Genomic DNA, 144,179 nt, shown 5'->3' on the forward strand with positions numbered 1-144,179 from the left:
AGGAAGTAGCCAAAACTTTTCAGCCAATCATGTCCTTCCTATTCATTCCATTAGGAGGTAAGACCACCCTTAACCCCTTAAGGACCAAACTTCTAGAATAAAAGGGAATCATGACATGTCACACATGTCATTGTTACCGAGTAAACTCTACAGAAGCCAAACACAGAGAGATGGATGCAGGTCTTCAGGAAGTATGAAGTCTTTATTAACATACAGATCGGGCCTCAGATGAACTATCATTCCAAAACAGATCTGAGAGACCAACACATGGTATACATTCCTTTTATAGTATTATAACTCCTCCCATTAATAGCTACGCCCACATATACCTTTAACCAATCAATGAGCAGAGTATAGACTTGTTCATCTGGTCAGACCCCATGGCTCATCCGAGACAAAGGAGAAATAAGTGCAATTTCAGTTCCTGCATTCCTACACATGCTCAGTACATTGATGACAGTATCCTAGCTACGTGTAGCTAACTAACTGATACAACATACACATATGCCACGTGGAAATCTCGGCCTACTAAATTTACATTCACTGAAATTCCACCACATCATGTGTCCTTAAGGGGTTAAGAAGGAGATTTAGTTCAGCTGATTCATTCATGAAAAGACATGAATAAAAAGGCTGTGCTGAGACTCATGGATTAAACATATGGCTGAAACATTGCCAGGAACTACGTGAAGCGAATGCATCAGCATTAAACATGCGTTTGGTGAAACATTTCAATTCAGCCAAATCAATTCACCCAAAATGTACACATTTTTCGCACTGAAAGAATTTCAGTTAACAGGAAATTCAGGTTCGGGCTTAAAAATTTAGTTTTGATTGGAAAATGTTGTGAAGTCATGGAAAGTTTTGGGAAGCCCAAAAACTTTAGTGTCCCTTGTACCAAAAATTACTCTCAAACCATAAATTAGTGACTCACAGTTGGTGTTAAAGGACCAATTTAGGCACCATAACAAAGCCATTAAAATTAAGTTTTTATGGTGCCAGGAGGTCCCTGACGCTGGCTCACCTTTAGGGATCAAACTGTTCACCAATGATTTAACCCCAAAGTCTGTGTTTTCAGCATCGGATTGCTCTGTTAACCTGTCCTATTGCTATCTGAGATTCTACATAATGGAAGGCTTGGAGAGTGGTGCTGCTAATTGGCTTAGAGCGGTCAGTAACTCCCCATTCAAAAAAGGGGACCTCGTTTTATGAATGGGGAGCTGAGTATATATTTATATATGAGTTCTTTATATGTGATAACCTGCCATAGTTTTTCTTGTCTATCTACACTGAAGGTATGCTGCCTCCATGTTACAGATTATTTAGCCCTCCCAAACACGTTGCATTCCAGGCGTGCTCCCATAGAAGGGTTAACTTAGCTTCACCTTGGCAATAGCACTAATAATCTAGATTGATGGATAAATCCTTCAATCCTGATCTCTCCCTTAGGAGTTACTGATGATTGCCGTCTTTGTGACTTACCATGTACAGTTTCACCTAATTCCAATAAAATCCTGATTTTAAGGTTTAGTTTTATGTACGTCACAAGCTTTCCCTCCTCTTGTTTCCTTCAACATAACAGTTTTATTGCCAAAACAGATGGCACGGCTTACTTCGTCTCTGCAAGGTGAGCTCAACCTTTCCATGAGACTTGGCTGCTACGAGGGCAGAATGTGTCACAGCCATTCCATGGGAACCTATCAGAAGGTCAGGCAAAACATACCTTAAAAGTTAGGAAGGTGAACGTTCAAATCGATGAACTGGGAGTTAGCTACGAGTTCGAGGCTTCTCTTCCCTTCCAGGGAAAATTAAGAGGGAAAGTAGAATATACTGCACATGTAATAAGTGTTAGCATTTACTGTTCTTACAGCTAGAAGCAATGAGTTAAATCGAGGGGAAAGCCTGGGTTTATTATACAGATCAGAATAAATTGGGGAACATTGACTCCCACTGTGTCGCACACCAGTGTTGGATTTAAAGTAAGAATAATGCTTTACTTCAACTTCAGAGTCTGTAAACAGCACAGAGAGGAAGGATTCTGCCTACGTATGGCCCAATCTATAGTCTGTTTATAATAATCATTGAAAGAATACTAGACCATGTTATTAAGAGGAGGCTGCCATTGATTTAATCGTATATGTCTATTTTCTGGCCATAGACAGAAAGCTCAATTCTATTTAGAGTGTTTTCTCAATGGAAAGTAGAGTGAATGTATTTAATACATCGAGTCATAGTTCCTTTCTTCGACTTGCTTCATGCATTCCTTGATAGAGTGCTAGCTCAGATGGTCAGTACATGTCATTCAGGCTTGGATCTCGATGTGACATTATATATTGGAACATTGCCTGTAAAATGTACCTAGAGTTCCTCCCAACGTTGCCCTTAAAACCTACATCTTAATGTTTACATTTACTTATTAATAATTTCAAGGCAAATAGTTTCTTCAACTCCTGGTAAGAGCTAAACCACAAACAATCATTGAGCTTGCGCCCAGTATCATGTTACCTTTGTTAGTTTTATAATTTCTGAATCCCAACCGTGGCAGATTCCTGATTTTCCATCTGATTTAGTGTAAGAGAATCACATGCAGCTCTTGCACAATGACAGGAATTACGGATTTTCTGCACACAGAAGGCCTGAGACGGACAAGGGAAGACAGCAGATTTATGGAGGACACCAAACATGCAAAGTATGAGAATGTGGAGAGGGTTTGCCCAGGAAACATTTCCATTGGCTTCGAAGAAGTTGATATTAATTAAAGCCTTATTTTTTTAAAAAGTGAGCAATTCTAATGTATTTAGTCAATATGTCTTACTTAACCCCTTAAGGACCAAACTTCTTGAATAAAAGGGAATCATGACATGTCACACATGTCATGTGTCCTTAAGGGGTTAAAGTGAAACCCGAATCCCTATATTGTGTTTCCTAAAGGGACATGCATTGAATCGGTGTGGCTAGAAGGAAGTGAGTTACAGGATGTGGGTGGCCAGGGTCCATTATTTATTGTTAAACTAGTAAAAATGTTTTAACATTGAATGGAGAGACATTGCCAGAGGACTCCGGGCACCATAACCACTTCAGTAAGATGTAATGGTTAAAGTGCCTCCAGTGCAGCTTAACCAGCTTTTTATTTGTTTTTATGTTATCTACGTGAGCTGGGTGTGTTGTGCAGTGCGGACATGTTGATCCATTAGATTTCAATGTCTTTCTTATATTTACCATGACAATGTAACAAGCTTTAACCTATGGTTCCGGTAAGTTTTCTTGTAATTGTCCTATTTATAGTTACATCCCCCCTCTCATAATTTAACAATTATTTTGTCGGATGCTCTACTGCCCTGATTGCCAAGCTAATAAATGGCACGCATCCTGAAACTACAAATGTGGATCAGGCCCCACTAAATTTGCAAAGGCCTAATATAGACAAAGTCCTTTTTTAGACCTGTACCTGTTAGTGTCAAACACCTTAATAATCTAAAAATGAAAAAAAAACAGTCCGGACCTGACCAAATCCCAGCAATGCTGTTGAAGCTCAGTGCGCCGGCAATTGCTAAACCCGTCGCAACTCTAATTAACGAATCCCTGGTGTCTGGATACATACCCAAACTTTGGAAGACTGCGAGAGTAGTGCTTATCCATAAAAGTGGTGACACTACTTTGGTTTCTAACTATCTCCCAATATCATTGCTCCCGGTATTGTCAAAAATCTTAGAAAAATGTGTCCACACGCAACTATGTGAGTATTACCAACAATCAAACTATCTGACCCCTGATCAATCGGGCTTTCGCCAGAATCACTCCACTACAACTGCTCTCTTAAAAGTTTGCAATGACATCCAAACTGGCATGGAACAAGGAGACCTAACTGGAGCTATCTTCCTTGATTTTGCTAAGGCCTTTGACAGAGTAGACCACGACATTCTACTGCACAAACTCAAAAACTCAGGTATTGGTGATCATTCGCTAAACTGGTTTTGATCGTATGTATCAGATCGCTCGCAATATGTGTCCATTTCTGACAGCGACTCCCTCCCTCTCCCAGTTACGTGTGGTGTTCCCCAAGGTTCCATTCTCGGCTCCCTACTATTTACATTATTTATAAATGATCTGCCTAATGTCTGCAAATCCTCAAATGTACACATGTACGCAGATGACACAGTAATCTATGTGAGCAAATCCAATCTACCGCAGCTTGAGGCTGTGCTCCAAGACCAGTTTACAGAGGTAGAAAAGTGGATCGCAAAAAACAAACTCTTCATAAACACTGCCAAAACTGTCACAATGATCTTTGGAACAGTACCTAAATTACACAATTCCCACCTATCCATCAAAAAATTTCAAATGGCACACTGACCGCAGTCCACTCTTTCAAATACTTGGGTATAATGTTAGACCCCAATATATCTTTTGGCCTGCACATAGAAAAGCTTGCATCTAAACTTTATCCAAAACTAGGTGCCCTGTACAGAAACAAATCCTGCCTAAGCCCTACAGTAAAGGAAAAGATTGTAAAGCAAATGCTGATGCCAATCATTGATTATGGGGATGTAGTATATGCATCTGCTTCGCAATCCCACATTTATAAACTCAACACATTGTATAACTCGTTCTGATAATTTGTGCTACAATGTAATTACAGGACCCACCATTGTGACATGCTAAAAGACCTAAACTGGCTGTGGCTGGAATCCAGACGCACCCTTCATCTTTCCAGCCTTGTGTTTAAGAGCTTTTCTGGGAAACTCCCACCCTACCTGAACATAATGCTTTCCCTGGCTGTTCCCACTTCCTATAACCTCTGATCCAGTACCAACACTTTACTTAGTCTACCTCAATATAAAAAGAAAGCAGCCCGATCCTCCTTCTCCTACAGAGCACCGCAATTGTGGAACGACCTCCCACACAATTTACAATCTTCCCTAAGCCTAAAGTCCTTTAAGAGATCCCTCTCTACATACCTCAAAACAGAATGCATGTGTCATGGTTGATTATATATTTCCTACCTGTTCTATGTAAAATTTTGTATATATTGTATATTAATATTGTTTTTGTATTTTATTGTACACTAACTGTAACAATGCAATGATTTGTGGACCCAGGACATACTTGAAAACAAGAGAAGTCTCAATGTATCTTTCCTGGTAAAATATTTTATAAATAAAATAAATAATATCGTAAAGCGCTACGGAATCTGTTGGCGCTATATAAATGGCAATAATAATAAAAATTCAAAAATTTATACATAAAAAAAATAAAGCTGTATCGCATACAAAGATAAAATAATCTGGATAGAGTAGATGCATTATATGTAGAGATGTCCCGAACGGTTCGCAGGCGAATAGTTCCTTGCGAACATAGCTTGTTCGCATTCGCCACGGATGGCGAACATATGCGATGTTCGGTCTGCCCCCTATTCATCATCATTGAGTAAACTTTGACCCTGTACCTCACAGTCATCAGACACATTCCAGCCAATCAGCAGCAGACCCTCCCTCCCAGATCCTCCCACCTCCTGGACAGCATCCATTTTAGATTCATTCGGAAGCTGCATTTTTTTTTTTTTTGACAGAAGTGTGTTATATTTGAGCATGCTAGGCTGAACGTGCATATATCATGGCTAGTTGCACTGAGGGTATGAGTATATAGCAGTACATTGTTGTGAAAGATGGCTGTCATGTTTAGGGTGTAGCTTGCACGTTTTCAACTGTGTATTTATATCAGCAGCTCCACCACTAGTTATAAATCAAGTGTGAGTCGCCCCATGAGATGAGACTAGTGACTAACATAATACATGAACGGTTAAGGTAAGGGCATGTAAGGAACTACAACAATAAACTCTTTAGGAGGTGAAATAATGACATGTTTAAACGCTTGCTACTTTACCATTAGTTAATGTGCAGAGAGCAGTTCATGTGATCAAAGGCATGGTGTGGAGGATCGGCTATAGTGGGACATGCTTGGCAGGCTACTGTTTACTGCTTGTGCACATCCGATCCCTTCTGGGCGCCAGGTGCAGACCCTGGGAGTCCCTGATACCTGGAACAACAAAGGCAAGTCTCTGGCTGAGTGCCGGGTTCGCGGCTTGAGGTGGTGGAAGCTAGTTTTGGCGGGTGGTCGGATCTGTCCCGGTGGTGCTTCACGTCCGGTGCGGGATTGTGGTGGCTTAAGGTGGAGGCGAGTGCTTGACGTGGGGCAGGCTCTGCATTTATGTTTGTGCCTCCGGTCCCGTCTTCAACGCCTTTTGCGTTGGTGGATTTTAATAGGGACTGCTTTGCTTAGCTGTGGTGGAGCTTGTTGGGGCTGTGGTGGAGCTTTTTGGGGCTTAGTGCTTGTTATTTGCTTCCAAAATTGATTAAAGAGTCTGTCCAGCTTAGACTCAATATCCTGCCATGCTTTGCTGGTACCAGGAGGACACGCGACTGTCGCCGTATTGGCAGAGTCGCAGATGAGTATGTCAGCCTGGGCGGCTGTGCTCTGTGCGTCCATTAGCTCCAGACAGCCTCTCAGGGGTGGACCGGGATAACCCCCACCGGTCCGAGGGGGGGGGGGGGTAATGGAGCTCCTGCCGGGAAGTAGCTGCTCCTGGACATCCCAGGATCGGGAGATTGGCCGCCTCTCCCGCCAGGTGAGCACCAGGCCACACTTGCCACACGGAGGCAAGTAAGACTCTGTCGAGTTGCTGACCGCGATTAAGCATGTCGGGTCGGTCAGGTAGAAGCAACATTGCTGGGTCATCCCCTTCTGGGGTGAAATTCGCTTGTAGATAGCTGCTTAAAGTGAGATATTGAGGGAGCTCACATGAAGTGCACCTTTCCTCCATGACAGCTAGGCCCCGCCCCCCGGAAGCTGCATTCTTAGTGAGAGGAGGGACAGTGTAGCTGCTACTGATTTAATAGGGAAATCGATAGCTAGGCTAGTGTATTCAGTGTCCACTACAGTCCTGAAGGACTCATCTGATCTCTGCTGTAAGGACAGCACCCCAAAAAGCCCTTTTTAGGGCTAGAACATCAGTCTGCTTTTTTTCTGTGTAATCTAATTGCAGTTGGCTGCCTGCCAGCGTGTGTGTCAGGCTCACAGCGTATACTGTGCCCACTTGCCCAGTGCCACCACTCATATCTGGTGTCACAATAACTTGCATTTAAAAAAAAAAAAATAATAACTTTTTTGACTGTAATATAATAGCAGTCAGTTTCCTTCACACGTGTGCGTTTCAGGGCCTGCCAGGGCACAGTATCACACCAGTGCAACTCATATCTGGTGTAACAGTAGTGTACATTTAAAAAAAAAAAAATACAGGGGGCTTGTTGTCACCTTTCGGGGACCCTTGGTGTTGTACGTGGCTGGGTGGAGGAAGAGACCTTCAATGACATCAGTGAGGACAAGGAACGGGACATGGCTAGCTTGGTATCCAACCTTGTGCAAATGGGGAGTTTGCCGTTGTGCAAATGGACTGTTTGCGGTTGTTTGCGGTGCGTTAAACGGGGAGTTTGGTCTGTCACTGTGAAGCGGGTGTAACCCTTACACTACCTGATCGATACAACATCATACCTGATGTTTTAAAGCACGTTATTCCAAACAATTTAAGAATGTTAGGTGATTTATGCCCTTTATGGATTAAAACCAGACTCTGCATCAACTATGTAATTTTCCATGTGAGTTTTGCCATGGATCCCCCTCCGGCATGCCACAGTCCAGGTGTTAGTCCCCTTGGAACAACTTTTCCATCACTATTTTGGCCAGAAAGAGTCCCTGTGGGTTTTAAAATTCGCCTGCCTATTGAAGTCTATGGCGGTTCGCCCGGTTCGCCCATTCACAAACATTTGCGGAAGTTCGCGTTCGCCATTCGCGAACGGAAAATTATATGTTCGTGACATCTCTAATTATATGCAGTTGGTGAAGCTGTTACTGAGTATGAAACATGTAATGTTAGAAACCTTTCCCCTCTCTGTACTTTTATTCCGAAGTGGTAACAGTTTCAGCCTCTCTGTAAGTAGTTTCTGCTTCTATCCTGTAAATCTGCAACGTGGGATTCAGGTATTTGTGTAAAAATAAGATTCATCTGGGACACATGAGGGACTTGAAATTATTGGTGATTGCTACTTCTTGTAACCTACCTTCCTACCTACCTACCTTCTCCTTAACCCTTTCCAGCTTCTCTTACACACTTCCCTTTCTTCATTTCTTTTATTCTCTCCTTTTGTTTCTTTCCTTCATTCTATTCCTTCCATCTCTTCCATCCGTCCCCACTAGTTCCCTTTCTCAGTTCCCTTTAGAGGTGCACTCTGATGTTAAAAATACATTTACAGTCATGGCAAAAAGAAAGTACACCCTCTTTGAATTCTATGATTTTACATATCAGGACATAATAACAACCGTCTGCTCCTTAGCAGGCCTTAAAATTAGGTAAATACAACCTCAGCTGAACAGCCACACATGCCATATTACACTGTGTCATGATTTATAGAACAAAAATAAAGACAAAATGAAGAAGCCAAGTGGGAAAAGTTCAGCAAAACCAGATGTGAGGAAGGCTGAACTTGATGGACATATGTCTCTTTTCATGTAACTATGTAACTAAGTCCACCTTATAATTCAATAGCTCGTAGAACCACCTTTAGCAGCAATAACTTGAAGTGATCATTTTCTGTATGACTTTATTTTCTGATATGTAAATCCGTAGAATGAAGAGTGTGTACATTTATTTTCCCATGACTGTATGTATATATTATTTTTTATTTTTTAGATTTACTTTGTTCTAAATTTTTTTCATTTTTTTTAAAACTTTAAATGTTCCTGTTATAACAGCACCAGAACAGGCTTATCTAGCCAGCCTCTCCTCCTACAAAGAGATTATCAATTCCAATGGTCTCTAGTCCAATCCAATGAATCTCATAGAAAAGTGCCGGAGATGTTTGGTGCTATGGAAGTCAGATTGTTTCCATCGTGAAGTACTGGTTACAGTTTGATTTTCCAGGATCTCACGAGGAAGCGCCTCATTATCTGACAGTAACTAGAGGAGCATTCTTCGCAAAATTTCAACATGGATGTTATTCTGAAAAGGGGATCTTCTACGTTTCCAGGCAAAGAGTCAGGGTCTACCCACCAAAGCGCTATATTGAGATGTAGTGGTTCTGGTGCTTATACAGTCCCTTCTATGTTTCCTTTAAATAATAAAATTACTAATAAAGGGTCAGATTCAGAGATGGTCACACGTGCTGCCTATTTGTGATTAGTAAATAACCTCCATCTGTGCATCGAGCACTTTGTTCTTTATTCTCGCTAGTTCCAGTCACTACCATTATTTACAGAAAACTGACTATAATATGATTTAATTTTATTTAGCTATTTCCTATTCAACCCCGACAATGTATTTTTTACTAAGCCCACAGATATCTGGGTGTATAATCACTAACTAGGAAGGATAATGTTTTGTTATTGGTAGAGGAGTACTGGCTTCTCCAGTTTCAATTTCAATCTAACACAGTCACGGGGATAAAGCAATTGTAACCCTTGAGTAAGCAGAGCCTTCTGGCATCAGCCCCAGCAGTTCTGACAAAATAACTTAAAGCGTGAGCACAGAGCCATGGAAAGGACACAGTATCAACTCAGCTGCCGAGCAACTCTCTCTGTCTGTCTACCTGTCCATCTATTTAGGCGGTCACCGAAATCGCCTAAGGGCAGAGTGCCTTGTCAGGCCCTCGGTCAATGACCGAGGGCCTGACATCGGGAGGGGACCTGGCAGCTTGCCCTGTGTGCCACCGGGTGCGAGACCCCTTCAGTCTGCCCAGAGAGGCATATTTCAGTCTGCAGCTCAGCCGGATGTGAGCTGCAGACTGAAGTGTCTCGCGATCCCCAGCCAATCAGAGCATTGCAGCGGGTTTCCACAGTAATGCTCTGACTTCTGCAGATCGCGAGAATCCTATCACGTGGTCTGCAGCTCACACCGGCGGAGCTGCAGCCCAGATAGGAAGGCCACCGGACCACCAGGGAGAATGACAGCCCACAGGACCACCAGGGAGCCAGGACACTGGACCACCAGAGAAAAAACGTATTTCTAATACCTCTCCTCTTTACCGCCTGTCACCCCCTCCTTCCCTCACTTTGCCCCATGTCACCCCCTCACTCTGCCCTGTCAGCCCCCCACTCACCCCCCTGTCACCCTCTCACTCTGCCCCCTGTCACTCCCTCCTACCCTCACTTTGCCCCCTGTCACTCCCTCACTCTGCCACCTGCCACCCTTCCACACTCTGTCAGCCCCCTTTACACTCTGTCATCCCCCTCCACGCACATACACTGTCAGCCCCTCCACACATCCTGCATCACTCCCCACATAGACTGTCACCACACTCCCACACACACATTCGCCCCCTTATCCCTGCCACACTCACTTCAACCCATCCTAATACTGTGACACTCATCCCCTTCAACCAAACCGCACTCAACTTCCCTCGTTCTGCCACACTCACTGTAGCGGAGGGCAGTATTAGAGACCACGATCTCCGCTGGTTCCACAGGTAAATCCACTTTCAGCGCTGAAAAGTAATGCAAGTCCCCAAACCCTCCCAATAACCGGACGAAACACAGTTTGGGAGTCAACTAACTCGCTTTATTCACAAGCTGGCATATTTAAGCAGTTCCCCATGCAAGGGGTTTCCGTATAGATAATTCAGGGGATTTCTCCCAACATGCATTGTTTTTCTCCCAACAGGCATTGCTGCACGAGAGGGATACTCCCACTAAAATGGACGATTAAGTGGATTATCCCCTCGTGCAGCAAAACCAACAATTTACTTTAAAATGTATATTTTACACAATATTCGGTACATTGAGACGACCGAACGTTCGGTAGATAGCTGGGGTCTGAGCGCACCTTTTGTGAGAATACCGCTCAGATCCCAGCTGAAAGGACCGAACGCCGCACAAATACAGTTTTGCATAGAAGTTCCCCTCAATCTGTCGAATGTATCTAGGGGAACGATTCTACCGAAAACCGGGCTCCCGAACGGCTTGGAAGTGCAGCTGTGTTCGCATCATCGAGTAGCCATTTTTAGTTCCAGGCACTCGACGACCAAACACCGCTGCGAAATAGACGAATCCAAGATGGCCGACCGCCGCATGGTCGGTAGTCGAACGACGGCCACCTAGGATAGTCTATAATTACCGATTGCAACATTGTTGCAATCGGTTAACAAGTGCCACACGACCCTAAGCGTGTGATCTACCAGGGGGGCCCGTATTCGTTCGGCGAACGGCTTAGATAGCCGCTGTTCGCCGAACGAAGTACCTGTATGCTGGTAGCTTACGGCTGCCAGCATGCGAATCACTATAGCATAACATACACACAGCAAGTATACACGGCACACAGTACAGCCTACAGACAACCTTCCCATATTATAGTTCAGAAGTGGCTAGGTTTGCCACACTCACCCTATCACATTACCCCCTAATCCTCTTACACTCACCTTTTCTCTCACTGTCACGCTCACCACTCCTTTTTCCTGTCACACTCCTGTCACACTTCCTCCTCCAACCGTGCTACACTCACTTGAAACCCTGCTACACTCACCCCCTCACTCTGCCACACTCACCATGTCAATTAATTCACCTTAATCATGTCACATTCACCTCCCCTTGCCCTATCACACTCACTCCTCCAATAATGCCACATGCACCCCAACCCTGTGATACACACCACATGCACCCTGTCACATTAACAATTAAACCTGTCATGCTTACCTCCCCTCACCCTGTAACACTCCATCATTCAACCATGTCACACTTGCCCTCCGTCATTCAGTCACACTTACCCCCTCACCCTGTTACACTCACCTTACCATGGTTATCCCTTTCAATATCATAGACACAAAGTCATAAAACATAGCTTCGCCATAAACAAAGTGCACAAAGGCCACAGGCAGACCCCCATACACAAAACACCACACATACACACACAAACCTTACTGTCGGACATGCTCAAGCACATACACAGGTAGACAAGACACACTCAAATACACACAGCCAGATAAATACACATTGTGACTATTTGTCTTTATTAGTCAATATTTGTGTCTCTGTGCATCAGAGTGTTTGTGTGTATGCATGTACATGTATCAGTGTCTATATGTATTTGTGTATTAGTGTTTATATATGTGCATGTATTAGTGTGTATGTCTATGTCTGTAATGTGAAGGTGGTATGGTATGGGCAATGCAAAGGTAAAGTTGAGAGCAACATATATATTATATGCATACATGTGTGGGAAAAACATCTATGACATTGTTTTCTTATCAGTAACTTCATTATTTGTTAAATTCTTTTTTTAAAAGCCCAACCAAAATGTTCATTTTTGTTTCCAATAACCCCTTCACACTGGCACTTATGTATAGATGACTGCCAGGCTGTACAACCATACCGAGCAATCATGCATAAATGATTAACATAATTGTAAATTAAATTAGTTTATTGCATATTATATCATAACTACAGTCAAAGAGCTGACAACACAGTGTCATAGGGAGCCACGATAATCCATAGTTTACATTTACATAGTTACATAGTTACATAGTTACATAGCTGAAAAGAGACTTGCGTCCATCAAGTTCAGCCTTCCTCACATATGCTTTTGCTGTTGATCCAAAAGAAGGCAAAAAACCCAGTCTGAAGCGCTTCCAATTTTGCAACAAACTAGGAAAAAATTCCTTCTTGACCCCAAAATAGCAGTCAGATGTCTCCTTGGATCAAGCCGCTATTACCCCACTAATTAGAAATTATATCCCTGTATGTTATGTTTTTGCAAGTATTTATCCAATTGCAGTTTAAACATCTGTATAGACTCTGACAAAACCACCTCTTCAGGCAATGAATTCCATATCCTTATTGCTCTTACTGTAAAAAAACCTTTTCTTTGCTTTAGATGAAATCTCCTTTTTTCAAGCCTAAATGTGTGACCTTGTGTCCTATGTATAGCCCTGTTTATGAATAGATTTACAGATAATGGTTTGTACTGGCCCCGAATATATTTGTATAATGTTATCATATCTCCTCTAAGGCGCCGTTTTTCCAAACTGAAGAGATTTACATTTTTTAACCTTTCTTCATAACTAAAATGCTCCATTCCTTTTATCAATTTTGGAGCTCGTCTCTGCACTTTTTCTAGTGCCATGATATCTTTCTTTAGAACAGGTGCCCAAAATTGCACAACATATTCAAGGTGTGGTCTTACCAGCGATTTATAAAGAGGCAAAATTATATTTTCATCTCGAGAATTTATGCCCCTATTTATACATGACAAAACCTTACTGCCTTAGCAACGGCAGATTGACATTGCATATTGCTTCCTAATTTGTTGTCTATAACAATTCCCAAATCCTTCTCGTGTGTGGTTATACCTAGTTCACTACCATTTAGGGTGTAAATTGCTTGTGCATTCTTAACCCCGAAGTGCATAACTTTGCATTTTTCTACGTTAAATTTCATCTGCCATTTTAGTGCCCAGTCCCCCAATCTATCCAAATCCCTCTGCAGCAAGGCAATATCCTGCTCACATTTTATTACTTTACAAAGTTTTGTGTCATCTACAAACACTGATACATGGCTTTCAATGCCCATTTCAAGATCATTTATAAATATGTTAAATAGAACCGGTCCTAAAACAGAACCCTGCCTCCATGCCTCTAAAGATGAATACATAGACTACCTCTCTGTATCCAAAACTGTAAGCCTGCCAATTAATATATCTACAGGTTCTTATAAACACGCTAATGGGCCTCATGTTTGAGTTTCGCCTAAGGCCTCGCAAAGTCTAGAGCAGCCCCTGCGCAGGAGTGAGCCCATGCAATCCAACTGCTGGAGGCCAAACAAGTCACCTTTTCCCAGAAGGTCAGGTATACTCCCCTAGCAACCCACAAGGGGTACACCCCAGGCCAGTGCCCCTTGAGACAGCCCCCCTACCGAATTCCCGAGGCAGTCCGGGGAGGAATACGGAAAGAGATGATTAGATTAGTGGTCTTTGAGCACTCCGAAAGTCCTTGGGCTTGTAGTTCCAGTACCAAAACGGGATAGTACAACCTGTTTTTGTGTGGATTACAGGAGACTCAATGACAAAATGGTCACTGACTCCTACCCAATGTAACGAGTAGACAAATTGTTGGACTGGATAGCTAGGGGACGGTATCTGACCACTATAGACCTTTGTCAAGTCTATTGGCAGATTCCGATTTTAGACAGGATTAGGGTAGCCGGCTTAACTTTGAAGCCAGACAAATGTCACATTGGCATGGCATGAAGTGCAGTATCTGGCCCACTGTGTAGGATGTGGTAAGCAACGGCCAGAGCCCGCTAAGATCGAGGCCGTTGCTAACAGGCCCCCCTCCCCGTACCAAGACGCAAGTCATGGCCTTCTTAGGGACAGCCGGCTACTATAGATGCTTCGTGCCCGAGTATAGCACCATGGCCAAACCCCTGACTGACATGACCAAAAATAACTTACCAAGACAGGTACCAGAATGTGAGGCGGCTTTTCGATCCTTGAAACAGGCACTTGTGAACGCCTGTTCTAGCTGCCCCAGATCCTAACAAACGCTTTATTGTCCACACAGACGCTTCAATGTTTGGACTGGGGGCAGTTCTGAGCCAGGTCAGTGAGGACAGAGGCAAGCACCCAGTTGCCTATTTGAGCCGGAAGCTACTACCTCGGGAGGTCAGTTACGCGGCCATTGAAAAAGAGTGCTTAGCCCTAGTTTGGGCACTGAAGACATTAACTCCCTATCTCTATGGCAGCGCACTCACCCTCGTCACTGACCACAATCCCCTAGTCTGGCTCAATCAGGTCACTGGAGATAATGCCTGTCTTCTGAGGTGCAATCTAGCCCTTTAACCCTACGACTTCACCATACATTACCGACCTGGGAAACAGAATGGGAACGCGGATGGACTATCCCGCCAGACCGAGATGGTAGCTTGACCAGTTCATTGTGTTGTCCGGACAGCCCCAAGTTGACACGAAAAGGGTCCAACGGTGTCTGCCAGAGCTGTGAGAAAGGGGGGAGCAGTGTGAAGGAATAACCCATCACTTTTGGCTTTTTTCGTACAACGGATCTCTATTTAATTTTGCTTTGTTTATTTTGTTCAGTTCCTAAACCAAGACCCACCCAAGAGACCCATTAGTACACGGAACGTTGGGTATCTTGTGTAAAAAAACGCAAAGGAAATAATGAACAGAATGCTCCACTGGGTGGCTGCCATTTCGTGCATACGACAATGGATGGCGACCATTTTGTCTCCATTTTGAATACTGGCCATTTTGACCAGGCACTCCCGCGAACCCCGGTCACCATGGACCTACTGCCCGTTCCAGTTTCAGTTTTCTCCCACCATTAAGCCTTGGCTGATGTGTGGGGGCTTTTATGGGACATCAGCGATATTTTACCTTTGGGATTATATTTGTTCTTTTACTGGGAAAAGGGCATCCGTGGCGGTGATACTCTGGCAGACCGCCACGTAGCTAGTTTTCTATGTTTAATTGTATTTTCAAACCTCACAAACACATATTTATTAAATATAGTTGATAGTATACTCCATCTGATAAAACAGTTCACAGTTCCAATTGAGCAATATCCTTTTTGTGCAATGTGGAGATTATTAATTAGTGAAGAATTATTACCCCATACAGTCACAATGTTACTCGATGGCCAGAACTCTATCTTTTGCTACACTTGTGACCTCTCTGCATGTAGATTGTATAACCCACCTCCAAAGTACTAGAGTCTGCTCCAGAACACCTCCCTTTCATATATCTGATATGGATACACAGACATTGTCCTCGACAACAATACAAAAGGTTAATACTGGCTCTCACACAAACGTCTAATGTTGCCCGTCCTCATACTCAAACATCTTCCAAATATCAGTTGTTTGTGTGTTTGTTAATAGAAATCAGACTGGTAGGTACCGGAGGGACAGGTGGAGGATTCTGCTTATCATCTACCATGAGACCAAACTCAGACATCTAATTAGAAGTTAAAAACAGGATTATATTGTGCTAAAATTTCAGACTATATTACCTTCTCTGCGATGCCTGTATTTTCCATTGTACTCTTTTTTTCGCTGTATCTTTTCCAGTCAACTTCTGTAATTAATACCATTGGGCCACTTATAGACAAAGCACTTAGCCCCTGGGCCAGGCTTCCTAGCCACCTACTAATTATACCAGGAGAAACTAATGTAGAGAACCTGCTGACTGACAGCTAAACCTATTCCCTTAATTGCTGACGGCGTGGAAGCCCACTGGGGAGAGTATTAGACAAAGGAGAGATGAGAACTGAGAAATGTAGGGCATGGAGGCAGACGTTAGAACTACGCTATGAATCTCAGTAACTCACAGACCTAAAACCATAACTACAGCATATACAAATACATGACAGAATTCACAGAACTCACAGGAACTGGATCTCATGTACCGACAGTCAGAATATAACAAATGGGATGAGGGAACACAACCTGGATAGCAGGGGTGGAGGAAGGGAAAAGACACCATGAACGTTATAAGAGACGGAAAGAACTAATAAAAAGACAAATACATTGATAATAATCTTCAAAACACACTCCAAAAAAATCAATTCACACTAGCAGAACCTCTATCCATTAACCCTTGTCTCACAATGGACTAAACCAAAGCCAGGTCAGTCAGTATTAGTTCATACAGGGTGGGGGTAATTACAGGTCAGTCAGTATTAGTTCATACAGGGTGGGGGTAATTATAGGTCAGTCAGTATTAGTTCATACAGGGTGGGGGTAATTACAGGTCAGTCAGTATTAGTTCATACAGGGTGGGGGTAATTACAGGTCAGTCAGTATTAGTTCATACAGGGTGGGGGTAATTACAGGTCAGTCAGTATTAGTTCATACAGGGTGGGGGTAATTACAGGTCAGTCAGTATTAGTTCATACAGGGTGGGGGTAATTACAGGTCAGTCAGTATTAGTTCATACAGGGTGGGGGTAATTACAGGTCAGTCAGTATTAGTTCATACAGGGTGGGGGTAATTACAGGTCAGTCAGTATTAGTTCATACAGGGTGGGGGTAATTATAGGTCAGTCAGTATTAGTCCATACAGGGTGGGGGTAATTACAGGTCAGTCAGTATTAGTCCATACAGGGTGGGGGTAATTACAGGTCAGTCAGTATTAGTCCATACAGGGTGGGGGTAATTACAGGTCAGTCAGTATTAGTTCATACAGGGTGGGGGTAATTACAGGTCAGTCAGTATTAGTTCATACAGGGTGGGGGTAATTACAGGTCAGTCAGTATTAGTTCATACAGGGTGGGGGTAATTACAGGTCAGTCAGTATTAGTTCATACAGGGTGGGGGTAATTACAGGTCAGTCAGTATTAGTTCATACAGGGTGGGGGTAATTACAGGTCAGTCAGTATTAGTTCATACAGGGTGGGGGTAATTACAGGTCAGTCAGTATTAGTTCATACAGGGTGGGGGTAATTACAGGTCAGTCAGTATTAGTTCATACAGGGTGGGGGTAATTACAGGTCAGTCAGTATTAGTTCATACAGGGTGGGGGTAATTACAGGTCAGTCAGTATTAGTTCATACAGGGTGGGGGTAATTACAGGTCAGTCAGTATTAGTTCATACAGGGTGGGGGTAATTACAGGTCAGTCAGTATTAGTTCATACAGGGTGGGGGTAATTATAGGTCAGTCAGTATTAGTTCATACAGGGTGGGGGTAATTACAGGTCAGTCAGTATTAGTTCATACAGGGTGGGGGTAATTACAGGTCAGTCAGTATTAGTTCATACAGGGTGGGGGTAATTACAGGTCAGTCAGTATTAGTTCATACAGGGTGGGTGTAGCGAAGCGGCAGGGGTTAATCCAAGGGATCTCCACCGGTACTCAGGATTCAGCATACAGAAGGCAGGACACACAGCATAATTCCCATTCCCAAGGACCACACGACACATAGCCTGGGAGTCAACTGACTATTTTTATTCACGGCTCCAGGAGTTAACGGTCAACTGTCAACTTTTAAATGTTCTGCAATATGACCTAAAGTGGCTAGGTTTGCCACAATGCTCCTTTTATGACATTCTCCCATGCAAGGGAGGTACAATCGGTTCTCGAACAGAATGGTGATTACTGTTCGAGAACCGATTACCTTGTTCACATACAGCAAAATAACGAATCATTCATGGTAAAAGTCCCAAATACCATTCTTTTACATAAGAAAAAGTATTTTTACAGTCTACAAAGGTGTGTGGAAGTCAATAACCAACACAAAATATATTTCCTGCCTGCAGAATTAACAATATGCAAAGCTACTTGAATAGCTTTACATTACATAGTTACATAGTTACATAGCTGAAAAGAGACTTGCGTCCATCAAGTTCAGCCTTCCTCACATATGTTTTTTGCTGTTGATCCAAAAGGCATAAAAAAAAACAAAAAAACCCAGTTTGAAGGTTTGAAGGATCACATTGAAGGTGATCTCAACCTGAAACATCTGTGGATTTACCACCTTTGCTTCAATCCCAGCCTAAACTACTCCTCAATCCTTCTTACTTCCAAACCTGCTCAATATCAGCCCGAACTACTCCTCAATCCTGATTACTTCCAACTCTGCTCAATACCAGCCTGAATTACTCCTCAATCCTGCTTACTTCCAACACTGCTCAATGCCAGCCTGAACTACACCTCAATCCTGCTTACTTCCAACCATGCTCAATACCAGCCGGAACTACACCTCAATCCTGCTTACATCCAACCATGCTCAATACCAGCCTGAACTACTCCTCAATCCTGCTTACTTCCAAACCTGCTCAATACCAGCCTGAACTACTCCTCAATCCTTCTTACTTCCAAACCTGCTCAATATCAGCCCGAACTACTCCTCAATCCTGATTACTTCCAACCCTGCTCAATACCACCCTGAACTACTCCTCAATCCTGCTTACTTCCAACACTGCTCAATAGCAGCCTGAACTACTCCTCAATCCTGCTTACTTCCAACCCTGCTCAATACCACCCTGAACTACTCCTCAATCCTGCTTACTTCCAACACTGCTCAATAGAAGCCTGAACTACTCCTCAACCCTGCTTACTTCCAAACCTGCTCAATACCAGCCTGAACTACTCCTCAATCCTTCTTACTTCCAAACGTGCTCAATATCAGTCCGTACTACTCCTCAATCCTGCTTACTTCCAACACTGCTCAATAGCAGCCTGAACTACTCCTCAATCCTGCTTACTTCCAACCCTGCTCAATACCAGCCTGAACTACTCCTCAATCCTGCTTACTTCTAACTCTGCTCAATACCAGCCTGAATTACTCCTCAATCCTGCTTACTTCCAACACTGCTCAATGCCAGCCTGAACTACTCCTTAATCCTGCTTACATCCAACCATGCTCAATACCAGCCTGAACTACTCCTCAATCCTGCTTACTTCCAAACCTGCTCATTACCTGCCCGAACTACTCCTCAATCTCGCTTTGTTCCAACTCTGCTCAATACCAGCCTGAACTACTCATCAATTCTGCTTACCGTATATACTCGAGTATAAGCCGACCCGAATATAAGCCGAGGCCCCTAATTTTACCCCCAAAAACTGGGAAAACGTATTGACTCGAGTATAAGACTAGGGCGGGAAATGCAGCAGCTATTGGTAAATTTCTAAATAAAATTAGATCCTAAAAAAATTATATTAATTGAATATTTATTTACAGTGTGTGTATATAATGAATGCAGTGTGTGCGTATGAGTGCAGTGTATGAATGCAGTGTGTGTGTGTGAGTGCAGTGTGTGTGTGTGAGTGCAGTGTGTGTGTGAGTGAGTGCAGTGTGTGTGTGAGTGAGTGCAGTGTGTGTGTGAGTGCAGTGTGTGTGTGAGTGCAGTGTGTGTGTGAGTGAGTGCAGTGTGTGTGTGAGTGAGTGCAGTGTGTGTGTGAGTGAGTGCAGTGTGTGTGTGAGTGAGTGCAGTGTGTGTGTGAGTGCAGTGTGTGTGTGAGTGCAGTGTGTGTGTGAGTGCAGTGTGTGTATATGAATGAAGTGTGAGTGTGTGTGATGCAGTGTGTGTTTGTGTATGTGTTGGTGGGGGTGGGCATTTTGATATATCATTAATTATTTTATTAATTATTTTTTTATTTTTTAATATTATTATATATTTTTTTATTATTATTTATTATTTAATTGAATTATTATTATTATTATTTTTTTTTATTATATATTTTTTTCGTCCCCCCTCCCTGCTTGATACATAGCAGGGAGGGGGGTTCCTTCCCTGGTGGTCCAGCATTGGCAGTTCAGTGGAGGGTGAAGGGGGGGCTGGCAGAGCTGTACTCACCTTTCCTGCAGCTCCTGTCAGCTCTCTCCTCCTCCGCGCGGTCTGTGCAGCTCCCTCTGTCAGCTCCCAGTGTAAGTCTCGCGAGAGCCGCGGCTCTCGCGAGACTTACACTGGGAGCTGACCGAGGTGCTGAACGGACGGCGCGGAGGAGGAGAGAGCTGACAGGAGCTGCAGGACAGGTAAGTACAGCTCTGCCAGCCCCCCTCTCCCCCGGTCTGTATTATGGCAATGCAAATTGCCATAATACAGACTCTGACTCGAGTATAAGCCGAGTTGGGTTTTTTCAGCACAAAAAATGTGCTGAAAAACTCGGCTTATACTCGAGTATATACGGTACTTCCAACCCTGCTCACTACCAGCCTGAACTACTCCTCGATCCTGCTTACTTCCAACCCTGCTCAATACCAGCCTGAACTACTCATCAATCCTGCTTACTTCAAAACCTGCTCAATACCAGCCTGAACTACTCCTCGATCCTGCTTACTTCAAAACCTGCTCAATACCAGCCTGAACTACTCATCAATCCTGCTTACTTCAAAACCTGCTCAATACCAGCCTGAACTACTCCTCGATCCTGCTTACTTCCAACCCTGCTCAATACCAGCCCGAACTACTCCTCAATTATTATATATATATATTGGTACTACTACAGCTCACGCACGAACCAACCTTGTTTGTAAAACATATATACTTACATGTAAATCGATGATTTAATGTTATGTTAATTGAGCCTGATAAAATATAAAAATTGTGCCAGTTAATCGTACACCCCGCATGTTAAGAGTGGGAAAAGCCTTAGGACTGCTTTCGGGGCACCTCAAGCATGCCTGTATTATATACGTGCACTACAAAAATAAAGAATTAAAAAAACAAAAAACTAAACATCAGCTATGATGTTGTATCGATCAGGTAGTGTAAGGGTTACACCCACTTCACAGTAACAGACCAAACTCCCCGTTTAACGCACCGCAAACAACCGCAAACAGTCCATTTGCACAATCGCAAACTCCCTATTTGCACAAGGTTGGATACCAAGCTAGCCATGTCCCGTTCCTTGTCCTCACTGATGTCATTGAAGGTCTCTTCCTCCACCCAGCCACGTACAACACCAAGGGTCCCCGAAAGGTGACAACAAGCCCCCTGTATTTTTTTTAAATGTACACTACTGTTACACCAGATATGAGTTGCACTGGTGTGACACTGTGCCCTGGCAAGCCCTGAAACGCACACGTGTGAAGGAAACTGACTGCTATTATTTCACAGTCAAAAAAGTTTTTTTTTAGTTTTTTTAAATGCAAGCTATTGTGACACCAGATATGAGTGGTGGCACTGGGCAAGTGGGCACAGTATACGCTGTGAGCCTGACACACACGTTGGCAGGCAGGCAACTGAAATTAGATTACACAGGAAAAAAGAAAAGCAGCCCTAAAAAGGGCTTTTTGGGGTGCTGTCCTTACAGCAGAGATCAGATGAGTCCTTCAGGACTGTAGTGGACACTAAATACACTAGCCTAGCTATCGATTTCCCTATTAAATCAGCAGCAGCTACACTGTCCCTCCTCTCACTAAGAATGCAGCTTCCGGGGGGCGGGGCCTAGCTGTCATGGAGGAAAGACGCACTTCATGTGAGCTCCCTCAATATCTCACTTTAAGCAGCTATCTACAAGCGAATTTCACCCCAGAAGGGGATGACCCAGCAATGTTGCGCCTACCTGACCGACCCGACATGCTTAATAGCGGTCAGCAACTCGACAGAGTCTTACTTACCTCCGCGTGGCAAGTGTGGCCTGGTGCTCACCGGGCGGGAGAGGCGGCCAATCTCCCGATCCTGGGATGCCCAGGAGCAGCTACTTCCCGGCAGGAGCTCCGTTACCCCCCCCCCATCGGACCGGCGGGGGTTATCCTGGTCCACCCCTGAGAGGCTGTCTGGAGCTAATGGACGCACAGAGCACAGCCGCCCAGGCTGACATACTCATCTGCGACTCTCCCAATATGGCGGCAGCCGCGTGTCCTCCTTGTACCAGCAAAGCATGGCAGGATATTGAGTCTAAGCTGGACAGACTCTTTAATCAATTTTGGAAGCAAATAACAAGCACTAAGCCCCAAAAAGCTCCACCACAGCCCCAACAAGCTCCACCACAGCTAAGCGAAGCAGTCCCCATTAAAATCCACCAACGCAAAAGGCGTCGAAGACGGGACCGGAGGCACAAACAGAAATGCAGAGCCTGCCCCACGTCAAGCACTCGCCTCCATCTTAAGCCACCACAATCCCGCACCGGACGTGAAGCACCACCGGGACAGATCCGACCACCCGACAAAACAAGCTTCCACCACCTCAAGCCGCAAACCCGGCACTCAGCCAGAGACTTGCCTTTGTTGTTCCATATATCAGGGACTCCCAGTGTCTGCACCTGGTGCCTAGAAGGGATCAGATGAGCACAAGCAGTAAATAGCAGCCTGCCAAACATGTCCCACTATAGCTGATCCTCCACACCATGCCTTTGATCACATGAACTGCTCTCTGCACATTAACTAATCGTAAAGTAGCAAGCGTTTAAACATGTCATTATTTCACCTCCTAAAGAGTTTATTGTCGTAGTTCCTTACATGCCTTTACCTTAACCATTCATGTATTATGTTATTCACTAGTCTCATCTCATGGGGTGACTCACACTTGATTTATAACTAGTGGTGGAGCTGCTGATATAAATACACAGTTGATAACGTGCAAGCTACACCCTAACCATGACAGCCATCTTTCACAACAATGTACTGCTATATACTCATACCCTCAGTGCAACTAGCCATGATATACGGACGTTCAGCCTAGCATGCTCAAATATAACACACTTCTGTCTAAAAAAAAAAAAAAGAATGCAGCTTCAGAATTAATCTAAATTGTATGCTGTCTAGGAGGCGGGATGGTCTGGGAGGGAGGGTCTGCTGCTGATTGGCTGGAATGTGTCTGCTGACTGTGAGGTACAGGGTCAAAGTTTACTCAATGATGATGAATAGGGGGCGGACCGAACATCGCATATGTTCGCCATCCGTGGCGAACGGGAACAAGCTATGTTCGCCAGGAACTATTCGCCTGCAAACCGTTCGGGACATCTCTACTCCTCAATCTTGCTTACTTCCAACCCTGCTCAATACCAGCCTGAACTACTCCTCAATCTTGCTTACTTCCAACCCTGCTCAATACCAGCCCAAACCACTCCTCAATCCTGCTTACTACCAACCCTGCTCAATACCAGCCCAAACTCCTCCTCAATCCTGCTTACTTCCAACCCTGCTCAATACCAGCCTGAACTACTCCTCAATCCTGCTTACTTCCAAATCTGCTCAATACCAGCATGAACTACTCCTCAATCTTGCTTACTACCAACCCTGCTCAATACCAGACCGAACTACTCCTCAATCCTGCTTACTTCCAACCCTGCTCAGTACCAGCCTGAACTACTCCTCAATCCTGCTTACTTACAAACCTGCTCAATACCAGCCCGAACTACTCCTCAATCCTGCTTACTTCCAACCCTGCTCAATACCAGCCCGAACTACTCCTCAATCCTGCTTACTTCCAAACCTGCTCAATACCAGCCTGAACTACTCCTCAAAGCCTGTCTGTCTCAAAGTAATATTATTTGGTGTTATGTTCCTGCTTGATCAATACTCCTAATTGGGGGACTCCTTCTAGAACTAGATTTCTCCTTTTCCTGTAATCCTGCAACCTATTGGTTCTGTTTTATTTGTCCTTCTATTTTAACCTATACTTTTATCTATAGGTTTTCTTATTATTCACTTTTATTCCTGTGTATAATCTATTTAGGGCATATTGCCTAGGCCCCTTTATTTCTGTTTTCTCCCTCTCTCTCTCTCTCTCTCTCTCTCTAATTTCTATTATCGGATATCCTATTCATACTATGTCTAACAGCACAAATAAAGTACCTGAAATCAACCCCGGCATAAGTCTCCTCTCTGACCTGCTCAGAATCATGACAATAACCAACAATTTTGTAAAATAAAATTAATAAAGAGTTCAGATATAAAGGAAAACCAAATTTATATTCCAGATGTATAATCCTTCTTCAGTGTGTCTCCTTATATTCTAGGTTTTATATATAAAGGCAGAGCGATATCTCAATGTTAGGGGAAGTGGCTGCAGTATGTCAGAACTGATTCTTGGCAACATTAACCCAAGCATTCGCTATTCATCCTGAGATCGATAAAATGAGAATCAAGGGAATTGGTAATAATTGGGAAGGTACTTGAAAACTGGCAAAAGTTAGAGGGGCTTTTGTTTGTTTGTTAATAGTAGTAGTTTTTGATGACATTATTTTATTTACTGTTATCTTGTGTTGCATGATATCACTTTCTAACTCCCTAAATTCCATATTATGGTATGTAGTCTATATTGGATTATATATTTTATATCTCCATATATTCTGTATTGGATTATGTTACCGTATAGCATCCTATATTCTGTGTTAGATGATATCACCAAATCTTCTTATATTCTATTTGACAATATTATCTCTTTATATTCTATTTGACAATATTATCTCCCTATATTCTATTTGACAAAATGATCTCTTTATGTTCTATCTGACCATATTTCCTTCTATTCCATTTGTGAAGTGCTAAATGTTTTTGATGGCTAACCTTGCATTCTGGGAAAAATACTAGTTGAATTCCACCCACATCCCGGGACCGCCTCTTCCTTTCTGGTGTTCCTCACATCAGCCCACCTTCGTGATCTCCCGGGAACTTTAGAACCTGTGCTGGGAAGAGTTAACAGCTGTTTGGGCCGAAGCTAATCTCCTCCTTTGACTCACTTTGACACCATGGAAACATGCCTTTAAATATAGCAGAGGAAAGTGCTGTAAAGGCTTGGCTGATGAGGATTCCCATGGGAAACAGGAGAGGTTATTTCTCTGGTTGTGGAGCGCTCAGCTGGAACTAATCATGGATTGTTAACAGGATGCTCAGCATCAAATTACCCCAAGCTGAAAGTGAGATGGAAAGCCAGGTCTTCTCTACCCAGCCTCCTGCTTACATACAGCACAAGCCATGGGAGCAAACTAGCAAAGAAACAGCAAAACCACAGAAATGTCCTTTGGAATATCTCACGCAGGAAACAAATTATTGTCTGAGTTCGGCCTTTGTGCCTGGGATGTTTATTAAAAAATCTGTATTCTGATCCTTTGACACTGAGATTGCAGAGTCGGCGGTGGCCAATAAGCAACAATAAAAAGGTTAATGTTCTCAGCATGCTAACATATTCTTTCTTAATTTGCACACGGCAGAATGCGCAGCGTGCAGACAGGGAAATATATACTATGGATCATCTAAAACATACAAAAAATATAGGAAAATAAATATTCTGAAAGGACATACGAACCTGGCCTACTGGGAGCACAATTTTTGTCCTTCCAAAAGTCATTGCAAACACGCTTTACGTGCCATCACAGAATCTGTAAAATATTGTAATAAACACATGTAAACATATAAGGTATTTTACATATACATAGTTTTTGGGAGGTTACTTGGTCCTACGTATACTTCATTAGAAGATCTATCTATGGACAATAACTGCAGTGGTGTTCCTTCCATGGACCACACAATGAGAAGGTTCCCTCACAGCCAGAGCTCCAGGTCCAGACAAGAGCCCACTAGTCCCTTGCTTGAGGCCAAGCCCTAGGCAGCCACCTATGTTTCCTTATTAGTAATGTGAATCTGAGTGTCACCTAAAAGGTCCGATAATCCTTAATGAATTTAGGTGTTAGGCAGACAATGCAGAGTTTTGCGAATACTGTTATATCATCAGGTTATAATACATTGTTTTCTGCATTCATCAGTTAACATTTTAGTCTGAGGGTAGGTTGTCAATTTAGGGATATCAATGGCTGCTTCAGTGGAATGTACTCGAATTTGTATGTTCTCCTGTAGGTTACTCAGACTTGTCCATCAGCAAGTATTCCTCCTCTTACACTGTTTACACGTGTTATTGATCTTTATATTTTCTTAATCTTAAAGCTCCTGTCTACTGTACTGACCAAGAGCAATGGAATATCTTGATCATTTTAAAATAAAGAATTTGGGTATTATTATAGAACATTGTAAATCAAAAAACAGGTTTGAGTGAATGGAAAAGTCATTACCGAAAAAGTTTAAATCTTTCCTGAGTGATTCATATCTCAACAAATATTTTTTTTCCAGCTCTTTCCAATATTTGTTCCCTGTTAGTTTCGATAAATTTGGTATTAAGATGCTCTCAGTTGTTTTAGTTGGCACTCTGTGTTGATATTTTCTTTGTAATGTATTTTCTGTCTTTTTAATCATCTGCAAATGTTCTTCACGTGCTGACTTCGTGAACTTACTGCGAAGTTTATTGGATGTTGTAGCGTATGTGTTATCCAGGCCTAGTGTGCACTTACCTGCCATTGAACGGCTTGTTAGCACTTCAAATGGTGGTAGTTTACTTTAATGCATGCAATTAAGAGATGTCATGACCGTTAACTCAGACACTTCACGTTAGTCGTTATTCGGCATGTGGCATTTTTACCCCCCAAAACCCGCAAAACACACATACACCGTATTTCTGTTGGAAATATAAAAGTCCACAGCTTTATTTTATTGTAATAAACAAGATAACAAATTAGGGTCATTGCCGCATAATAATAATTTACTACGATCCCCCTCGGTACAGAATTACCTCTGGCAATGACCCCATACCATAAACAATATATAACAATTTAAATAACACATAATATATACCACACGGCCTACCAAAGAGGACCCTTAACCATAACCTTTTTAACTGTAGGGGTGTACCAAGACACCCCTTCACCACCAGGTTCGGAGCCACTGATGAGCTTGAACCAACAGACCACTTACCACTCTGGCCTAATCCAGCCTAACCTTAGCCTAGCCACTTGATACTCCTCTTCCATCCCAATAACCAAAGCCCTATCCCGCCGCTGTGACCAAACGGGAAACTTCCAAAACCTAGGGAGGGTGGGAGGGAGGGACAATTAACAGGTAAGTGCAGATTCTGATTAAAATGGCCACTTACTAAAATGACCGCTTATTATACGCCTTTCTTCTCCACCCCTTTACACCCCTTCCTAATTACCCACCCTAATTCTTTAACTCCACCTGCCTACTCCTTGGCTCTGTCAAGGCCCACTCCCCTGACTGCGCTGTACCATGGGCTTCATGTTTTACCTTCTTTGCTTGGTGGTACAGGGCAACCCCCAGAGCGAAAAGGGAGGGTGAACATGACTGCTGCCCTGAGGGGTTGGCATAGCAACTAATAGGATACAGTTGGTTTTACTGTTGATAGCAGGGAATTCTGGGAAAAATTACCAGACTACTGGGGAACAATGCTGAGGGAGCCTGTCAGTGTATTTCCTCTGGTAGTTCCTGTAACAATTACTTTATTAAATTGAGTTTCCCTCCCTGAGGGGACCTGGCAGTGCTTTTTCTCCTAAAAAAAAAAAAAAGACAGAAATGGCCCGCATCCCTGCTGTGTCGAGGGAGGCCCTTCTTACCCTGTTGCAGGCCTTCCAGAGGACCCATGGGGCTGAATCCTTTAACTTGCTGCTCCAGTGTCCAGGGTGAGCAGGTTGCTCAGGAGGGGCCGGTGCAGGAGGTGCAGACTAGAAGTGGACATCTGGCCCGCAATTCCAGACCGCATTGCAGACTGTCCCCTAGTCCGGTGAGAAGGTCCAGGGTCGGAGTATCACCAGAGGGTCCAGGGCCGAGTTTGGCTGGCTCCAGGCGGCAGGATGCGCTCATCGCAAGGCAGAGGAATGGCAGCAGGTGCTGCGGAGGTCGAGGTGGCTGAGCTGGGTCTGGGCAGCAAGATGGCGGTCCCCAAGATGGCACCAGAGGTGAGGTGAGGTGAGGTCCTGCAGTCCTCACTCTTATCTTCCGGTGGCTGCGGAATTAAAGTTGGCGCGTGCGACCGCACGCAGGAAGTGGTGGAGTGCCGCTCGCTGGAACTCGGGTGGTGCGTACGTGACATCTGCACATCCCAGAACGCAGACATCACAGGCCCCTGCCAAACCTGGAAGTCCCAGATCTCCTTAGCTGGGGAATCCGAGGAGGAGCACCGCTGGCCCCTGGCAAGTGGGGCTGGCCAGCGGGTGGTAGCGGGCTGGTGGAGGATCTCGCCGGCTTCTGGACCGGAGGCCATGGAGCACCAGGGAGGGACGCACATGCCCATGATAGGCGGACCAGAACTCCCTAGGGTGTGAGCCACCGCTCCCCTGGCGCACAGCAGGCAGGTGGACTGCAGCACCCTCACAGCAAGAAGGACCGGAATTGGAGCCTGCGATAGAGAAACTAGGCATGTGCATGGGGAAAATTTTCGGTTCGGCATTCCGAAATTCTGAATTTTCGCAATCCGGGACTTCGGCACTTCGTCAGTTCGACACTCCGGAAATTCAGCAACTTTGGAATTTCGGCACTTCGGAACTTCGACAACTTCGGCACTTCGACACTTCGGAATTTCGGGAGTTCGGCACTTCTATTGCAGCCGCTTAGTAGATAACTCCCTAATTCCCACGGTATTAGGGAGTTATCTACCAAAATGCTGAAAGACCTAAATTGATCTTTCAGACAAATTTACTAATACTAAGTAAAAATGACTTAGTATTAGTACATTTTGCCCCTACTCGCTATACCGCGAGTAGGGGCATGTCTAGTAAACAGTGAGCAGCCTGCGGCTGCTCACTGTTTAAAAAATAAAAAATAAAAATAAAATTAAGTAAAATGATGGGGGGGACCTATTGTCCCCCCCCCCCGCCCCCACCCCTGAGCGGTGGGTGGGGGCCCTAAATACTAATAAGGGGGGGACCTAATGTCCTCCCCCCCTGGCCCCCACCCCTGAGCGGCGGGTGGGGGCCCTAAATACTAATAATGGGGGGACCTAATGTCCTCCCCCATGGCCCCCACCCCTGAGCAGCGGGTGGGGGCCCTAAATACTAATAAAGGGGGGGACCTAATGTCCACCCCCTGGCCCGCACTGGCCATCGGGCACACCGGGCAAATGTCCGGTGGGCCGCGGTGTCCATGGGCCGAGGCCGGCAGGGGAGGTCACAGGATCTCCCCTGCCGGTCTATGCAGGGCCGGCACTATCCGAGCGCCGGCCCCGCTGTTTTTCATGGAGGGCCAGTGGGGAGATCAAAGATCTCCCTCACTGGCCCCCTTGTGATAGACCTGCGGCTGGGGAGGGAGGGAGAGGACCCGGCGGAGCTCTATCTTGGAGCTCCGCCAAGTTAGAGTTCACTCACCCACTGGACCACCAGGGATGCTGTGCGACTGCCTGAACCCCCCTTCCCAGGTACCACCATGCCGGTCCCCCGCTCCCAGGCTAAAAGGTAAGAAGGGAGGGGGGGGACATAATGCCTACTTATTTTGTTTTTTTTTACCTCCCAAACACACACAATCCCTTCTAACATGTATACACAGCACTCTCACACCCATCATCCACAGCACTCTCACACACAGCACTCTAACACACATCACACTCAGCACTCTCACACACAGCACTCTCACACTCAGCACTCTCACACTCAGCACTCTCACACTCAGCACTCTCACACTCAGCACGCTCACACTCAGCACGCTCACACTCAGCACGCTCACACTCAGCACGCTCACACTCAACACTCTCACACTCAACACTCTCACACACATCACACACAGCACTCTCACACTCAACACTCTCACACACAGCACTCTCACACACACATCACACACAGCACTCTCACACTCAGCACTCTCACACTCAGCACGCTCACACTCAGCACGCTCACACTCAGCACGCTCACACTCAGCACGCTCACACTCAGCACGCTCACACTCAGCACTCTCACACACAGCACTCTCACACACAGCACACACAGCACTCTCACACACAGCACTCTCACACACAGCACTCTCACACACACACATCACTCTCAGCACTCTCACACACAGCACTCTCGGCACTCTCACACACACACATCACACTCAGCACTCTCACACACAGCATTCTCACACACATCATACACAGCACTCTCACACACATCATACACAGCACCCACACACACAAATCACCCACAGCACCCTCACACACATCACCCTCACACACAGCACCCACCACACCCTTTTTCCCAGTCCGGCCCTGCCCCCACCCCTGAGCGGCGGGTGGGGGCCCTAAATACTAATAAGGGGGGGGGACCTAGTGTCCTCTCCCCTGGCCCCCACCCCTGAGCGGTGGGTGGAAAGACTGGTGCCGTGGCTCGCACGCTATCTCAGGCCTTTCCATTTACTCCGTTGGGGGTGGCGTACTTGCGCTTAACCTGTCCTTGGCTCGGGGTAAGGAGGTGGTCCTGGCTCATCTTCCTCCCACGCCTCACCCTTCTGTCAGTCCCTTAAACTCAACTTGTCCAAAACAGAACTTCTGGTCTTACCTCCCTCAAGTGTTGTTACTCACGTCTCTTTCTCCCTCCACATTAATGGTGCTGCCATCAGCTCCACCACCAGCTCGCTGCCTAGGTGTTCTCTTTGACTCTGACCTCTCCTTCACCTCTTATGTGTCACGGCTTACCTTAGTGGGAATTCGGTATGCAGAGATATGCTCATCCTTGCATTTAAACATAGGCCAAGGTGATCAAGTAAGAACTCACCTGGCCTGTGAGTCTGTGCACGGGGCTGTGCAGGCTAATGCTCCAAGTCGCAGTACAGATGCGGACATAAACAGGAGAACCGTTGTGGGTAAGCCAAAGGTCAGAGGGTGCCAGAAATCAGGATAAATGAGTAGAAAGCCAAGGTCAGAGGATGCCAGAACTTAGGATACACGAAATAACAAGCCAAGGTCAGGAATCAACAGGAACACAAACAGCAATACGGGAACCAGAATCAATGAACTGACACTGCCCTCTGGGAGAGGCAGTGTCTTATAACTGGTTAATGAGACCATCAGCTTCATGTGTACCATGAGTGGCAAGAGTAATCTCAAATAGCGTCCATCCCCTAGTGCTGGATACAAGACAGGAGTAGATTTCTTGCTATTACTAGAGCTGTGTGGTGGCTCAGATGCAAAATAGCAGCCCCAGGACTGCAAAGGCCCTGAGGAGATAGCGCAGCTAAGCGGACAAGTGTAAATTAGTGAGTCCTAAGTGTAAATGAAGCATTGTGTATTAGGTCCATTGGGAACTGTGTGTCCTGCCTGGTTTGATTGGGGATTCAAGTAGCAGAGTTTTCGGACCTGTTCGTGGGCTTCGTTAGTCCCCAATCTTGTTAAAAAAGAGCCAGTTCTAAGAGCCACAAGTGTCTTTGTAAAAAAAAAGCATTTGGAAGAATTTCAGGCTGAGGGGTCAATAACTGTAGGGAGGAAGAGGCACAGGAGAGGGATTGCTACCTGCCTGGGAGGAGGGGGCACAGGAGAGGGTTCAATACCTGCCTGAGAGGAGGAGGCAGAAGAGAGGGGTTGCTTCCTGCCTAGGAGGAGGCACAGGAGAGGAGCCGTTACCTGCCTGGGATGTGGAGGAGGCACAGGAGAGGGGTCACTACCTGCCTCAGAGGAGGACGCACAGCTACCTACCTTGGAGGAGGAGGCATTTCAGAGGGATCAATAACTGCCTGAGAGGAGGAGGCACAGGAGAGGGGTCGCTACCGTCCTGGGAGGAGGCACAGGAGGGTCCAATACCTGCCTGAGAAGAGGAGGCACAGGAGAGGGGTCACTACCTGTCTATGTGGAGGAGGCATAGGAGAGGGTCGAATACCTGCCTGAGAAGAGGAGGCACATGAGAGGGGTTTCTACCTGCCTAGGAAGAGGAGGCACAGGAGAGGGCCGCTACCTGTTTGGGAGGAGGACGCACAGGAGAGGGGTCACTACCTGCCTAGGAGGAGGCACAGGAGTGGGGTTGCTACCTGCCTAGGAGAGGGTCCAATACCTCCCTAGGAGGAGAAGGAGGCACAGGAGAGGGGTTGCTACCTGCCTTAGAGGAGGAGGCACAGGATTGGATAAGATCATTGATTCTGATTATGTCAGCCAAGGAGGCAAATCGGGGGTGGAGCCAGTGTCAGCAGATCACTTTGACTCTGGAAATACGGTGAGTTTTTTTAACTTATTTAAGAGGGGCAGGGGATTATATAGTGATTTTCACGGGTCAGGAATACATGTGTTCCTTTAAACAATTACAGCATAAATATCCAACATAAAAAATGGGAAAAAAAGAGGTCAACAAACTTTCTGAATGCTCTGTAAATTTCAAGCAGTGTGGCTTGTGTTTTTTTATAACCACTGCCCTTGGCAGAGCAGAGGAGTTAGAGAAGGGGTGTCAAACGCAATTGTTCTGGAGGGCCAAATTGTCCACTGAAATAGGTATAGAGAGCTCAAGCTTAACCTTTAAATACACACTCTTATCTTTTAGGTGTGGGACGGTGGCTTCCCTGGCATCCTGTGGGAGTTGGCTGGCCAAGGCTGATGGGATTTGTGTGTGCCTGCTCCTGCCTCAGAGCGTGGCTTTTCCTCTCAGTTAACCGAGGGGTAACTAATGCTGTGACAGGGGTCTGCACCGGTGCACTCTTAAATGACTGCTGGATATCTGATCTAAGAGCCCTCCTTTGGGCCAAATCCATGGGATATTTATCCCTAGAAGTTAAAATTTTTAACCCCTAAAGACCAAGGCTCCTTTGAGATGCAACTCGTGTCTGACCAAACCCTTTTTGCCACTTTTGCTATACGTTCATTCTACCCCAGTTTACCACAAAATAAATGGACAGGTTGTATTTCTGACCAGAAAGAAAAAAAGTTAATGTTTTGTGACCACGCCATTAAATAGAATCTAACTTTCTGGCCATAGTTCCATTTCTGTGATGTGATTTGGTCAGGGCGCACCCTATGTGTAAAACCCCTGGCAGCTGCTCTGATTGGAGAACATAGAATAATGTGACGGAGTCTGTTAGTTACGGAGCAGGCTGGTGTGATATACATTATTCCATTACTCGTTCTCTCTGTAAATAAATCACTGCAATGACAAGCAGCTATGATGTATTGGTACTTCTTACTATAACACGTTTTATGGGAGTTAGAAAGGATTTTAATTCTGGAATTTAACCGCTCTGAGAACACTTACAGGGATTACATTAATCACGGACATCATTTCTCTGTATATCAGAGTTTACCGATGTGAGCTTATATTGTAGCGGGTCATATGTTAGTCAGAAATACAGTAAATAACATACATGTTCTCAGGAGCAGATACATGGAATCTGAATTTAGGCCGAAATCAGTACCTTTGAAGTGCCATGCCGGCGTATAACTTAGAAAAGTACTAGTCACAGATCAAGTGAGAAGGTATCAATTGAGGGAAAAAAAGGAAAATCATTAAAAAAAAAATCTATATTTTCATATTTATAGATTATATATATATATATATATATATATATATATATATATATATATATATATATATATATAAAGGAACGCTACAGTGGTAGGGTTACAAATATGAATCCCTAATTCTATAGTGTTATCTAGCTGGTTAGGTGACCGACCCTCCCCCTCTGAGCGCAGTTACCTTTTCTCCCACGCTCTATGGCTGGGATTATTGTCATTGAAGATCTCAGCAAATCCAATGCTTTCCAGTAGAAGACTAGTGCGCATGCACAGCAAAATAGACCATCGGATAAATAATAGCCGCGTTGGACTCTGCTATCTGGATGGAAGAACCTCTACTGACAGCCACTAGAAGCATTTAAACCCTGCACTGGAAACATTGTCATTCCTGCAGAATGGGAACGTCTGCAGCTGCAGACTTTAAACTACAGCGAAGGGGTGTGTGGCCTGACTCTTCATGTGAGTCTCCTGCAAACTCCCCGATAGCGGAATCTAACATTGTCAAAAGAATACCTTAATTTCCCAAATGGGCAATAAAAATAAATCTGTGGCTCCTCTGGACCCCCCGGATCCAGGAGCGAACAAAAAAGCCGTGAATCTAGACAAATATTTTAAAAACAAGGTGAGAGTACTCGCTGTGGATACATAATACAGTCTGATGACGCTATCTTTACCACGCGACTCTCCACCACACAATCCGACACCATCAGAACAATCATCCACATCCAGAATGTCAGATATAAAAGAGATTCTGCACAGCTAACCGTCGAAAGATGACATAACCGCCATGCTGGCCCGGCTTGAGGCCTCCGTTCAGGACCAGATTTCTTCCCTGGCGACGGAAGTAAGGCAAGTCGGCAACAGAGTGGGGGACCTGGAGGAGGACAGAGACCTGATATTAGACAGGCTCCATAGGCTGGTCCAAAGACATGAGGTACTGGACTCTAAATTAAGGCACAACATGAAAACATGAAAAATGTGGAGGACCTGGAAAATAGAGGCCAGAGAAATAATATAAGGGCCTGCCAGAGGCACTTGACTCCACTGAAGGGATGCCATTTTACAATCCTTATTTATATAACGCTCAGCAGAAACCCCAATCATTCTGGACAGGGCGCACAGAGCACTTAGGCCCAAGATGTACCCTGAGATGTTATCTGCAGAGTGCATTATTATGCTGAAAAATAAGCAATTATGAAAAGCTCACGGGATGCCTCGGGGATTCTGCACAATAACGCCAAGATACAGCTCCTACCAGATCTGTCCTCGATGACATTAAGAGGAAGAAGAGCACTAAGGCCAGTAACCCAGGCACTGCAACAAGCGGGAATCAAATATCGGTGGGGATTTCCATTATGCCTCATTGCAACTCATCAAGGCGCTCAAATCTCACTTTCCTCAGCAGCGGACATTGCAGATTACTCCAAACAACTGGGCCTTCCAAATATGGAGGTGATGGACTGGTACGATGTAACAGAGACTGTTCAAATGGCAGCACTACCTCAACGCCCCAGATGGAAACTACCTGAATGACGGAAAAGAGCTACCAGGAAATCACCCCCGAACTCACCATTCACGAAATCCACCCACAGGACCATGTAGGGACTAACTGTAGCATTACTTACCTCAGTGTTTCCCAACCCAGTCCTCAAGGCACACCTACCAGTCCAGGATTTAAGGATTACCCAGTTTTGTCTAAGGTGTTTTTTCTTTTTTTTCTAAAAACACCTTAGACAAAACTGGGTAATCCTTAAATCCTGGACTGGTAGGTGTGCCTTGAGGACTGGGTTGGAAAACACTGACTTACCTTATCCAGGGGCCGGCCGCGGTCCTCTCTTCGAGCCGCGCACGGTCCTGCTTCTGCACGAGCCGCACGCGGCTCATCCGACGGCTGCAACAGGAAGGCGGGCAGTGACCGCGAGAAGCGGTCACGTGTCCCGCCTGAATCTAAGAGCACACCGCGGGTTTCGGGCGCGCTCTTAAAGAATCAGTGGGAGCCTAAATTGGCAAAAGGCTCCCATTGGCCCCTGTCATGCCACACTCCCCATATACTTACCTTTTGGGGGTGTGGATATGACAGGAGCCAATCACATTAATTTAGAAGGTACTTATACTCACCTTTTTCCCTTAGTCCTTGCCCTATCGTGGTTTCTGTTGCAGTTCCCTTTAGCGCTTGTTGTGTTCAGTTGTGTTCCTTCGTATTGACCTTGGCTTTGTTTCTGACTACATTATCTCTTTATCCTTATCTGTTCTGTTTGCCGGCTTGCTGTTTACTGTGTACCATACCCCAGCTAGTCCTAGTTTACGCTGTCTCTTTGTGCCCTTGACCTCGAATCGTTCCTGACTCTGTCACCTCTCATATACGTCGAGTCCGGCCATTCTAAGGTCCGGTAGACGTATCTCTCCTCTGTGTTGTCTTTTGTTGAGTTGAATCCTGCGAGTTGGGGTATATTTTCGTTACACTAACACGTCAAATCTATTCTTCAAAGAGCTAGAAACATTCATAGCCCACAGACTCTTGAGACTGCAATTCTAACTGGGCAGTGTTGATTCCACATTGATCCTTAAGAGAGGTTGACGGGGTGGTAAATATAACACAAACCTAGTATATGTTTTAATACCTGTAACATTTTTATTTTGTAACAAATTATCTGACATGAGGATATCATGGGGTATTTCTGTAACTTCATATAAGGGATGGGCCCCAACTGGTACTCAGACATGCCATTAAATTGGCCCCAAATAACAAAGGCCCAGGCCCAGATGGGTTTTCAGCCACGTATTATAAGATCTTTCAAAAAGAGCTGAACGTGCATTTTCTGGAGGCCATAAATTCTATCTTCCCTAGACAACGCATTCCTCAGTCCACCCTGGAAGCGACTATAACCTTGCTTCCCAAACCAGGGAAGGACTTGGAGAGGTGTTCGAGCTATTGTCTGATATCTCTCATAAACGTAGATGTTAAGGTCTTCACTAAGACGTTGGCATCTAGATTACGACCTTTCCTCCCAGACCTAGTCCACCCTGATCAGGCCGGATTCGTTCCAGCACCTGAAGCCAAAGACAACACTTCCAAAATCAAAAAGAACACACCAACCTTAATTTTGGGTGATTGGTGCGGAAAAGGCATTTGACAGGTTGGACTGGACCTTTCTTCTCTGCACATTGGAGGCACTGGGGTTTGGCAATAGATGGCTCCAGTGGATTCGGGCAATATACTCAGCCCCCATAGGTAAATTGAAAGTCCTTCCACATTACGAATGGCACCCTGTTATTCATCCAAGCCTGTATGTGTATGCTTTCTATGGTTTTCCTTTTATGGTCCTCCTGTAGGAAAGGTTCAAAACCTTTCCTACAGGAGGACCATAAAAGGAAAACCATAGAAAGCATACACATACAGAATTGGGAATACAAAGTGTCGCCGTTTGCTGATGACCTTCTCTTCACCATCGAACACCCTAAGAGAAGCTTGCCACATTTGATGGAGACAATTAGGAAATACAGTGATCTCTCTACTTTTAAAATCAACATGAGAAATGTTAGATCCTAAACCTGAACCAGTCAAACACACAAGTCATGGGCCTCATGCGGATATACCCCTTTCAATGGGTCACACATTCAATAAAATACCTTGGGGTACATATAACCACTTCACATAAGACCTTATACTCCGCTAACTTCCCAGGCATCCTAGCCTGAATACAGAAAGACCTTGAGTTATGGGACAAACCCCAGTTTAGATGGATGGGATGGATTAACATCATTACCATGATCTCCCACTCCTTTTATACCTCCTAAATACCCTGCCAATAGACATCCCGCATAAGTTCTTCCACATGACACGGTCCTTGCTTACAAAATTAATCTGGGCCAAGAAGCGGCCATGCATAGCCTATCACATACTGACAAGACTCAAGGAGGGGTGAAGGACTAGGTTGACCAAACATTCTCCACTACCACCAGGCTGCACACTTGGGGAGAATGATTGCATGGTTACGAGTCAGGAATCAGAAGGACTGGGTACAAATAGAACAGACGCAAATAGACACTCCCTTAATGGCTTTGCCATGGTCTCTCACAGCCTCTGAGGAAAGGAATATCCAGGACCTTGCTACTATCACAGCCACACTCAAAGTCTGGAAGAAATTGCAACATCTTCCAGAATTCCCACCGACTCCCTCACCTAAATACCCGATCTCCCACAATCATCTATACCCGTTAGGTAAAAGAGGACTACTACTACACACTGACCCCACGATGGGAAACACGACTTACGTACCGTTAGGTAGCATAGTGACGGGAGGGCGACTGAAACCACTACAAGACTTGACAGATAAGACCAACCCCACACCAGCACAGACATTCCAATATCACCAATTAAAGCACTTTATGAGTTTTGTAGGTTTGCTACATTGGTCACCAAGAAAGAAAATGCAGTTTGAGAAAATGTGCACGACGCCCACTACCAAAAAAGTAACATTCCAATGCTACCGCTTAATACAATCCCAAACAGGAAAGCATTTACCTTACTTCACGAGGGAAGGGAAAGTATGGTTCTCACAACCGGTGGAAGATTGGGATTGGGTACACATATTTACAAAAATGATGAGATCACACGCCAGCAAACCCTTGCAGAAACGAATGACAAATTTCTCTCGCAGTGGTATGTAACCCCAGTAGATGCCCAAAGATTCAATCCCTGAAACGCAACGCTCTGCTGGAGATGTGAGAAAGAAAGGGGAACCTACCAACATATATGTTCGAGGATAGGGGGGTTCTGGAGGGAGATAGCAACATCAAATTGCCCCTCTACCCAGAATCAATCCTGTTCTTTCATATCCCAATCTCACCCCCAAATTTTTTTAAATTCTCTAATTTATTTCTTGCTGACACTAGCTAAATCAGTGGTTGCTAGATCTTGGAAGTTCTCCACTAGACCATCTAAGAGGGAATGATACCAAAAGGTTGACACCATCCACAAACTGGAGGAGTTGATGACTGCCCTAGGCAAATATCACATCTTTGCTGTTATATGGGGACCCTGAATGCAATACTTGAAAGAGAAAGAATAGGCGATAGGGAAGGGGCGAGAATAAACACTTCACAGGAACCAAGCGCCAATCAATATATATATATATATATATAAATATATATATATATATATATATATATATATATATATATATATATATAAATGAAACCAAGAGGGCTGCACTCACCTGAACATGCATACATTATAGGGCCAATATACAGAACATACAAAATCCAGCGCGCTCGCTCATTCACTAAACAGCAATTTTTACAGAATGTAATAGTTTTATTTAAAAATACCTCACCTCGGCAAAAAATGATGGGGGTATAGTTACATTATATAATCATATAATGCATAGGCCTGCCACAACGTCAATTTACCCCATTCTTGGCAGGTCCTACTCTAACAGCCTGATGTCTGCTCTTATGAGATCAATCCACTTACTTGGGAAATACTTCCCCCTGGGGCTCTCTGCAGGTCAAGGCTAAAGAGGGTCCTGGAATGAGGCACCTGTGACAGGAAGGGGTGCAAAACCAAGATGTTTGCCTGGACTCCCAAATATATAATCTTTATATTATATATATATATATATATGCAGTACACTGACTTGCCATTTTTTGTTTGTCCAAATTATTTTCCTGAATATTTTCCATCACAATATTTGGCTGAGCCAAACTTTCAAATGAACAAGTGTCGGGCTGAATTAAATTTCATTTTCTAAAGAAAATGTTCAGCCAAACCAAAATTTTCCACCATACAAAATTCGACTTATAATTATGAATATGTGTCACTCTCACTCATAACAAATGTCTGCCGTCTTTCTTGTCTGCTATGTGACAATATGGTGCTCTGTAGGTCAATGTGATCTTCTACAGCAGGTGGCTACTGTGAGCTGTTTATGGCTACTGTGATATTAAGAAATTGAGGAAAAAGAAACAGAGAAAAAGTAGTCATTACCAACCAAAACCCAATTTTACTAAGAAAGAATGGCAAGTCCTGAACAACATTAGAGAGGATAATTCAATTATCATTAAACCCGCCGATAAAGGCGGGGCATTAGTGATAATGGATCGTGACTACTACATCAAAGAAATTAGGTCACAACTGAATGACATATCTAGTTACCAACTGATAGATGGGAACCCCGTACATAGGCTACAAACCACTTTACAGAGCTTAAACAAGGAAGCTCTTGACAAGGGCATCATCACAGAGGGAGAATATAAATACATGTACAAAAAATATCCAACTATTCCTGTATTTTATACTCTCCCTAAGATACATAAAAATCTACATGCACCACCTGGCAGACCCATAGTAAGTGGCACAGATTCCATTTTACAACCCCCAGCAGTAATTCTGGATAAGTTTCTGATTAAATATGTACCCAGACAGAGGTCCTATATTAAGGACACTAATGAATTTTTGAAAATCATCGAAACTATCAACATTGGACAATACACTGAGGTCTGGCTAGTAACCCTGGACGTACAATCACTATATACAGCCATAGACCACGTGGGGGGCCTTGAAGCAGTAGAGTGGACAATGGACCAGGACTTGACTACAACTATACACCCAGATACTAAGACATATATATTGAACTTACTGAGATTTGTCCTAACAGAGAATTATTTTCTCTTTGAAGATAAATATTACCAACAGGTCAAAGGAACTGCAATGGGTTCAAATGTAGCGCCCACCTATGCCAACATCTACATGAATAGATTAGAAGAGGTACACATATACACCGCCCCATTGTTTAAGAAGACCCTTGTGTGGAAGAGATTTATAGACGACATATTTATGTGTTGGGAGGGCACGAAAGCACAGTTGGACACATTTTTTGACCAGCTGAATTCTTTGGACTCCAACATTAAATTCACAATGACATGCGATAAAATAACTGTTCCCTTCCTAGACACTCAAGTATATTTGTCTGCAGGTAAACTATACACGAATATTTATACCAAACCAACAGACAGAAACAATCTCTTAGAGTACACTAGTTATCACCCACAACATCTCAAGGATGGCCTCCCATACAGTCAACTTTTGAGGGTCAAACAAATAATTTCACAAGAGGATCAGGTCAATCTAGGGATGGAATTTATGTGCAATAAGTTCATACATAGAGGCTACCCACAGGGATTAGTCGAACAACATAAAAATAAAGTCTTAGAAATGGATAGAGACCTAGCACTTAATCCAACTGGCACAAGAAATGCGATAGGTAGAATTCCTTTCATTTCGCCATTTACACCATATAGCCATGATATTAAAAAAATCATCATGAAACATTGGAACATATTTGAGGGCGATGTCAACTTACCAAACAAATTTAAAAATCCTCCTTTATTCTCCTACCAGAGAGCGCAGAATCTGAGAGATAAGTTGGTACACTCTGACATAGGGACCAGCCGCAAACATAAAAGATTTTTTTCAGAACCCAAGAGGGGCACACACCCATGTCTAAATTGCATACATTGCAACAGCATAATCAAGGGTGAATGTTTTGTTCACCCACGATCGGGTAAGTTATATAAGATACTTGATTACTACACATGCAACTCCGATTATGTGGTATACATTTTGAAGTGTCCATGTGGATTTCTCTATGTTGGAGAAACAATTAGACCAGTAAAAGAACGCATTGGAGAACATAAGAGGGATATCAGAGCAGCTATTCAGAGAGGGACCGGTGAGAAACCTGTACCGAGGCATTTCTTACAACAAGGACATAATGTCAATCAGTTACGTTTCCAAGTCATAGATGGTATTAAACCCCTACGGAGAGGGGGAGATAGACAAAAAGCACTATTACGTAAGGAAACCAGGTGGATTAGCATCTTGGAGACACTATACCCGGATGGTTTGAATGAGGACTATGACCTCAAACACTTCTTGTGAAGTTATCCACGGGGAGTGTATATCTTCGAGAACATTTGTTCCTGTCTACTAGACTAAATATTGTACTTTCACTCTATCTTACAGTATGCACTGTGGTCTATACCTGGCACGCTGGTCTTGATTATCCCTTAAGGATCTCTATAACAGTTGACCAAGTTTGGTCCGCAACCCGTCAGAAAGCGGGGTCCAACATTAGAGAACCCATGAGCATTCTTCACACGCTACACTGCTGGTGAGTATGCCTTTTTGCTAAAATATTTTTTTCATTTTTTTCTTTTTTCTTTTTTTAGAAATTTTTTTCTTCATTTTTTATTTTTTACAAATGTATTTACTTATGCTAATCATTGACCTTTTGATTATCTGTTGCAATATTACATCCTCTAAATATAAAAACACTTTTAGACATGGGTACAGGGTTGTTTCAATAGATTTAATCTTTTATAAGTGCCTTTACTATTATATATAAATTCCTCTCATACTCAAAGAAATACCCCTCTATATATCCTGCAAAATATTTGCAGGTTTTGTCATGTATTCTTTCTGTGTTTTTAATATATTAAGAGCATGTATTTGTGTCCATAGTCCCCTTAGTTTACACTTTTCTGTATATATTATACTCTGTAAATATCTTGTTATTACTGTATAATACCCTATACCATGATCTTGGTATAATATACTCTGTTTGGAGTAATCTACCTCAGGTAGACCGCAGTCAGCGGGAAGACGCATGCGCAGGCGAAAATAATACACGCATGCGCACACAGAGGGGAGCACGTAATGACGTCATGTGCGTCATTACGTCATTCGGACGCGACCCGCACGAACAAGCGGGCGCGCCGAATAAGGCACATAAATAAGGGACTTACGACTTTGTTTTACTCACACAGGGCCATTGAAGGGGCTGAAGGGTCCCAAGCGCGCAGCCCATTTATCCGACGCAAAAGCCTACATTCTGGATATACCTGACCCGGACCGGTTAAAGACTCACCAGAACTTACCAAGTACCTACCAAGTATCCACTAAAATCATCATTACCAAGCAACAGCAACAGAGGAGGAAAAGTTTGCAATCTATAACGAAGATAGTCATATTTGGGACGGGATATTTTCCTTTTTCAGCAGAACATACTGGTGAGATCGATCCATATACAATAGTGTGTACACACTGGTGACTGTATATACATTTTTTCATACTTTTTTTTCATTTATTTTTCGTTTATTATATCTATATGAATTCAACTCTTGTAAGGATATTGTGTTTTTTTACATGACATCACATTGGTTGCCATATGATACTTGTCATTTATAGTATCCATCTTTTTCATCTTTTTTTTGTGTATATATATGAAATTGTTTCACTATCTATGATTAAATACGTACTAATTTTTGCCTTATTTGGAGTGCAGTATCATCTTTGTATTATACTATGGCTACTGTGAGCTGTATTTACCTGTACCTGCTACATCCTGGGAAATATCTTTTCAGCTGGTATGAATTAATTAGTAAGTGCCTTCTCAATCCGCATGAACAAACTTATCTGCCCAGGATTTACCTGTAGATAAATCTAGACTGAAATCTAGACATTTGCTCGTACAGCTCAAGAGCATGTCTGCACAAGTCTATTTTTAACCATAAAACCTGATTGAGTTTTGAGTGCCAGTGACTGCCAAGTTGAGTATAATACAGCACGTAAACCCAGTTTAAACAGTACAAGAAGAACTTATTACCAGTCCTTAGACTGGCCAAACTTAATGTCATAGAGAAAAGAAACAGTCTGTGAAAGTAGTCAGAGTCAGGCCAGAGTGAAAGGTACTTACTGACTTTGTGCGTGGCCAGTCTAAAGACTGGTGATACATTCTTCTTGTACTGTTTACACTGGGTTTACACAAGGAGAACAGAGACCAGAATAAACAAGGAACAGAGCCAAATCAAAACCAAAAACACCAAACGAATACACTCTTGAGTATCAAAGATCATGGCAAAGCAAGGAGCAAATTCAAGTCATGGTCTTAAATAATCCCCAAAAATGACACCATTGGCTAGAATCAAATGTCATATTAAAACATATGGAAGCTTTGTCGGTAAACGGGGACAGTGGAGTGAAGCAATTTACATCAAAACTGAGGCCAGAGTGATGCATCGTGTCCACTCGTGTGCCACTGTGGTATCCAAATGGAAGGTATTTCATGACAGGTGTATAGTCGCCATTTGGGCAGTCGGAATCCAGGACAAACCACCCCCATAACCTAACCCAATAACACACGGACACTAAGTATTATGGGGAAATTTGTCCACAGCTTTATTAACCAATAATTATAATAATAATAATAATTATAATAATAATAATAATAACAATAATAAATTAACATATTAAACATGGGTCATTGCCCCCCATACTCCGCCCCCTCGCATCCTGTTCCTTCGGCTACCATACAAAAGGCAATGACCCCCATATAATAACACATATACATATTTATAACATATTTATAACATACACCAACATTCCAAAGTGCCAACCATCCATTAACCACGGCAGGGGTATACCCGGATACCCCTGCCACACCAGGTTCTGAGTCACCTCCAGGACTCGAAACCTCTCAACCACCGATGACCACAATCTGTTATTCCACCTCACGTTCATCCAGGGGAGCCTATTTCCTCTCCTTCGGCTCCCCGTCCCGCCACAAGCTCAGACCTTGACCCCTTAAGCTGTCTGAGCTCCGCCACCCCGAAGAAACAGAGCCATCCGGATACCATCCTGCCAACCCAAGTTGAGCAGGTCCAAACCCACCTCCGAGAGGTGAACACCATCCGAGCGGTAGTATCCCGGCAACCCTTCCTCCAGCTCAAGGTGCCTTACTACCACACCCCCAACCTTTCGCACAAAGCTTGCCATCAAGCTATTTACCTTCTTCCTGCACCTATCCATAGCTACCGGATCCCGAGCGTGCCGCCACCGGCGCCTCGGGACAATCTCCGACCACACCAACATGACCCCCGGAAGCAGGCCCCTCAACTTATTGATGTCCTGCTTCATCCACTTCACCAGCCGTCGTTGCGGCGTAAGGCCCAGGTCATTACCCCCAATATGCAGGACCAGTAAGTCCGGCATGTATCCCGCCGCCAGCATCCCAAACAGTTTACCACAAACATCCCCCCAGCAGAAACCCCGATACCCAAACCAGCGAACCGCCAACTGGCCCCTTGGAAAACCCAGCTGCTGGCCTTGCGCTCGAGCTGCGGCCCTCCTCTCGGCCCAGAAGACAAACGAATGGCCCATGATCCATGCTTCACGCCCTGGGGGGAAAAACAAATGATGAGGGAAGTCCGACAGAGACCCCCACCCCAGCCCAAATAACACAGAGAACCGTTACAGTACAGCCAGTTACAAGTCGCTCATCCCCAGCATATATACATTTTTTTTTTTTTTTTTTGCATAAAACGGTCCCCAAACTCATTATTCCAACAGACCCAATCGGACATAGGAACGGAATCTTACTGATTCCCACCTCCCGATCCGTTTCACCACCTCGTCCCCCAACCCCAACCGAGCCGCCTCCGTGGCAGCCCCAATACGGAACGAGTGTGTTCCAAATCGTTCAGCATGAAGCCCTAACTTGCCCAAGCCCAACCGAAAAACTTTCGTGAACTGAAACCGAGAGAGGGAGGATCCGTCGGCATGCACCAACAAGGAACCCCCCATCACTGGCCTCCGTGCCAGGTACTCTGCCGTAGCAGCCAACGGGCACAAAGCCGAGCCCGGCAAGGCCCCCAGTGCCACGTCCCGGCCCACGCCGCGGACATCCGTTTTGGAGCTGCCCAGGTGCACCACCACCTTCCCATCCAAGACACGAACCCCCGAAAATTGCAAGCCCCCTTGCACCATCTTATTAGCGCTCACCAATTCCCCAATTCGGAATGCCCCAAAAAACGCCAAAATAAACGCCACCTTGAACAGAGAAGCCTCGAACCCATCGAAACAGATTTCAGGCAACAAACCCACCAAATCCCCCAGTAGTCGAACCGACACCGGGCGCCTGGTATCCGGCGACCTGCGTCCCTTGCGATAGCCCTTCAGGGCCTGCCTGATAATGAAGGTCTTAGTAAAGTCCTCCTTCCCATGCCATCTGAACCAAAACGCCATCGCCGCCATGGACCTGTCCACCATGGCAGGTGACGCCCTTTTTGCCAGCAACTGACAAGTGTACCACAGGAAAGCATCCCGCAGGGCCTCCCCGCTGTCCACGGCCAGCCCGTCCAGCGACCGCTCCCACAGGCCCCAAACCTTACTGTACGAGGCCCAAGTGGCCGGTGCCAGAGAAGCCTTCACAAGTCCTCCAAGCAGGATGTTCCCAGCTGCCAAATCTCGTCCGGGCAAGCCTGCCCGTCCTTCGAAGCCCCCGGCGCCACCAGCCAGAATCGGGACCACTGAGAACGAGACAGAGCATCAGCCACCTCATTCAAATAACCGGGAACATGCCGCGCGCGAAAAACAACATTCCGAGACATACACAGCAATACCAATCGCCTAAGCAGCCTAACCACTGGCCTGGAGGCCGCAGACTGACGATTCACCGCGTGAACCACCGCCATGTTATCCGAGAAAAAGACCACTTTCCGATTACGCAGCCTGTCGCCCCATAGTGCCATCGCAACCACTAACGGGAATAACTCAAGGAAAGCCAAGTTGCGCATAAGAGGGCTCGAACCCCAAGAGTCCGGCCACCTCTCCGCACACCAACAGCCACCAAAGTATGCCCCAAAACCCACACTACCCGAAGCATCCGTGAAAAGCTCAAGCTCGGCCGATGACTGGCCCTCCTGCCTGAACAACACTGTCCCATTAAAATCCCGCAAGAAGGCATCCCAAATGCCCAAATCCTCCTTCATGGCCGCCGACACCCGGATGAAATGGTGCGGAGACCGAACCCCCGCAGTAGCAGCCGACAGGCTGCGACTGAAAACCCTTCCCATCGGGATTACCCGACACGCAAAATTGAGCAGCCCAATCAAAGACTGGAGCTGCCGCAGAGTAACCTTGCGCGCCCCCGCCACAGCGGCCACCGCCCCTCGAAGCCTGTCCAGCTTATCCCGAGGCAGCCTGCATTCACCCAACCCAGAGTCAATCTCCAGACCCAGGAAACTCAGACACGTGGTCGGGCCTTCAGTTTTGTCCGCCGCCAGCGGAACCCCGAAGTGGCCCGCCACCCACTCAACCGTCCGCAGCAGGCGCAGGCATTCCAAGGAATCAGCCGGCCCCACGCACAGAAAATCATCTAAATAATGTACAATAAAACGATTCCCTGCTTCCACCCGTACCACCCATTCGAGAAAAGTGCTAAATTTCTCAAAATAGGAGCACGAGATGGAACAACCCATGGGCAGGCACAAGTCCACGAAGTAGTCCCCTTCGAAGAAACACCCCAGCAGGTGATGACAGTCCCGGTGGACCGGCAGCAGCCGAAACGCGGCCTCAATATCCACCTTCAGAGCCCCACGCCCGGCCCGCCGGACCAAATCGACCGCCCGGTCGAAAGACGCATAAGACACCGAGCACAAGTCCTTATGAATACCGTCATTCACCGACTCACCCTTCGGGTACGAGAGATGATGAATGAGCCTAAATTTACCCGGCTCCTTTTTGGGAACCACCCCGAGTGGGGAAATCCGCAGGCCTTCCAGCGGAGGCACTGTGAATGGGCCCGCCATGCGGCCTAGCCCGACTTCCTTGCCCAGCTTCTCCCTAACCACGTCCGGGAAGTCAGCCACAGACTTCAGGTTGCGCAGCCTTCCCGATCCCCCCTCCCGCTCCTGAAACGGAATGAAAAACCCCCTCTCAAAACCCGCCCGGAGCACAGCGGCATCCGCCCTGTTAACGTAGCGGCTTAGCCATGGCTCCATCGCGCTTAGCCTCACTGGGGTTAAGCCCAGGGGAAGCGGATGCTCCCCCTCCACCGGCCGCGGCCGCAGCACCGGCGCCACCGGACTTCCCTTTCTTGAAGCAGCGGTTGAGCCCATGAGCGCCTCCGCAGCCGGAGCACTCGTGCTTGAAGCGACAGGTGGTCCCCCATTTGCATTGGCCCTCATTATAGAGCCAACATAAGCCCTTTGGTAAGGCGGCCGACGAGGCGGACTGCCCCCTAGCGCCGGCCGAGTTCTGAAAGGGCTGCGCCTTTTGCGCCATCATTAACTTCATCCAGAGCGGCAGGTCCATTTGGTCCCACCGCATACCCGGGTTAGCCGCCAGCCGCTGCCTAAACTGCTCATCGTACCGCCACCACGCCAACCCTCCGTAAGTCCGATACGCTTCCCAAATACCATCCAAATAACAAAACAGCGAGGAGCATAACCCCGGCGATTTCTCGCCGAGCACGCTAGCCAGCACGCAAAAGGCCCTCAGCCAATTCCCGAAGGATTTCGGAATCTTGCGATACCGCTTCCTCTTCTCCTCCTCCTCCTTCTTCTCGTCCTTCTTATCCTCCTCCTTGAGGTCTATAAAGTCCTCCAAGGGGAGGAGGGAGAAGATCTCACAAAACTCCCCCTTCCATATCTTATCCTTCACTTCCTGCTTCAGATGGACCCCCAACGGGCCCGCAAACGACACATACGCGTGCTGTCTAGCCGCGTCGGGAATGCCCCCTGTCAACTCAGCCCTCTCGCTCCCAATCTCCCCCACGTCCTGCGGCAACACCATATCCCCGCCCGAACTAGGCCCAGTGGAGTTCCCAACCCGCGAGCCCGTAGCCCCAACGCCCGGGGCCCACACCTGACCAATGCCGCTAGTGTCACCCCCCGCCCCCAATGAGTGGAGTAGTGCCTGAAGTGTGGTAATTAATGCGTTAGAGTGTAATGACCCACTGGACTCACCGGCCAAGCCCCCCGAAACCGGGACGGCGGGGGCTGCAGTGCGGATCGCCCGACATCCAGGAAGAGGAACTTCCGCTGCTGTCTCGCCGACCGGGGAGCCCACCCGGTGATCAGCCTGCGAGGAGGCGGAACGGCTCCGAGACCTAGGACAAGGAGAAGAAGTCCTGGGTAGGGTGTAACGGACATCAATACCCCTCCCGTCACGACCCCGGGAGCGCCTGCTCTGTACCGAAGCCTCCCGCTGACCTCTACCACCACGTGGCACCCTGGGACCCCTGGGACTACGACTCCTCCCGTCTCTACTAGCAGGCCGCCCCTGCCGACCATACCTAGGGGCTGCCGCACATTCCCCTGCCAAGCTGTCCGAGGGGGAGCAGTGCCGACCCGACCTCCCCCGCGCCTCCCGGGACCCCTGCGACCTAACGGGTGATGGACTATCGCTACCACTCTCAGAATCCGGGCCCCCCCGCCGCCCGACCACTACCGAGGATCCCGATCCCCGACCTCCTGCATTCTTCCGACTGACCGCTTCCGTAACCCCTTTTCCTGCGCCTATCCCCACCGCCCCTTTACCCTTACCCCCCTTCTGACTAGACCCCGACAGCCCGGACCTACCCACCACCCCTACGGGGGACCCGCTTTCCGACCTGGCCACCTCTCGAGACCCCCCCCTGCCCCTGGAACTCACCCCTTTCGATCTACGCTTACGCTTAGGGGCCCCGGGACCCTCCCCCCTTAGGACTAAGGCCTGGGCACCCCCCACTGGCCTACTCCCGCCTCTCTCCGTGGCAGAGCTCCCCTTAACAACCTTCCCGCCAAGAGGGCCCCGGCCGGAGCCCCCTGCACTTGCCTGCTGCCTCCCAGGCCGGCCATGCGGTCTCCCGGATCTGGCCTCGTCATCCTCGGTACACTCCGATGGGGGGGAAGCCCGCCCCGACCTCCCCTCCGTGGATCTTGCAACGCCAGGGGGCCGCCCGGCCACGTCCGACCCGACAGCAGCAGCGCCCCCGTCCACGACATCCTTCTGCCTCCGAGTGCTCGTCCGAGGCTCCGTCCGCACGCGGGGAGGCAAGGCCTCGACCACGCGGCTCCCGGGCCTGCTGCCGGACGCAACCGGAACCCCACTGCTACCGGGGACAACTTCACCGGGCCCCGTGCCCGGGCTCAGCCTCCTCGGGGGCCTCCGGGCCCTGACCGGTCTCCCGCCATCGCCGTCCCGATCCGCCGCCTCCGCCAGGGCAGGGCCGAGCTGTGCCCGTAGCCAGTCCACACCCTGATGCCGTGCTGCCGACCTGATCCCCTCCAGCAATCGCTCCACGTCGTCCATTGGTCCTGCAGAGGAGACAAAGAAAAATCCAACCGAGCAAAGTCCGCGCACACCGAGGTGAACACAAACTCAACCGGGTAGAAAGTTAGAATGACTCACCTAAAATGGCTGCTCATTTAAATAGCCAATCCTACTTACCCATAATCCAACCCTTGCTTACTTCCTCCTAAGCCCGCCTCCTAACCCCTGTCAAGGCCTTTTTCCGCTTAGCTGCGCTCTAGCTACATGGGGCTACATGACAGTAATGAAGATTAAATCATCACAAGAACAACTATTCAACCTCAGGAGATAACCCCCACGTTTTACAAATACAAGGTGGTTGCACCAAGTATAAGAAGAGTTTATTTACATTTTAAAAAGCATATTAAATATTTATTACACCTGAAATAAGCATTAATGGCTGCAAGACCTCTGTGTTTTACGGAATCTACATTAAGTGATGCACTTTTCCTGTAACACAGATTGATTCTACTCGAAAGGAGAAATAGAGAACGAGCGTGAAAGACCACTTAGACCTCCTCTTAAGGCACGTTATGCAATTCTAGTAATGCTATTAACGATGAGAGCTAAGTGCTAAGGAGGTCTCATCGTCTAACTCTACGCAGTTTGCAAACAAATGATCGTATTCACATTGTTCTACCCTTGCATTTTTAAATAACAAGAGGTCCATCTTTCCTATTACCTGTAAATAAATATCATATTACATGCATTATAAGAAAAATACTCAATGTAGTATGGATGCACATTTATCGTATAAACAGAATTCACATGTTCTACAATACATGTGTATATATATATATATATATATGTGACATGAATAGAAGAATAAGGAAACTAACATAACCATCTTATAAGATCATTTATTAGGCTCAGAATTGATAGAAAATTAAATGGAAAAAAAGTTATTTGCTGTGAATTGGAAATTACAATTCTGGTGGAATTCCATCACCTTACTCTGAATTTAGACTAATATCCTTCAAAAGACTTGAGGAGTGAGGCCAAGGGCTAGCTGGAAAAAGGGGTATGTGTGAGTGTTAGCGAGTGGATTTATATATCTAGGGGGCTATTTTCCTTAGTAATTCAGACATTTTAAAATTCCCAGCTTGGAACCTAACTGCCTGTTGTTGGGGGTTGTTATTTGTTTCCTGTGTTCTAATTTTCTTTTCTTGTCGCAGCGGGCAAAAAAGGTCCTTTGTCAATTGTGGTTGGACCAGCGGTAAAGGATGATTGGAGCTGATCCATCCCCAACCTCCGGTATAGGTACTGGTTAACGGTCATGTCCACTGAGCCGAAGGCGGCTAGTGGTTAGTGTAGACGTTAACGTAAGGCCAGTTTTTTTATTGGTATTAAATAAAGCTGTGGCCTGTTGTCCCCATGTACGTCTTGAATCAGGTTATTTTGATGTAAGCTAATTATAAATAATGGGTGGTTCTCATTTACACGGTGCCTACTACCTTCACACATGACCCTGAATGCTGTGTACATTGTGCTCTGGCAAGTTAAATGGAAAGGTGTGAACTGTTAGCCATGATGGCCTATTCATTCAATTTTTGGGAACATGTCTGAACAATATTAACTTTTAACCTTTTGAGGGCCACATTCCTAAACCTTTAATAGTCACAATATGGTCCCTAAAGACCCTGTGATAGTATGAAATGCTGTGCTAATTCTGTATTTGTTAAATGAGTGGTGTCACAGACAAACCACAAATGTAGTCATAATTGTCAGCTCCGGGGTCACAGACACTTAGTGTAGGTTCACTGTTCTCAAGCAAGTTCTTGATGCTGGACACAATCTATAATTCTATCAGTAGTAGCTGTGCCATGGGTGTGCTATGCTCGTAAGTCAGTCAGGAGAAGAGGAAGTTTCTTAGGAAAGTACATTCAAACCATTACATTGTATCAGACACCACAGTGGGTGGTAGAATCCATCATGTGGGGCCACAGTCCTTGGGAGACAGGCAAGTGACCCAAATTAATCCTGGTGATTTAGCCATTCCAGTGTGTTTTTTCTGATTTAACATGTGCTATGCTTTGTCGTTAATTCCACCTTGCTGACACTTGCCTCTATTTAATGAATTGTTCCCATTTTGTAAATCACTGACCCGCTGTACATCATTATTATTCCAATATAATATTTTTACTAATTTATTTGTTGTTTTAATTTGTTTAACTTAATCTAGTCTGATAAGTCTTCACTATCCAAAGTGATAACTCAAACCAGCACTTAATTAACCAATTCACTGGAGCCCCACAGTGCCAACTGCTCAACCCCCCTGCAGCAATAAAATAGACATACAAACACAAAATAAACACATGTATACACAATAAACTCACAAACATAAAATAAACACATATACACACAAAAAACTCACAAACACAAAATAAACACATATACACACAAAAACTCACAAACACAAAATAAATACATATACACACAAAAAACTCACAAACACAAAATAATCACATATACACACAAAAAACTCACAAAATAAACACATATATACACAATAAACTCACAAAGACAAAATAAACACATATACACACAAAAACTCACAAACACAAAATAAACAAATATATACACAATAAACTCACAAACACAAAATAAACACATATATACACAATAAACTCACAAACACAAAATAAACACATATACACACAAAAAACTCACAAACACAAAATAAACAAATATATACACAATAAACTCACAAACTCAAAATAAACACATATGCACACAATACACTTGCATACACACAATTAACATACATACACACAATAAACTCACATACATGCAATAAACACACATATATAATAAAACCTCACACATATACACATAATACCCATATACATACAATAAACTCACATGCAAACAGAAATGAAGCCCATGGAGAAAGCACAGCTTAGGGAATAGGGCCCTGACAGGGCTAGGAGGCGGGCCGGGGGGGGGGGGGGGAGCAGTAAGGGATTGGTGGAGCAGTGCCTGGGGGTTGGCGATATAAATGGTCGGCCATTTTGTGATCCCTCACTCTAATTTAATACCTAGCAGAGTTGGTCCCTCCCTCTCTCCCTTTGTAATTTTCTCCGCATGGTCACAGTGCCGTGGTGGGGTAAGAAACATTAAGGATAATGGGCCTTAGTTAAGAGAGGAGTAAGGGTAGTTAGTTAATTGGTTAGTTGATTTGGTTAAAAGGGTACACTGTTTGTACATGTTTTGGTAGGTTTCAAGTCCGTTTGGTGGCTCAGAATCTTGGTGGTGTAGGGGTATCTGGGTATAACCCTACCAGGAAATTGATCAATGTTGATATGTTACATGTTATATTTATATGATGGTTGTATATTGGAAATGTATTATGTGGTGGGTCATTACCTTGATGTAAATATGGAAAAGATGATGCGAGATTGGGGGGTGTGGCAGGTAATGACCCTTATATATATAGGTATTGTTAACTTTATTATCATTAGAGCTGTTGACAATTTGACCCATAGCCCTAAGTGTCAGTGTCTTATTGGGTGGGTTGGGTTCAAGTCATATATCCCTCCCCCTGCCCATATGACGACTATGCACCTGTCAAGACATATACATAATAAACACACATATACATATGAAATCATATTACACATGTAAAGTGGAGTGCTAAATAACATAGCATATGCTTTTAAGGCAGCATACCGCCTCCCTTTAGATAGGATTCCGAACTCAAGGAACAGAAAAAAGGACTTCACATAGTGTAATATGCATAAACCATGAACCTTAACAATAACCAATTGGTCAGGCTCACCTTTTATAGAGCCGTTATGTCCTGGCTCTAAGGTTATAGGCTTGCTGCCATTTTGGGTGCTTTAAACCATTGTTAGAGCCCACATGACTTCACTCCCCACACATGTTCGAAATTTGACCCCCAAAATCTGTTACGCATCTGCAACCGCCCAAAATCACCCGTGCTAAATAGTTTCTAAATTGTGTTTAGAAATACCCAGTGTTAAAATGTTCTTAGCGTGTTTGGAAAGTTATAGGGCTATACATACAAGTAGCACTTTGCTATTTGCAAACCATTTTTTTCAAAATTAACGCAAGTTACATTGTAACACCGGTATCTGCCAGTAATCACTAAATAACCCTTCACGTGTATATATTTTTTAAAAGAAGACAACCTAAGGTATTAAACTTGGGGTATTTTGACTCTTTTCATGCTCTTTTCATGCAACCATTTTACCACCAATCTATGCCAAATAAAAAAAAAAAAATTGTGATTTTTTTTGACACACATAGCAATTTAATAATACATACACTGAGAACTTTAAGGGTTACTGCCGAAGAACACCCCAATATGTGTTCAGCAACATCTCCTGAGTACAGTGATACCCCCCCATGTATAGGTGTGTCGGGTTCTCTGGGAGCTAAAATACCTTATTTGGAGGGTGTGCATGCCAGTTTTCCAACTTGGAATTTTCTCAGCTGGTCATCGTGCACCCATGTCCTATTTGGGACATTTTTGAAGCCGGACAATGTAATTGACCCCCATTAAACCATATATTTTTGAAAAGTAGACACCCTAGGGTATTTCAAATGGTGGTATTTTAACACTTTCCATGCACTAATTCTACCACCAGACTTTGTCAACCTTTTGGGTAGTCATTTTTTTGTGTTATTTTTCTCTCACATTGTACTTTAGGCATGGATTCTCAGTTCCGTTTATGTGTTACTGACAAAGAACACCCCAATATGTGTTCAGCAACATCTCCCGAGTACAACAGTGTCCCCAATGTACAGGTTTTATGGGCTTTTTGCAAACTTATAGGGGTCAAATGTAAGGTTTTCCCCTTTTCCATCTTTGCACATTGAAATTTGCCAGATTGGTTTGCTGGGCCTATGTTGCCTTTGAGACCGCATAGCAGCCCAGGAATGAAAATTAACCCCATCATGGCATACCATTTGTAAAAGAAGACAACCCACAGTATTCAAAATGGGGTATATCCAGTCTTTTGTAGTAGCCACCTAGCCACAAACGCTTGCCAAAGTTAGCGTTCATATTTGTTTCTTGCATTTTTTTTACACAAAAACTGCACTTTTACTGGTAATTTCATCATCGTGATAGGTTTTACTGTTTTAAACACCATATTTGTGTTCAGCAACGCCTCTGGAGTATAACAACACCCCCCATGTACAGGTTTCATGCTGTTTTGGAAAGTTACAGGGTCAATATAGGGCTTGCCCAATTCAGTTTGCAAGATTGGTTTGCTGGATCTGTGTTGCCTTTTGAGACCATATGGTAGCCCAGGAATGTAAAATAACCCCATCATGGCATACCATTTTCAGATGTAGATAACGCAGGGTATTCAAAATGGGGTATGTCCAGTCTTTTGTAGTAGCCACTTAGTCATAAACGCTGGCCAAAGTTAGCGATTTTATTTGTTTTTTATAAAAAAAATGTCCCCAATTTATATTATATATATATACATACACACACACACACACACACACACTTATTTCCTATATATGTATAATATATTATAATTAAAGCATTTTAAATTATATTATACATATTTAATGCATAAATTTGATTTCATTATAAATGTATTTTGAGTACACTTTAATTATTTTATAATATACTATACATATATATGTATAACATATTTATTTTATTTTTTTACTTTTTAGCAGCCTGGTGGACTGTCTGGCAGCTCCTAGACTCCTATTGCGGCAATGTGATCATGGTGATCACATGGCCCTGGAGAGCCGGGGTGGCGGAGTTGATGCAGGAGGGCTGCTGGATCGCCGGTCCAGGTAAGTCCAGAGCTCCTATTTGCCACGGTCATGCTAGGTATGTCCGTGGTCCTTAACAACCGTTTTTTTTCTCGGATGTACGTAGTACGTCCACGGTTGTTATAGATATATATATAATTTCATTCTAAGTGGATTTTGATATATATATATATATATATATATATATATAGGATACAAAATTACCGGCACTCAAGGATTGAAAATGCTTCAAATCTTAATTTATTTCGAAGAGAAAAAATCGACGTTTCAGCTCCTCACAGGAGCTTTCATCAGGACACAAAATATCTAAATACTAAAAACACTCTTATATAGGACAAACAATTATTACTAATGGGTACTTACCTCCAGGTGCACTGCATTTGCGCTCGCCGCCGGAACCGCCGAGACCGCCTTCACAGACAACCATACTTCCGGGTTTACGGTCATGTGACCCCCTAGGACGTGTCAATTAGCCAGGCTGTGTACGTTACTGGGGCAACACCAATGAACAATCTCAGGTGGTTGCTCCCAAAGTACCAGCGCCGGCGAGAACCAAATTTCTTTATGACACTTGATGTTGTCATGGCGACCAGGACAAGTGTATATTCCAACTGCCTATTGATGATCATCAATTCGATGTCATGAAATTGAACACTGTGCTCATCTATAGTTGAGGTTAGCTTGACCGGTGTCGATAGCTCATTCAGAGTTTGTACAAATTTTACCGCTTCTTCTTTAGTACCGTTCCACAATATTAAAATATCATCGATGAATCTGAAATAACCGCCGATCTGATGTGGAAAACGCTGTAGTATGTAAATGGTCTCGAACTCATACATGAAAGCGTTGGCATACATGGGGGCCATTGCAGCCCCCATTGAAGTGCCCGCTATCTGTAAGTACCAACTATTTTCAAAACGAAAATAATTGTTTTGTAATGTAATGTCCAACAAATCCAAGACAAATTCTACCGGAGGTCCATGATATTGTGGTGATTGAGAAAGAAGGTTTCGCATGGCTTGGATGCCTGCTTCATGAGGGATAATTGTGTACAAGCTTCCGACATCTAGAGTCATAAGAATACCATGGAAAGTGCCAACCTGTTGAAGACGTCGTAGCAGATCAGGGGTATCTTTGATACATGTAGTTAGGGACGAAACTGGGTCCTTGAAAAGAAAGTCCAGGTATTTAGCTATTGGTTCTAATATTCCCTGAATGGCAGACACAATGGGGCGCCCAGGCGGGTGTTCCAAGTTCTTGTGTATCTTCGGGAGTGTGTATAGAACAGGGACACGAGGATGCTTAGTTTGTAAGAATTGAAATAATTCTAATGTTATATGTCCTGCCGTCAAGCCATACATAAGTACTTCCTCAATTTTATGGGCTATGGAACTGATGGGGTCTTCTCCCAACAATTGGTATGTCGAAGTGTCGCTCAATTGTTGCCTAATTTCTGCCGCATAATTCTCATAATCTAGGACCACAATCCCTCCCCCCTTATCCGCCGGTCTGATCACAATGGAAGGATCAGTGGCTAGATTCTTGATTAGGGAGTGTTCAAATTTCGATAGGTTGGAATGTGGAGAATGATGTCGGCGTAGTAGAGATTCAGATTCCCACTTGGTTGTCAACAGAAAAGATTTAATGGTAACCTGACTCGTTGGAGGGTCAAATGTGCTGGGTAGTTTAAATTGATGTGTACTAGACCTCATAGAGGAGTTTGGAGGAAGCGGAGGAGAGTTTTAAAAAAACTCTTTGAGTCTCAAGGAACGGCCAAACTTAAACAAGTCCACCTCCCATTTAAATTGATTGGGAGTGGAAGTTGGAATAAATGAGAGACCTTTACTCAGGACAAGGGTCTCTGCAGTTGTTAGTACCCGTTGAGATAAATTGAACACTGGGATTATTTGCGGATCGGCGGTTTCCCCTTGGGACCCATAGGGTCGTCCTTTTTGGCCTCGCCTAGTATGTGGCCTCTTCCGTCTTTTACTCTGCTTCTGGTGACCATCGTGGATTGTATGGTCCTGTTGTTTTCCCCATCTTTGTCTAAAAAAGTGGGTCTTTCCAACCGAGATAGAGTTCCTTCGCCTTCTGAAGCGGATTCCCCCGATGTTACATCGATGGTAGTGATGTTTGGTTTATGGATTTTCTTACGGAACCTCCTAGGTTTCCCTTTTTGGTCACCCAGTAGCCATCTATAAACTGTACCCTCCTGATAGTCGAGTTGAACCATCTCCATCTTCTGTTTTTTAAACTTGATGAGTTGGTTTTTGTATTTGAGGATTTCCTCACTCAATTTCAACATTGTTTCCATACCTTCCTGTGTGTTTAGTTGGAGGGCATATTCTGTTTCAAGTGTTTGAATCTTCTGTCTGATGTCAATGAGATCTTCCTTCACATCTTGAATGGTTACCAACATGAGGTCCAAAGAGCATTTATTAAGCACTGCAGTCCAGTCTTTACACACCCTGGCTTTCTTTCTCCCTATGGTCGGGATATTTCTTACCCTGAACCCTCTAGGGATATGTTTTGCACGATGATAATCGGACAAAAAAGTCCCATGTAGGTCGAGATCAACTTCCTTTTTCTTTCGTTTTAGAAGTTTATGATAGACATCTTTTAATGTGATAATCATAGGAAATTCTGAACTAGTGGTGTTCCACAAAATCTCTTCTGCCTGGGCATCGCTGAATTGCAATGTGTGTGCTTGTGTCGCACCCGCCCCTGATTGTGACAAAAAGTCCTCCATATTACTTTGATACTAACTCTCCAGAATGAGTAGGAAATACTATAGTCAGAAAGGTCTCGCTCCAGATCCACAAACAATAATAATGAAAAAAATAATAATGAAAAAAATAGAGATATAGAAAGCAAGATTTTAATGATCTATTAAAACAGTACTGCGACTTTAAAAAAAATGATAACCGTAAAAATCAAGTATTTGCAGCCTTCCACAATTGAGTTGTGCAAATACAAAAATGTTAGTCCCAATCCAAAGTGATTTCCCTTCAAATGGTAGGGAATGTATGCAATATTATGCAATATGTATTGTGGGTGCATGGGGAGAGTGTTTGCCAGACACTCTATAATATACAAATCCAGAGAGCCCCTGCACTCCAACTTCAATAATGAAAAAAAAAATTTACCTGGTGCTCTGGTGGCTAAACAATACAGGATACAAAATTACCAGCACTCAAGGATTGACAATGTTTCAAATCTTCATTTATTTCGAAGACAGAGATCGACGTTTCAGCTCCTCACAGGAGCTTTCATCAGGACACAAAATATCTAAATACTAAAAACACTCTTATATAGGACAAACAATTATTACTAATGGGTACTTACCTCCAGGTGCACTGCATTTGCGCTCGCCGCCGGAACCGCCGAGACCGCCTTCACAGACAACCATACTTCCGGGTTTACGGTCATGTGACCCCCTAGGACGTGTCAATTAGCCAGGCTGTGTATGTTACTGGGGCAACACCAATGAACAATCTCAGGTGGTTGCTCCCAAAGTACCAGCGCCGGCGAGAACCAAATTTCTTTATGACACTTGATGTTGTCATGGCGACCAGGACACGTTTCCGGCGAGCGTGCCAAAACGCATAGAATCAGAACGAAAAACCTACCAGACACATATACACATATAAATATATATACATATGAAAAAGTGTGTATGAAATGGAAAATGTTGATGAACAGTAAGAAGTGCATATACATTTTCAAAACGACAGACATTAAACTTGTGTAAAAATATCAAAGTGATGTGTCTTGTATGTTGGAGTGATGAGTGGGGGAAGGCCCAAAGGCTGCAGAAATGTGGACAATATATGTGTGAAAATAATCTTACTCCTAAGTGATAATACTAAGTCTGAATATGTGAATAAAATGCATATATAGTGCTCGGTAATTGCGCACCTGGGGTAAGTCCCTTAGATACATACTTGTTACATATAACATTAGGTAAGGTTAATATGGAATTAAAAGAATAGTCAGCAGTACTAGAAAAAAACGAAAAAAACACAATATAATATTGAATAGAAATAAAAATAAAATAAATCTGAGAAGAAAGAAAAAAATGAAGATACAAATAATGGTAAGAGTAAGAAAATGAATAAACAAATAAACAATTAAAAAATGAAAAGTGAAACATAAAATGAGAAAATAAAAAAATAAAAATAAAAATAAAAACAAAATTAAAATAAAATTAAAAAAATTATTAAAATTAAAAAAAATAATAAAAATAAAAATAAAAATAAATATAAAAAAATATATAAAAAAATAGAAATAAAAATAAAGATAAAAAATAAAAAATAAAAAATAAAAAATGAATGAATAATAAAAAAAATTAATAAGAAAAAAAAATTATCAAAACTGAAAAATAAGAAAAAAATTAAAAAATCAGGATGAGAGTAATAACGAATAAAGTAATAAACAATAATAATATGCGAATGGAAAAAATAACGGATAAGGAGGTAAACAGTCCCATGATATGTAAATATTGATGGTGATGTTCAAGGCTCAGATCCTTATAGGAAAGAAACAAATGAGCATTTCTCATACAGTTTATAGATGGCTACTGGGTGACCAAAAAGGGAAACCTAGGAGGTTCCGTAAGAAAATCCATAAACCAAACATCACTACCATCGATGTAACATCGGGGGAATCCGCTTCAGAAGGCGAAGGAACTCTATCTCGGTTGGACAGACCCACTTTTTTAGACAAAGATGGGGAAAACAACAGGACCATACAATCCACGACGGTCACCAGAAGCAGAGTAAAAGACGGAAGAGGCCACATACTAGGCGAGGCCAAAAAGGACGACCCTATGGGTCCCAAGGGGAAACCGCCGATCCGCAAATAATCCCAGTGTTCAATTTATCTCAACGGGTACTAACAATTGCAGAGACCCTTGTCCTGAGTAAAGGTCTCTCATTTATTCCAACTTCCACTCCCAATCAATTTAAATGGGAGGTGGACTTGTTTAAGTTTGGCCGTTCCTTGAGACTCAAAGAGTTTTTTAAAAACTCTCCTCCGCTTCCTCCAAACTCCTCTATGAGGTCTAGTACACATCAATTTAAATTACCCAGCACATTTCACCCTCCAACGAGTCAGGTTACCATTAAATCTTTTCTGTTGACAACCAAGTGGGAATCTGAATCTCTACTACGCCGACATCATTCTCCACATTCCAACCTATGGAAATTTGAACACTCCCTAATCAAGAATCTAGCCACTGATCCTTCCATTGTGATCAGACCGGCGGATAAGGGGGGAGGGATTGTGGTCCTAGATTATGAGAATTATGCGGCAGAAATTAGGCAACAATTGAGCGACACTTCGACATACCAATTGTTGGGAGAAGACCCCATCAGTTCCATAGCCCATAAAATTGAGGAAGTACTTATGTATGGCTTGACGGCAGGACATATAACATTAGAATTATTTCAATTCTTACAAACTAAGCATCCTCGTGTCCCTGTTCTATACACACTCCCGAAGATACACAAGAACTTGGAACACCAACCTGGGCGCCCCATTGTGTCTGCCATTCAGGGAATATTAGAACCAATAGCTAAATACCTGGACTTTCTTTTCAAGGACCCAGTTTCGTCCCTAACTACATGTATCAAAGATACCCCTGATCTGCTACGACGTCTTCAACAGGTTGGCACTTTCCATGGTATTCTTATGACTCTAGATGTCGGAAGCTTGTACACAATTATCCCTCATGAAGCAGGCATCCAAGCCATGCGAAACCTTCTTTCTCAATCACCACAATATCATGAACCTCCGGTAGAATTTGTCGTTTTGAAAATAGTTGGTACTTACAGATAGCGGGCACTTCAATGGGGGCTGCGATGGCCCCCATGTATGCCAACGCTTTCATGTATGAGTTCAAGACCATTCACATACTACAGCGTTTTCCCCATCAGATCGGCGGTTATTTCAGATTCATCGATGATATTTTAATATTGTGGAACGGTACTAAAGAAGAAGCGGTAAAATTTGTACAAACTCTGAATGAGCTATCGACACCGGTCAAGCTAACCTCAACTATAGATGAGCACAGTGTTCAATTTCTTGACATCGAATTGATGATCATCAATAGGCAGTTGGAATATACACTTTTTACAAAGCCTACGGACCGAAACACGCTCTTACACTATGAGAGCTTCCATCCAAAACACCTTAAACAGTCTCTCCCCTATTCACAATTCTTGCGAGTTTTACGCAACAATTCCCTTGAACATCTACGGGAGCAACAAACAAAGTTGATGTATGAGAAGTTTCAGCTGAGAGGATACCCACGGTTGATCCTTGATAAAGCTCTGGATCGAGCCAAATCGAATTTTTTGAACCCTTCTTCTACAAGTCAGAAGACAACAGACAAGAGATGCCTTTTCCCTATGCAATTTAACACCGCCAGTGGTGACTTAGCTGCAACAATTCGCAGCAACTGGCACACATTGGAAATGGACCCCTCCCTTCCAGAAATATTTCGTCAGAAACCCATGATGTGTTACCGTCGGAATAAAAATCTGAGGGACTTACTGGTAAAGACGGACCCACAACATTGCTACAAACCAGTCAAGAAGGAAAACATCAATGTGGGGTGTGTAAGGTGCTTGGGATGCGTGACGTGTGGCCACCTCATCCCCTCCAAAACCTTTACACACCCGTTTACAGGCAAGTCCTACAAGATCAGACAACGCATTCATTGCAGAACTGAGTTTGTTATCTATAAATTGACTTGCCCTTGTGGGCTCAACTATATAGGTAAAACAGAAACCGCACTCTGTGAAAGAATAAGAGGCCACAGGTCTAGTATCCGGCTTGCCTACCGTGATGGTAAATCGGACAAACCAGTGGCCAGACATTTTTTAGAACTTAAGCATCAACTAGCTTCACTCAGATGCGTTGCAATTGAGCATGTTCCATTGTCTGCCAGAGGGGGTGATAGAGCTAGGCTCTTATTACAAAGAGATACTTACTGGATTTGCCAGTTAGGAACCCTAGCACCTCGAGGCCTCAATGAGAAATGCTCATTTGTTTCTTTCCTATAAGGATCTGAGCCTTGACCCTCACCATCAATATTTACATGTCATGGGACTGTTTACCTCCTTATCCGTTATTTTTTCCATTCGCATATTATTATTGTTCATTACTTTATTCGTTATTACTCTCATCCTGATTTTTTAATTTTCTTATTTTTCAGTTTTGATCTTTTTTTTTTTATTATTAATTTTTTTTATTATTCATTCATTTTTTATTTTTTTATCTTTATTTTTATTTCTATTTTTTTAATATATTTTTTTTATATTTATTTTTATTTTTATTATTTTTTTAATTTGAATAAAATTTTTTAATTTTATTTTAATTTTGTTTTTATTTTTATTTTTATTTTTTTATTTTCTCATTTTATGTTTCACTTTTCATTTTTTAATTGTTTATTTGTTTATTCATTTTCTTACTCTTACCATTATTTGTATCTTCATTTTTTTCTTTCTTCTCAGATTTATTTTATTTTTATTTCTATTCAATATTATATTGTGTTTTTTTCATTTTTTTCTAGTACTGCTGACTATTCTTTTAATTCCATATTAACCTTACCTAATGTTATATGTAACAAGTATGTATCTAAGGGACTTACCCCAGGTGCGCAATTACCGAGCACTATATATGCATTTTATTCACATATTCAGACTTAGTATTATCACTTAGGAGTAAGATTATTTTCACACATATATTGTCCACATTTCTGCAGCCTTTGGGCCTTCCCCCACTCATCACTCCAACATACCAGACACATCACTTTGATATTTTTACACAAGTTTAATGTCTGTCGTTTTGAAAATTTATATGCACTTCTTACTGTTCATCAACATTTTCCATTTCATACACACGTTTTCATATGTATATATATTTATATGTGTATATGTGACTGGTAGGTTTTTCGTTCTGATTCTATGCGTTTTGGCACGCTCGCCGGAAACGCGTCCTGGTCGCCATGACAACATCAAGTGTCATAAAGAAATTTGGTTCTCGCCGGCGCTGGTACTTTGGGAGCAACCACCTGAGATTGTTCATTGGTGTTGCCCCAGTAACGTACACAGCCTGGCTAATTGACACGTCCTAGGGGGTCACATGACCGTAAACCCGGAAGTATGGTTGTCTGTGAAGGCGGTCTCGGCGGTTCCGGCGGCGAGCGCAAATGCAGTGCACCTGGAGGTAAGTACCCATTAGTAATAATTGTTTGTCCTATATAAGAGTGTTTTTAGTATTTAGATATTTTGTGTCCTGATGAAAGCTCCTGTGAGGAGCTGAAACGTCGATCTCTGTCTTCGAAATAAATGAAGATTTGAAACATTGTCAATCCTTGAGTGCCGGTAATTTTGTATCCTGTATTGTTTAGCCACCAGAGCACCAGGTAAAAAAATTTTTTCATTATTGAAGTTGGAGTGCAGGGGCTCTCTGGATTTGTATATATATATATATATATATATATATATATATATATATATATATATATATATTCATATCAAAATACAGTTAGAATAAAATTACATATATAAAAAAATGTATAGTTTTAGTTTTTTATTTATTTTTTACTATTATTTATTTTTATAATGTTTATATATACACAATATATAAATAGTTATTATATATATTATATATATACTTGGTTAATTTTACTCTGTATATTTTTATATTAATATAGGTATATATTAATAAAAAAAATCCACTTAGTATGACACATATATATATAATTTTTTTTAATTCATTAACTATATATATATATATTTTTTTTACTTTTACTAACTTTATATTTACTTTTCAACCAGCAGGGCGACTGCCTGTCAGGCAGTACTGTGGACACCTATGGGGTCCATGTGACTGCTCTTTTAAAGCGGTCACATGGCCCCTGGGGGTCCTAAATTGGGCTCAGTCCAGAGAGTCCCCCCAAAGAAGAAGACCGATCCCCGGTGGGGGAACGCGGTGATCGGTAAGTACGAGGGAGAGGGAGGGCGGGTAGGGGTTAATTTTTTTTTTATTAAATAATTTATCTCTTTATTTTTTGTATATATATACTGAGTGCTTCGACCCCTCGAGGCACTCAGTATAGAGAGAGCATCGGAAGCCTGCTGAGAGCTTCCGATGCTCTGTCTCACTGCCGGACTCCACATGGAGTAACCCGGAAGTGATAGCTCTGGGGGGAGCGATCACCGGTTGGTCTCCGGTGTCCCCCGGCAGTGAAGGGGTATTGCAGCGATGCCTCCACATTGAGGTATCGCTGCAATACCATTAGAGCTGCTGGAATCGATCACGATCGCTTCCAGCGCTCTAATTAGCCCAGGACGTGCAGGGTAGGTCCACGATCCTTAAGGACCGTTTTTTGTCGGACGTTCCCTGCACTTCTGAGGTCGGGAAGGGGTTAAATATAGTCTCCTCCTTTACTGTGTTGATTCCCTTTATGTATTTAAATGTTTCTATCATATCCCCCCTGTTTCGTCTTTCCTCCAAGCTATACATGTTAAGATCCTTTAACCTTTCCTGGTAAGTTTTATCCTGCAATCCATGAACCAGTTTAGTAGCCCTTCTTTGAACTCTCTCTAAGGTATCAATATCCTTCTGAAGATACGGTCTCCAGTACTGCGTACAGTACTCCAAGTGAGGTCTCACCAGTGTTCTGTACAATGGCATGAGCACTTCCCTCTTTCTACTGCTAGTACCTCTCCCTATACAACCAAGCATTCTGCTAGCATTTCCTGCTGCTCTATTACATTATAGTATAAGAAGTACAATTGCAAACCACCAGAATTAAGGTTAATGCAAATGCAAATATATTAAAATAACTTAACTTATAGGTACAAACAGCATCCCACGGTTGCCTCCCAGTTGGTAACCATATAATATAGATATCTCAGAAGATAGGGTTTTGGGATGTCGCTGAAATGCCTATAATGAAAGATAGAAAACGTAGTGCAATATTGTTTGAAACCAAATCAAGTTGTAAGGTGTGACAATACACTCACAAATTCCAAGCGTTTTTAGAGCATATCAAAGGTGCCTCTCCACAGTGAAGATGGGGGTTGGAATAGAAAGCCTCCTTAGATAATGGCCGCAGGGTGCCCGGTTGCTAGGACAGAGCAAGTATCCAGCCTCACCAAACAGCTCCCAAAAACGGTTTTAATTGATTAATAAAATACAATACAAAATAGCAAATTGATTCAATATGAGAATAAAAAAATAGAATAAAAAAATAGAATAAAATAGAAAGTCCACAGGTGGACTTTCTATTTTATTCAATTTTTTTATTCTCATATTGAATCAATTTGCTATTTTGTATTGTATAGCAAATACATCATATTCCGGCTCCCAGCCTCACTCTGCGGCGTGCGAGGGAGCTGAGCATACAGCTCAGAGGAAGTGCTCCCTCGCCAGCCGCCCGCCAGCGCCACCCGACCGCCCAGCAGCCCGGCATGTCTGTTAGCCGCAAGGCTAACAAGACATTTGCCTTGGGCATTTGGGGGCGGCTTTTTTTGCCGCCACCTAGAAAATGCCGCCCAAGGCAAATGTCTTGTTAGCCTTGCGGCTAACAGACATGCCGTGTGAGCTATGCAGCCGCAGGGCACCCCCTGCACCATGGCGCCCTGTGCGGCCGCACAGCTCGCACACCCCTAAGGCCGCCCCTGATTATAGGCATTTCAGCGACATCCCAAAACCCTATCTTCTGAGATTGCTCTATTACATTGTCTGCCTACCTTTAAGTAATCTGAAATAATTACCCCTAAATCCCTTTCCTCAGATGTTGAGGTTAGGACTCAAATATTCTGTACTCTGCCCTTGTTTTTTTTTTTACGTCCAAGACGCAGTATCTTGCACTTATCCACATTAAATATTTCCTACCTGTTCTATGTTAAATTTTGTATACATTGTGTATTAAGATTGTTGTTGTATTTTATTGTAACCTATTGTAACAATGCAATGTTTTGTGGACCCAGGACATACTTGAAAACGAGAGAAATCTCAATGTATCTTTCCTGGTAAAATATTTGATAAATAAATAAATAAATTACATGTCAGCTGCCACAGCTCTGACTGTTTTTCTAGTTTACCTAAATCATTAGCCATTTGGCTTATCCCTCTTGGAACATCAACCCTGTTACATATCTTAGTATCATCAGCAAAAAGACACACCTTACCATCAAGACCTTCTGCAATATCACTAATAAAAACATTAAAGAGAATGGGTCCAAGTACAGATCCCTGAGGTACCCCACTGGTAGCAAGACCATGCTTCTAATATATACTTAATTGACTACAACCCTCTGTTGCCTGCCACTCAGCCACTGCCTTAACCATTCAACAATATTGGAATCCAAACTTAAAGATTGCAGTTTATTGATAAGCAGGGCCGGACTGGCCCACCGGGATACCGGGAAATTTCCCGGTGGGCCTTTAGCACCTGGGGCCGGGGTGACCTGCGGCCGCAGGGAGAACTTGAATGGCGGCCGAAGGGAAGCTCTTCTTGCGGCCGCTAGAGGAGCAGGCTGTTCTGTCTCTGCTCCCCCTCCCTCGCGCGCTAGAAAGAGACCGGGGCCGGAATATGACGTCATATTCTGGCCCCGGTCTCATTAAGCTGCGCGCGAGGGACGGGGAGCAGAGACAGAACAGCCTGCTCCTCTAGCGGCCGCAAGAAGAGCTTCCCCTGCGGCCGCCATTCAAGTTCTCCTTGCGGCCGCCAGCACACCTATCAGTCTGCCCACCCACACAGGTAGCAACAAGTATGTATGTCAGTGGGAGTGTTTGTGTCTGTGTCATGCTGTGTGTGTGTGTCTGTCTGTCTGTGTCATGCTGTGTGTGTCTGTCTGTGTCATGATGTGTGTGTGTGTCTGTCTGTGTCATGCTGTGTGTGTGTGTGTCTGTCTGTGTCATGGTGTGTGTGTGTCTGTCTGTGTCATGCTTTGTGTGTGTGTGTCTGTGTCATGCTGTGTGTGTGTCTGTCTGTGTCATGCTGTGTGTGTGTGTGTGTCTGTCTGGGTCATGGTGTGTGTGTGTCTGTCTGTGTCATGCTGTGTGTGTGTGTCTGTGTCATGCTGTGTGTGTGTGTGTCTGTCTGTGTCATGCTGTGTGTGTGTCTGTGTCATGCTGTGTGTGTGTGTCTGCCTGTGTCATGCTGTGTGTGTGTGTGTCTGTGTCATGCTGTGTGTGTGTGTGTGTCTGTCTGTGTCATGCTGTGTGTGTCTGTCTGTGTCATGCTGTGTGTGTGTGTGTCTGTGTCATGGTGTGTGTGTGTGTGTCTGTGTCGTGTGTGTGTTCCTGTGTCACGGTGTGTGTGTGTGTCTGTCATGGTGTGTGTGTCTGTCTGTGTCATGGTGTGTCTGTCATGGTGTGTGTATGTCTGTCATGGTGTGTGTGTGTGTCAGTCGTGGTGTATGTGTGTGTTTTTAAAAATAGTGTTTTACTCACCTTTTTTTTTTTAAAAACATCGTGCTGGTCTCTGCCTCTATGACTGAGATCATCCGTCGGAGTATCTGTTACTAGAGGTGTCACTAGGAAGCAATGTAAATACTGCCTTTTCTCTGAAAGCTGTGTGTGTGTGCGCCTGCTAGTGAGCTTGCTTGCTTGCATGTGTGTGTGTGTGTGTGTGTGTGTGCCTGCTAGTGAGTGAGCTTGTGTATATTAGTGAAATTGTTTGTCTATGAGGCTGTGTATCAATGAGCTTGTGTGTGTCAGTGAGATTGTCTGTGTCTGCATGTGAGTATGCTTACTGTATAATTAAACATTTTACTCTGAAAGGACATATATTTTATTTAAGAAAAAGCAATATATATTTGATATAAATATATATATATATATATATATATATATATACATATATATATATATATATTACTCAATCATCTGGTGTGGCAAGACATAGCCTTACATATTATATGCGACAATATATCGCGCAATGACTTATGGGGCTGGCATAGATTTTTTTTTTCCAGGGCTGCTTTGTATCCCCAGTCCGGCCCTGCCAACCTTCTATGTGCAACAGTGTCAAAAGCCTTACTGAAATCTAGGTAAGCAATGTCTACTGCACCACCCTGATCTATAATTTTAGTTACCCAATCAAAAAAATCAAGTAAACCCATGTTGTCTCTGATCTAGAAATCCATGTGTTTTTAGATGTTCAACAATCCTATCCTTTAACATGGTTTCCATCACTTTCCCCACTACTGAAGTAAGGCTTTCTGGCCTATAGTTGCCCAACTCCTCCCTATTACCTTTCTTGTGAATGGGCACAACATTCGCTAACGTCCAATCTTCTGGGACTACTCCTGTTAACAATGATTGGGTAAATAAATCTGTTAATGGTTTTGCTAGTACACCACTAAGCTCTTTTAATAGCTTTGGGTGTATTCCATCAGGTCCCATTGACTTATTTGTCTTTACTTTTGACAGTTGAAATATAACCTCTTCCTCTGTAAACTCACATGTATCATTCTAGAATGTGATGGCGATTCAAGGATGACTCATTTGTCCTTTTTCCTAACTGAGGCCCCTTTCCTTCATTTTAATCTGTAAATACTGAACAAAAATATTCATTGCAGCAGTCAGCTAAACCTTTATCCTCTTCTACATACCTTCCTTCTTTTGTATTTAATCTAACTAATCCTTGTTTGGCTTTATTTGCAGTACTGGATCTATAAACAAAAACTGTTTAATAAAGCTAAAGTTGTTTTGGTGCCTATAGTGTCCCATTAAAGTGACAATAACATTTTTAGAAATTTTAGGTGGTAAAATGATGTCTCTGAAAACCATCCCTCCTGATTGACTCTTAACCACTTCTAATCCCCATGCCACTTCCACCAGCCTCTTTCTCGTCCTTAGACACTTCACCTCTAATATTAGCCCCAACACCTTCCCTCGTATGTCACTTTCACCCATCTTTCCTGCTACCCTTTCTACTGACACGTTCACCCACCACTTCCCTTCCTCTATCACTTCCATAAACCCTCCCCTTTCCAATGACAAGTCTTTCCATCACAACCCCTCACTTCCACCCACCACTCCCACTCCTATGTCATTTCCACCTAAAGATTTCAGTAAATCAGTCACTTCTTAAAAAAACATTTTTAGATTTACCTGAGTGTGTCTGAGATATTTGCTGGCTAGGCATTCCCGTGGGTGATGAAATGTGCTGATTAACACTTTTATGGAGAATAATTTGGCCTCCTTTCTCAATATTGTATTTTTTTGTTAAAGACGAGCAAAAAAACTAACATTCTCATGTTGTCATCAGATTTCTCAATTATTGGTGTATTTACTAAATATCAAACTGTGACAGTTTAAAAACCAACTGCTCATTTTTGGAAAAGGTGATCAGCTATTTTGTATAACTCAGTGTTCCATGAATAAACCATTTTAGCGTTTCTTAACCCCTGGTCAGCCGTTCCTTAGATCTCCTGGTAAAAGCCACTACGGAAGATTTAAGCATTAGGCTGATTTAACAGCTCTTCCTGTATCTCTTTATGTAGCAGGATTATGGATCCCAGGGGAGGATGCTTTAAAGCCCCACTTGCAGGCAGGGTTATCCTCCGCACTGCACTTATCCTGAGAAGGATTAGGTGAAATTAACACTTTTAGCGATCCCAGCTAATAATAATGCACTGTGTAATGAGCTCCTACATGACATGATGTTACTGCCCAGCCAGAGAAGGGTTTAACGATCCCACAGGACACGTTAATCCTCTGTAAAACAAGTGGGCCTCTGAGTTCCCCAACAGATCCTCTTTCAGCATAAGGAGAGGAAAACAGAAAAACAACACAGTAATTAGAGAGCAGGGCATTGTGGGAATATTTCAATAAAACGTCGGCGCTCTGTATCATAAATTAAAGGTTACTATGGAGAGAGAATATTGATGCCAGCATGGTTTAGGGGCCCTAAGGAGATACGTTTACTAGCACACTTACTAATTGTTATTGTTATTTTAATTTATAAAGCACCAACCTATTCTGCAGTGCTGTACAATGGTTCTATTCATTTACGGTTGCCATGTGTTGTTACAGTAACCTCACAGTGACAGGTAGGACATTCTGCAGGACTACTGACTGATTTATCACCTGATTTACTACCTACAACATTAACCTCTACATCCTCCAGGGCGGCGCTATCCTCGTATCGCCATCACATTCTAGATTGATACGTGTATTGGAAAACATGGCGGATCAGGCGTCACTGAACAGGAATCCTTAACCCCTTAAGGACACATGACATGTGTGACATGTCATGATTGCCTTTTATTCCAGAAGTCTGGTCCTTAAGGGGTTGGGTTTCTCTTACCAAATATCCATGTTTTCAGTAAACACTGGTTTTAGTTAAAGTAACCCTTTCTATAATAGTATGCCCCCTAAACACAGAGAAAAAAAGTTTTCCCCCCAGCCTGATCCTCCTTGGCCGATGTCCATGCTGTCCATGCTGGAGAATCCAGGCACCACAACCACTTCATATCGCAGTAAATGGAATATTATTGATGGGGCACACAGCAGGAATGCAAAGAATATGTATTTCTTTTCTGAATGCATGCTGCAGGCAGTGTAATGGTGCTTATTAACCCCTTAAGAGATGCATGATGCAGGATTGGGTAGTGAAGGGTTGTTAAACATGCATGCTGCATGGCTGTAAAGGAGCCTTATAGAATGGTGCATGCTGCATGTCTGCAAAGGGGAGCTATACAATGCTGCATGATGTATGACAGTAAATGTAAATCACAAAATGCTGCATGCCCGAAGAGGGGAATTATAGAATGTTGCATGCTGCATGGCTGTAAAGGGGAATTATGAAACAATACATGCTGCATGCCTGAAAAGGGAGACTATAGAATGGTGCATTGCTGCAAAGGGAAATCATCCAATGATGCATGCTGCATGGCTGTAAAGGGAAAGTTTAAATTGATGTATGATGTATGGTGTTAAATGGGAATTATAAAATGATGCATGCTGCATGGCTGTAACGTGAAAATTATAGAATGATGTGTGCTGCATGGTTGCAAAGGGAGATTATAAAATGATGCATGCTGCAGGGCTATACAGGGAGATAATAAAATGATGCATGCTGCAGGGATGTACAGGGAGATAATAAAATGATGCATGCTGCAGGGCTGTACAGGGAGATCATAAAATGATGCATGCTGCAGGCCTATAAAGGGAGATTATAAAATGATGCATGCTGCAGGGCTGTACAGGGAGATAATAAAATGATGCATGCTGCAGGGCTGTACAGGGAGATAATAAAATGATGCATGCTGCAGGGCTGTACAGGGAGATAATAAAATGATGCATGCTGCAGGGCTGTACAGGGAGATAATAAAATGACGCATGCTGCAGGGATGTACAGGGAGATAATAAAATGATGCATGCTGCAGGGCTGTACAGGGAGATAATAAAATAATGCATGCTGCAGGGCTGTACAGGGAGATAATAAAATAATGCATGCTGCAGGGATATACAGGGAGATAATAAAATAATGCATGCTGCCGGGCTGTACAGGGAGATAATAAAATGATGCATGCTGCAGGGATGTACAGGGAGATAATAAAATGATGCGTGCTGCAGGGCTGTACAGGGAGATAATAAAATGATGCATGCTGCAGGGCTGTACAGGGAGATAATAAAATGATGCATGCTGCAGGGCTGTACAGGGAGATAATAAAATGATGCATGCTGCAGGGATGTACAGGGAGATAATAAAATGATGCATGCTGCAGGGCTGTACAGGGAGATAATAAAATAATGCATGCTGCAGGGCTGTACAGGGAGATAATAAAATAATGCATGCTGCAGGGATATACAGGGAGATAAAAAAATAATGCATGCTGCCGGGCTGTACAGGGAGATAATAAAATGATGCATGCTGCAGGGATGTACAGGGAGATAATAAAATGATGCATGCTGCAGGGCTGTACAGGGAGATAATAAAATGATGCATGCTGCAGGGCTGTACAGGGAGATAATAAAATGATGCATGCTGCAGGCCTATAAAGGGAGATTATAAAATGATGCATGCTGCAGGGCTGTACAGGGAGATAATAAAATGATGCATGCTGCAGGGCTGTACAGGGAGATAATAAAATGATGCATGCTGCAGGGCTGTACAGGGAGATAATAAAATGATGCATGCTGCAGGGCTGTACAGGGAGATAATAAAATGATGCATGCTGCAGGGATGTACAGGGAGATAATAAAATGATGCATGCTGCAGGGCTGTACAGGGAGATAATAAAATAATGCATGCTGCAGGGCTGTACAGGGAGATAATAAAATAATGCATGCTGCAGGGATATACAGGGAGATAATAAAATAATGCATGCTGCCGGGCTGTACAGGGAGATAATAAAATGATGCATGCTGCAGGGATGTACAGGGAGATAATAAAATGATGCATGCTGCAGGGCTGTACAGGGAGATAATAAAATGATGCATGCTGCAGGGCTGTACAGGGAGATAATAAAATGATGCATGCTGCAGGGCTGTACAGGGAGATAATAAAATGATGCATGCTGCAGGGTTGTATTGTAACGGCTCACTAAAGAATGCTTCTGGACACTAAATAAATGCCTAAACAGATGAAAGATGGACTTTAAATTGGGATTAAAATGAATTATTTTTATTGATACATTTCAATGTGTCTGTCTTGCTGCAGAAACCGGCTGGGATAACTGAGCCATGTATGTACGTAGTGGGGAATTACGATGCCACGTAAACATAACTAACCCCATTCAACCCCCCCAATAACGACAGACAAGGTAGTATGGATAAGCAGGCCACAGCATTTATTATACCATAAATAAATTACTGCATAACACATCCATAACGTTATTTATTAAAACTCTTCTTTTCTGTAACAAAATTGTTAGAAATAAATAATCATAAAATAACATATATACATATATAACTCAACATACAGTGTTATACAGAGACCCAACCGTCCTTGCCAATAAACATACAGTGGTTCCTAAACACCACTCCCTCTCACCTCCCCCCTCGTCATAAAAACATATCCTTCCAATGCCCGCCATCAGCCGACCTTATCCACGCTCGATGGGCACGAGACCTCAGGCAACCTAATGTTAACCCTTTGAAGCAGGGGAGGTTGAGACCTGCAAACATAATGAACTTACTCCATCCTTAAACATAACCAAACTTAATTGGCAAGGACATACCCCCGGCTCGCTGTGACTAACTAATCCTACACGGGGTGGGCTGTTTGCTGGCCCGAATCCCAAGTGGCACTGAGGTAAGACCTCCCCCCTACTAGCTCACATAGGCCTAACCCCACCCACACACATACATACTTCCAAAGACACTCCCATGCATCTATCCCCACAATCCTACATGTGCCCTTGTCCGCTTAGCTGCGCCATCTCCCCAGGGCCTATCTCTGCTCCCCCATCTATTCCTTAACAATATAGGCACCAATACAAATTTACCCTAATGAAGCAGTTTTGGTGTATAGATCACGCTCCTGCAGTCTCACTGCTCAAATCTCTGCCATATAGGAGTTAAATCCCTTTGTTTATATAGCCCTAGTCACACCTCCATGCATGTTACTTCCACAGCCTTCCATAAACACTTCCTGTAAAGTGTCATCTAATGTTTACACTTCCTTTATTGCAAATTCTCCTGCGTGATTAAACGTCAATTTACAGAGCCGGAGATAAAAATGTCTAAAGCAAGTTAACATCTTATTGGACATCTGATTGAAAATGAAACTATTGTGTGTCAATCATAGCCAGGGGAGGTGTGGCTAGGGCTCCATACACAGAAACAAAGTGATTGAACTCCTAAATGGCAGATAACTGAGCTGTGAGACTGCTGGGCATGATCTATACACCAAAACTGCTTCATTAAGCCAAAGTTGTTTTGGTGACAATAGTGTAACTTAGTAGCTGAATGGAAGGCATAGCCAATTTAGAGAACGTTTCCAATTTGGCTCTTTGACCTTATAATGACTAATGACTTGTTATAATGACTAATCTTGTATAAAATGAATCTGCATCATTTATTTTTTCCCCTCAGCTATTTTTGCCTTTGTTTTGCAAGTTGGCTAATGTACTATTTAGCAATTATTCCCTATGGCCCAATATTCAGACTTCCATGTTTAGTTGTGTATTTCTTTTAGTGCATGCGGTTAGCTCTATAGTCAATGTCTAAGGGCTAATACCTCCCATAAACGGACTATCTATTTGCAGTGTTAGCAAGACAACAGCCGATAAGTCAGATGCAGTGTAACGCTCAGTACTGGGCAATATATATACAGTCCATATGTACAGCGTTTCAAGGTGTGGCTATTTCTTTAAAAAAAAAAAAAACGTAGTGCAAATTTCTTTTTTTTTTTTGTGTGAAGTATGGATCTTGCCAAAATCGCCATCTGTCCTTTTTGATGCATGGCATATGTGCATAAACATAATGCATACATGGATGTGATGATAGATCATGTGCACTATGAATTATTTAACTTCCTTTTATAACCTGGATAGAAACTGCCATTTCACAGTAGAATTTATTTTGTTAAAAAAAAATAAAAAAATTGTATCTACACTTCAAATGACTCTCGTTATAAATTATTAAAAAATACAGTTTATTTGTGAAAGTTTTCTAAAAGCAAAATGAGGTCTTTTTTAGATTTATCTAGGACTAACAGTGTGTGTGCTAGGAAAGAGTTAATATTGCAGGAAGAGAAAGGAATTTTAACCTGGTGACATTCCATTTCATTCCTCGCTGTCGCTCCATCGCCCAGCGAATCTGATACAATCCCTCAATCCTACCGACCCGGATACACTGATAGAGATTTGGGTAATAAAACGTCTGCATACATATGGAACATGTTATATGTCATTATGTTATCCCAGCGTAGCGACAGCACGGTCCCACATCTGATCGCGTCTCCCTCCGCTTCACAGAAATCGTTCTGTAGGCGATAGTTTGAACAGCTGAATCTTTCTCAAAGCCCGGAGAAGTCAGCTGAGAAATAATTCTGTTTAGATATCTCGTGGACACGGCAGAAAATGTTAAATAACAGAGAAAGTTTATAGAAAAACAAAACTTAATGCTGGCCATGATAGAAATGCGTCAAAACACATATTGCATCGCATATTAGCTATGTATGGGGCTATCCACCACCGAAAGCACCTTCAATGTGGGTGTGAGGGTCAGAACTGGACCCTGGAGCAATCGAATAAGGTTGCCTGGTTTGAGGAATTGTGACATTCAACATGGGCAGCAGCATTAAGGATGCAGCCATCCAAGAAAGACTGGTCATATATCTTTGGTAGAATTATGATATCTATCGTAAGCCTTTTTACAATAGGGTGACTAGGTGTTATAGGACCCCTATTCAAAGTAATTCTATTTTTCCCTTGGTGAGTCCTTTATGCTGGAGATGCCAACGCCAAGATGGCACTCAGAAACACATTTGGTGGCACTGTTTCGCCATTATCCCTTATTGCTATAAATAAAAAAATACAACCTATTTCGTCTTCACTATCCCCATCGCAGCTATTATTGGGTTGGCCCGTTCTGATATTTGTAAATAGCAATTATTATGCATACTATCGGGAGAGATCAATGCCTTGACCTCAACCTATTGGAGACGGGTACACATACTGAAGTTGGAGCAGTGGGAGTTGAAAGCAAAACATACCAGGGAGATGGGGGAGCTACACTGGATGGGCGTGAAAAATAAATATCTTAACATTTGGGCGCCTTGGTTGGATTATTGGAGAGAATTTCTATGAGCATGGTGATTATGGTAAATACATTATGGTGAATACAACATCTTCGCCATTAAAGAGGTCCTATACAATATACAATATACAATTTGGTTTAACCGTGCATGTCTGCATAACTTTTTGGATAAATATTTAGTCTGCAAAATGAGTTTAAATAATGCAACACTGTATTAATTCCTCGGAGTAACCTAGTGAGGCCAGTGTCATCACTTACTCTTTTTTTCTTTCGGAATAAAGCCACGTTCTTTCTTTCTTTTTTTCTCTTCTCTCTTTCAGTATTGTATTTTAATAAAAACGTAAATAAAAACAAAAATAATTGCTGAAAAACTAAATGCTGGCCTTGATAGAAAGATGTCAAAACACACAGTTAATCGCAGTTTGCTGCGTATGGGGCTGTGTAGCCACAGACCGGTCAAAGTGCCCATCGTGACACCTGTCCGCTACTGAAAGCACCTTCAATGGGGGCATGAGTGTCAGAACTGGATCTTGGAGAAATGGAAGAAGGTTGCCTGGTCTAATGAATCACATTTTGTTTGTGGTTGGAGGGTGGGTGCGTGTGTATCGTTTACCTGGGGAAGAGATGGCAGCAGGATGCACTATGGGGAAAAGGCAGGCCGTGTCAGGTTCTGGGCAATGGTTTGCTGGGAAACCTTGACTCCTGGCATTCATGTGGATGTTACTTTGACACGTACCACCTACCTACAGATTGTTGCAGACCACGTATACCCCTTCATGGCAATGGTGTCCCTGATAGCAGTGGCCTCTTTCAGCAGGATAACTCACCCTGCCACACTGCAAACATTGCTCATAAACGGTTTGAGGAACATGACAAAGAGTTCAAGGTGGTGTCTTGGCCTCCAAATTCCATAGATTTCAATTCGATTATCTGTGAGACATCTCAAAACACAAAAAACAGGTTACGCCAAATACTGTGTGTATTAAGTCCAATTCTTTGGAAGATCCTGGCTTGGATTCATCCAGGCTTCAGTTGGTGTTAAGTATATGTAATAAAACAGAAAATAACCAGTAATAGTGCAGATAGCCAGATGTTTACTGTAGGACACACCACAAGGATATGTGGGATCACTTTAAATATGTCAAAGATCAATCTGATTTTATGTGTGGGTTTTTTTTTTGTTACAATATTTAATATACATGCTTAAATATATATACATAAAGCAATTCTAGCTGTACACCCTGAGATTTCATAGGCTTACTAGAATTCTTATGTTCTGCCTTCATACCAACTGAGTTTATATGTAGAATAAACACCCACAAGCACATTGAAGTAATATCTGCCAAAAATGTATTTAAATACATATTTTACACATATGGTACAAATTGAAAAAAACTCCTTTCAGTTAAAAAGCAGTAAAAATCTCCTTCGCTTTCTTAAATAATATCCTTTTGTTTCTATAAAGGGACAATTACAAAATTAACCCAACTTATTATTTATTTTTTCTATATTATTATTATTATTTTATTATTTATATAGCGCCAACAAATTCCGTAGCGCTGTACAATGGGTGGACTAACAGACACATAATTGAGATCAGACCACTGGACGTACAGGAACAGAGGGGGTTGAGGGCCCTGCTCAATGAGCTTACATGCTAGAGGATATATTAAGAGATAAACTGCCTTCCATGCAAGTTGGACTTTAGTTATTTAATTGGCTTTTAATGGACAAACAGGGGTAAATGTACAACCATCACTTGCCATCAAAATAGTACTTTACTCCAAATCTGCTTCATTAAGCTAAAGTTGTTTTAGTACCTTTAGTGTCCCTTTAAATTTGAAATTCACTTTGAATCCTCACTTTGATGAATAACCTTGTATGGATCAGAATATGCTGCACATTTTGTTAATTGTGGTCAGGGACAAAAGCCGTGTCATAGTGTTAGCGATGTAAGTTGGTTGTGGTGTGCGGGTAAGCCTGTAAATAAAGAGGGTAAAAAGATTTAACATGATCATGTTTTTTTACTTGTTGGCGTTACACGGCTAATTCCTGGAATGCTTGCCTCAGTCCCAGCTGGTTGAGGGATATACCTGGTGTATGCTGTGGATTTCCAGCGCCACAGCCTTTTGACATTCTAAAAGAATGTCCGGCAAATGTCAAAGGATTGAAACCAAGTTTGACCTATAGAATGAGTTTAGATTTAAGAGGGTTGCTGTGTAACCTTAACAGAGACAAATGCCATGTGCAATCCTGTAAGTGTTGGGTAAAATTGGTCTGGTGCTTTGACCGGGCACCACTTGTTGTGAGTGGAATATAAGTGTATAACAGTAGAATGTTTGGTTTGGAATGTGTTAAGGGGCGTATATAATGATCTCCTGACTTTTAGAAGTTCTCGATTTTAAGACCTTTGTTGACTCCAGTAGTCTTGTCAGAAGTACGCATGTTTGGGCGTAGGAACCCGTAGAAGGCTATGTAAATAGCAGTTTTGATAATCAGGTTTGTATTCGGATGAAACGTATTTGTATCCAGTTAATCAGACAGAGCTCTGAACTTCAGTCTATTGGTTGTCGTGTAGCAGTTTTGTGGTTGACTCAAAATATCTTTGAGTATATTTTTTCCTAGGGTAAGAAGACATGAAGGTTTTGTGAGTAGGGAACACGGTCAGCAGGTGGGTAGTAAGTCATTAATAGGTAATACAGATGTTTTTCTGAATTACTTTTTGAATTGCGAGCAATACACGAATGGAGAGTTATCCCTGTGATAGAATTTCTGAAGATTAAAGGAAGCAAGGATCTGGACAGTCTGTGTTCATTTATAATTCACTATGGTTATAATCATCCACTCACCCAAGCTACATGAAGGTCAGTGTGGCCGGGAGGTTGAAATGACACACATGGAGGGGCTGAAGTGGAAAATGAGACACATGGAGGGGCTGGAGGGATTGAGAATGAGACACATGGGTGGGTTGGGGGGGTAAATAAGAGGTGGGGTAACTAAAATAGTCCTGGCAAATGGGGTAAATAAGAGGTTGGGGGTTAAATAGAATATCCCTTGCGGAATGTTCTACTGATGTAGCTGGAGGCTAGGAGGGGGTCCGCCGATGGAGACAAGGAAAACCGCCGGAAAACCTTTGGCAGCTGTGGGAGGAGAGTTAGCCTGCACCGGAGCACCATCCGTCTGTGTAACCACGGGCCAGCTGGCCCGGGAAGAAGGAATGCGTGTCCTGCTGCGTGGGGCTGGAGACGGGGAAGATAAGCGGGCACAGACCGTCACTGACCGCCCCATTGGCCCACAAGTTGGTGAAGTAAGCCTCGCGGCCGCAGACAGTCAAATCTGTGAGGCTAGGCTTGCACACATGAGCCCAGGAGGGCCTGTAGCTTCCCATTGCAGGGTGAAACGTTCCGGTGGCCATGCTTGTCTCTGGGAACCTCCACTACCACCAGGAGGCGGAAGCCTGAAGACAAGCCAACTGAGCCTGCAGGTGCAGACCCCCGTCTTGTAAGGCCTCAGCCCTGAGGGCAGAGAGGACAACTTCAATATCCATACCCTGGCCGCAAACAGCACTTGGTTGTAACGGATCACCTGGCACACTGACTGTGTACCTCCGTTGAAGGATGCTCCTAGCGCTTACAGAGGGCTGCAAGCGCTCCGCAGACACCACAACCACCGCAGACCCCACTAACCGCTGCAGCTTGGTTGGGGTCTCGCCGTCTCCTGCCAACCCTGGACCTACGAAAAGGCTCCAGGTTCCAGTGGGTGAACCTCTCCTTCAAAAGAGTAAAGCAGGAACAAGCTCTTAAAAGAGCTTAGTAGTGGGGCGGAGCCTGACTGGCAAGAGGAGCAGACATGTGTGTCTGGAGCTCCTGCTAAACAAGCGGAAAAAAACAACCTTAACTCCGGCTAAACCGTGATTACACCCCACCGACGGGCAGCTAAGAGCCCAGAGGGGACTAAGCGTCTAACCCTCAGACTCTACTGAGCGGATTAAGCACGGGAGACCGAAAAGACACTGCTGCGGCCTACCACACCGAAACTGGGGAGGCAGCTGACCTTCCTGCTTCCTGGTATCCAGCTAGAGCAAGCAATCTCCTACCCCCCCCCAACTGGACCGGAGGGGGTTATCCCGGTCCCTACTCGACTGCACACATCGAGGGGCACAGCACCGACATACAGACCCAGCACAAGGTTTTAACAAGCAAGGAAAGACAAACCAAAATGGCGACTGTCGCATGGCCTGCTGAGCCGACACACAAGCAGCGTGCACCAGCTCTCTGCTCTGCAGACCGCATGTTGAGGCGGCTAAATATGCACTTCCAAAGTCTGTGGACCGCTCTGGAGACACACCTGTTACCCGAACCGCTCCGACCCCAAGTCTGTGAACAGGGTGGCGGGAGACGAAGGGTGCAGAGAACTCCCTCGGGCCTAACGCACTCGAATAAGCCTGCACTTCCTAACGCTAGCCCACCTGGGCCGAGGGCCGCCAAGGGCTTGACCCGAAAACGTCGTCCACACGGACGGAAGGAGGACCGCCACAGAAGGCGACAGACCACCAGATCCCCCCGTTACCCCTGCTATGGGACAGACCCGGCCCATGGAGGAGCCCGGGTCAGTGGTTTAAAGACGTCGGCCTTAACCCCGGCCTGGGGCTGGAGGGAGGACCCACCTCGCCCCCGCCGAACAGCCGCCTCCGTACCCTCCTCTGCCTCATACCTTCCACGGCGGGGAATATACAAACCATCACAAACCCTGCATATCTCCAGCAACCGGCCAGGTCGAACAGGTCAGCCACGGAAGGCTCACCGCACCGCAGCACGCGACAGGCAGACAAAGCCACAATTGCACCAGCGGATCACTACTCCCCGGCAGAGAGAAGAAGAGGACAAGGCACCGGGCACTCAGAGCCGCAGGGTAATGCGCAAGCAGCTTGCTGGACCTTGGCAACCAAGCTATGGCGGCCTACCACAAAGGGGCATCGGCTGAGTGGCCCACTGGGACTTTAAATACCCAGGCAAGAATTACGGCACCCAAAACCCGATAATGCCCTATTTACCTCTATCTTTACTGCTAATGCTGTTTAATTTATAATTGTCTCAACCTTGATAGCTATACCTGTCACCATAATGTGAATAGAGGGGCCTCACTTAACATGTCCACAAAGTTATATTAGCAACGTTATATCTAGTGTTTTCTCCTATGTGGCCATCAACTTATAATATCTAATAGTGGTCTCCACCCTTGCTATACAGAGGCTTTAGAAGGGCTACTATCTGCCTCCCTACCTTAGCCTGCTTGCCCCACAATAAAAGATCCTAGCATAGAGCATATGTTGTCTTAGGCGTTGTTTCCTATTGTGTCATAGCTAAATATTTACATCACCTGCCCTCACAAGCAGCACAAGTGAACATACTTAACAAGCGACATCAATATATATTAAAATAAGCAGCAGAATCTAATGCATAGTTAATATACCCAATTGTTGGAATGACTACTCGCCCTAGCCGGGTTAGCACTGTAAGACAGATAAGCAATGTTTTAACTTGACCTATATATTTAATCTTCTGTTGTTTCGTGTTATGCTGTTTGACCTAACCTTGTACCATGGACTACACCAGAGACAAGACATGCCCCCACAGGCACAAATGCAGCAACGCAGCACGAGCTCATGGACTATGCATGAAACTAAGCAAACGCCTCTGAGTCAGGCTATGTTCGTTATAGGCCCTGGCATATTTGTTTTATGTTTTCTATTGTCTTAAAACCCACCGGGCAGCACAGCATTAGAGACGAAGATCTAAGACATGTAATTTTTAAGGTCAATCTTCATATGTTATAACGCGACTGCCTTCACATTATCTAGCTACCACCTAGCAAATGACGGGCTCTGGGTGCATAAATCTGTAGCCACCCCTCACCAGGTTTAGACTAGCCCGTTTCTGCAACTGTACACATATGTTAACACTCTATGCAAGATGTCGCTCACTAACTTACTGCCTGTAGTTTACTGTTTATAATTAAGCACGTCACAGCATGTACCCTAGCTATGCCTTCACAAGCACAATTTCTACAAAGTACAGCCTAGAACAAACGATAACCCTATATGTCTTAGTACCTTATTGCAATATACTCTGTTGCACAAACAGCGAGAACCACTTAGAGATAACCCTAACCAATTGCGCAGTCTTATTGAAGAAGATGTTTATGCTATAGTTATCAGCGGAGTTTAACAATTTATTATTATTTTTACACTCACGAAATAGGATGCAACTTTCTGTTACTCGATTATAATATAAAAATGTGCAATGTTTTTCCCTGCCGAACCAATGTACAATATTGTCGACACTCTACACGCCCTAGCTGTTATGGCAGAGCGTGATGTTTGTGATTCTCCATGCACAATAAAATAAAGAATTTTAAAAAAAAGAGCTTAGTAGTGATTAGCTAAGGGAGTATGCAGAGCAGTGTAGGTAGATTGAGGGTGCCCACAGGGTTTTGAAGAACAACCAATCAACACATTACAACACAGCTAACACTCCCATTCATTACATCAGAAATCCTCCCCTCTGCCTGTGATACAATTATCTCAACACAATAGATTAACTTAATTATCACAGGCAGGAAAATACAGTATTGTAAAACATATCACAGGGACCCCAAAACATGCAATAACCCCATAAATATATCCTCGGAACCGGGGGATATGGGTGAACCACATATCCAAAATTCACCCAGATCCGTTCAGTAGTTTGGAAGATACAGTTTAATGCAGATTCCGCAGAACATATACAGGCTATATGAAAAATAATTACTGTATAATGTGTCCCCTGTTGTATAGTTTAAAACTACTGAACGATGTCTTTGTGCACCAAATACCGGCGAGATGGCACCATGTAGAAAAGTCAAAACAGTGTCTGTGAGTTAAAATGCCCGCCATCCATTGTTCTCACCATGTGCTTCATCCATTGTTCTCACCATGTGCCTCTGATACATGAAATGGTGGCCACCCAGTAACTCCACAGTATGTCCCCAGATGGTTCTTAAAGGGCCAGCAGCAGCATAATAAAATACAATATGCCCAAATCAGTTCCTTAAAGGGCAATACATCCCAGGGCCATAGTCACAGGGCAGGAGGCTGGCAAACAGGCCCCTCCAAAAACCAGTGGCGAGGTCACTTTCGCCACATTGGTAAGCAGGTATACCAAGTGCAACAACCAGCAATAACCAAGCTGTTACTAACTGTTAATTAAGATGGCTGATATCCTGTAAGATCGCAGCCTATTTATACTATCCCACTCATCTTAATCAATAGAGAAAACTACCTCAATAAAAGAGATAGAAAGTGTTTATTTACAGTGCCCAAAATGTAAAAGCTGCTCAACACTAAAAGTGGAATACCCCTTAGCCACAATAAAAAACAAATATACAGAAATAAGGTATACAAATTATACCAAACAAGTGGAGCGCTCTAAACAGTAGAGGGGTTTACTCACCCCTTTGGTACAGTGACAGTCTTGAAAAACTTGAATGTACATATAAAAGGAAACAAAAAAACAAGAAACAAAAAAATATAGTGCAGATGTTCCAACAATGGATAATTGGTAGTAAGTAAAGAATGAAACCACTCACATGGACAGGAGCCTATATGGTATTGGCTCCGTAAAAGGATCCTTTATGCTCTTAGGGCAGCAACACACCCCTTTATCCCAGGTAGTGTCCCTCCAGGAGTATACAACGAGAAGAAAAGCAGAAAAACAACTGTGTAGAATTGCACATACTATGATGGTATTATGAGATATAAATAGTTGTGCTCACCTTCTGCAGAGCCCTGAAATCCCGGCTCTGAGGTTGATAAACAATGTGCTACTTTAGAGGGGGGATAGCACTCTCCCCAATGGAGTTCCTGATGGCTAGAAAGGACTTTGGACTAAAGTATAAAATAGTAAATATACATTTATTAACAATGCATTAAAAACAAAATAAATGGGTAATTAGAAAGTAAAAAGATCCAATAAAAGTCCAATAAAAAGTCCAGAATAATCAGCTAAACGCGTTTCACTCTATGAGCTTCCTCAGTAGCTGCATGATAGCCTCAGGAATCCTTCTTTTTAAATGTTTGAAAGTCCTTGTGGATCCTCCTCTTGAAGTCACATGGTGTGGAATTAATCACAAATTGGAAAACAGGTTACACTCTACATTATATGTTACAAGAGAAAACATCTGTGGTAGAGAATTTCCATTTGTTGACAAAATTGTCAATCATCAGTGATGTTTAGTTACGTGATGTTCATTGGTAGTAACATAATTTTAAATATCCAATGGTGTGAATGGTTGGCGGAAGTAACATCACTAAGTAATATTGCCAACCATCTCCATCCTCCATTTTAAATGGTAACATAATTTTAAATATCCAATGGTGTGAAAGGTTGGCGGAGGTGACATCACTAAGTGATATTGCCAACCATCTCCATCCTCCATTTTATATGGTAACATAATTTTAAATATCCAATGGTGTGAATGGTTGGCGGAAGTGACATCACTAAGTGATATTGCCAACCATCTCCATCCTCTATTTTAAATGGTAACATAATTTTAAATTTTAAATTTTAAATATCCAATGGTGTGAATGGTTGGCGGAAGTGACATCACTAAGTAATATTGCCAACCATCTCCATCCTCCATTTTAAATGGTGACCTAATTTAATGGTGTGAAATTACACTTTGGTATAGATTTAAAGAAAATGGCATAATTCAAAATCAATGTTCAAACCGTTGGGTTGTAGAGTACCACGGTTGAACATCCATTTCATTTCCTGTTGGCCTAAAATTTGGTTGGAATCCCCCCTCTCCAATTTCCTAAAACTTTATAAATACCAATAAAAGACAGTCCCTTAGAATTACTATTATGGGAGATCTTAAAATGGTTAGAAATACTATGTCCCTCATATCCTTTCTTGATGTTTCTAACATGTTCTTCTACCCTTGTATGTAAGTTACGTTTCGTGCGGCCCACATATTTTAGGCCGCATGGACATTCCAACATATAAATGACATTTTTAGAGTAACAAGTAATTAAACGTTTTATATGGAACTCCTCATTGTTTTTTGTATTATTGAAATTTTCTATGTGTCTTTTCTTATTTCCAGTATTCTTACATGCTAGGCATATACCACATCCAAAGAAACCTTTTCTACAGTCAATCGGTTTTATATTACAATCTTTTCGAATGTGATTTCTCACTAGTAATTTTTTTCATATTGGGAGCTCCTCTAAAGATTAGTTTAGGTTTTTCTGGCAGAATGACGGTTAGAGCAGGGTCTTCACTTAGAATTGGCTAATGCTTATTAATTATTCTTCTGAATTGATTGTTTCCATGGCTATAATTACAAATAATTGGTATCGTGGCATAAGATTCTATCTTATTATTTTTTCCATTCTTCAATAAGTTATCTCTTTTTATTATCTTCGTTAAGTGCATTTGACAAATCATCTTGTTTATAGCCTTTTTCAAGGAAATTATTTTCCAATTTTTGTGCCTGTTTAATGAATTCTACTTTCTCAGTGCAATTTCTTTTAATTCTAATAAATTGTGATTTAGGGATTCCCTTTAACCAGTGTGTAAAGTGACAGCTTGTGGTGTAAATAAAACTATTAACATCTACCCGTTTAAAATGTGTGCTTGTTTTTATCTTATTGTCTTCTATATAAATATTAAGATCCAAAAAATTAACTTTAAGTTTACTAATATCTGTGGATAAAATGATACCCCAATTATTGGAGTTAAGTGAGTTTATAAAACTAGTTAAAGATTCCTCCGTGCCTTCCCAAATAAAGAATAGATCATCTATATAACGGCGATAGGTAACGAGACCCGCTGCCCAGGCGGCCCCATAATGGACAAACTGGAGCTCCCAGTATGCCATAAATAAATTGGCATAGCTAGGTGTGAATCTCGTTCCCATCGCCATTCCACATGCCTGCAGATAAAAATTGCCATCGTACCAAAAATAGTTGCTTGTCAAAATTAGAAGGATCCCTTCCATAATAAAATCAATTTGATCAATTGAGAAATCGTTAAATTGCTCTAAAAAGTGTCTTGTGGCAGTGCAACCTCTATCATGTTCAATAATGGTGTAGAGGGAATTAACGTCTGCGGTTACTAGGAAACAATTTTCATTCCACACTAGTTGGTTTATATGCCTCAAAATGTCACCTGTATCTTTTAAATAACTAGGTGTACGTTGTACCAAAGGTTGCAGGCATCGATCTATATATTTAGAAAGTCTACATGATATAAACCCAATGCCTGAAACTATAGGTCTTCCTGGGGGTTGGGTGGGATTTTTATGGACCTTAGGTAGATGGTATAGTACCAAAATTTTTGGGAAATCTACTTTTCAATAATTGAATTATTTTTGATTTAGAATACCTTTTTCATAACCCTTCTCTAGGTACTTATGGAATTTTTCTTTTAATTCTTTAGTGGGGTCTGCTTTTAATTTTTTATATGTGTTATCATCATCCAATAATCTCTGAGATTCTTTGTTATAGTTCTCCAATGTCATGAGGACTACCCCCCCCTTATCCGCTGGTTTAATGACTATTGAATTGTCTTTCTGGAATTTGTTTAGGGCCATACGTTCTTTTTTGGTGAGATTCTGCTGATATTTATTGGGTTTCTTAATTTTGTTAAGATCCTTTAATACCATTTTTTCAAAAGTTACCATTTCGCTTGATATCAAATTCTTAGGGTAAAATTTAGATTTTTCTTTTAGATTAGTATGTTTGTAATTGTCTTGAGAATTTTCAAAATTAGTCATGATGGGAATCTTTTGAAATAATTTTTTTAAACATAACGTTCTTTTAAAACTATTGAGATCAACATATGTGTTGAATTTGTGTAAGCTTTTAGTTGGTGCAAATTTAAGGCTCTTCTGTAATAGTTTGATATGAGGGGATTTACGAACGTGTGGAGTTAAATTAAAAATTCCTGCTTGTATCTCCGTTGCTTTCTTATCTAATGGTTCCGCTTGTCTCTTTTTCCTCCTCTGAAAATCCACTCCTCCTCTAGCTCTCCTTCCTCTATGCTCCTCCTTCTTTTTTGTGGTGATTTTTGTTGATATTGAGATTTGTGTTTTACTCTGTTCCTCTGGTTCCAAAAATCCTCTTCCTGAGGAGTAATGATGTCCCGAACTGTTCGCCAGGAACCGTTCGCCGGCGAACATAGCTTGTTCGTGGCGAACGCGGCGGACGAACATATGCGATGGTCGGTCCGCCCCATATTCGTCATAATTGAGTAAACTTTGACCCTGTACCTCACAGTCAGCAGACACATTCCAGCCAATCAGCAGCAGTCCCTCCCTCCCAGACCCTCCCACCTCCATGACGAATAGGGGCGGACCGACCATCGCATATGTTCGCCCGCCGCATTCGCCACAAACAAGCTATGTTCGCCGGCGAACGGTACCTGGTGAACAGTTCGGGACATCACTACTGAGGAGTTTTTGCTAGGGTTTCAAACCTATTGGAAATAGGTATGTACGATAACCTTCTTGTATTTTTTATGTATTTTACTTTGAGCAGTTAAATATTCATCCGATCTTGCCCTTCTTTCTGGCAAACAGGCCCCTCCAAAAAGGTTAAGATGGCTGCTATGAAAAGTAACAGATCAAAGAACACGGTGTAATTAATATCAAAAAAAATTAAGTGGGCAGCAACATACATATACAAGCGACTTAATTTGAGTGTAAGCTCACGATATAGAATGCATGTGCGCTCCTAAATAAACTGTAAAAATAACCAAAATTTATACAAATATAAATATATTTATTACTAAATGGTAAATCAATAGATAGCTAGATAGATCTATAATTGATTAGATTAATATAATATATGGTATAATATAGCTATCTAGATATGTAAAAAACACACAATGATATAAAAATGAAACAAAATATAAATGAGAGAACTCAATAAAAGTACCTTACCTCGGTGGGGGCCCCCACCGAGGTGTAAGCAAGAGGAATACTCGGGAGCAGGACGAAGTCCGACGTGTGAGGTGTGTAGTGCTGGACCGCGGTCGGTATCTTCTAAAAAGACCGCGGTAAGTAGAAAAGGCACTCCAACAGAAAACACGTTGCACCACGGTCGGTGCCTTCAAAAAAGACCGCGGTGTACGGAGACCGGCCGGCAGCAAAACACGCTTCAAGTTGGCACTCACGGGGATTCCTGCACCCGACCTCTTCCTGCAACAGCTGATCAGGGTGTCGAGCTAACAGCTGTGGCTTATCGACGCGTTTCGTCCCGCCCACGGGACTTTCTCAAGATGCAGAAACAGCCACAGTTCGAACTTTAAATACACCCATCAATTAGCCATTAAGTATAGAACAAGTAAACAAATAAAATTGAATAAAGATGAATAAAAATAACAACGAAAATGATAAGTAAAGCTACCCATAGAGCACACAGAGGAAAAGGGTAAACCCCTGAAACATCTATATACACACATAAATTTTTTTAAATAAAAGGCAAAAATGTACCAATAAGCACCTATAATACAGAACCCATGTTATTTAAAGGGCCAGATACTGATCGTGTATATAAATGATAATAAGCTTCAAGAGCGATCTAGAATCACCAGTGCTTATAATATGTAATATATCTCATGATATTTACACAAAAATATCTGTACCAAACCAAAGAACCGACATAGAAATATGCAGATATAAATAAACAGACGAACCGGATGATAGAGACCTTAGAATAGATCTGACTCTTCATAGAAGACACAGAAGAAAGGTATAAGCCCCTAAAAGTTATTTCTACCTTTTCGAAAAGGGCCAAAAATTACAGCAATAAATGACTATAATACAGAACCCATATTAATTATAGGGGCAAACATTAGTTGTGTATAGGGGTTTAGAGCGCGATCTACAATCGCAAGTACTTATGGTATATACCCCATAATATTTGTACGGAAACATCTGATCAGGACCCAAAACCACAGAACCAGCATAAAAGTATACAAATGTGAATGAACAGAAAAAACTAATAATAAAGCCCTTAGAACAAATCTAACTCCTCATTCAGGCCGTTGGGTGTCATGGTATTCAACCTAAAAATCCACATGGATTCGCATTTAATAAGTTCCCTCTTCCTTTTAGCCATATCCTGGAATGGGGGAATATGCGTTAGGCCCAATAATCTAATGCCAGAAGGATTATTATCGTGAAAAGTAGAAAAGTGTCGAGCTACTGAAGATTTGCAATTGTTACGAATTATGGCTGTTCTGTGTTCACGGAACCTGCATTTCAAGGGTCTCGTTGTTTGGCCCACATACTGCCGATCACAGGGACAAATTAACAAGTATACCACAAAGGAGGTGTTACAGCTGATATCCGATTGAACAAAAAAGTATTCGGAGCTGTTAAAGGGGCTGAAACTCGAGGTAGAGTGCCAAATATAACCACATGTCAAGCATTTAGTGTGACCACAGCGTTTACTTGTGAAGCCCTCTTTTGTCAGTGTCGTTTTCCTCTCTTTGTGGTGTTGCAATTTGGAGGGTGCTAGAATGTTCTTCAAGCTAGGTGCCTTCCTGAATGTAACTCTTGGTGAATCCGAAATGCAAAAAGATAGCCAAGGATCTTTCCTCAAAATGGGCCAATACTTATGAAAAATCTCGATGATGTCATCAAATGCTTTACTAAAAGAAGTTGTAAAGATAGGTGTTGTACCCTTACCCACTTCCTTGGTGCTGATGTTAAACTTAGCTGTCTTACATTTCGGGACTTGAACATTGTCCAAAAGTTTGAGAATCATATAGTGCTCATCTGTGTGTGATTTCTGCTCGTAATATGCACTTACGAGGGATTGCTTAGGGCTGGGAAGATCCATAACATGATTCCCAAGGGTGGAAATATCACCATAATTATGCCCTTTCAGATAAGCATTCAATATCTTGTGCGATGGATAGGACTTTTCAACGAAACGTTGACATAGAACAAAGGATTCTCTTTCATAATCAGACAGAAACGAACAGTTCCGTCTGATTCTGATGAATTGTCCCAAGATGGCTGCTATCCTGTAAGATGGCAGCCTATTTATACTATCCCACTCATCTACCCCTTTACTACTCCACCCACTGTCTCAGGACCACTTTACCACATTCCTCTGTATACACTACCCTCACACTCACATGTCCCTGTTCTGCCTAGGCCGTGCCTGGCTCCTCATGGTCTAAGTCGTGGATTCCTTGTATGTGAATTTGCTGTATCTACCAAGTCGTACAGCGAGTGTCTATTACCCCTGTGTTGAATAATGCCTGCTTCATTATAAGACTGAAAGGTGCCATCTTAATTAAATTATTGCTGACAGCATTCTTTCCCCCTCAGCAAGTTGTTCTTTCCTTCAAAGGGAGCTAGTTTGTTATGGTAGCTTTAAAATGATGTATAATGGGATTCTAGATAACTAGTTCAGGTTTTATCCTACATACTATCATCCCCAATTCTACTGAGGTAAAATAGTCTTTTGCACCGAAATATGTAAAAAAAAAAAAAACAATTATAGCTTCCATGTTAAACTTAGTAAACTAAGTAGATTTGGAATATTATGGGTTAGACCTTTTAGAACGCCCTCTGGAAAATCCCCTGAAATGATCAGAGATCTGGTCATACAACTGACTAACTTTATTACAGAACAAATACCAGCTATGACCACAACGGTCAGAGGAAATGTTGCCAAACGGTGTCAGCGCAATGAGGGTCCACTGACGGAAGTCTTGAAAACAAGTGCATTTCTGAGGAACTTTACGAGACATATTTATTTATTTATAAAATTATTATTTATTTATAAAATATTTTACCAGGAAAGACACAGAGAGATGTCTCTCGTTTTCAAGTATTTCATATATATGGTCTAGGTTCCCTGACGTGACTAGGCCTGGTCACAATGAGATCATAAACTTCTAAAGATATATATCATTATTGTATATTTTCAACCATATTTGGCGCTCACTGATGGCCCCCCACCATAAAACTTGGGGATCCTTTGCTCCTTCTCCTAAGGGCAGGCATAGCAAACTGAGAGATAATATCTAATAATACCCAGTTGTGACGGTAGTAACCTGTATCACCGTCCAGTATTCCCTTTTTCCCAATAAGCATGGTATATCACCTAGAATCCACAGGAACAAATATCGCTGGTATCGCCAAATAATCCACACATGAGCCAAAGCTTAATGCTGGAACAAGACTGATTTACTGGAAACAACAGGCATTCAATTTATACAATACAAGCTCCTCCTCTGGGCCAGGCTAGATAATTGAGTTTCAGCAACATACTAAACTCAATTATCTGCTGGCCAGAAACATTAACAATTTTCAAAATTTTTAGAAATATACTTTCTATATGATATAACAATATAAAAACCACATCCCTGGGTAGCTGAGGATACTGGGAGTAACATATCCAAATTGCACGAAAATCAGTTTGGTAGTTTCTGTGTTGCATTGTGTGGAAGTTTGACCAGCTCGCCATGCGGTTGTATCCGATTTAGAGTTACATGAATTTGGTAGTAAGAGCCGGTCTCCATTCGTGCAGAATTACACGAAAACCACTATAGGTAGAATGCAGCTGGTTACATGAGAATGCTCCCCTCGTTCGGTTGATTGAAACCCCCGAACGCCGGTCTTGTACTGCAAGGAGAAATAGGTCAGACGAGACTTCCAAAAAGACTGGGTGTTTGTGCGAGTGCCATGCTGAAAATAGTTCCAGGCACTCGACGACCAAGTACCGCTGGCGGGAGTTTAAGATGGCCGCCATCCTTTGTTCTCGCCACGTGTTCATAGCTAGGAGCACTCGATTACCTTGTGGTTTCGTGTTGCAACATGGTGTTCTATGTTCTAATTGCTACCCAGGGTGGTCTCTGTTCAGTAGAACGAATAATCTACCGAACACACACAGAAAAACAAATGCTGCCAAGTCATTTAGGTAGCAGGGAGAGGAAATAGTCGAATGAAGCCAGGGAATACAGGGAAACGCTTCATACCAGGGACCTCAGTTTGAGAATTCCTTCCCCAAAGTAGGGACTGTAAACACATGATTTGCTGTAACAGTGAGTAAGTACTACGGTATGATTGGTTTAATGTGTTTAATGTTAAATTGTACTTCCTGTTTTTAAATGAACACACTGTGACAATTCATTGTTCATAATTAATTTTCCTTCTTTATTTGTATTATTGGGATTTACGTAGCACTACTTTATTATGCAGAGCTTTACAATCTTATTAAGGGGATTTAAACAACAAATGAGACAAATGTTTGACGGAGACAGGTTGATGTGGACCATGCTCACATCTTGACAGAGGCCTCTGTGTAGGCCAAACGTTGCACATTTCGTTTTCAATAAATCGGCCTTTGTGAAGAAACCTTGAGTGCCTGGACCTACTTTCTACTAATATCTACTAAATTGGGTTTTGCCAACCCGGCCTTGAATGCAACTGGTTTTTACTGAGAAATTGCTGTATCCTTTATCTTTGAATCAACCCTGCTCAAATCTAGGCACACTGTATTTTTTTTTTTAAATCACTGTTCAGTTGATAAGCCCCCAATTATTTTGATTATCTTAAAATAGCATTCAATACCTGCAAGTCTCTTGCGTGGTTTATCTTCTCATTGTGCAAAATATTTTGTATAATGTTTACGGTTTGTGGCTCAGTTCATTGGCATTTTCTAGGCATGTAGTTCAATGAGAAGTCCTAACCGTTTTCAAGATTCAGGATAGCAAGATGGTAGTATTCAGAAAATTATTCATGGTCCTAAGAGGATAAATATGGAAGAAAGAAAAAAATTGAAACACGAAGAGTGAATGGGAGGGATATTGAGATGAAGATAGATTGATGACTATGGAGGCAAACATCTGGAATTGTTCTAGCAATGAGGAACAAAAAACATCTCCTGGGAGAAAGTCAATGAGCCCAGGAATCCCCGAAAAGGAAAAAATAAAGATAATGGATCTTTTCACTGTGTTATGGAGGATTTTAAGCAGATTTTTTTCATTCGTATTATCTGAATGAGCAGAGTGCGAGAGGAGGAACAAGATCTCATAATATCCATTAGAGTGTCCTCTCCACTTCTACTCCACCAACACAGTACAAAGAGTTATTATACAGAGTGGTGAGAGTCATATTTCTAATTTGTGAGAACGCAAAAGCAAAGGTAAAAAAATGTCTTAAAAATCCACCACTACGGCTGGATGTATTCATGAGAAAATATAGTTTTACTAAAACATTTTCTTACAGTTACTAACAAGAAAGTAATGTTTCTCAAACCTAAATGTAAACAAACAGATAACGTGCTCTGTGGTCTCAACCTTGATAAAATCTCCTGTTTTCCCAGGTAAGTAATTGCACTGATGCCTGGGTACTTGGGTACTGGGTACTAAGATACCAGTGGTGCTAGTTTCTTTGAGGGACAGGGCAAACACATGCCTGGTCTCCTGGATCATAGATTGAAGCCAGAGATCTCCTGGTGTCGACATGTCCCTTATAGTGTAGTTGGGCAGCTACCAGGGTTTTATGTAACAGGCGTCAATGTTCTCTGAGCTCTTTGGGCTACATCAGGTACAGTTGTAGGGCTGCCATGGTAGGTTGGGAGATCAGCGGGATGGCAGCTGCAGTTCTCAAAGAACTGAAAACATTTGCTGAAGAGGTGCATGTGGCTAGGTGGGACACTAAAGTCACCAGAACAATTAGCTTAATGTAGTGGTTCTGGTGTCTATAGCATGTCCCTGCAGTCTTTGAAAAAAAAAGTTTATTTTTAATTTTTGCTGTGCAAGTAAAGAATACAGACTGGCTTGCAATGCCACTGCATGAGCAGGCAATACGGGTTACATGACGAGACAGTAAAATGGAATTTGACACCATTTTTAGATAAAGAAGAATGATGTTAGATAAACGTGTCTAATTCTCTAAATATAGGCTGCATGGAAGATAGGCAAGACACGGTTGGAACTGTTAAGTAATAAACGTTAGGTTACATGCTAGGCAAACAGATTAGATGATAGTAAAGACTGACAGCTGTTATAATGCATACATCTGTGTGAGCTAAGCGGGAGAAGTGGTTAGGGAAAATAGAAATGGCTGCAGAGGATGTCAGAGGGGATTGGATCATAGGCTGCAAGTGGTACCCTATACGCTGCAGACTCTTGCATAGCGCTTGCTGTGTTAGGCTGGGAGTGTCTCTTTTGGTGACATAAAATGTCTTAATGGAGTCGCTGGAGACTTATAGTCTGTTAAGAGGTGATACAGCAAATCTGAGCAGGCAAAATTAGTAAAGGTCCACATGTTCTCGCAGGTATACCTGGGATTTATCTGCGTGGCATCAGCGCATCCCCTTTCAGGTTTGTGAAGCACTCATAGGCGTGAGCACGGGGTATGCCAGGTGTGCCTGGGCACACCCTAATCAAGTCTCAAAATTGAGGCTCCGTCACCAAATTGAGGCTCCGTCACATTTTTTCCCTGCCATCTGATCCTTCATTATCCGAGCGGTATCGCCACATAGTGTAGGACGGACTTGATCCTCCTCCAGACCTCCCCTGTAGCGCGTGCGGTGCATCCCGTTACGTCATGCGGAGGCGAGGTTACGGCAACGCTAGGGTGAGGTGAGGCCCGGCCGGGTCATAGCGCAGCAATGTCTTCTCCAAGAATGGCAGGTACAGTTTATTTCTCCTCCCTACCTGAATCCTGCAGCATGGTATTTTTCTGACTGCCATTTATTTCTCATTACAATAAATATTTGAAGCTGTAAATGCCATAATAAGCTTATCAGTCATCATTATATTGATAGAATGTTAGAAATACATAGAAGGCTCCAAATCATTGTCAAAAAGTTTAAAAAAAAAAAAGTTTAAATTAATAAAATAATTCTAATAATGCTTTGGTGCAAAATATAAGTAACCTAATCTATTTCTGAATGTATTTATTTGGGGAGAAGGGTCACAATTGTGAATTGGCAGCATCCAACATTAGATGAGGGGATTATTTGGGTGCCTACCCTGACTGAAAGAGACACTAGGCACCATAACCACTGTTGTGTACTACAGTGGTTGAGTGTTCTAACCATGCTAAGTATTTGTGCCAAAGTTTTTGAAGATTTAAGCATACAATACAGTGCGAGCCTGTCAACTTATATATATATACGTTAAACCACGATGAGATAAATAGGATGTTACTAAAAGTTATAATACATAGAAAATGTGCAGACAAATAAAACTGCTACAACGATTTTGATTGCTGAGATATTAATGAACGGATTTAATTCCACCTAAATATTGCAATGGATAAATAATTAGCATATCTTTAAAGGAACACTATAGTGTCAGCTACACAAACAGCTATTCCTGACACTATAGGGTTAAACTAACTATTTAGGTTACTACCCCTCTCTGATTGCACATGTGTGTGTATGTATGTATGTATATATACATGCGGTGTGTGTGTTTGTGTGCACACCCTAATGCAATAGGCTGTGCATGCCTATGGAGGCACCTCAATGTTTGGCAAGCTTAGTAGCTGTGTAAAATGTTTGACAGGCAGATTCGCTTTGCGACATGGGTTCCTAACTCTCCTCCAGGGGTCGTGTGTTTCAGACCGAGGGTCCAGTGACTTCCACAGTGCTGAGCTCTTCCCAGCAGGAGTAAGCAGTGGACTCACCGCTGGACTTGCTTTGTGGTCTTGCGTTGCTGTGAATAGTGTGACATCTCTCCCATGGAGTTTCAGAAAGCATGAGCAGTTGGGAACCATCTTGTAAGGTAGGCTTGGGAGGTCCGCGCCACCCAGTATCCCCACATCTCGAGCTCTCCGCAGTGGTTATCAGGATGACCCCCGGCCCACGGGGGTGTGGGAAACGGGACTGGCAAGCTTTTCAGGAAGCCGGCGTGTAGTAGTCAGGAAGGGAGACAGGACAGCGGCCGTCCACCCCACTCCCCTCCCGAGTAGGCTGCAGTCACCAAAGCTTTGTGCTTTCCTCAGTGGACCCAAAACTCCCAATCTCGGGGTCTGCCACCTCTTCCACCACCTGGTGTGCTCATTTGAGTGCCAGAGCTGCTAATGTTAGCCTAAAAGGCCAGATTTCTCCAGAGCCTCTCCTTCATTTGACCGGTCAGCATGCCGGTCTGCCCCCCCCCCCCCTCCCCCCCCCGCATGCTTTGTAAATGAAAACACTGCCTTTTCAGAGGAAAAGCAGTGTTTACAGTGCTGCCTAGTAACACTTCTAGTGACAGTCACTCAGATAGACACTAGAGGTGCTTCCTGTGTCGGTGCTGCACAGTGTGAAGATGCTGAATGCTCCACATAGAAATGCATTGACTCAGTGTATCTCTATGAAGAGATGCTGAGTGGCGCAGCGTAACGCTTTTGCCGCGCATGCTCAATAACCTCCTAATGCTTTCCTATAGGAAAGCACGGGGTTGGCTGAGATCATTACGTTTGATACACTAACTGGATTGCACAGCTGGATACACTAACTGGATTGCACAGCTGGATTACAGATGGAACAAACTGCGAGTTTATTGCAAGCGGTTGTAGTAACTAGTGACCCTCAGCTCTGGATTACTGATGGAAGTAATAGTTAGTACTGTGGCACTGTGTCTGCAGTATGAGACAAATGAACGGCTGAAATTCATTAGCCCATTCAGAGACCGTTTAAACAGTCTAATTCTGTATGTCTGGACATTGCGTGTTTCTCAGACGGCAATGGCTTTATTACCTACTCCACTAAAATCAATCAAATATAGGGAAGTACATTGGGTAACGTTACCTCCACGACAGCTGCAACAATTGCTGTTATTATATCATGAGTTCATTAAGGACTAATGAGGACGTAGCGATTCTGTTGGCACAAGGTGTTGTTGTGAATAGAGTGCATATATATCCATTCATATTTTATCATATTGTATATTATTTATTAAAGCAAAATTCTAATCATTACTGTAACATAATAATTGAAGATTTAAACGTGTGGCTAACTGCATTTTTCTGTATTCGAATCTTATAAGATCCAACACCCTATTATTCTAGCGTGTCCCCTACAGTTGGCGGCACTTGAGCCGGATATACATCCCATTACTCCCAGTCTGCAGAGGCATAGATCTGATAAAATAAACAGGTACACAGCATCACGCAATCACTGACCCCAGGGGGTAAATATCACAAGCAACACTAGACATTGGCTATTTATCTAGTGAATTTCGGATCTACCATCACTACTTAATGGCATGCAGCCTGGTTGCTATTTTTGGAGCCTGGAGCTAACCCTTTGAGCTGACATGTGGATCTCAGGTTGGGATTTCGCTAAGCCACTCCTACAATTAGGATCAAAACCAGATGAAAGACTCACACACGGGGCCAATTGACTTCCCACAATTTACAGCCCAGTCTGATTTATATATCACCTTAAAAAAAACCTTTCTCTTCCTAAACACTGCCCCATAAATCCTCATTTAATCCTAACAGACGTGTTGTGTTGCTAAATATGATTAAAAGTGAAATATTTGAAGACCTGGGCAGATTGTTCTCGTATTTCCATTAGTTATGGACGGTTCCTGCACTATTGGGAAATTAGGAAACTGGAGAAATGAGAATGAACGTTGTCATCATAAAAAGCAAAACCTTCCAGAAACCATGTATAATAAATAATACACCTGAAATTAACCAGCCAATAACGTGGCGTGGACCTCCTCTGCACTGTTGGTATCATTATTCTCCTAAACAACCTTTACACTGATATCAAATACTGGTAAATAAACGAGATCGTCAAATGTTACAGAGTTACAGAGTTATATGGATTAACTAAAGATGGAAGCCCATCAAGACATACCACGGTTTCTGCCAAAACACAATTTCAAGCAATTACAACAAAATAGCAAACTATCCTATTTTATTTTTTTTATTTTTTTTTATTCTTTATTTTATTTGTGCATAGCGTGAACAATCGTGTTTGCACTGCCACAATAGCTAGTGCCAGCAGGCATGGAAATATATAGTAGCATAGATATGGCATTGAAAGACATTGCACAGTTTTTATATTTAGGCTAGGGGACATGTGAAGGGTTAATACAGCTTGTATGAATAAACAGTATGGTGAAGCTTAACACATATGGTATGTTGTATACACTAATGATTAATATGCTAGTGCCCTCGGTAACTCGAGTGGAGCAAGGCTAAATACCAGTCGTGCTGTGCACTATACGGGGAGAGTGAAACATATGGCATAGGGCATTATCAGAACTGGCTGTAGTATGGTATTAAACAGGCCATGGTCTAGCTTATATTGCTGCAAGCAGTAATAAAGGTTCTAATCGTTTGGCCTATAGTGTTAAAACATTGTGAGAGTAATTAGGAGACCGCAGATCAGCATATTATAACAGTAGAATAACGTGAAAAATAACATAAGAGAAAGTAATGCTGGCTATGGGCCATGTGGTCTGTTCCTGCAGTGTGTTGCAGAAGATGAAGCCTCCCAGCAGTCCATGTTGTTTAGCCTATACCCCGTCTAGAGGCCCGTAGCATGGCCCTAAGTATGCTATTACAGGGTACTTGCAGCTGTGTAGTCAGGTCCATGAGCTGTAGCAGTGTCTGGTACGTGATGCCGTGGTGTCGCGGGTCAGCTTGCTGGGAGCGGCTGCGATAGTCATATCTCAGACCCCTTAGGGAAGCATGAGGCCATCCGCGGTCTCCAGGTGTGGTAAGTCTCCGTTGGGCAGTGAATTTTTGGGTTTGGCGACTCTGCCGGTCAGAGGATTTGCAACTGCTCAATAGAGGACTTCTCTCCGTGAAATGCTTGTGTCCCCGACTGGGAGCAGCTCCCCGATAGCGTGGGTGATGCGTGGTGTACTGTCCCTGCCCAGGCCATGACCTAGGATGGCGTACCTTGGCAGCGCCAAGCTTTTTGCGTCGTGGCACTCTCCGAGGCGCTTGCCTCCTCTTCTTGACCCCTAGTGTTGGTGCCATGTCTTGTGGGCGTTTTGCGGGTGGCCTCGCCTCAGAAGTGTTCTCTCGGAGGGCAAGTTTGGCCCAGAAGTTCTGCAGTAGGCGGTCGATGCTCTCCGCTAGTGGGGGCAGTCTGGTGCTGGTCGCGAGGCTGCACGTGGTGTCCACCATGTTTTTCTCAGGGTGATTCCCTGGTGCTGGGTCGTCGCTTGTGTTTGCTGGGATATCCCCCGCCGGCATGGGGGGGGGGAGGTAGAGTCCTCCAGGGAGACCTTAGTCCAAGAAGGCTGCTGCTGCGGAGGGATCGGCCGCCTCCCTCGCGTCGCCTGCTTTTGCCTTCCGTAGGCCTTGGGTCGATCTCCGGTAAGAGACTGTCGCTGGCAGTTGGGACTTTTGGCTGGTATTGTCGCTTTGGTGAGCCCCTTAGGCTGGGGCTGTTGTGCAAGCAGATTTGAGGGCTTTGTCTCGCTTATTTCGGTTTCTTTTAGGTTTTTGCCTTGGAGCCTATGTTGTGTGGCTCCGCTCCTCAAACTATCCTATTTTAGCTTCAAGGTTGGACTCCTTGTTGGATAACAATGTTCCACTCTATATTGTTGGAGATTAGAACCCAGTCATTCTTTACTTAGCACATTGCTAAACCTCCAATAATGGGGCAGCAGTTTTACCTCTAAAAGTTCTGAGCATGGGTTTATTCACAAATAGAGTCTATTAATGGGGTACAGCCAGTGGTGTATTTGGGATGTGCTGCCCTAGGCATGACTAAATGTGGGCAGCCCCTTAATCTAAAATTGCCCCACTACTTCATGTCAAGGCCATTTTTTTGACTGACAGACACACGCCCTCATGGATACATGCACTGACATACAGTCACTGACAGACACAGTCATTGGCACGTACACGGTTTAACCAAACAACACAATTTCACTGACAGACACACAATGACACACCCACTCACTGACTGGCACACACTCTCAGATACACATGCACTGACATACACTCATGGACATACACATAATAACACACACACACACACCCTAACTGATTTAAAACAATCTGACAGACACACACACATTCACTGGCACACTCACTGACAGTCACCCACACTCACTGGCAGACACACACACATTCACTGACAGGCACACACACACACACACACACACACTCAATGACAGACAAACACACACATTCACTGGCAGAAACACGCATACACACACTCACTGACAGACAGACACACACACACACACTCAATGACAGACACACAAACACTCACTGGCAGACACACACACATTCACTGACAGACGCACACACTCACTGACAGACACACACACACTATATGACACACACACTCACTGACAGACACACATTCACACATTTTCTCAATCACTCACCAATTAGGATCCTGTCCCTGGGGTCTAGTTTGGCTGCTAGACTGCTGCTAGCCTGGTCTGGCTGTGCTGGCTGTGCTGGCTGGGCAGGTAGGCGATCAATGAAGGAGGCGAGGGAACTGAGCTTTTCCTGCTCTGCTCCCTTGTGTACCACTTAGTGATGCTGAGACCGGAGCAATGTCATATTTTGCTCCCGGCATCACACAAGGGTGCGCGAGGTTGCTGAGGACAGCGCTCCCTCACCGCCCTGCTAGAATATTCACAGTTGAATGCCTTGTGGTGGCCAGCTGGGAAGCTCTAGGGGCCCCCCAGGATGAGAGGCAAACAAGACATTTGCCAGGGTAAGGCGGGCGGTGTTTTTTGCCGCCCCCCTGAAGGTATCGCTGTAGGCAAATGCCTAGTTTGCATTGCGGTAACTACAGCCCTGGGTACAGCTGTTACTGATCTATTACTGGGATATAGCTATTAATGGTCTATTATTGGGGTACAGCTGTCATATATTACTGGGGTACAGCTGCTACTGATCTATTACTAGGAGAAAACTATTACTGGTCTATTATTGGGATATAGCTATTAATGGTCTATTATTGGGGTACAGCTGTCATATATTACTGGGGTACAGCTGCTACTGATCTATTACTAGGAGAAAACTATTACTGGTCTATTATTGGGATATAGCTATTAATGGTCTATTATTGGGGTACAGCTGGTATTGGTCTATTATTGGGGTACAGCTGTCATATATTACTGGGGTACAGCTGCTACTGATCTATTACTAGGATAAAACTATTACTGGTCTATTATTGGGATATAGCTATTACTAACCTATTGTTGGGGCACAATTCTTATTGGCCTATTACTGGGGTACAGCTGTCATATATCTATTACTGGAGTACAGCTGTTACTGTGGTTCAGCCAGTGGCAGAACTATTGCAAGCTCAGGGGCCAATTGGGGCCCATGCAATTAAAGTGACAAGATGGCTTGATCTTTGACCAAGGGCCCGGTCAGACACTGAGGCCCATTAACAGCGCGGCTGGGCCCCCTGGGCTGTATGAAGCCGCGTGCTGGGAGGTAGTGAATACAAATCACTTCCTCCCAGCATACCAACGAGTCCTGTGGGAGAGGGTAGGACCAGAAAGGAGGGAGTCTGAGAGCCAAGACCAGAGGAGAGAAAGCCTGGCTCAGACTCCCATCACACTCAGCCAGATGCCACTTGACCCCAGGGAAGCAACTCCCCTGCACCAAAAAGGTATGAAAGTAGAGGGGTGGCTAAAAATATGTAATGTGATCTTTGCGTGTATATATTTGTGTATGTGTTATCAGTGTACGTGTTATGTGTGTGTATGTTTTAACTGTGTGCATGTGTAATCTGTGTATATATGTGTATTATCTGTGTGTGTGTGTGTATGTGTGCCGGTGTGCCTGTATGTGTATCTGTGTGTCAATGTGATCCCCTGTGAGCAGTGGCGGAACTTCCACGGTCGCAGGGGTTGCAGCTGCAAAAGGGCCCGTCTCTCCAAGGCGCCCAGCTATCCTGTGGACCCCGGCCGCCATGTGTTACGGCCCTGGGCAATGCAGTATAACCGCCGTGGCCGCACGTTAAGGGGCCCATCGGGTCCCTTAACACTCCATACACCCCTATATTCAAAGGCAACCACTACACACAAGTAAACCGCTGCTTACAAATGGCAACAGTACATAAAATTACACAACAAAACACTACACACAAATACACCTCTACATTACCAGACACTTAATCAATACAAAAACACTGATCTGTGCTAAGAACAGCCCTGCAAGGATGAGCAAATGTCAGATCCCCAGATGGCAGAGCATTGTGGGAGTTGTATGACAGAATGGGATCTGCCTTTGTTCCATTCTTGCGATAGAATGACCACCATAAAAATTATTGCACCAGGGCCCTCTCTACTTTAGTTCTGCCACTGGGTACAGCTATTACTAATCACTCTTACTAGTGCTCCTGTAGCCTTAACATTTAAACTGCAGCTCCCTCCTCTGTGCTGGTATGTTCCATTACCCGGTCCTTATCAAGGTGCAGGTAGTGGCTGACCTGGTTTAGAGATAAAACTGAGGTCAAAGATGAGTGATCCACATGTAGAGATGAAAGCCATCGGAACTATGTTGCTAATCTGAAAGCTCTTTGTATTAATTTCAGTTATATAATAAAGTCTTTGGGTCAAGGACTTACTGTTAATCATTGAGGTTTAACCACTGACTCTTTGTACGGTCAGTGTGAGGTAAATGGAAGACGCACCTTGTCCGAGCAATCTCATTATATGAGCGTTCTCTTGGACCTCATCTTGTCTTACTCGCTCTCACACACTGGAAATACGGCAACAAAACAAGATAAATAATTCCTCACAATGATGATCACGCCAACCGGGACTTTATTAAGGCTCCTGCAACCCCCAGGTCTCCCAATTAGATGTCTTCACACTTCAGACTTCTTTATATTTTTAATGATTAAGAAGACTTCAGCGGGACATATCTAGCTCAAAACTAGAATCATTTCTGATTTATGGGTATTAACTGTGGAAATATAACACATCCTTTCAATTGTAGCAATCAGTGGGCAGAATAATGTTGCTCCGATGTGTGCTTATTTTCATTTATGTATGATATACCGAAGCAATTACAGAAATAAATGTTACTATATTTCAATATATTATTACCTTTACCTCTTAAACCCTTACAATCCCTTTAATGAATTTGAGATGGTATAAATCTTGTCTGTTTTGGCATTATTAAGTAACATAGTAAGTCTATATGTCCCGTTACAATAACATAGTGTCACTTTAGAAAGAATAACGTTGTTTTACCACACAGAGTCCTAACCAAATTGGCCTCAAAGCTTGCTATAAAATTATTATTTCAGTATTACTTTTTAAGTCTAGCTACAAATTCTTCATTTAAGGTGGATGAACATTCATTCAACCATCCCAGAATGCCATGTGCAACATCATATTATCACAATCTGCTTCGAGAAAGGCTCCAACCTTATTTTTTTTTCTAAAAGCTCTGAGCCCAGAGACAGCATACACCACTTCACCCAAATGCCCAAGGTTCCATACTTATGCTTTCCTTTCAAAGCCTTGAAACTCTTGACATATGCATACTCGCCTTTCCGGCATATGCGGTATAAAAAAAAACAAAACAAAACCCAAGTATGCTTATGTTTGGGAAAATTATCACAGCTTTATTAATTATTAAAGGTCATTGTCAACATATTTAACATAACATCTCAGCCCCAACTCTTTTAACAATTCAACTCTGACAATGACCCCCATAAACAAACAATATTAACATAAATAACATCTAACCACTTAAACCATTGCCACCGAGGGCATGATTTACCATATTCCACAATGTAGGGGTATACCAAGATACACCCTACACACACCAGGTTCAGAGCTACTGACCGCCTCGAATCAACCAAAATCTATCCAAATCTAACAGTTCTTAGCGCACTTAACGATGTTACATCTGGACAAACAACATGCACCCCAACTTGTTTATCTATCCCCCGCCGCCGTGACCAAACAGGATCCAGAACCTACTTAAAGGGAGGTAGGGTGGGACAAAACAGGTAAGTGGGGATTAATTAAGATGGCCCTTGATCTAAAATGGCCGTTACGTGAGCTACAGTTTCATAGCTGAATCAGGTTGGATTCTCAATTTACGCAAGGGCCAAGCGTGTCAACAACATGGAACACAACCAACGTGTATGTTGTACTCTTTAGAACGTTTTCAATAAACACAGGACCTTACAGAATTTTTTAAGAAGAAGGTATACATGATAATAGATATCGGATGTATGACTTAAAAGTTTCCCTGGTTAAACAGCAGAGTGCCAATTGGGGAGTACTAGTATAAGTATCTTTAGATATAGGGTTTATTTGTAATCCCACGTATTGTTGACCTGTAACCTCAGACCAGCAGAAATTCATTATTTATACCAAGATATGGTAAAAACAATGAGAAACATGAATCTGGCCTCCGACTGGAACATATATGACATGGTCGAAATAAACTGTACTGTTCTTATTTGTGTAAAATTCATAATATTATATGTAGGACGAGTCTGGAGAAAGTGTAATAAAATACATTATACTGCTGCTGTAAAAAAATGTCATAAACCTGTCAGAATAAATAGAGAGAATAGTACGAAAAAAGACAGTTATGGTACTAGAGTAGATACTGTATTTCAAATACTTTCTTTATTCCAGTGACCATGAGGGCAAAAACTGAATTCAATATCAATCCGTGTTATGATAAGAAGAAGTACAGATAGGCCTTGGCAATATGTGGGCCTCAATATCGGTCCACCTTTTTGGTCCATCACTAGTGATGTCCCGAACAGTTCGCTGGGAACCGTTCGCCAGCGAACATAGCTTGTTCGTGGCGAACACGGCGGGCGAACATATGCCATGGTCCGCCCCCTATTCGTCATGGAGGTGGGAGGGTCTGGGAGGGAGGGTCTGCTGCTGATTGGCTGGAATGTGTCTGCTGACTGTGAGGTACAGGGTCAAAGTTTACTCAATGATGACAAATAGGGGGCGGACCGACCATCGCATATGTTCGCCATGAACAAGCTATGTTCGCTGGCGAACAGTTCCTGGCGAACTGTTCGGGACATCACTATCCATCACTGATACCTAGATCTTTTCAGTAGAGTTTAAATTACTCTTCACAGGATATTCTGATCACCGCCAAACTGACCAATTTAAAATATGGTTGTGCCATGACATAAAGGTAAACATAAAGGTGAACTAGTCCAGTGGTCCTTAACCCAGTTCGCATGGACCAACAACAGTCCAGATTGTGTTAGGATCTCCATTTGAATAAAAAAAAAGGGAAATACATGAATCCTGGACTGTTGGTATTCCATGAGGACTGGGTTGGGGACACTGAACTAGTCTAAGAAGTTGACAAGTTTCCCAGAAGACATCACTGTCTCTGAATGTCTTCTGGGACTTGTGGTGACCCTATTCTCCCAGTAGAAGATACCAAGATGATGAGATCATGTCAGTTGCTGACCACACAGGTTGACACATTGCAGATCACTATAATCAAGTAAAATAAAACTTGTTTTCCTCATATCTTTAGGGTGTTATTGTTGCTGACCATTGCATTTTACCTGACACAGCAGAAAATTACACGATTTTGCTATTACATGACGAAAAGTCATGATTTTCTTACACGGAGATGTAAGAAACGGAGGCGAGTATTGCTTATCCCTTTCTTTACTGTCCACCAATAGCAGCAAATAATAATAATAGTAAGAAAAGAAAATGGTATACATAGTGATAAGCCAGTCCCATATCAAGTCCCAGTATAATAGTCAGCACATGCCATCATATTTCCTCTATCCTTGGAGATGCGACACAATAACAAACATCAAACAGGAACCGATGAATCAGTCCAACCGCATAATAACAGTTGTCTTGAAATCCACTCTGAATCCAATCTGGAACAATACAACAAACTGGGACCAATCCACCACTGAATAAGAAATCGCCAACGTAGAGGTTTCCATTATATGACAATCCGTAGGAATCCAGCAAACAAGTCGAATTAAGGCTGTGAAAACATAAATAAACAGGAGCCACACGGTTATTTCAGTCCCCGCAATTAGTGTGTATGAAAGGCATAGACAGACTCATATTAGACCCCCATGAACCCAAAACAGACCATCATTCCAAATGTATAAATCATAACCTAATGCAGTAAAACCCCACTTACCATAATACCAACCGTATCCAATAAATATACCAGGGTTGGAAGATATAACCCAATTCAACAGTATATCCAGGTTGGGACAAGACTCGCCTCTGTGTCTTTATTAAAATCATGACTTTTTGTCATGAAGTAGCAAAATCATGTAATTTTATACCAAGACACGAGGGCTCATATTGCAAGTTCAAATCTGACTGATAAAAAAACACGAGTCACCGTCTGGAAATAAAATTCACGGAAGGTAGATTCCTGAGACCAGTCCGCCATCCTCATCAGGTCTTCCAACTGGGCCCCCGAGATCATCATCAACGAGGCGCCTGAAATCCATCAAGCCATCAGTAGCAGGGAGCTTTCCCTGAGGAGCGGGTGATGATTGCCTGCCAGATCCCGAAATAAGTCTGGGCGGTCTGGTCATAACCTGGGAACGTCAATTGCCAATTCCAGAAGTTGAGGGAACCACAACTGAGTCCCCCAGAACAGGGTGATGAAGACCAGTTCCACAATTTGGTGGCGAACCTGCAGTAATACCATAGGGAGCATGGCAAATGGAGGGAAGGCATAGACAAGCAAACCGAGCTAGTCCTGTAGGAAAGCGCCTATTGCCTCTGCGGCTGGGTCCGGTCGCCAGCTGAAGAAACGGGGTAGCTGGGTGTTGAGTCACGATGTGAACAGGTCGATGCACAGTGACCCCACATGTATGAGATAGTGTAGAATACCTCAACATCTAATCTCCAATCTCTGCCATCCGAGAGATAGCGTGAACTCCAGTCCACCTGAATATTGTGCAGGCCTGGTAGGTATTCCGCCTGGACCATCAAGTTCTGTGTCAGACAAAACTCCCAGAAATACATTGCTAAATGAGCCAGTACTGCCGATTGGGTATCGTCCATGTGGTTGACATACCGAACCGCAGATATGTTGTCCATCCATAGGCATATGCATGCGTTGCAATTTCGCAAAACTATGAATCGCAAAGGATCCCGCTAAGTGTTCCAAAGCATTGGTGTGCATCCTGGATTCGCTCTCCGACCAGCGTCCCCCTGCTGCCACACCCTCACAATAGGTGTCCCAACCATGGAGACTTGCATCCAAGTCTATGGTGAATTCCGGTTGAGATCTGAATATGGCCCTGCCATTCCAAGCACAGAGATTGTGAATCCACCAACGCAACTCGTCCTTCGTGTCCTTGTCCAGGGCCACCAGATCCACATATGAGTCTCCCTTGTGAAGGTGTGCAATCTTCAATCGTTGGAGGGCCCGGTAGTCAAGAGGGGCCGGAAACACTTCCTGTATTGACGATGCCAACAGTCCGATGATTCTCGCCAAGTGTCGTAGCATGAGCAGCAGTCGCGACAAAGCCCTGCAGAGTTTTTTGTGGGTCCTGTGGATCAAGGAGTCCTCTTCTGAGTTCACGAGGAAACCCAAGAATTCCATGCACTTGGCTGGGGTCAAACAGGATTTTTCCCAGTTGATGAAGAAACCCAGGTGGGACAGCAGGTGCACATTTCCATCGCCGTGCCCATTCTGCCTGGCACGGAAAGGCTCTCTTCCGTGAATTGGACGTGCTATCAGGGGGGCCCAGAGATGTGCCCAGAATTGCACCAGTCATAGTGTTTATGGAGGCAGATGGGGAAACATGCCTAAATTGTTGTCTCGCCTTTCTTGGTGCGTTCCCAGTGGGATCCAACTCATGACGTGAGCTGTGCGCGTCAAAAGTGCTTGGGAAATAGTTTGGGACAAGGCCGAGGACATAGAGCCCATTGCGGTCATAATGGTGTCGGTCACAGACTTCTGGAGCGCCAAGGACTGCACATCCACCCTGTGGGGTCAAGGGCCTCTGCCGCAGGGGGGGAGCCAGCCATAGATGGGGCATCACCCAATATAAAAGTGGTATCCACTTCCCCGAGGGAAAGGTGGTATACAGCCACCTTAGGCTTAGGCATGGCAGAATATAATCAGACCCACAAGAGGCAGGTATCGGAGAAACTGGAAGGGGAAATTGTGGTAAAAAATACCGCGATTTTGTGAGGGAAAAAACTCCCGAACGGGTGAATTCGGCTCCCGAACCAGGGTGTGTTCGCGTGCCAAAGGTGTCTGTATACATAAGCCAGGAAACGGCATTCAGGAAACTAACAAACCTGCGAACGTACGCAAACTGAATATAATGGGAACAAACAGACGGACAGATGTTTTCATGAGAATGCCAGACCGTCTGGCCTCCAGACGTGACGAACAGAGCCGAACAGAGGTGCGAAACAAAGTAAAAAGGGTGGGTAACGGGCAACAACAGGCTGAAGGAAAACAGGTAACGGTAAAGCACACCAATATCCCTGAACGGGCAGGATTCAGTCTAAGGGTAAGGAAAAGTGACAGGTAGGGGTTACACCAGGCCCAAGGAGGGTAAGGGGCAAGGGAGAACCTTTCACTGGTCTGGGACCCAGAGTATAGAACACCACACAAACAATAGACAGGTACAATAACAATCCTACAAGGTAAAACCCATAAGTAACCAAATAGTGCTCAAACATCCAATTATAAACACACCAATACTGATTAAATGAGACAAAAAGATGGTACTTAACTGACTGTGGAGCAACAAAGAAAGAGGAAATATGATTGGAGGTGCTGACTATTACACTGGGACTTGGTATGGGAGTGGCTTATCCCTATATATACCATTTTTTTCTTCTTACTGTTTGTATTCTTTGCTCCTATTGGTGGACAGTAAAGAAAGGGATAAGCAATGTGAGCCTCTGTGTCTTGTTATAAAATTGTTATCCAAATGGTCCACTTGCTGAACCATCCACTTCATCAGAAGCTAATTAAATATATAACCATATGCAAATCAACCCAAAGCACATCTTGTTATATTGATAAAACACTGAACGTTAATAAACTCCAAAACAAAATAATCATCGATTCAGACCTGCAATTGGAATTCACAGGGTTAAATGTCCTTCTGTCTCTCACAGAACTAATGGGAAGGGAAAAAATCATAATCTTCTACATCCCACCAAACATGTAAACAATTATTAACATCACAACTATTGTCAGGGTGGAAACAGCAACAGCTGATTTGATTTAATTGATCCCACATTTTCATTTCAATGTATAAAGAAAAAGTATTTTAGACGTACTTGAATACGGAGAAACTATTCCAATCCAAACACATCATACAAGCATGCTGGGAGTTTTACTTTCAAAGAAGTTCAAAATCCAAGTACTGCCAGTGCCTATCTGTGATTCTAAGAGAGACCCCCGGAGACGTGGTGTATGGGAGATGACTAGGAGCAAAATACCACAGATTTTTGTAAGAGCCTGTGTGTTTAATGATATTATGATTCAATGTGTCCGATTTCATATGTATATTAGTACAGGGGCTGTCATTGTGGGAGCTTGTACGGTAACCACTAATTGCACATTTGGCTATTATGGGAGTTTTGCCAAGTTCAGAGGCGTTATGACAGTTATCACAGTTATCACTGCCCAGCAATGCCATCCTAGCTCTCTGTAATCTGGGAACACAGTGGAGGTATACTGCCAGCAATACCATCCTAGCTCTCTGTAATCTGGGAACACGATGGCGGTATACTGCCAGTAATACCATCTTAGCCCTCTGTCATCTGGGAACATGATGGTGGTATACTGCCAGTAATACCATCCTAGCCCTCTGTCATCTGGGAACACGATGGCGGTATACTGCCAGTAATACCATCCAAGCCCTCTGTCATCTGGGAACATGATGGAGGTATACTGCCAGTAATGCCATCTTAGCCCTCTGTCATCTGGGAACACGATGGCGGTATACTGCCAGTAATACCATCCTAGCCCTCTGTCATCTGGGAACACGATGGCGGTATACTGCCAGTAATACCATCCTAGCCCTCTGTCATCTGGGAACACGATGGCGGTATACTGCCAGTAATACCATCCTAGCCCTCTGTCATCTGGGAACATGATGGAGGTATACTGCCAGTAATACCATCCTAGCCCTCTGTCATCTGGGAACATGATGGAGGTATACTGCCAGCAATGCCACCCTAGCCCTCTGTCATCAAGGACACAGGATGACGGGAACCTCTGAGATGTATAGGCTTTCTTCCCCTCCGGTTATCTGACATTAATATTAACTAAATAGTAGATATGGAGATTTGGTTTGATCCAAATTGAAATTCAGATTAATTTGGACAGATTGGCTGATTTCCAAACTCCATACCTAACTTCACTTGAATTCGGAATTAGCCAAATAGTGCAGTAGCCTAGCCATTTCAGTTGATTCTGAATTTAGAACTTGTGTTCTGATGCTTGGGCTAGTAGCCACTGCCTTTTAACCCTAACTTTGAATTATTCATTTCCAGTTTTTGTGAATGGTACATTATAGGCACTTTTTTTGCCCTTATATCATGGCATCCCTGACAATTTTTTATTTAATTTCTATCCAAACCAAAATCTATTGTTCCAAACTACAGAGTTTTGAATAGCTGAACCCAATAAATTTGTAAGAACCAAACATTTTTACGTTGCACAGGTTCAATACACCTGCTCAACCATCTGTGCTTTTAGCATGCTCGTTATTAACATGTTCTTAAATCAGCTCCTACAACACGTACAGATTGAAAAAAAAATATATGTAGCAGTATCAAGACTAATGGTCTTCTATTGCAGGGCTCATGGAAGGCCATCTGTGTGTCTCAAACTTGTGAAGCTCTTGATGTGTCTCCCTGAAGCTCTAGAAGCTCTAGAAGCAGCTTTCGTAGTTGTGATTTGGCAAGATAGTAATGAGCCTGAATAATTAACGTGTTATATGTGAGCATTTCCCAATCTATGAAAATGTCAGACAGAGCCAAAACAAGAACTCTGTTACATATTTATGGGAGGGACCCACCAGACAACAGACACTTCTAGTCAATACCCTACCCCCTTTTTACATGTGCATCTTAGAACATCATGGATTATTATCAGTCAAAGAAATATCACTGACTTTTATAAACAGTGTTACCAAAATGTTAAAGATGAACCAAATAAAGTACCATTTATTAAATGAAAATCAAAAACTAAAGTGTAGATGGGTTTATAATATTCTATGTCCTATTGCATTTTCCTAATCATTAGTCATTTATCGAGATTCTCTTTGGTCATACCTACAGATGACCATAACTGGTAGAAAAGAAGATTGAAGGAGTGGAACGGAGATAGGAAATTGAGAGCTTTTTTAATTTGATGATTGGTACATTTGTGAACCAGACATGTGCCAAGAACACTCATAGCAAGTAGACAAGAGATTGCATTGATTGTAATCAGTGTAGTAAGAAAATGGTCAGCAGACTATGCAGTCAGTTATATACAAGGTGATAAGTCATAGGTTCGGTGAAATTTTAAGGAGCACAACTCAGGGAAAAATGTAGATATAGATGATTTTAATTTTCGATAGGTCCTTAAGTAGTGATATGTAAAGCAAACATGTACAGCTTACTGTAGGTCCTTTTCAGTATAAAACCCAAAATAACTGGCTATAACAAGAAAGGAGCGAGACTAACTATGCTGAGCTTGAAATGCTGGAAAACAGAGGAAATGTATCCTGACAAACTGGGCAATATGCTAGAAAACTATTATATCCAAATTATGCAACATCTGAATTATAAACGATTTGTTAAACTGTTTGGCAAGACATAGCACAACGTTGAGTCATCTCTGAGTAGACCCACTGTCTCTGCTAGACAAGACATCTCTGGAACAGTGGAGGCTGTGAGAGGAGCAGGTGGAACGGATGTTTTTTGGGTAAATGGGTCCCTGCAGATTTGCAACATGTTTTCTGACACATACAGATTAAAAGATGGATGTATAGCCTCAGACACTGATTGCACATTTTAACAAATTGCTCTCCAGCAAAATCTTAAAAGTTAAAACCATGAGTGAGAAGGTAATCTGAATATTGTAACAGAGTATATATAGTATTTTATTCAAATAATTTTAAAAGCCTTTTTATAAACCAGTTTATCTGCAGCAGGAGAGATTTTCTTCAGTTGTGGAACTTCATTAAGATCTTACGTTCATCAACATGTGAGAACGGAGTTCCACCAAATGTAGGTTGCTGTCATGTAAGGGAACTCAATCATCCTTTTCTCATGATTACGTTCACACGTACCCCTATGTATGACAGCCTGCACACTAGGATGATGGTGAGGCTCAATAATTAGCTCATTCTAACAATTCTGATGCATTTCTCCTATTCAGAGGACTTGCATGAGCACTGGTCTCTGGTTAGAGCTCCGAACAGTAAAACAAAATCTCTGCTGTGTTCATGGTCAGTCCTACCTCATCTAACATGGATATGTATTTATTGATTAGGGCATTGGCAAAGACTATTCACTATTTCCACCTACTTGATGGAAATAATGATTTGAGTTCCATCTCAATTTGTAGGGTGTTTGGGACCTGAAGAGTTTACACCGAATGTCTTTCTAAGAATTTATGTTTTTTAATAAGGTACATAAGAAAAACTGGGAATGCTTTATATTACCCGAGATATATATACTGAAACAGGTTCAATTTACACGAAAGAGCATCGGACATTCGCAATGAAATTTCTGTTTTGTGAAAAATTATTCTGCCAAACTTATCTTTCCCTCCGTCCAAAAGTTTAGGTGACAATGAATGGTTAGTGTTGTAGGGGGTCGTAGCGTTTTTGTTTTATAAGGAACAGAGAATATCTAGTACTTATTCCCAAAGTATATTAGAGTGGATTATCTCTTTTGGTTATTATTTTACTAATTTCAGAATATTCTGTTTTCCATTTTCTAGAAATAACCATTTATGTAGTTATAAATTAAAGGCCTACGGATATTTACAACTTGTGGTCGGTATATAAAATATTGCAGTTAGATAATCCCAATAGTTATTTTCTCATTTAATTCAATTTGGCACAGTTCTTCTAGGATAGACAAAAAAAAAAAACATTGTTTAAAGGGACACTACACACATTGAGCACTCAGCTTGCTGAGTCAGGAGCATCTCTGGATCTGGATCTCTGTGTGGAAAATTGAGTTACCAAATATCTGTGCCTTACAGATACGTGTCAATACACTCATATGTCTTTGTGATGGAGCTCCCTGTACCCCTGGCTGAGTACCTCCACCAAGGACCTCTTTCTAGCTGGAACAGGGGACAAACTGCAGCACTTCTGCCCACAGTGGCTTGACTGGGGCCCTGGAACCACTCTTTCCTGGATCCGAATGGGAAACTCGCTCTAGCACCCCCTAGGCACTGGACGACAGTCCTGGGAGCTCTAGTCCTTACAAGGACTTTCCCCGTTGAACCCTCCACACTGGAACAGTGACTAAAGAATAGCCTTTCCCCTCCCAGTAACCAGATGAGGGAGTACAAGCTGAAATACTTTAATGGCAGCCACAACTGGCCTTGTATGCAGGACCCCATGCGAGGGCCTGGACCTGAGAGTAAACCACAGTAGAAACAAATACACAATTATATTGTCTTTTAGATCCAGGACACTCCCATACATAATCAGATAATCCCTCATCTGTGCCTGGGAGAAAATTGAATCAGGAACTGTACTAATCTAATCCAATTATCTCCAAACACAGAAAAAATATACTTTTTCCCAAACACCCCAAAAATACCCTAAAAATACATACGAACCCCCACAAAAATCACCCAGATCAGTTCAGGGGTTCAGGAATTTCCTGAAAATCATTTGATTGACCGAACACACGCATGGTCCCATGCCCAAAACAGTTTCAGAGAATCAGGGCTTGCGGTCCATCTAGTTTGGTAGTTTAAAACGAACAAACTACCGAACATAGTCAATAGTCTTACCCTGGGGCTTGTTCCCCCTGTTCGTGAGAACGTTTCTACCAAACAGTGTCTTTCTAAGTGTTGTCGAAACCGAACGCAGGCGATCATGGAAGTACAGCGGTGTTCAGGAGTTTCAGTATCCAAAAACTCGTGGCAAACTCACTTGAAAAGGGGAGTTTGCTACAGTGTCTGTTTAAGGTGATCTGTCTCTCAGAAATGTAAGATATAAAACAGCACAAGTCTTGGTGGAGAAGATAAATGCAAAGTAGCAACTAAATTGGTGTAATAATGATTTATTCTCATAGAATATTAGATTGTGACAATAGCAATTATAATAAAAGTTAACATTTTAATTGCTCAGACCACTAAAAAAGAAAATTAAGATTAATAGTCTAATGAATATATGTCAATAAAATTCAAGTTGTAGGGACCTTTAAGGGACACTATAGGCACCCAGACCGCTTCATCTCAATGAATTGGTCTAGGGGCCATGTCCCTCTAATCTTGCAATGTAAAACATGACCATTTGGCAGGTATGGCAAAATTAATATTGCAGGGATTAGACTCCTATAGTATCTATCAGCCACTAGAATTGCTTTCAATTAAATATCTGAGTAGAACTCGGCTATTTCTGTCTGATGTCTATCATCTATCTAGACATCTATCTGACATGGTCTAAAGATCTTCTAATTGTGAACCTCCCAAAGCTTTCTTATGGGAACGCATTGGATTGGCTAAGATCATCAATCTTGATGATCTCAGCCTTGATGCTTAGAGGACCACACAGAGACTGACAATGTAAAGGAGGAAAGCTAAGTAAAAAGCCGGGCTCGAATAAACGGTTAAAAAGGTAATGTTCCTTAAACTATAGTGTTTCTTTAGCCCTTGATGGTGGGCCATCGTCTACTCATTACAAGCGTCTTTAACAGAAGCACGGTGACAGGTGCGATATGGTTACTGCCCTGCGGAGTGTTGAGGACACTCGTTGAATTTTATTTCTCTTCCAATGATTAAAACCATCAGATTTCATGACTTCATCATTTTTGACCACTTTTTATAAAAATTCCAAAGCATGTATCTGGAAGAAACAGGGACCAAACTTACTTCTGCCGACGGAACAAAAGGCTTTTCTAGGATTTGTTTTACTGATATTGCTTGGAATGCAAAGAGCTGATCACTGTGGGATTTAACACACTTTGCTTTTATATGTTTGAAATCACAAAACATTATCATAATCACCGCACTTGGCCGGTGATTATTGTCTTCATTAGTGTAAGGATCTGCGGTCTTATTTTGGCAATGAATTCATTGGCTCTCATCCTAATTTGGAATCTAAAAGCACCAATCACATGTGTCTTTGGCCAGGCTCCTTCCTTATCATCGTTCTCCTTCCCCACTCAAGGTTACCGGCTCCTCAAATTGCAGCGCAATAAATGTGTCATAGCTCTTATGGACTAATCTGCTGCACCCCACCCCTAGGCTGGAATTCGGAGTGTAAACAGCTGGCCAGATGGCCTGCGATCAGATTAGCAATACGACTTAACCCATTGAGTGCTGGAACGAGCTGTTGACATATCTGTAGAATGTCACTCACAGATATTAAACCTCGCAGAGCTATGATTTCATTATTGTCCTTTTTTTTCTTTAGTTTACATATTTTTTGAGAGATTATAGTCTCACATCTGGCACTTATCGTCTATTAACAATGTTGAAGGAATCACAATCCCACCATCCCTATACTTTTTAACACCACTAAACCATTTTTGGATCGGTGAAAAGGGCATCTGTGCCCTGCAATAAATACTCAAGTTTCAGTGATCACGTTCAAGAGGAATTATAACAGGAATATCAGAATCTTAGCAAATTCAACACAGATATAGCATGATATACCATGCAGCAAGATCGATAACCTAACAATTACACACGTGTATAATACCTTAATGAAATAAAGACACTGCGTATTATGTCATCGGTAGGCTCAGCAATGCAGTAGGCGTCTGCAAAAAAGTCAATGACTTCGCAAAAGGGTGAGAATTAATGTATCCAGACTTACAGACTTTTCCATATAATATTTCATTTTACTATTTATTACTAAATTATAATGTTTATCACTTAAATCTTTGTTACGCTAAATCCATTTTTTTCAGGAATGCTAAATATTTAACATCTTAAGAGGTTAGTGGAGGCAAATAATGGGACTCAAGTCATCAGAGATTCAATGCAAGTGGTATAAGGGCATAGAGTTCGCAAAATGTTTCCCGAAACATGTCGTGCAAGTATCTTCTCATCCACATGGACATCCTCAGCTACCTTGGAGAGACAGACTAACTTCTATCGATTGTGATGTTCAAATGTTAGGAAAACAGAACAAGATGGCAGATAAAGAGGAAAGTAGTCTTTCAAGGATAATATGTTGCCATCACTGGGGTCAAACAAGTTAATATAATCTAGAAAATGCGTAGCATACGGCTGGTCAAAGATGACACCTTTATTAGCAAAGTGATGGCTTTCGGGACAACCCGAGGCATTTCTTCTGACTGTGTTTTCTCTGAATAAATTGCACTCTTGTTATTGATAACATTTATACCCCCTCTATTAGTGCTTTAAATCATTTACTTTGTCATCTTGATTGCAAACAAAAGCTGATGTACAGCAAATTAAGGCAATATTTATATCGCACTTTACAATAAACATGATCCTGAAGGAACCTTTCCGATGTTAGAGCAGGAAGTTGATAAGATATAAATCTGGTGCCTTATTCTTGTAAGTGACAGGGATTGGTGTTTCATAATCTAGTTTGATTTGTTTTATACACATAAATGATATAACCTTGATATAAGTGTGCAGAGTTTATTGTGGTTTTGAACAAGCCTGGAAAAACGAAGACTGGAATATCACTGACCATCTACTTACTTTGTTCTCAGTCTTAAATAGAAAGTGCTACTTGACTCGGAAAGCAGTAGGTAACGTAAACGATGCAAGATAGACTTGTCCATGGAAAACATAGTTTTAGCCGAACCACTTTGCCTAAAAATTAAAAGGCATTTCGGCACACCAGAATTACGGCCGTATGGTGCTTTAATTTCGTTAGCGAAAAAAGATTTGTGAAAATGTATCGGACAAACCAAAAGGACGTGACAATGGGCCAATCAGTGTATTGCTAGAAACAATATTGTGTATTTTATCGTCACGCTTTCTAAGACTTCTGAAAACATCTAAATAGATTTTAAAAGTATAAAATCATATCTTTGAATGCTTAAAACAAACCCGTCAAGGAAATACATTTAGTGGCTGCACTCGTCGGAGACTTCCAGTGAGAGCCAGACACGCCAGGGGCGCGATCAAGGACATCCTTTGAGAAGATGCTTGATGATAGGCCCTCCATTCCATCCCAATGTGGAGAGCTTGGGTAATAACGCAGCAGCTTGGTAGCATCGTAGTGGTGATACTGCTATACTACATGAGCCTTGCACAGGTCTGCAAATTGTGTCTACACTTGTAGCTCATAGATCAGGTAGAAGTATAGATCGGGGTGTTGCAGTGGATGTGATCTATTTGGACTTTGCCAAGGCATTTGATACAGTTCCACACAGAAGATTAGTGTTCAAACTCAAGGAAATCGGTCTAGATGAAAATGCTTGTTCTTGGGTAGAACATTGGCTTAAAAACAGAGTACAAAGAGTTGTCGTTAATGGTAAATTTTCAAGCTGGACAGAGGTGGCAAGTGGTGTCCCTCAGGGGTCTGTTCTGGGACCCCTTCTATTTAACATGTTTATAAATGATCTTGAAGACAGCACTGAAAGTCATGTTTCAGTGTTTGCAGATGACACAAAACTTTGTAAAATAATACAATGTGAGGAAGATATTACTTTGCTGCAGAGGGATTTAGATAGATTAAGGAACTGGGCACTCAAATGGCAGATTATTATTATTATTATTATTTTATTATTTATATAGCGCCAACAAATTCCGTAGCACTGTACAATGGGTGGACTAACAGACACATGAAATTTAATGTTGAAAAATGCAAAGTTATGCACTTCGGCGTAAAGAATGCACAAGCAACGTATACCCTTAATGGAAGCGAATTAGGGATAACAACACACGAAAAGGACTTGGGAATTGTTATAGACAACAAACTATACAACAATGTGCAATGTCAATCAGCAGTGGCCAAGGCCAGTAAGGTATTGTCATGCATGAAAAAGGGCATTCATTCACGGGACGAGAATATAATTTTGCCTCTTTATAAATCACTGGTAAGACCACATATTGAATATGCTGTGCAATTTTGGGCACCTGTTCTAAAGAAGGATATTATGGCACTAGAAAAAGTGCAGAAGCAGGGAACAAAATTAACAAAAGGAATGGCATATTTCAGCAAATTTAAACTTCTTTAGTTTAGAAAAATGTGATATAGGTTTAGAAAAAGGTGATATAACATTGTACAAATATATCCAGGGTCAATACAAACCATTGTATAGATATCTATTTACTAACCGGACTTTCGAGGTCATGCGTTTAGACTGGAAGAAAGAAGATTTTGTCTAAGGCAAAGAAAAGTTTTTTTTACAGTAAGAACAATCAGGATGTGGAATTCTCTGCCTGAAGAAGTGGTTTTATCAGAGTCCATACAGATGTTCAAACAGCTACTAGATGCATACCTGCAAAAACAGAATATTCAAGGATATAATATTTCAATGTAGGGTAATAACTGCTTGATCCAAGGATAAATCTGACTGCCATTCTGGGGTCAAGAAGGAATTATTTTCCTAGTTTGTTGCAAAATTGGAAGTGCTTCAAACTGGGCTTTCTTTTTTTGCCTTATTTTGGATCAACAGGGAAAAAAATGTAAGGAAGGCTGAACTTGATGGACACATGTCTCTTTTCAGCCTAGGTAGCTATGTAACTATGTATCCTGATTCACTTTAACAATTTCAACTTCAAAAGATCGACATAAGAATATTTACATCCTTATAGCAATTCTACAAGGCTGCCAAATAAAATTAAAAAAAACTATGGCTTTATTGTTGCACCATTTATAATAAATAATATTGTTAACATTAGAACTATTATTCATTTTAATAAAAATAAAAGACCCCTAAACCTAATGTGACTCATATACACATGCAGAATCCAGCATGGCTGGGGTGATGGGAGTTACACTTAAAGGATCACTATAGTGTTAAGAAAACAAACTTGTTTTCCTGGCACTATAGGGTCTTTAGGTCCACCCCACCCTCAGGGTCCCACTCTCGCCGGGCTGTAGGGGGTTAAAATGCTTACCTTTCTTCAGCACTGGGCTCCCTCGGTGCTGGGGAACTCTCCTCCTCCTGCCGACGTCAGCGCCAAATGCGCATTTGTGCGGCAAGAGCCGCGCACGCATTAAAAACGCCCATAGGAAAGCATTACTCAATGCTTTCCTCTGGACGTCCAGCGTCTTCTCACTGGGATTTTCACAGTGAGAATCGCGGAAGCGCCTCTAGCAGCTGTCAAAACTAGAGGGACCTGGCACCCAGACCACATCATTGAGCTGAAGTGGCCTGGGTGCCTATAGTGGTCCTTTAATCTTCAGCAAAATAAACAGCTGCAAATACTGCGCAAAAACAAATGATTTATAGTATTCGCTTTTTCTGTATCTCTCAACACTGGAAGAAATACAAGTGACACAGGGGGTACGTACAGGGGCACAAAGGGTCATCTTGGTTTACTAGCCAGCAAATCAGAGCGATCTTGAAATGATCCCACACGGTGTGATACTTGTCATAGCGAGGGAAAGTCTATAAAAAGGCCATACGTGCTCATTCTGTGGCTGAATATGGATTTTATTTTAGCATGTGGCGTTGGTTATACTGGATTTTTATTTGTCATTTTTTGTGGCTGTAGAACAGAAGAATTAAACGAAAGAAACCGTCTGATGGGAAGTAAAATTTATTTTTACAGGTTTTTAATTTTTTTGGCCCCTCCTCACTATTATTAGAGTGAGTGGGAGTAGATAGGGACTTTATTTTAGGGGGGTGGTTAGTGGATTGGAGATACATAGTCCACCCAGGGGGGCGTACCATTAATTGGGGTTTGGACATTGCCAAGTCCACCCCCCTATTTTAGAATTAATTAGGGACCCCACCTATGGGGGTTTGGGCTGAGGAGGGGATAATAGTTCACCCTCTTGGGGGACTTGATTACCCACATAAGATTTGTATTTGCTTGTTTTTTTACTTTTTTAATGTGGCGGCTGGCTAGCAAGCGCTGACCAACCACCGCATAATTAACCCTTGTGCTGACGAGAGTTTTTAACTATTTGTCCGCTGACTGCTGGCACTGCCAGTGGGCCCATAGTGGCAAACAGTTCCGATATTTGAAACCAGGGCCAGAGTTGTAGCTTCTGGGCCGGGATTTAATTCATTCAGTTTGGATTTCAGTCATCAGGTGACGTTCGTTCCAGTTGAAATCTAAACCGAATTCCAGCTCGTTAGGTGCCTGAATGACAAAATCTGCTCATTGATGAGTTCCATCAACAATGTCTGTATTTGCAGTCCGAATTTAGGGAATAAACCTAATTTAACTCACATTGCATTTTAATGATCTATTTATTTATATACTTAATTAATTTAATTCCGTTTACTGTTCTTTGTATCCTAAAATAAAACATTAAAAAAGGATGAAAAAATTCTCCAACTCAACTATAGTCCCAGCTTCGCTATTATAACCTGAACAACGATGTGTGTTTTAATTCATTACATTCATTCACCATGGTAGAACGTGGGAAGAATGGAGACAGGGGTGCACTGCAAATATTCAAAAGACAAAGCAGAGCTACCAGCGTATCAGGCTCAGGCTACCTTATTGCTGTGGTCCTCGGAGCAGAGGTCCTGTTAATGTAACCATTTGAGGTAAAACATTGCCATTTTGCAGCAATGGTCATGTTACCCTTGAAGGGTTAGACACACCTCCAGTGTGACAGCCAGTGGAGGAGCTGGTATAACTCTAAGGCGAGAGTGTGAAAGTACGATACAAACAGGGTTATTCACTGAAGTGAGAATTCTAAGTGAATTTAAAATGTAATACCAACATAGCTGAAATGGAAGCACAGGATAGCTGAAATAGAAGCACAGCTGTGATAGAGAATTTTTCCTCTTTGACCAGTCTTCCCCAAACTCCTACCCTCCAGATGTTGCTGAACTGCAACTCCCATGATTCTCAGCCTATTCCATTCATAGAATCATGGGAGTTGTAGTTCAGCAATATCGGGAGGGCCGCAGTTTGAGGAAGCCTGTCTTTGACTATTGATATTTACTTTGAATTGAATTGGAATTCTCACCTTAGTGAATAACTCTGCGATTATCCCACCCTGGCTGTCTCTGTTCGTAGGATTAATTCTTTAAATCACAGTGAACTGAAATGTAAATGATGGAAACTCTCCTAAACAGCTATTTTTGCCTAAATATCAGACTTTGAGAATTTCCTCCTGATCTGTATTTAGTAAACAAATGTTGCCGCATTTTAAGAGACAATGGAACTATGCAATGTGTACACAGCCTTGCAAAAGGGTTCCGACCTCTTGGAAAACATCCTTTTTTTCTGGATTGCAAATGATACAAACTCAAAAATAAAAGGAAGTCCTGCGCTCCAACTCCCACTACTCCCGGGCGGCAGCAAGGACTATAGCCCACAGCCCCAATCCATACAATAAAAAACAAAGAAAATGGTTACTTGGAACAAATTCATATTGGATGTATTGGGGCTGATGTGTACTATAGTCATCGCTGCCGCCCAGGAGTAGTGGGAGTCTGAGTGCAGAGCTAATTTTTGTGTGTTTGTATTTGTTTTTGTATCACACAGCCTGGTTACAATGCTGCCGCCTATCCCATGTGTTCCCTATTAAGGGTTAATAAGTGTGTAGGGGTTTAGATAAATCCTCCTCTCTGTGTCATTAGAGATTTCTTTGCCTAACTGAAAGAAACAAGGTGAATGGTTAGTGTAGGACCCACCTAGGAGGTTTGCCTTGACGTGGCCGGTGAGCTTACATCTAATGGCCATTGGATTGATACTAAACACCTCCAGTTATTTAAATCTACATAGGGATTGGGGATAGTGCGGAGGTAACCTTTTTTGTTTAGTTTTTTTGTACATACTCACAAATGTCAAAGCAATATGTCATTGTCTGTAGTGGTTATGGTACTTATAACGCTCTTTTAATTTAATGCACAGAATTCAGATCTACAAAATACATAAATAGAGAAAATGTGAAATATATATATAAATAAAAATGGTATCCTGACTAATTAATGTGTTTCTAAAAATATTACAGAGTGGGATTTACATCACGAGAATGAGGCAAGCCAAACGGGGCCCTGTCAGTCATGTGTAATATTTTGTTCTGTTATTCGGAATAATGTCAGAACGAATCCATGTGTCACTCATCCTCTGACACGTGACAAGTAATGCTATTTTAAATGATATGTCGGGAACACTTTCTGTGGTGCTGTACAATGAGTCTGATAGCTGGTCCATACGGTATTAGAGTTTGCCCAGGGGAATAAAAGCTTTAAGAGGTAAAGAGTTAAACGCCGTAACTTTGCGTTTCATTACCACGCACTCCAAGTTTCAACATCTGTCAATTAGGCCAGATACCGGCTGTCAGAATAAATTAATGCCTCTCACTCACAGGGCTGTATGTGAAAGCAAGCTTCATGTTTTAACAACCAGTATACAGCGCTACTGCAGGTGTTGCCACTTTATAAGACAATTCATTATGTTTACTATAGATTTCAGGTTTAATTCCCATAAAATAGATAACTGACCTGTACACAATTACTGCTACATCTACAGACATGGAAATCATTACACACATTTACATTACACACACACACATACATTATACATTCACACACCCATTACATACACACATACATTATACAGTCACACACCCATTACACACACACACATACATTATACAGTCACACACCCATTACATACACACACATACATTATACAGTCACACACCCATTACATACACACACATACATTATATAGTCACACACCCATTACATACACACACATACATTATACAGTCACACACCCATTACATACACACACATACATTATACAGTCACACACCCATTACATACACACACATACATTATACAGTCACACACCCATTACATACACACACATACATTATACAGTCACACACCCATTACATACACACACATACATTATACAGTCACACACCCATTACATACACACACATACATTATACAGTCACACACCCATTACATACACACACATACATTATATAGTCACACACCCATTACATACACACACATACATTATATAGTCACACACCCATTACATACACACATACATTATACAGTCACACACCCATTACATACACACACATACATTATACAGTCACACACCCATTACATACACATACACACACATACATTATACAGTCACACACCCATTACATACACACACATACATTATACAGTCACACACCCATTACATACACACACATACATTATACAGTAACACACCCATTACATACACACACATACATTATACAGTCACACACCCATTACATACACACACATACATTATGCAGTCACACACCAATTACATACACACACATACATTATACAGTCACACACCCATTACATACACACACATACATTATACAGTCACACACCCATTACATACACACACACATACATTATACAGTAACACACCCATTACATACACACACATACATTATACAGTCACACACCCATTACATACACACACATACATTATGCAGTCACACACCCATTACATACACACACATACATTATACAGTCACACACCCATTACATACACACACATACATTATGCAGTCACACACCCATTACATACACACACATACATTATACAGTCACACACCTATTACATACACAAACATACATTATACAGTCACACACCCATTACATACACACACATACATTATACAGTCACACACCCATTACATACACACACATACATTATACAGTCACACACCCATTACATACACACACATACATTATGCAGTCACACACCCATTACATACACACACACATTATGCAGTCACACACCCATTACATACACACACACACATTATATAGTCACACACCCATTACATACACACACATACATTATACAGTCACACACATATTACATACACAAACATACATTATACAGTCACACACCCATTACATACACACACATACATTATACAGTCACACACCCATTACATACACACACATACATTATACAGTCACACACCCATTACATACACACACACATTATATAGTCACACACCCATTACATACACACACATACATTATACAGTCACACACCTATTACATACACAAACATATATTATACAGTCACACACCCATTACATACACACACATACATTATATAGTCACACACCCATTATTCATACACACACATACATTATACAGGCACACACCCATTATTCATACACATACATACATTATACAGTCACACACCCATTACATACACACACATACATTATACAGTCACACACCTGATACATACATAAACATACATTATACAGTCACACACCCATTACATACACACACATACATTATACAGTCACACACCCATTATTCATACACATAAATACATTATACAGTCACACGCCCATTACACACACACACATATACATTATACAGTCACACACCCATTATTCATACACACACATACATTATACAATCACACACCCATTACATACACACACACATACATTATACAGTCACACACCCATTATTCATACACATACATACATTATACAGTCACACACCCATTACATACACACACATACATTATACAGTCACACACCCATTATTCATACACACACATATATTATACAGTCACACACTTATTACAAACACACATACATACATTATACAGTCACACGAATAATAAGTAGTGACATTCAGAAATCAATCCATTCACTTTGCAATTTGGAACAGACGGAGAAATGTAAAATATATTAAAATTAATATAATGATTTCTTTATATAAATTCACAGCGTGAGAACGATCATTTATAAAGCATAAGGCTAAGTGGAAATTAATTATATTTGTGTAACTGATTTAAACTACATTTTGCGAATCACCAGAGCTCACCGCTTAGTAGATAGGCCATTATTTTCCAACAGTCTATGTTAGAGGAATTCAAAATATTAGGGAAAAACAGCAGTATGTGGCTCATCCGAATACTTTAGTATCATGTGATTTGTTTCTCTATATCCAAATCTGGAGGCAGAGGCTGTTATGAGGTTTGTACCCAAGAGCTTGCACTATAAAAATAGAAAGAACAGCTAGGCACTGGGGAGTAGGGACTTTGATACGGCAGGGTGGCGAATGGCGATACGTTTACAATGGAAACACGTGGTGTTATTTATTTTTTATTTTAATTTATTGAAACTTGATCTGTCGAAGAGCATGGAAAAGAAAAAAAACTGAAAAAGTACACAATCGCGATAAAAAGTCAGATTTCTTAGTAATATTCCACCTATGTGAAAGGTTTATCCGATGACATCGCATAAACATAACGATGGCTTTTCCAGAAGAATGGGATTATAATGATTGAATTATTAGAGGCTGCACAGAGGGGCCAAGCCGTGGATCTATGCACAGGGCAGGGACCGAACCCTCAACTGTATTCCATTATATGACATCATCAGTACGCCCCCCAAAATCCCACAGCTAAACAGCGGGCTGTGACACAGTGTGCGAGGAGCCCAGCTAATCCTGCACGTTCAGTCTCCGCACTCCCATCTACAAGAGCACAAACAGAAACCAGATCCAGATGTACCCAGTGCGGGGGCCTGAAAAATGTCCCAGCATGCACTGCAAGGTGACCCTTCCCTTGGAAAAGCACAATAAAAAAAACTAAGAAAAAGAAAAAATGCTAAGAAACAAGACCATTTCCTTTCATAAATTCTGCCCACTCTGAGAGAATGATCACTCCATACAAATATGATTTATTGGAATATAGAAACCATATGTATCCCTTACACTGCACGAGGTCAGGGTCGATCTGCTCGTTTTTCAGCTGGAATTCTATTTAAATGTTTAAATGTCATGATACATCGGACCCTGCCAAGAACTAGTTACTGATACAGCGCAATGTTTTATACAACTGCGTGTGTGTGTGATGGGTGTGTGACTGTGTGTGTGTAATGGGTGTGTGACTGTGTGTGTGTAATGGGTATGTGACTGTTTGTGTATGTGTGTGTGTAATGGGTGTGTGACTGTGTGTGTGTAATGGGTATGTGACTGTTTGTGTCTGTGTGTGTGTGTAATGGGTGTGTGACTGTGTGTGTGTAATGGTTATGTGACTGTGTGTGTCTGTGTGTGTGTAATGGGTGTGTGACTGTGTGTGTGTAATGGGTGTGTGACTGCAACATAGAAACATAGAAACATAGAATGTGACAGCAGATAAGAACCATTCGGCCCATCTAGTCTGCCCAATTTTCTAAATACTTTCATTAGTCCCTGGCCTTATCTTATAGTTAGGATAGCCTTATGCCTATCCCACGCATGCTTAAACTCCTTTACTTTGTTAACCTCTACCACTTCAGCTGGAAGGCTATTCCATGCATCCACTACCCTCTCAGTAAAGTAATACTTTCTGGTATTATTTTTAAACCTTTGTCACACTGTGTGTGTGTAATAGGTGTGTGACTGTGTGTGTGTAATGGGTGTGTGACTGTGTGTGTGTGTGTGTGTGTATGTAATGGGTGTGTGACTGTATGTGTGTGTGTGTATTGGGTGTATGACTGTATGTGTGTGTGTATGGGGTGTGTGACTGTATAATCTATGTGCACGTGTGTGTAATGGGTGTGTGACTGTATGTGTGTGTGTAATGGGTGTGTGACTGTATAATGTATGTGTGTGCGTAATGGATGTGTGACTGCATAATATGTGTGTGATAAGTGTGTGACTGTATAATGTGCGTGTGTGCAGGGCCGGCTTTAGGTCATTAGGCGCCCTGTGCGAAAAATCTTCACAGCGCCCCTCCCCATCCTCCCCGGTCATACACCTTCATCCATGTTTGTGTGTGTGTATAGGGGAGTAGTGTTTTTATAGGGGATTTATTAAACTAATGATTTAAAAACAAATATTCATTCCCCCTTCTCTGTTACCTTGCAGTGATGGGGGAATGTTGATCTCTGGTGTCCCAATGTGCTGGGAATCTGGTCTGCACCCTTCACCAGGTGCAGACTATGAGTAACTGTCTCGTTAGCTCAGGCATTTACAGTGCCAAGGCTTCTATCCGCAGCAATGCACTGATTGGTCAGAGCTTGGAAGACAGCTACTTATGGTCTGCAGCCAATATAAGTGCAGGCCAGAGGTATCAGACTGCCTCCCATGAATTACAGAAGGGCAGACTAAGTATGTCACATATTACTGTGATATCCAATTACAGGCAGACAGTCACACACACTCAGTTGCAGGCATACTGTCCCACACACACACAGTTACAGGCAAACAGTCACACACACTCAGTTAAAGGCAAACAGTCACACACGCTCAGTTACAGGCAGACAGCTACACACAGTTACAAGCAGACATCACACACACTCAGTTAAAGGCAGACAGTCACACAGACAAACACTCAGTTACAGTCACACACTGTTACAGGCATGCAGTCACACACACATAGTTATAAGCAGACAGTCACACACACTGTTGCAGGCATGCAGTCACACACACAGGCAGAGACAGAGAGGCACACGCACACACTCAGTTACAGGCAGACAGCCACACACAGTTGCAGTAACACACAGGTACACACAAAGGCACAGTTACAGTCGCACACAGACAGTCACACACACATAGACAGTCACACACACACACACACACACGGACAGTCACACACACATGCAGACAGTCAGCCAGACAGACACATACACACACACAAGCACAGGCAGTCATACACACACACACACAGTCACACACACACATAGAGAGTCACACACACAAACACACACACACACATATGCAGACAGTCAGACACACACACACACACACAATCATAGTTACACACACACTTACCATTATGGGCTGGCAGAGGGGGGAATGGAGGCAGTGCAGTTCCTGTATTCTAGTTGTTGGGGAAGCAGGGACTCCTTCCTGCTTCCCCCATCCTGTGCTGCAGTTATTACCAGGGGCTTCTGATAGGTTTTATCTGCACCTCCACTGCCATATTAGCCCCGCCTCCGCCAGCTACTCGGAATCTCCGCCCCCGACACATGGCAAGCTCCACCCCCACTGCCTCGAAATTTTTTTCCTGTACCCTGGTGGAGAATAGTGAAATCTTGCATTAGCTCCCCCTGTACAGTTGTCATCCGGCCATGTGTGAGCTGTGTCGGCCACATGGTGCCCCCTGCTCCACGGCGCCCTGTGCGCCCGCACAGCTCGCACACCCCTAAGGCCGGCCCTGCGTGTGTGTAATGGGTGTGTGACTGTGTGTGTGTGTAATGGGTGTGTGACTGTATAAGGTATGTGCGTGTAATGGGTATGTGACTGTGTGTGGGTGTAATGGGTGTGTGACTGTATAAGGTATGTGCGTGTAATGGGTATGTGACTGTGTGTGGGTGTAATGGGTGTGTGACTGTATAAGGTATGTGCGTGTAATGGGTATGTGACTGTTTGTGTGTGTATTGGGTATGTGACTTTATCATATTACCATGGAAACATAGAAAGCAAATACATGCTAAACGTATTGATGGGAGCAGGAAGGAGGGCGTCTGGAACTGACTTGCAATCACTAATGATTGATACTGTAACGTTAAGAGTCTACTAATCCCACAAAGCCATTTAATAGACTTTTTCTTCATGAAAACAATATTTCCTCGTTAATCCGTGTACATCCCCAGAAATACACCTGGGCTATGTTATACGTCATTGTCTGGATAAATGCAGCCATCGCACTGTAAGAGGGAGGAATGACGCTTCCAATCAATAACGTGTTTGTAATTAAATGATGTGTTTTAACCCTTACATAGCCAGGGGTTAGGGCTAGACTTTGTGTGGGTTACATCACGTCATGGCATCAAACTACCACTAATGTGAGAAATGTCGGGAATTCCAAGTCAGTTTAAATCCAAAATAGCCGAACTGTGAGCACAGCTTATTGGGAGAATATTTCCAGTTCGGCTATTTTGGCCTTCCGTTTGAAATCCACTTTGAATTCCTGACTCGTCGTGAAAGGGTTAATATTCAGGTTGCTGCTGTTAATCGTATTTCCCATTTAATTACAGAGATAATCTCCAGCAATTGCAAGGCTCCTGAAACTAAGGCTCGTTTCCTTTGTATTGTTTTCATTTGTAGCAATCTAGAAAACTGTCCTCTATTCCTTGGATTTACCTAGACCTCGAAATGGTCACAGAGTTATTTACCAATGTTTGCAATATCAGAATTGCGTGTGTGTGTGTGTGTGCATTGTGTAGGTATGCACATTGTGTGCATTATATGCGTGGGTGTGCATTGTTTAGGTGTGCATTGCATGTGTGTGCATTGTGTGTGCGTGTGTGTGCATTGTGTGTGCGTGTGTGTGCATTATATGCGTGTGTGTGCATTGTTTGGGTGTGCATTGCAGGTATGCACATTGTGTAGGTATGCTCTTTGTGTAGGTGTGTGCAGTGTGTGTGCATTGTGTGTGTGTGTGTGAGTGTGTGCATGCGTGTGAGGGCATGGTGTGCACTGTGTGGGTGCGCATTGAGCGTGTGTGCATTGTGTGTGCATATGTGTGCATTGGGTGTGTGCGTGTGTATGCATTGTGTGGGTGCACAATGCATGTGAGTTGTGTGTGTGCATTGTGTGGGTGCGCATGTGGGTGCATTGTGTGTGTGCATGTGCATTGTGTGCACTGTGCGGGTCGCGTGTTGCGTGTGCATTGTGTGTGTTCACTGTGTGTGCGTATTGTGCGTGTGTGCATTGCACTTGTGTGTGCATATTGCGTGTGTGTTTGTGTATTGTGTATTGTGTATGTGCATTGCATTTGTGTGTGTGTGTATTGTGTCTGTGTATTGTGTGTCTATTGTGTGTGTGTGTAATGGGTGTGTGACTGTATAAGGTATGTGCGTGTAATGGGTATGTGACTGTGTGTGGGTGTAATGGGTGTGTGACTGTATAAGGTATGTGCGTGTAATGGGTATGTGACTGTGTGTGGGTGTAATGGGTGTGTGACTGTATAAGGTATGTGCGTGTAATGGGTATGTGACTGTTTGTGTGTGTATTGGGTATGTGACTTTATCATATTACCATGGAAACATAGAAAGCAAATACATGCTAAACGTATTGATGGGAGCAGGAAGGAGGGCGTCTGGAACTGACTTGCAATCACTAATGATTGATACTGTAACGTTAAGAGTCTACTAATCCCACAAAGCCATTTAATAGACTTTTTCTTCATGAAAACAATATTTCCTCGTTAATCCGTGTACATCCCCAGAAATACACCTGGGCTATGTTATACGTCATTGTCTGGATAAATGCAGCCATCGCACTGTAAGAGGGAGGAATGACGCTTCCAATCAATAACGTGTTTGTAATTAAATGATGTGTTTTAACCCTTACATAGCCAGGGGTTAGGGCTAGACTTTGTTTGGGTTACATCACGTCATGGCATCAAACTACCACTAATGTGAGAAATGTCGGGAATTCCAAGTCAGTTTAAATCCAAAATAGCCGAACTGTGAGCACAGCTTATTGGGAGAATATTTCCAGTTCGGCTATTTTGGCCTTCCGTTTGAAATCCACTTTGAATTCCTGACTCGTCGTGAAAGGGTTAATATTCAGGTTGCTGCTGTTAATCGTATTTCCCATTTAATTACAGAGATAATCTCCAGCAATTGCAAGGCTCCTGAAACTAAGGCTCGTTTCCTTTGTATTGTTTTCATTTGTAGCAATCTAGAAAACTGTCCTCTATTCCTTGGATTTACCTAGACCTCGAAATGGTCACAGAGTTATTTACCAATGTTTGCAATATCAGAATTGCGTGTGTGTGTGTGTGTGCATTGTGTAGGTATGCACATTGTGTGCATTATATGCGTGGGTGTGCATTGTTTAGGTGTGCATTGCATGTGTGTGCATTGTGTGTGCGTGTGTGTGCATTGTGTGTGCGTGTGTGTGCATTATATGCGTGTGTGTGCATTGTTTGGGTGTGCATTGCAGGTATGCACATTGTGTAGGTATGCTCTTTGTGTAGGTGTGTGCAGTGTGTGTGCATTGTGTGTGTGTGTGTGAGTGTGTGCATGCGTGTGAGGGCATGGTGTGCACTGTGTGGGTGCGCATTGAGCGTGTGTGCATTGTGTGTGCATATGTGTGCATTGGGTGTGTGCGTGTGTATGCATTGTGTGGGTGCACAATGCATGTGAGTTGTGTGTGTGCATTGTGTGGGTGCGCATGTGGGTGCATTGTGTGTGTGCATGTGCATTGTGTGCACTGTGCGGGTCGCGTGTTGCGTGTGCATTGTGTGTGTTCACTGTGTGTGCGTATTGTGCGTGTGTGCATTGCACTTGTGTGTGCATATTGCGTGTGTGTTTGTGTATTGTGTATTGTGTATGTGCATTGCATTTGTGTGTGTGTGTATTGTGTCTGTGTATTGTGTGTCTATTGTGTGTGTGTGTGTGTGTGTGTGAGTGTGTGTATTGTGTGTTTGTATGTGTATTGTGTGTGTGCATTGCATTTGTGTGTGTATTGTGTGTACATGCATATCACAGAATGTTTTGGGAAGTGATGGTAAGGAGGCCCAATTGCTCCCACTCACAGCACCATAAAAGGAGAAGGAGGTGCTGGTTAGAGGTGTCAGTGTTATAACTGAAACAGTGTTTGTGCTTTTGCATAATGATAGAAGATAACGAGATCAAAACTGCATCATTAGAATGTTTTAGTCCTAAGAAGTAATGCAAGGGTTAATCAAATCTCCATGGCAACCAATCAACTGAGCTAATGTGATACATAGACCATATCGGCGGCTTAGTATAGTCAGTCTGAATCTGGACAGTCACAGCAGAGTGTACTCCCTGGCTGTGACTCTGTGCCGGCCATTTGGCAGTGTGATTGGCAGCTTAATGATAGTGTGATTGGCAGCTTAATGATAGTGTTATTGGCAGCTTAATGGTAGTGTCATTGGCAGCGTATTGGCAGTGTGATTGGCAGCTTAATGATAGTGTGGAACAGAAAAGGAGGGAGGAAACTGCGCCTTAAATATAAAGAAATATACAAATATACGAAATATATACGTACACAATGCTAGGAGTAATGGTCTCTTATACAATTTGACCTCAAAAAGAAAAAAATATACAAAGTGATAGTGCAGTATATCAAATACAATAGGTATGGGAATGAATAATTGATAGTGTGATTGGCAGCGTATTGGCAGTGTGATTGGCAGTGCCGTTGGCAGCGTATTGGCAGTGTGATTGGTAGCTTAATGGTAGCGTGATTGGCAGTGTCATTGGCAGCGTATTGGCAGTGTGATTGGTAGCTTATATGATAGTGTGATTGGCAGCTTATTGGTAGTGTCATTGGCAGCGTATTGGCAGTGTGATTGGCAGCTTATTGGTAGCGTGATTGGCAGTGTCATTGGCAGCGTATTTGCAGTGTGATTGGTAGCTTAATGGTAGTGTCATTGGCAGCGTATTGGCAGTGTGATTGGTAGCTTAATGGTAGCGTGATTGGCAGCTTATTGGTAGTGTCATTGGCAGCTTAATGGTAGTGTCATTGGCAGCGTATTGGCAGTTTGAATGGCAGCTGTGATTTAATAAATGGATTTGACTAATGACTATTCAAGCTGATAAGAGAAGTCAGCGTCAGCCCCTTGGTAGAGGATCTTACTGATATATATTCGGCTTCCAGCGGCCTGAATTTCCATGTTGTAAACGCATCAATTGTAACTCATATTTACATTTGTTTCTTCTCCATTAATTGAGAATATTTTTGGCTAGAATAACTGCATTTAAACTGCATTATTGCAGTGGTTGTAGAAACTAGACTGAATGTAGACCATTTCACAATATTTAGGGCACAGTCCTTAAAGGACCACTATAGGCACCCAGACCATTTCAGCTCAATGAAGTGGTCTGGGTGCCAGGTCCATCTAGAGTTAATCCTGCCTGCTGTAAACATAGCAGTTTCTGAGAAACTGCTATGTTTATAATAGGGTTAATCCAGCCTCTAGTGGCTCTCATTGACAGCCGCTAGAGACGCTTCCACGCTTCTCACTGTGATTTTCACAGTGAGAAGACGCCAGCGTCCTTAGGAAAGCATTGAGAATGCTTTCCTATGGACTGGCTGAATGCACGCGCATTCAGCCGATGACGGCGAAAAGGAGGAGGAGAGTTCTCCGCGCCGAGGGAGGCCGGCAGGGGGAAACAGGTAAGATTTAACCCCTTGCACCCCCTAGAGCCCGGCAGGAGGGGTGCCCTGAGGGTGGGGGGGACCTAGAGACCCTATGGTGCCAGGAAAACGAGTATGTTTTCCTGGCACTATAGTTATCCTTTAAAGTAGCAAAAGATATACAAAAAATATATAATCAGATATAACGAAATAATAATATAGTATGTAATACTTTTGTGTTAAAGAGCTTGTAGTAGATATTAAGGAATCTAATCGTGTAATATGGTCTTACTGACTGTTTGCTAGTATTTAAGACTTCTTATGGGGTCCCCTGCGTCTCAATAAAGGGGTCTGGGTGCATCGGCCGTATATGTTTAACCCTTAAAGTTAAAACATCGGCATTTTGCAGAAAGTGGCCGCCATGATGTCAACCACTGGAGGAATTTCTACTGCACTGACAGAGTAAAATTCGGCAGCTCATATGAAAGTATTGGATTTAATAAGTGGCTGTGTATGCTCGTTAGGTACCCAGTGCATTAAATGGGACCTTCGCCAGGGGAGGTCACGATGGGGGGAGAAGGAGACGCGAGCAATGCCGAAGGAGTCTCATTGATGGAAAACGATGAATGAAACCTTTATTCTTTTTATATTTTATTTTACAAACGGGTGGAAGCATTATTTAAATAGGGACCGGGAATGCAGCTTTGTACTCCTAATAATATAGTGACTCGTCACAGAGTTATTCACTAAGTCAGAATTCAGAGTTAATTTCAAATTGAAGGTAAAAGTAGACAAACTGGAGTAATTCTCTAATTCAGGTGTGCTTTCAATTCAGCTAGTTTGACCTTAAATTTAACATTGACTTTAAATTCTCATTTTACTGAATAACTCTGTTAAACTTACATGGTGATAGAGAATTAAACGGCAATTCACTATATCTCCATTTCATCCATTCAATCATTAATAGATTAATAGGTCACACATGTAAATAACTCCATCATAAAGATTATCTTAAACGCTGGCAAAGCATTATGGGATTTGAGGTTCACATAGAATCATAGAATGTGACGGCAGATAAGAACCATTCGGCCCATCTAGTCTGCCCAGTTTTCTAAATACTTTCATTAGTCCCTGGCCTTATCTTATAGTTAGGATAGCCTTATGTCTATCCCACGCATGCTTAAACTCCTTTACTGTGTTAACCTCTACCACTTCAGCTGGAAGGCTATTCCATGCATCCACTACCCTCTCAGTAAAGTAATACTTCCTGATATTATTTTTAAACCTTTGTCCCTCTAATTTAAGACTATGTCCTCTTGTTGTGGTAGTTTTTCTTCTTCTAAATATAGTCTCCTCCTTTACTGTGTTGATTCCCTTTATGTATTTAAATGTTTCTATCATATCCCCCCTGTCTCGTCTTTCCTCCAAGCTATACATGTTAAGATTCTTTAACCTTTCCTGGTAAGTTTTATCCTGCAATCCATGAACCAGCTTAGTAGCTCTGATTAGTGTTGTCGCGAACCCGAAATTTTCGGTTCGCGAACGGCGAACGCGAACATCCGCAAATGTTCGCGAACCGGCGAACCGCGCGAACCGCCATTGACTTCAATGGGCAGGCGAATTTTAAAAACAACAGGGACTCTTTCTGGCCACAATAGTGATGGAAAAGTTGTTTCAAGGGGACTAACACCTGGACTGTGGCATGCCAGAGGGGGATCCATGGCAAAACTTTCATGGAAAATTGCACAGTTGATGCAGAGTCTGCTTTTAATCCATAAAGGGCAGAAATCACCTAACATTGACACCTGTCCTCAAAGCCCAGCCCTGATACACACTGACACAGAGCAGAATAGAGACTGTTCCCCCTACATAGGGTCACTTGGCAGATATGGATTGACACCTGTCCTCAAAACCCCTGATACACACTGACACAGAGCAGAATAGGGACTGTTCCCCCTACATCGGGTCACTTGGCAGATATGGATTGACACCTGTCCTCAAAACCCCTGATACACACTGACACAGAGCAGAATAGAGACTGTTCCCCCTACATCGGGTCACTTGGCAGATATGGATTGACACCTGTCCTCAAAACCCCATATACACACTGACACAGAGCAGAATAGGGACTGATCCCCCTACATAGGGTCACTTGGCAGATATGGATTGACACCTATCCTAATGATCCCTGATACACACTGACACAGAGCAGAATAGAGACTGTTCGCCCTACATAGGGTCACTTGGCAGATATGGATTGACACCTGTCCTCAAAACCCCTGATACACACTGACACAGAGCAGAATAGAGACTGTTCCCCCTACATAGGGTCACTTGGCAGATATGGATTGACACCTATCCTAATGATCCCTGATACACACTGACACAGAGCAGAATAGGGACTGTTCCTCCTACATAGGGTCACTTGGCAGATATGGATTGACACCTGTCCTCAAAACCCCTGATACACACTGACACAGAGCAGAATAGGGACTGTTCCCCCTACATAGGGTCACTTGGCAGATATGGATTGACACCTATCCTAATGATCCCTGATACACACTGACACAGAGCAGAATAGAGACTGTTCCCCCTACATAGGGTCACTTGGCAGATATGGATTGACACCTGTCCTCAAAACCCCTGATACACACTGACACAGAGCAGAATATAGACTGTTCCCCCTACATAGGGTCACTTGGCAGATATGGATTGACACCTATCCTAATGATCCCTGATACACACTGACACAGAGCAGAATAGGGACTGTTCCTCCTACATAGGGTCACTTGGCAGATATGGATTGACACCTGTCCTCAAAACCCCTGATACACACTGACACAGAGCAGAATAGGGACTGTTCCCCCTACATAGGGTCACTTGGCAGATATGGATTGACACCTGTCCTCAAAACCCCTGATACACACTGACACAGAGCAGAATAGGGACTGTTCCCCCTACATAGGGTCACTTGGCAGATATGGATTGACACCTATCCTAATGATCCCTGATACACACTGACACAGAGCAGAATAGAGACTGTTCCCCCTACATAGGGTCACTTGGCAGATATGGATTGACACCTGTCCTCAAAACCCCTGATACACACTTACACAGAGCAGAATAGAGACTGTTCCCCCTACATAGGGTCACTTGGCAGATATGGATTGACACCTATCCTAATGATCCCTGATACACACTGACACAGAGCAGAATAGGGACTGTTCCTCCTACATAGGGTCACTTGGCAGATATGGATTGACACCTGTCCTCAAAACCCCTGATACACACTGACACAGAGCAGAATAGGGACTGTTCCCCCTACATAGGGTCACTTGGCAGATATGGATTGACACCTATCCTAATGATCCCTGATACACACTGACACAGAGCAGAATAGAGACTGTTCCCCCTACATAGGGTCACTTGGCAGATATGGATTGACACCTGTCCTCAAAACCCCTGATACACACTGACACAGAGCAGAATAGAGACTGTTCCCCCTACATAGGGTCACTTGGCAGATATGGATTGACACCTATCCTAATGATCCCTGATACACACTGACACAGAGCAGAATAGGGACTGTTCCTCCTACATAGGGTCACTTGGCAGATATGGATTGACACCTGTCCTCAAAACCCCTGATACACACTGACACAGAGCAGAATAGGGACTGTTCCCCCTACATAGGGTCACTTGGCAGATATGGATTGACACCTGTCCTCAAAACCCCTGATACACACTGACACAGAGCAGAATAGAGACTGTTCCCTGTCCACAGAGACCATGATACACACTGACACAGAGCAGAATAGAGACTGTTCACCGTCCACAGAGACCATGATACACACTGACACAGAGCAGAATAGGGACTGTTACCCCTACATAGGGTCACTTGGCAGATATGGATTGACACCTGTCCTCAAAACCCCTGATACACACTGACACAGAGCAGAATAGAGACTATTCCCTGTCCACAGAGACCATGATACACACTGACACAGAGCAGAATAGAGACTGTTCACCGTCCACAGAGACCATGATACACACTGACACAGAGCAGAATAGAGACTGTTCCCTGTCCACAGACACCATGATACACACTGACACAGAGTATCCGCGTGAAATAGGGCCGTGAGTAATGACGTCACGGGTAGCCTGCCCATAGTATCGTATAGGGTGGAAGAGCTGATAGGACATCTGAAACGTATTGGGATGGAGATGCTTAATTGTTCTCCAAAATGCTTGACACCACCCCATAGTGAATCTCTGCAAACTTTAATACCATCAGAGGAGGAAGAATGTGGCAGCCCACTGGGATTATTCGAAAAATTTCAAATTGATGATTTTCCAGACCCTGGGGTTGACATTAGTCCAGATTTACATCTTGTGACCCATGATGATGTTCCAGGCACTACTTGTGAAATAAAGACAGATAATAAAGTGAATGATCCTTCTCCTTGGGACTTGCACCCTGTCGTTGAAGGTGGAGTAGGCAATGGCAAGAGCATGCTGTGGGTAGTCAGTGCAAACACTCTCTTCCCGGTGAATAATGAGGAGACTAACTATGATGACGTTATTTGCGTTGAAAGTAATGATGCCAGAGATCTTTTGAAACCATATGGAAGGAACGAATTGGTTAAAAGAAAGGCAAGAGACCACCTGCATATAGACAAGAATACGCATAAGAGAAAGAAGAGAACAGGTGAAAGAGAAGCTGCAGACTGCCTATCTGCAAATAGTTGAGTTATGTCCTGAAGATGTCCGTGTTACCACAGTGCAGACTCTGTTTGATACACTACTGAGGAGAGTCAGAGAAACCCCAGATCTTCACGTATTGGATGAGTCGGTGCGTGGAGTTGCAGAGAACGTAGAACAACAAATATTTAAACTTTTCCTGTGTACTGACAGCAGATATACATAGGGTCACTTGGCACATATGGATTGACACCTGTCCTCAAAACCCCTGATACACACTGACACAGAGCAGAATAGAGACTGTTCCCTGTCCACAGAGACCATGATACACACTGACACAGAGCAGAATAGGGACTGTTACCCCTACATAGGGTCACTTGGCAGATATGGATTGACAAATCCCTGACAAACAGCTACCACATGCAAGGAAGGCAGCAGGGGCGCAAATGACCCACTCCCGACGCGGGAAGGTAGTGACGACAAATAACAATACAGGACTCTTTAGAGGCCCTGTAATTGTAATCAGTCCACTTGAAATCCTTTAACTTTGATCAATTGGAGGGAAGTCTGGTGCAGAGCCACTGACCCATGCGCAGGGCCAGCCTTAGGCCTTTGGGCGCCCTGTGCAAGAAATCTTCACCCTGTCACACCCATGTGCAAGAAATATTCACCCTGTCATAGGGTCACTTGGCAGATATGGATTGACAAATCCCTGACAAACAGCTACCACATGCAAGGAAGGCAGCAGGGGCGCAAATGACCCACTCCCGACGCGGCAAGGTAGTGACGACAAATAACAATACAGGACTCTTTAGAGGCCCTGTAATTGTAATCAGTCCACTTGAAATCCTTTAACTTTGATCAATTGGAGGGAAGTCTGGTGCAGAGCCACTGACCCATGCGCAGGGCCAGCCTTAGGCCTTTGGGCGCCCTGTGCAAGAAATCTTCACCCTGTCACACCCATGTGCAAGAAATCTTCACCCTGTCACACACACACACACAGGCAGACAGCCATACACACGCACACACACAACTGCGACTGACTAGGTTTGTCACCTCCTCAAAAGGACGCATGAGCCTACAGGCATTGCGCATGAGCGTCCAGTAACGTGGCAAAAAAATTCCCAGCTCCCCAGAGGCTGTCCTAGCACCCCGGTCATACAAATATTCATTAACAGCTTTTTCTTGTTGAAGCAGGCGGTCGAACATTAGGAGTGTTGAATTCCAACGTGTAGGGCTGTCGCAAATCAAGCGCCTCACTGGCATGTTGTTTCGCCACTGGATATCGGCAAAGTGAGCCATGGGCGTGTAGGAACGCCTGAAATGGCCACACACCTTCCTGGCCTGCTTCAGGACGTCCTGTAAGCCTGTGTACGTATGCACAAAGCGTTGTACGATCAGATTACACACATGTGCCATGCACGGCACATGTGTCAACTTGCCCAACTTCAATGCCGCTATAAACTTTTTTCCGTTGTCACACACCACTTTGCCGATATCCAGTTGCTGCGGAGTCAGCCACTTTTCCACCTGTGCGTTCAGGGCGGACAGGAGTGCTTGTCCGGTGTGACTCTCTGCTTTCAAGCAAGTCAAACCCAAGACGGCGTGACACTGCCGTATCCGGGATGTGGAATAGTACCTGGGGAGCTGGGGGGGGTGCCGTTGATGTGGAGCAAGAAGCAGCGGCACAAGAGGACTCAGCCGAGGAGGTTATGGAAGAGGATGGAGTAGGAGGAGTAGAGGAGGTGGCAGCAGGACTGCCTGCAATTCGTGGCGGTGTCACCAACTCCTCTGCAATGCCACGCATTCCTTGCTTGTCAGCCGTCAGCAGGTTTACCCAATGCGCAGTGTAGGTGATATACCTGCCCTGACCATGCTTTGCAGACCAGGTATCAGTGGTCAGATGGACCCTTGCTCCAACACTGTGTGCCAGACATGCCATGACTTCCTTTTGCACAATCGAGTACAAGTTGGGGATTGCCTTTTGTGAAAAGAAATTCCGGCCGGGTACCTTCCACTGCGGTGTCCCAATAGCTACAAATTTTTTGAACGCCTCAGACTCAACCAGATTGTATGTTAAAAGCTGGCGGGCTAATAGTTCGGACAAGCCAGCTGCCAGACGCTGGGCAAGGGGGTGACTTGGTGACATTGGCTTCTTACGCTCAAACATGTCCTTGACAGAAACACATGACTGTGGGCAGATGAGCGGGAACTGCTCAAGGCGGGAGACGGAGTGGCGGATGGTTGAGAGGGGGCAAGAAGGACAGCAGTGGTTGACGTGGCTGAAGATGCTGGACCAGGAGGAGGATGGCGGCTTAGAGTAGGCGTGCTGCTTGTACTCATGTGTTGATCCCATAGGCGTTTGTGATGTGAGATCATGTGCCTACGCAAAGCAGTTGTACCTAGGTGGGTGTTGGACCTCCTGTCAGAGGCAGACACACAAAAAAAATGCCACACTGCTGAGCTCTGCAATGACGGCATTCTGGTGGTGGACACAGCATGCGTTGATTGGCGTGCTGTCGGGCTGACCCCGGGTGCCGATGCATGCTGTCTGACTGTGCCACTAGCTCCTTGCGACGACCCCCCCCTGCTTCCAACTGGTCTCCTCCTCCTCCTCTCTGTCTCCCCATCTGAACTTTCGCCCTGTTCTTCTTCTCTTCTAGCGGGCACCCACGTGACATCCATGGACGCATCGTCATCATCAACCGCTTCGCTTGTATCTGACAACTCAGAAAAGGAAGCAGCAGCGAGTACTACATCATCATCATCACACCGTACCTCCATGTGTTTAATGCTGCCTGCCTGAGACATATCCCTGTTATCTACATCCTCTAGCAATAATGGTTGCGCATCACTCATTTCTTCAAACGGGTGTGTGAATAACTCCTCTGACATACCAAGTAAAGCGGCTGTGGTGCTAGTTTTGGTGGTGGCGGCAGGCGGGTGAGTGCTATCTTGAGAGGTGCCTGAAGCTAAGCTGGAGGAGGATGGTGCGTCAAGGTTCCGAGCGGAGGCTGTACAAGATTGGGTGTCCTGTGTTAGCCAGTCAACTAAGTCCTCAGAACTTTTCAAGTTCAGGGTACGTGGCTTCTGAAATCTGGGCATTATTCTAGGGCAAAAGGGAATCACAGCACCACGACCACGATGGCCCCTGCGGGGTGGCCTGCCTCTGCCTGTCATTTTTTTGGGGATTAGTGGTACTATGCGTGCAAGCTACTGTGAGACCAGATATGATTGGCAATGTGCACTGGAACAGTTCTGCAGAGCACACGCTGAAGGAAGGACTGACAGAACCGCTTGAAGACAAGTAACTGCTATTCAATCTATAACAGTGAAAAACTAATTTTGGTTTTAAAAGCACGCTATAGAGACACCAAATATGATTGGCAACTGTCAAAGCACGCTGGAACAGGTCTACAGAGCACACGCTGAAGTAGGCCTGACACCCAGACGCTTGCAGACAACTAACTGATCTTCTATTACAGTGAAAAAAAAATATTTATTTTAAATCTAAAGCTTAACCAATTGTTAAAACAGATATGAGTGGTGGCACTGGGCAAATAGGCACAGTATCCAATGTGAACCTCACACAGAAGCTGGCAGGCAGGCAACTGCTCTTCTATTACAGTGGAAACAAAATTTTGGTTGTAAAAGCACGCTATAGAGACACAAGATATGAGTGGCAACTGTCAAAGCACGCTGGCACAGGTCTGCAGAGCACACGCTGAAGTAGGCCTGAAACACAGACGCTTGCAGACAACTAACTGCTCTTCTATTACAGTGAAAAAAAAATATTTATTTTAAATGTAAAGCTTAACCAATTGTTAAAACAGATATGAGTGGTGGCACTGGGCTAGTGGGCACAGTATCCAATGTGAACCTCACACAGAAGCTGGCAGGCAGGCAACTGCTCTTCTATTACAGTGGAAACAACATTTTGGTTGTAAAAGCACGCTATAGAGACACAAGATATGATTACCAACTGTCAAAGCACGCTGGCACAGGTCTGCAGAGCACACGCTGAAGTAGGCCTGAAACACAGACGCTTGCAGACAACTAACTGCTCTTCTATTACAGTGAAAAAAATATATTTATTTTAAATGTAAAGCTTAACCAATTGTTAAAACAGATATGAGTGGTGGCACTGGGCTAGTGGGCACAGTATCCAATGTGAACCTCACACAGAAGCTGGCAGGCAGGCAACTGCTCTTCTATTACAGTGGAAACAAAATTTTGGTTGTAAAAGCACGCTATAGAGACACAAGATATGAGTGGCAACTGTCAAAGCACGCTGGCACAGGTCTGCAGAGCACACGCTGAAGTAGGCCTGAAACACAGACGCTTGCAGACAACTAACTGCTCTTCTATTACAGTGAAAAAAAAATATTTATTTTAAATGTAAAGCTTAACCTATTGTTAAAACAGATATGAGTGGTGGCACTGGGCAAATAGGCACAGTATCCATTGTGAACCTCACACAGAAGCTGGCAGGCAGGCAACTGCTCTTCTATTACAGTGGAAACAAAATTTTGGTTGTAAAAGCACGCTATAGAGACACAAGATATGAGTGACAACTGTCAAAGCACGCTGGCACAGGTCTGCAGAGCACACGCTGAAGTAGGCCTGAAACACAGACGCTTGCAGACAACTAACTGCTCTTCTATTACAGTGAAAAAAAAATATTTATTTTAAATGTAAAGCTTAACCAATTGTTAAAACAGATATGAGTGGTGGCACTGGGCAAATAGGCACAGTATCCAATGTGAACCTCACACAGAAGCTGGCAGGCAGGCACCTGCAATTACATTACACAGGAAAAAAAAAAAAAAGCAGCCTGATGTTCTAGCCCTAAAAAGGGCTTTTTGGGGTGCTGTCCTTACAGCAGAGATCAGATGAGTCCTTCAGGATTGTAGTGGACAGAGTTTAACCCTAGCCTAGCTATCAATTTCCCTATCTAATCAGCAGCAGCTAAACTTTCCCTCCTCTCACTAAGCATGCATCTTCCGAATGAATCGAAAATGGATGCTGGGAGGGAGGTTGGAGGGTGTGGAAGGGAGGGAGTGCTGCTGATTGGCTGGAATGTGTCTGCTGACCGAGAGGCACAGGGTCAAAGTTTGCCCAATGATGACGAATAGGGGGCGTATCGAACTGCGCATGTGTCCACCCGCCGTGGCGAACGCGAACACGCTAATTTCGCCGGGAACTGTTCGCCGGCGGACAGTTCGGAACATCACTAGCTCTGATATCTTCGCCGTACTAGGTTTCACTAGCACCTAAGAATTCCACATATTTCCTGGTTGATAAGAGACTCTGATGTGGCCAGAATTTGATTTTATGTATTGTGTTTGTGTTTATAATGTATACAGTGTGCATCCTCTGCATAACTTCATCTGTTTAATACAATGGTTGTTTTAGAATACCCATTATTATTTTTGTGTACAGGGAATGTTCTGTACTGACTGGAGTGAGGTTTGTTCTGTAACACGATCCAGTTTTCCTGCCATTTCTAAAGCCTGAGTGACCCAGAACAGAAGAAGCGACCTGTGACCTGCCTAGATTATAGTGTCACCCACACCTATCAATGGAAGCTCGGGCTGTCTGTCTTCTTTTGGGTCCTTTGTGCAAGCTGACAGTCACCGGTTGACTCTGCTCACAGACTTTCTGTTTAACTCTTATTTCGGGACTCCCCCACCCCTAAAACCCACTCCTTTCTATGCTGAATAGTGAGGTGTTTACAGGCCCCGGATCTGCTGCCAAGCATGATGT

Source organism: Pelobates fuscus, chromosome 6, assembly GCF_036172605.1.
Source record: "Pelobates fuscus isolate aPelFus1 chromosome 6, aPelFus1.pri, whole genome shotgun sequence".
Taxonomy (NCBI): Eukaryota; Metazoa; Chordata; class Amphibia; order Anura; family Pelobatidae; genus Pelobates; species Pelobates fuscus.